Here is a 141,186-nt window from a genome sequence, read left to right as displayed (position 1 = left end):
GGGTCGTAATCTCCACTGGTTTTTCTAAAGTCAATTATAAGTTCCTTTGTTTTGGAGGAGTTCAGGACCAGATTGTTCACTGAACACCATGCTGCCAGCCTTTGGATTTCATCCCTATAGGCTGTCTCATCTCCTTCTGAGATAAGTCCAACCACAGTCGTGTCATCCGCGAACTTGATGATGGTGTTGGTGGGATGGGTGGGGGCGCAGTCGTGAGTGTAGAGGGAGTAAAGGATGGGGCTCAACACACAGCCCTGTGGTGAGCCGGTGCTCAGTGTAATGGTGGAGGAGAGGTGAGGGCCTATTTTGACTGTCTGGGGGCGGTTGGTCAGGAAGTCCTTGATCCATTTGCAGATGGTTAGGGAAAATCCAAGGTCGGAAAGTTTGGTGACCAGTCTGCTCGGGATGACCGTGTTAAAGGCAGAGCTGAAGTCGAGAAAGAGCATCCTCACATAGCTCCCCTGGTGTTCAAGGTGGGTCAGTGCAGTGTGAAGAGCAGTGTCGATGGCATCCCCTGTAGACCTATTTGCTCTGTAGGCAAACTGGTATGGGTCGAAGGTGGGTGGGAGGCTGGCTTTGATGTGCTGCAGGACCAGTCTCTCGAAGCACTTTGTGATGACCGGTGTGAGTGCTACCGGACGGTAGTCGTTAAGACCGCTGATGACAGGCTTTTTCGGCAGTGGGATGATTATGGCGGACTTCAGGCAGGGAGGGATGGTGGATTTTAAAAGGGACAGGTTGAAGATTTTTGTGAAGACCTCAGATAATTGGTCTGCACATTCCCTCAGCACTCTGCCCGTCACACCATCGGGGCCTGCAGCTTTCCTGGGATTCACTGCTCTGAGCACTCGCTTAACGTCATACTCCTGCACAGTGAAGGTGTTGCTCTCAGGTGCTGGAGAGGGTGTAATGTCTGCCACTGTAGCTTTCACCTCGAAACGAGCAAAGAAACAGTTAAGTTCCTCAGCCAACGAGGCGTCGCCGTCGGCAGTCGTGCGGTTGCTGGTCTTGTAATTGGTGATGTGCTGGATGCCTTGCCATACCCGCCGTGGGTCATTGTTGGAAAAGTGCTTTGCTCCTCTCGGTCTGAAATGGCCCATGAGTCATTAAGGATCTGCCCTCCTGGTTCAAGAAACTCCAATTTGAGGAAATAATCTACCAGGATCTACCAGATCAATCCATCTAACATCTTCTGATGTTTCAGTGAGATCCTGTATCACTCTTCAATATACCAGTGAGTAAAGACCAATCTTACTCAATCCCTCCTTCTCCCAGGAATCAATTTAGTGATTCCACTCTACATCAAATCCATGGCAAATAAATCCATGCATAGTATAGATTCAAAAAAATTGCAGACAATATATTTGGTGCAATCCCACTAAAGCACTACATGGGTTTCAGCGGAGCTTTGTACACCAACCATCGTGCAATTTATAACACCAAAAGAGGAAAAAAAAACTTGGGTGCTTATAAATAGGAGAATTAAACACTAAAGTAGGTAGATAATACTCAGGCATTGGTGATAACACACCTACAGTATTTTTCTCCTTAATTAGAGAAAGTTTACAGGCTAATACCTGGAATAGGTTTTGTAAGCAGAAAGACAAGCTCACAATTGTGCCGTCTCCAACAAGAAAACCAAAGTGCACATGCATTTAGGATTTTTTCTTGAACCTTGCCCCTTGACATAGAGGAAATTATCTTGAGTTGTCTGATTAATGTTGAGGTCAGAAAATAAGATATTCTTTTTAAGTTAGTGAATATCATTGTAACAGGAACACTGGGACACACTAAGAAACTGAGAATGATCCATAGCTAGACAAATGAATTATTTATGGATACTGCAGCAAAATCAGAGCAAATGTTTTTAGCAGCCTAAGCCAGACAACATTCAATAGCATATCAATTGAGAGGCTGTACTTCATGCTCATTAAATATTCATTCTGCTGACCAAAGCAGAGCCATAGATTCTCAAACCACATTTAAATGAACTGATAAATCTTCCTCAGGTTATAGAAAATATACTTCCATTGTCCGGATTGGGAGAAACTGATATCCCCTTGAAAGCTATCTGAGCTGAAAGGTACAATGCGCTGGTATAGAAGAAATTGTCCAGTGACCTTGAGGTATAAAAAGAAGTAAATCAACTAAAAGCTCCTTATTGTATTTATACTAGCTTTTGCAATGTAGCAGCGATAACAAGCTTTATAATGGACTTCATATTGCAGGAGTAGCATGAGATCTTGAAATTAGTATAAATTACACAAGGAGCGCAGGAAACATTGCAGATCATGGCAGATTTAGGGCAGCACAGTGGTGCAGTGGTAGAGTTGCTGTCTCACAGCTCCTGAGACCCCAGTTCGATACTGACTACGGGTGGTGTCTGTACTTGGTTTGTACGTTTTCCCTGTAACCATGTGGGGTTTTTCCGGCTGCTCCGGTTTCCTCCCGCATCCCAAAGATGTGCAGGTTTGTAGGTTAATTAGCTTCTGTAAAATGTCCTTAGTGTGCAGCATAGAAATAGTGGGAATGGGTGATCGCTGGTCGGCGCGGACTCGGTGATGTCCTCCACCACTTTTATGCTGCCCTTTCCCGCTGCAGGCTATGTTCAATCTGCACATTTGGCCTCGGTGCAGAGGCTGATCCAAACAAGCCCAAAGCTGCTGCAGGGATTCCAGCGGCCCATTCCACTGATGCGATCCGGACACATCGACCTGCGAAAGCACCGTGCCTCACACCTCACGGCCAAGGCACCAACACCATGCCCTGGCATGCCTCACACAGCTGACTTCAGAGCAGTCAATGCGCCTCCTATGGTGGTAAGGGGGGTAAGGCCCCAGCAACGTTATTTTCCTGTGTCATTTCTGTGCATTTATGTGCATGTGCTGAAACATAGATACATAGATACAAAGATACATAGAAAATAGGTGCAGGAGTAGACCATTCGGCCCTTCAAGCCAGCACCACCATTCAATGTGATCATGGCTGATCATCCACAATCAGTACCCCGTTCCTGCCTTCTCCGCATATCCCTTGATTCCGCTAGCCCTAAGAGCTCTATCTAACTCCCTTTTGAATGCATTCAGTGAATTGGCCTCCATTGCCTTCTGTGGCAGAGAATTCCACAAATTCACAACTCCCTGGGTGAAAAAAGTTTTTCCTCATCTCAGTTCCAAATGGCCTACCCCTTATTCTTAAACTGTGGCCCCTGGTTCTGGACTCCCCCAACATCGGAAACATGTTTCCTGCATTTAGCGTGCTAAATCCCTTAATAATTTTATATGTTTCTATAAGATCCCCTCTCATCCTTCTAAATTCCAGTCCATACAAGCCCAGTCGCTCCATTCTTTCATCATATGACAGTCCCGCCATCCCGGGAATTAACCGCGCGAACCCTCAATAGCAAGAATGTCCTTCCTCAAATTAGGAGACCAAAACTGCACACAATACTCCAGATGTGGTCTCACCAGGGTCCTGTACAACTGCAGAAGGACCTCTTTGCTCATATATTCAAATCCTTTCTTTATGAAGGCCAACATGCTAATAGCTTTCTTCACTGCCTGCTGTACCTGCACGCTTACTTTCAGTGACTTATGTACAAGGACACCCAGGTCTCGTTGCACTTCCCTTTTTCTTAATCTGACATAATTCAGATAATAATCTGCCTTCCTGTTCTTGCCATCAAAGTGGATAAACCTTTATTTATCCACATTATACTGCATCTACCATGCATCTGCCCACTCACCCAACCTATCCAAGTCACCCTGCATCCTCTTTGCATCTTCTTCACAGTTCACACTGCCACCCAGCTTTGTGTCATCTGCAAATTTGTTAATGTTATTTTTAATTCCTTCATCAAAATCATTAATATATATTGTAAATAGCTATGGTCCCAGCTCTAATTTTGCCCACTAATCGCCTGAGTGGGACCTTCTGAAAGTCCAGATACACTACATCCACTGGCTCTCCCTTATCCATTTTACTTGTTACATCCTCAAAAAATTCCAGAAGATTAGTCAAGCATGATTTCCCCTTCGTAAATCCATGCTGATTTGGACCGATCCTGTTACTGCTATCCAAATGCGCCGCTATTACATCTTTAATAATCGACTCCAGCATCTTCCCCAATATCATTCCAAATGCCGCATCTCCAGTTTGAGGACTTATGGGCCAGAGAATCGCAAGAATGGCATTTCTTTAAGGGTGCTTTGAGCACATCCTTGAATTACACTCTCTGACAACCTGGTTACCTCCTCTCATGGCAGAGATCCAAAGAGAGCATTTGTTTCAGTCGTCCCGTGCTAGGACTATGAATAACATGGCCTATCCCATGGAGTAAACTCAGTGTTATTAGGGCCTGGGGAGTTGGGGTTAGGAGAAGTACGTGGTGAAGATCATGACCACCATGCTTCCGGATAGATGGAATCAAACCTAATTCTGGGAGTAGCACCTCGGGCTGGGTGAAGAAATGGTTAAGGAAGATTCTGCTGCTGATTCTCTCTTTGATGGACAACAGAAAGTGGATTAGGTGGTGGTCCATTCTGCAGTCATCAATGATTGCCATAGGAATGCAGTTTTTGCTGTCCACAGAGGCGTTAGGATGAGAAGAGTTGTTACGATGTTTAGTGCTTCACTCAAAATATGGTTATTTTTCAAGGTTGGAGTAAAATCCTCTTGGACTCATCTGAAACTTCATGTGTGGGAACACATACATTGATATCAATGGTTTATTGGTTCCATGTTACAGTAAGCCAAAGGTTCGGACGACATTCACTAATTCCACTGGGGGAATTTAGAAGGACACTGGACCAGCTCATTCCAGATGACAAAGCTTATTTTGCGAAGACATCGTTCCTCTTCCATTTTGCACGTTTGGAAGAAGATGCATCCACTGCTTTGTGTTTTTAACTGGCCATCTCCTATCTGATGTGCTTCACTAAGTACGACGAAGTCAACATCAAGGCATCTGAGATCCTGAGCAATGATAATGGAATGGATTTCAGATCTGTCAATCTGAAAGGCTTCTGATATTTCGGGTCTCAAACTTCAAATCGTAGAGTGGAAATTATCTGTGCTTGATTTATTTTAATGTGGGATAGCAAATTCTTGATCCAGTGGCAATGGGGACCAATGTATCTGGAGAGTAGGCTCTGCTGAATGGGTATTAATACTCAAACATAAATGTGGATACACACATTGTTGCTGTAATTCACTGTATTCCATTTCCAGCCTTATTAGATTAGGTTAGATTAGAGATACAGTGTGGAAACAGGCCCTTCGGCCCACCGAGTCCACACTGACCAACAAGCACCCATACACTAGTTCTATCCTACACACTCAGGACAATTTACAGCAGCAAGTTAACCTACAAACCTGCATGTCTTTGAAATGTGAGAGGAAACCGGAGCACCTTGAGAAAACCCACATGGCCACACGGAGAACGTACAAACTCTGTACATACAGCACCCATGGTCAGGGTCGAACCCGGGTTTCTGGCGCTGTAAGGCAGCAACCTTACCGCTGCGCCACTGTGATGCCCCAAAGTTTTGGGGGGTTTATGCGCACTCTGTGTAACATAAATAACATGCTTCAAGTTTCAAAAATAAATCATAATTATAAATGCTGATAGTGATATACAGTTAGCAAAGGTATACAGCTTCCAGAAATGTTGCTTGAACAGTGGTGCATTTTAAACATTTATGATCTATTTAATCTCTCAACTTAATTAGGTGAGGAACCAGAGAAAAAGTGGCTGTTTTTCTTAGCTTTCAAACATTAAGGTAAAGCTAAGTGCACCACACTCTTTCACACTCAGAATTTATTCTAATTAAAATTGCAAAGCAGATAAATTAATACTGCTTTCTCTGCCATCATTCTAACTTCAATGCCCATGGCTCTATGCAATAGAAATAACTCAAAAACAATCTAATTTAAATGTCTTTGAATCCTCCAGCAACTTCAAAGAGAGGAATATTTTTTTTAGTCAGGTGTCGCATTGACTCATCCTGTGGGACATGTACCCTTAGTATAAGAAAATAACTGCAGATGCTGGTACAAATCGATTTATTCACAAAATGCTGGAGTAACTCAGCAGGTCAGGCAGCATCTCGGGAGAGAAGGAATGGGTGACGTTTCGGGTCGAGACCCTTCTTCAGACTGATGTCGGGGGTGGGACAAAGGAAGGATATAGGTGGAGACAGGAAGATAGAGGGAGATCTGGGAAGGAGGAGGGGAAGGGAGGGACAGAGGAGCTATCTGAAGTTGGAGAAGTCGACGTTCATACCACCGGGCTGTAAACTGCCCAGGCGAAATATGAGGTGCTGCTCCTCCAATTTCCGGCGGGCCTCACTATGGCACTGGAGGAGGCCCATGACAGAGAGGTCAGACTGGGAATGGGAGGGGGAGTTAAAGTACTGGGCCACCGGGAGATCAGTTGCGTTAATGCGGACCGAGCGCAGGTATTCAGCGAAGCGATCGCCGAGCCTGCGCTTGGTTTCGCCGATATAAATAAGTTGACATCTAGAGCAGCGGATGCAATAGATGAGGTTGGAGGAGGTGCAGGTGAACCTCTGTCTCACCTGGAAAGACTGTTTGGATCCTTTGATGGAGTTGAGGGGGGAGGTAAAGGGACAGGTGTTGCATCTCGTGCGGTTGCAAGGGAAAGTGCCCGGGGTTAGGGTGGTTTGGGTAGGAAGGGACGAGTGGACCAGGGAGTTACGGAGGGAACGGTCTCTGCGGAACGCAGAGAGGGGAGGGGATGGCAAGATATGGCCAGTGGTGGGGTCCCGTTGTAGGTGACGGAAATGTTGGTGGGCAGCACGGTAGCGCAGTGGTAGAGCTGCTGCTTTACAGCGAATGCAGCGCCGGAGACTCAGGTTCGATCCTGACTACGGGTGCTGCACTGTAAGGAGTTTGTACGTTCTCCCCGTGACCTGCGTGGGTTTTCTCCGAGATCTTCGGTTTCCTCCCACACTCCAAAGACGTACAGGTATGTAGGTTAATTGGCTGGGTAAATGTAAAAAATTGTCCCTAGTGGGTGTAGGATAGTGTTAATGTACGGGGATCACTGGGCGGCACGGACTTGGAGGGCCGAAAAGGCCTGTTTCCGGCTGTATATATATGATATGATATGATATGATATGTTGGATCCGCTGGCTGGTGGGGTGGAAGGTGAGAACGAGGGGGATCCTGTCCTTGTTGCGAGTGGGGGGAGGGGGAGCAAGAGCGGAGCTGCGGGATGTAGAAGAGACCCTAGTGAGAGCCTCATCTATAATGGAGGAGGGGAAGCCCCGTTTTCTGAAGAACGAGGACATCTCGGAAGCCCTAGTCTGAAACACCTCATCCCGGGCTCAGATGCGGCGTAGACGGAGGAATTGGGAGTAGGGGATAGACTTTTTGCAAGGGACCGGGTGGGAAGAAGTGTAGTCCAGATAGCTGTGCGAGTCGGTGGGCTTGTAGTAAATGTCCGTCACTAGTCTGTCTCCTGTGATGGAGATGGTGAGGTCCAGAAACGGGAGGGAGATGTCAGAGATAGTCCAGGTATATTTAAGGGCAGGATGGAAATTGGAGGTGAAGTGTATGAAGTCAGTGAGTTCTGCATGGGTGCAAGAGGTAGCACCAATGCAGTCGTCGATGTAGCGGAGGTAGAGTTCGGGGATGGGGCCAGTGTACGTCTGGAACAGGGATTGTTCGACGTACCCGACAAAGAGGCAGGCGTAGCTAGGGCCCATGCGAGTGCCCATAGCTACGCCTCTGGTTTGGAGGAAGTGGGAGGAGTCAAAGGAGAAGTTGTTGAGGGTAAGAACCAGTTCTGCTAGGCGGAGGAGAGTGTTGGTCGATGGGGATTGGCTGGTTCTACGGTCGAGGAAGAAACGGAGGGCTTCGAGACCATCCTTGTGGGGGATGGAGGTGTAGAGTGACTGGACATCCATGGTGAAAATGAGGGAGTGGGGGCCTGGGAACCGGAAGTTATCCAGGAGATTGAGAGCGTGTGAGGAACTTCAGTCTCAAATTCACAAACTTATTTCCACACCCAGCGAGAGAAGGAAACACCAGTGGATCTCAGAGATGCTCATCTTCAGGAAAGGCGATAGCTGCATTTGCTAGAACTTGAGAAGGATTTCTCAACTATCTAGCAGAGGGAAGATCACCAGCAGGTGTCTCAACCATCACCCAGCAGCCAAAGGCTGAGTTCTGAATTGCAGTGTAGTTAGTGTCATCCTAGAGCCGCAATGGACATGATTTCCACTGCATGACAACTTCACGATAAATGCAGCGAGAAACACCAAACATTAAGATGGGCATTTGTGAACTCAGTAAAATAGTTGATTCAACAGATTAAGAAGAAATATGTAACATTCTCCTCAATGAAAGAAATTCATCTCCATCTGACATTTGCTTCCCGGTGGCATGCAAACCAAGATCATAACCAAAGATCTAAACTTAGTGCTGACTAGTGTCAACCAAGTCTACTTCGCCATTCAATCATGACTGATCCATCTCTCGCTCCTAACCCCTTTTTTCTGCCTTCACCCTATAAACCCTGACAACTATACTAAACAAGAATCTATCTATCTCTGACTTTAAAATATCCATTGATGGCCTTCTGTAGCGAATAACTCCACAGATTCACCACCCTCAGATTAAAGAAATTCCTCCTCATCTCCTTCCTAAAGGAATGCCCTTTAATTCTGAGGCTATGACCTCTAGTCCTAGACTCTCCCACCAGTGGAAACATCCTCTCCACATCCACTCTATCCAAGCCTTTCACTATTCGGTACATTTCAATGAAATCACCCCTCATTCTTATAAACTCCAGTGAGTACAGGCTCAGTGCCGTCAAATGCTCATCATATGTTAACCCACTCATTCCTCGGATAATTCTTGTAAACCTCCTCTTGATCCTCTCCAGGGCCAGCACATCCTTCCTCAGATATGGTACCCAAAATTGCTCACAATACTCCAAATGCAGCCTGACCTGTGCCTTATAGAGCCTCGGCATTACATCCCTATTCTACAGGATGAATGGGAAGCCATTCAACTTAATGACTACATTCCAGAATTAAGGTCAACCCAATTTCAATAAGTGAAGTGCAATACATGGATGGTCTTCGTGTGTTAAGGTGTGTTCAACTCTAAGTCATCATCAACTTTTTCAAACAAACATGCAAGATGATAGGTCTTGAACTTAACATCCACAAATCAAAGGTCCTCTACCAATCAACCCCCTCCATGTAACACTGCCTTTTGCCAATAAAGGTTGATACTGAGACCCTGGAAAAAGTAGATCACCACCAATAGCTTAGGAACCATCCCTCGGTGAAGTTAGACCTCAATGATGAAAGTTGCTGTTGCCTTCAGTGCATCAGCATCATCTTTGGATGTCTGAGGTAAAGTGAGTTTGGCAATCAAGATCTCAAGCCTGCAACAAAGCTCATGATCGAACAGGCATCAGTGATCCCTGCCCTCTGAATGTTCCTAAGATTTGGACTATTTACAGCAGACACCTCAAAGCATTCGAGAATATAGAGGATAGAATGTAGAGACATCAGTGGTCTCTACATCATGCTCCAAATGAACAGGCAGGGCAAGCAAACCTATGTCAGTGTCCCCTTCCAATACTTCAAACCCTCAGTGATCTACACTCAGCCACTTCCATTGAGCAGGTCATATTATTTGCATGGCCAACATCAGAATCCCAATAAGCCATATTATTCCAAACTCTTTACAAGGGATTACCAGATGATCTCGTCAGTTATTTTGGAACTGGAGCGGAATCACATCATCTTTGATTCCCAAGGAATTTCATAAGAAGAAGAGTAATAATGGAAACACAAGAGATTGCAGATGCTGGAATCTGGAGTAAAAAAAATAACCTGAAAGAACTCCAAGTTATTAAAGAGCACATGTTCAGCAGTATAAGCACCTCTGCTTTAGGTTTTCTCAATGCATTATTCTTTTTGTTATTGTGTTATCTATGAGTACTGTGTTTTACAGACCTGTTATGCTGCTGCAAGTAAGAATTTTATTGTTCAGTTATTGATACATATGGCAATTAAACACTCTTGGCACTTAGTGACAAAGGATGATCGGCACCTTGCATCAGGATTAGTTAATGAAACCCAGATATTTCCTGGCTTACTACATTGGTTATTATTTTCCTTTCAGAAACAACATGTCCTTGAAAGTGAATGAAAAGACAAGTCATTGGATCAGCAGTTTCATATTGGCATTAATGCTGAATAAAGAGCACGGGGGCTGAAAAACCAGCCCACCTGTGGTTAAACAATGTGGCATGTCCTGATAATATCTACGTTGAAGGAAATAAAGTCTTAATTCATAATGTTAACAGCAATTTCCTTATAATTGTAATTAATATTTTTAAGGGGAACAATCGTTGATTAAACATTAAAATGGCCAGGGATAGGTTTGGGTCCATTAGCAACATTAATTGCAGAAATCTGAAATCTCTTAGTATTGATGTGTGATTCAAATAGATTGTTGTACATATTTATGTTCCAGCATTGCTTAATCAATTAAAGATATTTTCGTTAAGGATGGTAATCCAGTTTGCTGTATCATTGAATAAATGTTGCTTCCTGCTGATCATGACTTCCCATTTTCACAAATGCTGTCTTGAGCAGGCAACAGAGTCAGGAGCTATTAACACTGGCATAGGGATTGGAGACTGATTCTATTTAAACTACAGGTTTAGGGTTAGGTTTAAGAAAATAACTGCAGATGCTGGTACAAATCGATTTATTCACAAAATGCTGGAGTAACTCAGCAGGTCAGGCAGCATCTCGGGAGAGAAGGAATGGGTGACGTTTCGGGTCGAGACCCTTCTTCAGACTGATGTCGGGGGTGGGACAAAGGAAGGATATAGGTGGAGACAGGAAGATAGAGGGAGATCTGGGAAGGAGGAGGGGAAGGGAGGGACAGAGGAGCTATCTGAAGTTGGAGAAGTCGACGTTCATACCACCGGGCCGCAAACTGCCCAGGCGAAATATGAGGTGCTGCTCCTCCAATTTCCGGCGGGCCTCACTATGGCACTGGAGGAGGCCCATGACAGAGAGGTCAGACTGGGAATGGGAGGGGGAGTTGAAGTGCTGGGCCACCGGGAGATCAGTGGCGTTAATGCGGACCGAGCGCAGGTGTTCAGCGAAGCGATCGCCGAGCCTGCGCTTGGTTTCGCCGATATAGATGAGTTGACATCTAGAGCAGCGGATGCAATAGATGAGGTTGGAGGAGGTGCAGGTGAACCTCTGTCTCACCTGGAAAGAATGTTTGGGTCCTTTGATGGAGTTGAGGGGGGAGGTAAAGGGACAGGTGTTGCATCTCGTGCGGTTGCAAGGGAAAGTGCCCGGGGTTAGGGTGGTTTGGGTAGGAAGGGACGAGTGGACCAGGGAGTTGCGGAGGGAACGGTCTCTGCGGAATGCAGAGAGGGGAGGGGATGGGAAGATATGGCCAGTGGTGGGGTCCTGTTGTAGGTGACGGAAATGTTGGTGGATGATATGTTGGATCCGCTGGCTGGTGGGGTGGAAGGTGAGAACGAGGGGGATCCTGTCCTTGTTGCGAGTGGGGGGATGGGGAGCAAGAGCGGAGCTGCGGGATGTAGAAGAGACCCTAGTGAGAGCCTCATCTATAATGGAGGAGGGGAAGCCCCGTTTTCTGAAAAACGAGGACATCTCGGAAGCCCTAGTCTGAAACACCTCATCCCGGGCACAGATGCGGCGTAGACGGAGGAATTGGGAGTAGGGGATAGACTTTTTGCAGGGGACCGGGTGGGAAGAAGTGTAGTCCAGATAGCTGTGCGAGTCGGTGGGCTTGTAATAAATGTCCGTCACTAATTTTTCTCCTGTGATGGAGATGGTGAGGTCCAGAAACGGGAGGGAGATGTCAGAGATAGTCCAGGTATATTTAAGGGCAGGATGGAAATTGGAGGTGAAGTGTATAAAGTCAGTGAGTTCTGCATGGGTGCAAGAGGTAGCACCAATGCAGTCGTCGATGTAGCGGAGGTAGAGTTCGGGGATGGGGCCAGTGTACGTCTGGAACAGGGATTGTTCGACGTACCCGACAAAGAGGCAGGCGTAGCTAGGGCCCATGCGAGTGCCCATAGCTACGCCTCTGGTTTGGAGGAAGTGGGAGGAGTCAAAGGAGAAGTTGTTGAGGGTAAGAACCAGCTCTGCTAGGCGGAGGAGAGTGTTGGTCGATGGGGATTGGCTGGTTCTACGGTCGAGGAAGAAACGGAGGGCTTCGAGACCATCCTTGTGGGGGATGGAAGTGTAGAGTGACTGGACATCCATGGTGAAAATGAGGGAGTGGGGGCCTGGGAACCGGAAGTTATCCAGGAGATGGAGAGCGTGTGAGGTGTCTTGGACGTAGGTGGGGAGGGATTTGACCAGGGGGGATAGGATGGAGTCGAGGTAGGTAGAGATAAGTTCGGTGGGGCATGAGCAGGCAGAGACAATGGGTCTGCCGGGACAATTGTGTTTGTGGATTTTGGGTAGGAAGTAGAATCGGGCCGTGCGGGGCTGGGGAACTATGAGATTGGAGGCACTGAGGGGTAGTTCGCCGGAGTTGGTGAGGTAGGTTTATTGTTATTGTCACATGTACTGAGGTACAGTGAAAAGCATGGTTTTACCTGCTATCTAAACAGATCAGATATACCATACATAGATACAATCATTTCAAACTCTAGTTCAATACATAGAACAGAGGAAAAAACGGAGTGCAGAATATAGTTCTCAGCACTGTACGGCATTGACGTGCATCAGTTCCTTAGACAAAATCCAATGTCCTCAATGGGGTAGAGGTGAATCGAACAGTGCCCTAGCTTATGGAAGGACTATTCAGAAGCCTTATAACAGAGGGGAAGAAACTGTTCCTGAGTCTAGTGTACACACTGGCGCATTATGGAGCAGGATTGATGGAAAACCTGAATACCTAGAACAAAATAGAAATAAGCGAGAAAAATACATGATTTTTCTAAATTTCAATATTTAATGAATCACACTACTCACCTGATTATATGAGGAGATTTAAGTACATACACTCATTGACTTCTTGACTTTCAAGAAATTATATAATATTTGCAATTCTACAGTCACACAATGGATTGTATAGGTAAATATGCTTTGAGTTCTTGACAAAGGATGTATTTTTTGGCTACTGATTTATTATTTTCTCTCATTTTCATTTGTTACAAATCGTCACCTCTGGGAAGCCCATTAAGTCTCCTTGTTTTGGTCACCAGCAGGCACACAGAGTTTTAAGGCTGACTAATGTTTTGGTTTCCTTTTACTTAATAGACAATGTTATCAATGCTTTTGACATTGAGGTGGTGTGAGGAGTGATAAGTGGACAGCTGACCCATCAAGCTGGCTCTCTAGGACTGTCTAGTGCAAAGTATGGGTGAAGCTCATCCGCTCAGCTTTATTTTTCTTGTGTTTGCAGCCTAATTATGTTCTAACCAGCAATAAAGGATGGGTTGTGTAAAGAAAATCATTTTCAGCATAACATCTTAACCAGCTGAAAGCCAAATGTCTTATCCATATTTTAAACAAATCAATTTCTCTTGTTTGCTAAAACTACTTTATAATGAAGGATAGATACTGAGAAGACATGTCATCATTTAAGAGAGACCAAGATTGCAAACTGGGTACAATAGATTTGCAAACACATTCTCAGTTGAATATGTGCTATCAAATACGATAAGATTAGTTGAAGTGGGTGACCTCCCTAATAACCCGGCTCGGTCTTGATGGTAGGCAATTTGGATTGAAGGACCACTGACTATTGTTAGTAACAATAATGAGTACTTTTCTGATTAATGTACATGTTATTTGAAAGCAATTGCAATAATTCATGTCATTGTCAACGCCAATTAAATATCAAATGAAAGCAGAAACACAATACAGACAAATTGCAGTTAAAATGGCAAGCAAAACTGGTTCACTCAAACGTTAATATAATGGAACAAAGAATGTGGTCAAGGGAAAATAGAAATTGCTGTAAGCAGCACATTGATTGCACAGATGATGCTGGAAGAGGGGATTTGGGTTCTAAAGTATTTTGATTCATTCCACACAGCTCTTATATTCAATGACAAATCTCTTTACCAATGCATATTAGGTGGTTAACAATGTCAGTAGAAACCTTGCACGAAATATAAAATAAATGATTTATCTTGACAGAGCTTGTAAGGTATTGCACTTGAAAAGATTGATGGGATGTTCAAATAAATCCATGCATCTTTTATTTTATGATTTTTTTAACATGCTACATCAGTATCAACTACTCAATAATGGCACATGTGGATGCAATCTAATAATATAACCTAATATACAATCTTATAAAATTAAATTATACATAAGAAAATAATAACAGATACAATCAAATGACTGTGTGTGCATTTATTTGGATAATAAATAAACATAGGTTCAACTGCTCTCTTAATGCTACAAGCCACCACAGTGTGAATCCTTTAAAACCACACAGGTAGCTAGCTATACCATCAGGTTCATGCCAGCTTCCAGAGGAGCAATTACATTAATTCCCCCATTTCTTCTCTCTTTATTTCTCTTTACTCCTGCACCTTATTCTCTCTCACAATGCCCATCAGTTTCTCTTTGAATCATTTTTTACCATTAGCCTACACAAAGAAGTTTTTTTACAGCAGCCAATTCTAGTGAAATCTAGAACACCAGGGGGAAACCCATACGGTCAAAGGGAGAAGTTGCAAATCCACACAAACAGGTAGGGTTGAACCCCAATCACTGGAGCTCTTAGACAATGGCGCTAACTACTGTCCTAGTGTGTCATGCAACCTTTGCATGGGGCAATTTTTTCACACAGTGGCGGGTATATAGAATGAGCTGCCAGAGGAGGTAGTTGAGACAAGTAAAATAACAACATTTAAAAGACATTTGGACAGGTAGATGGATAGGAAAGTTTTTGAGGGATACAGGACAACAGTGAGCAGCTGGAACTAGTGTAGATAGGGCATCTTGGTTGGCATGGGCAACTAGGGCCAAAGGGCCTATTTCCTTGTTGTATCACTCTATGACTCTACACAGGAGTCCAGTCCAGAGCCCAGAGCCCTTAAGAACAGCTTTTTCCTTACTGCAATCACTTCTTTCACACTCACAGTTACTGCCACATTTTCTTACTTTGAAATCAACCACATTTGGTTACTCTGGTATTGTACATTAATATTTTCATAACACTACTTCAGATTTCAATCCTGCACCATTTTGCGGTTTTGCACTTGCCAATTTATTTATTGTTGTATTTATGATTATTGGATATATCCTTGTTAAAAAATTAACAAAAAGTTCCTTGGAATTTTTTTGCACCCTGGTGTATATAACAATAAGCTAAAATGAATCTGAATCTGAATTCTGTACCTGGTGTACCTCTGTACCTGCAAAAGAAAAGCAGAGGTCTCCCTCCTTATCAGGCTAGTTTAGTTCCCGAACAAGGTCATGATCCATTGCATGGAACTCCCATTGTACTGCAGCACAACATCCTCTGGAATTTGGCTGCACAATTTCTCAAGTAAATCTAACTTAATCAAATGTAACATGAAATGCCAAACCTTGGAATACTCATGCATAATGAGCTCTCCTGCATTATCAGTTTTTTTAAAAACATTCTGCAGCTCTAAGCTCTCTTGTGTTATCATTGTCTCTGTTACATTAAATCTCCTGAATTGACATGTTTTGGCTCATACATGATTAAAATATTCCAGCATGATAAACTGACTACAAAGTATTACAAAACCAATTATGATTGCAGTGGTAATCATGTGTGTCATAGAAACTCTAATTGGACAGTTCACATTTAAACACTTGCATTATATTTCAAGGGCCAATATTTTTTATGCTGACATGAACTCTTTGAACTTAGGTAAATGGCTTAACATTGGCATGTGATCTTTTACCAATTGAAATGTTCCATCTGAAAATGTAGGATTTAGAAACTTTTAGATACATAGTCTATTTATGGTGTTTTATTTCTTGCTCTTTAAACGTGTGCCTTTCTTGAAATTCTTGACCGCAATATATATATTCAACATAAAATATTCCATAATAATAATAATAATAATGTATAACATAATAAATTGGGATGCAAAGTTTTACCACTGGCATAACCCTTTGTACTGCAGAAGGATTACCTGAAATTTGTGAGTGTAAGCAATGTTCATGTATAGCAATGACCCCTGTTAATGCACTCTGAGATCAGCTATGTACAAAACATAGCACAAGTAAAAATTAGCAGAAAAAATCCATTCTCTTCAAGCATGAACCAAGTGCATTTGTTATCAGACTATGGTAGATCTCAGAGTCCTCTTAATGTTTTTCTCCACTCACAGTCTGGCAAAGTTCTTCAACAGAGGCTGCAGAGATCATCTCCAGCATGTAAGTGGCTCAGTGGCTAACAAACAGGTAGAAGTCATGCAAACATTTCTTCCCCCCCCACCCCTGTCAAACTTTTGCAGTAAATCTAAGTTAAACATTACATTTATTAGATATCTCCTAAATGCCAATTAAATGATCTGCTTAACCAATGGAGTCTGCAAAGTTTTAACAGAAAATCCTCATACGACGAAGTAAGACAACATGTAAGAGCTATGTCAGAGCACAAAGCAAAGGCATGAGTGGTCTTGGTGTGGTTGTATTTGATACAAATATGATTAATTCCCATGCCTTTGCTGTGGGAGCTACCCAAGTCATTTTCCACCATTCTGGGGAACAAAACTGATAATGTCAACAGAGATGAAATATACAAAATGATGAGCCATCCCGGACCATCCTGATGGTTTTCTGAATGCTTGTCCTCTCATAAAACCTTACCCACTATCTCTGAATGTCATTGATTATTGAAAAATATATTAAGAATTTAAGACTATCATTTTAATTAAAAGACAATTAACATGTGATTTGAATAAAATTTAATAAAATTAATTAATATAAAGAGGAAATGCCTGCCTCAGAGATTACAGGTAAATGGGGGATTGGAAGCAAGAAAAAACAGGACCAATCAAGACCTAGCCAACAGTCAGCCTATTGGGGAACCTCACAGCCTGAGATAATCTATTGCAGCCCTGATTTGTCCTGGTTTTATCTTGCTTACAGAAATACTCCTTCCTACAATCAGTCTGAAGAAGGGTCCCAACCTAAAATGTCACCTATTCATTTTCTCCAGAGATGCTGCCTGACCCGCTGAGTTATTCAAGCATTTTGTGTCTATCTTTGGTATAAACCAGCATCTGCAGTTCATTTATATTATATTAAAATATATTTCACTATTTTCATTGAAATGTTAGTCCCCCTGTTCCAAAGTTCTGTGATTATTATTTTTTAAATGCAACTAAAGATGCAATAGTGATTGTAATGGTGTTATTTTTATCGGTGTAGTATGGTGCAGCCAACAGTAAAAACTTTGTAATTAATCTAGAGTAATGATGTCATACATTCTACTTAGTTTATCGGACCTTTGTGACATGTATAGCTAACACTGTTAAAAAAAAACATTGGTCCAGAATCAGATAACAGTGCCATTGTATGTTCTTTCTTAGTACCTGAACTGATGTACAGCACTTTGGTCAACGTGGGTTGTTTTTAAATGTGCTATACAAATAAAATTGACTTGACTTGAACTGACATGTGACAGGAAGTTGTTAGATAAAGAAAGAAGATTTTTCTACTAATGGAGAGTATTTCTCTGGATTGAAATTGGAAATAATGGTATGGATGGTAACAGAGGAGATATGCCTACTTTTACTATTGTCAGGGCTTTGCAACATCAGAAGGGATGTAAGGGCATTGTTTTGTTTTCTCTTGAAAATTGATTGTTTCCTGGATTGATTTACTTGCAAATGTAGTTGTGGGTGAGAAATATCAAAGGCTATTTGATATTTGATATATATCAAAGGCTAGATAAATGTATGAAGAATCTTACATTTGCTGGTGCCAGAAACAACAAAAGTGGTGAGAGATCTGTAGTTATTTGAATAGCTTAAACTGTTTGCTAATTGTATACTAAACTTCATTGAACATTTGGATTTGAACCATTTTGTAATACTTGTAATAACTGAATATTATTAAGCAGATATTAGTAGATTTTGCAACAATAAAAAACAATTAATTAACTGTAAATTCTGTGACAGGCATATATTATGTTACTTACCATCATATGTAACAAAATAATTTGGGACTGGACAAAATCTGTGGTCACTATGGAATGGGTAGAAGTCATGCTAATTGCATTCCACTGACAACAGAAAATGTATTTAAAACTGAAATTTGCAAAAATATGTTAACTGGAAAAATATTTAAATTTTGGGACTTCTAACCTTGAATCAAACCATCTGAAGAATTGGCTTTGGAAACAATTTTTAACACACCAGGCAGTGAAGAATGCTAATGGCATGTTGGCCTTCATTGCGAGAGGATTTGAGTTTAGGATCAAGGAGGTCCTACTGCAGTTGTACAGGACCCTGGTGAGACCGCTCTTGGAGTATTGTGTGCAATTTTGGCCTCCTAATTGGAGGAAGGACATTATTGCTATTGCGGGAGTGCAGCGTAGGTTCGCCAGGTTAATTCCTGGGATGGTGGGACTGACATATGATGAAAGAATGGTTCGACTGGGCTTGTATTCACTGAAATTTAGAAGGAGGAGAGGGGATCTTATAGAAGCATATAAAATTCTTAAAGGATTAGACAGGCTAGATGCAGGAAAAATGTTACCGATGTTGGGGGAGTCCAGAACCAGGGGTCACAGTTTAAGAATAAGAGGTAGGCCATTTAGGACTGAATTAAGGAAAAACTTTTTCACCCAGAGAGTTGTGAATCTGTGGAATTCTCTGTCACAGAAGGCAGTGGAAACCAATTCACTGGATGTTTTCAAGAGAGAGTTATATTCAGCTCTTAGGGCTAAATGAATCAAGGGATATGGGGGGAAAAGCAGGAATGGGGTACTGATTTTTGATGATCAGCCATGATCATATTAAATGGCTGTGCTGGCTCGAAGAGCCGAATGGCCTACTCCTGCACCTATTTTTTTCAGTTTCTATGTTTCTAAGGATTGTGCACCTCAAATCTGTACATCCATATGCTCCAGTTATGGTTACTTGATTTCATCCAAAATGTGCAGAACTAATATTTTTTGTAATGCTATTCTGGAGTTGTATTTTCCAGCAATCATATGCTGCATACACTACACACCATGTGTGTGAGTATTTCTTTAATCAAACTGCTTCCCTCATCACACCCCCGGATTCTGTTAAATCTTAATGAGCGGGAGGTTTATTTTCCTATTGATAATTGGTAATGTACGAGGATTAAATTCATTCTGAATTAGAGAACCTAATCAGATGTTCTAAATTAGAGAACCTAATCTATATACTAAAACTTGTTCGTTTGTTTGTTTGTTCTTGGTACACGATTGCGCGACAATTTATAGGCCCACCTTACTCACCGTCATCCCTTTGGTGCTAATGGAAGTGGTTTCATTGAAATCAGTGTTATATTTTTTAAGTTATTCACATTTTAAAGTTTAAATCTATCTCCTAGGGAGGGAGGGAAGGGGGAATGGAGGGATGGGGGAGGGAGGGAGGGGGAGGAGGGAGGATAAAGGGGGTTGAGGGGGGTGGAGTGGGAGGGGAGGGGGGAAGGGGGAGGGGGGAAAGGGGAGGGGGTGAGGAGAGGGTGCTGCACCAATGCAGGAGAGGTTTGGGCCCAATGGGTCTACTTGGTCTAGTAATCTCTAACATTCAATTATTTTCTGTGAGAAAGACTTTTCTTAAATCTAGGGCACTATTGATTCGGCTTATATCAAGTTGACCTTAAAGTTCCCTTTGAACGCCTTTGTTTTCAGAATATCATATGGTCGAAATCCTAAAACTCCCTGCCCACTACACTGTGGAACTACTTTCACAAGTTTCGCACCTTGGGGTTCATCATTGATAGAAATGCAACTAGATCAGCCACATAACTACCATGGCTACCCGAAGGTATGAGTTTGAATATCCAGTACAAAGCAACCTACATGATTGGTACTCTATCAACCACCATTAATATTCATTTGTTTCACCAAGAGTACACAGAGGCTGCAATATGTACCATCTACAAAATGCACTGTAATTATTCACCCAGGTTGGTCCTGCAGTACCTCAAAAACCTGTGACCCCTATTTTCAAAGAGTACAAGGGTATTAGGCCAAGGGAACATCATAGCTGTCAGAATTACCTCCAAGTTGCATAGAAACATATTCACAAATCTATTACTGGCCCATCAGTGGCACTGGATGCAAGTCCTAGAACACCATACCTACACCATAGGTCCTCAATCCCATGGATCACCATTGATCAGAATCGTAATTGGACCAGCCACATAAGTACCAACAGCAACTCAAGAAGACGACTCACCATCAGTTTCTCAAGGATAATTAATTATGATGAGGATGTAACAAGTAGAATGGATAAGGGAAAGCCAGTGGATGTGGTGTATCTGGACTTTCAAAAAGCCTTTGACAAGGTCCCACACAAGAGATTGGTGTGCAAAATTAGAGCACATGGTATTGGAAGTAGGGTATTGACATGGATAGAACCAGGGCTCACAGTTTAAGAATAAGGGGTAGGGACTGAGATGAGGAAAAACTTTTTCATCCGGAGAGTTGTGAATCTGTGGAATTATCTGCCACAGAAAGCAGTGGAGGCTAATTCACTGGATGTTTTCAAGAGAGAGTTAGATTTAGCTCTTAGGGCTAACGGAATCAAGGGTATGGGGAAAAAGCAGGAACGAGGTACTGATTTTAGATGATCAGCCATGATCATATTGAATGGCGGTGCTGGCTCGAAGGGCCGAATGGCCTATTCCTGCACCTATTTTCTGTTTCTATGTTTCTATGATGGTCAATAAATACTGACCTTGAATACAAACAAAGTTACTGTGTGCGTTGACAATATCAAGGTATGAATGCTTAATGTTTGTACGAGATGTTACTTGATTGCTTTAAGTGACCCACAACTCCATTAAAATGCTTGTAGGTCAAACTATATTGCATTGCCTAATGACCAATATCTTAGCCTTTGCTGCAGCACAAGTAGAATCCATCCAACATCTTGAGTGCTGTAGTGGAAGTTCATACAAGCTCATTGCTGCCAGCATACCACGTATACTAGTGTTCTAAGGGACCTACCAAGATTTCCTGGCTTCCATGATGACTTTTAGATTAAAATATTTAGCATATTACAGAAAATCAACTCGATAATTCCTCCCCAGTTTTTGTAAGTAAACAAGAAACATTGGATTTGGTCTAAGTAGTATAGGCACACAGTGCACAACCACTTCCTGTGTTTATTTAAGTTCCTAATTTCCTGGCCTAGCTGTAAAAATCTGTAAAGATAGAACTATTAAAAACAAGTAACAGAAATAATTAATGTTTTGAATGAATATATTTTTAAATGTATAAAAGGGATACAGTTGGTTAAAACACTTCTAAGTAATTAAAAACAAAAAACTAAATGAAAAGAACTAAGAAAGGGGTAACTAATCTTCCCTTATGAATCATATCTTCAGGATTGGAGTCGCCTTTGAAATAAGAAGTGATTTAAATCCTGGACCAGGTCTAATCTGATGGAAGCCTATTGCTGGAATATATATGTACTGGTGCTGTCAAATTCAGGGAACCAAATAAACCAGTAAGTCAGAGGATTGGGCATTTCAATCCATTTAAATAAGCAGATGCCAACTGTTTCACTTAGATGGTCCAGGCATTCCCATCATGATCCATAGAGTTAGAGATGTACAGCATGGAAGCAGGACCTTTGACCCAACTTTTCCTTTCTGACCAAGGTACCCATCTATTTGTGCATGCATTTGACCCACATCATTCTAAACCTTTCCTATTGTACCTGCTCCAATTACTTCCCCTGTAAGCTGATTTTATATACATGCCATCCTTTGTGAAAAGGCTTCCTCTCAGGTTCCTATTATATCTTTCCCCTCTCACGTTAAACCTATGCCTCTAGTTCTTGATTCCTCAACACTGGTGTAAAAACCATGCATTCATACTATCTAAGCCCTTCATGATTCATATACTTTTGAGATCACCCTCAGTCTCCCGTGTTACAAGTAATAAAGTCCCAACCTCTCCTTATTTACTCAGCTCATCAAGTCCTGACACCATCCTTGTAAATCCTTTCTGCATTCTTACCAGCTTAACGGCATCTTTCCTATAACTGGGTGACCAAAACTGAACACACTACTCCAAGTGTGGCTTCACCAACATCTTGTACAATTGGGACAATAGGTTTGTCACATTCGCATGTTGCTTTGTTTTACTTTAATTTCACAATTGAAATAAATGTCAGCAATTTGCTTAACAGTAATTGTGGACCAAAGGGTTTGTTCCTGTACTGTACGATTCTAGCTCTAACTTGAAGAGAAATCAATGTAAAGACAACAATAGTTCCCTTAACTTCATACAATGAGAGAGTCAGTGATTGAGAAACAGTGCACCCTGTTGGTTCTTTAATATAAAACAGAAATAAGATAACGCAAAATTAAAGTTACACTCTCTGTAGTGTAGGCAAGTTACTGACACCGTATATATATTTAGATTTGGTATAATTGCTGACCATAAACTATTATTAACTGCCCTGATATCATAGTAAGTAAGTGGAAAGATTTTATTTTAAGAAAGATTGGTGTTTTGGAACATAAGAGCTAAAATGTTGCTGGGCTAAAATATTGTGCTAAGTATTGACTAAGATATATGATGATCGTTCCATTTAGTTCCATGCAAGTGAATGAACAATGGCCAGACAAAATGTCAATGCGATCACCGATGAACTAATTTTAACATTACCATCTAAAGCATAGATTCCTCTAATTAATTATCTCTACCCAGGTGTACTTTGAATTTAAGTCACAGTCATTATCACAGAAACGAGGCCCATCAGCCCACCCATGGCAACCATAAATTTCCAGTCTAAATGCAGTCCATGTCTGTAACTATATATATATATATATATATATATTTATATATATATATATCTACAATAACCTTCGTGTTTAGCTTCAAATGTCATGAATTATAAAATAATAGGGAAATGTACTTGGTTAACAGAAAATATGACTGAAGATATGCTGGATTAGAAAGGTCCAGATTTCATTTTTGATAGACACAAAATGCTGGAGTAACTCAGCGGGACAGGCAGTATCTCTGGAGCGAAGGAATGGGTGACTTTTCGGATCAAGACCCAGTTGTTGGTCTTTTACACACCAGCATTAATAGCAGAACCAGAATCTGATGTGGTAACACTTAACCTGACATGCAGAATTTGTAAAGAAAGATAAAAGTTCATTCAAATCTTTCATAAGAAATGGGAGATATTTGTCTGGCTTGCTGAGTATTGCCATTTTCTTTCAGATTTTCAGCTTCTGCACCGCATTATTTAACCTTGATATTCATTTTCAAAACACCAGTCTATCCTGCAGTACAGGAAATCCTCTCCTGTGCTTATTTAAAATTGTATTTCAATTATTTTTGTTTTAGAAAGCACGGCACGGTGGCACAGCGGTAGAGTTGCTGCCTTACAGCGAATGCAGTGCCGGAGACCCGGGTTTGATCCCGACTACGGGTGCAGTCTGTACGGTTTGTACCTTCTCCCCACGACCTGCATGTGTTTTCTCCGAGATCTTCGGTTTCCTCCCACTCTCCAAAGACGTCGAGGTTTGCATGTTAAATGGCTTGGTAAATGTAAGAATTGTCCCTAGTGGGTATAGGATAGTGTTAATGTGCGGGAATCACTGGTCGGCGCTGACCCGGTGGGCTGAAAGGGCCCGTTTCTGCGCTGTATCTCTAAACTAAACTAAAGCCATCTCTGCTTTGGAAGACCGAAAAGTAAAATGTGGGAATGAAGAGGAATTGCAACCAAAAGATCAAGCTGAAGGTGCATTGTGATATTGTCATACCTACCTTACTTTATGCTTACTCCACTTGGCCTGTCTGTGCAACATCAAGTGGTAAGGCAAGATTCCACAGCTTCTGTCCCAGACAAATCTTCCCACCATCTACATGTCACTAACATAATCACAGATCAGGTGAGCAAGACCTGTCAGAAAAATAGACACAAAGTGCTGGAGTAACTCAGGGGCTCAGGAGGAGAAAATGGATAGGTGACGTTTCAGGTCAGGACCCTTCTACAGACATGTCTGAAGAATGTCTGATGAGCAGTTAATTTGTGGAGAGTTGACTGAAGGGCAAACGATGATGTGGTGGACAGAGAGATTCAAAGATTGCCTTTGAACATCCCTGAAGAATGTCCACATTGATGCACACACTGGTAGCAAATATTGGGTCGCCCTGCATGCTGTAACCACATAAGAAGTCGTGTTGATTCATGTAAGGAAGCTAGAATGGAGGAAGCAAAGAGAAAAAGAAAAACTTGAAAATCAAGAAACACTGATGCTACAGGAATCTTCCCTCTGCCTCTCGGTGGAAAGAACTTTGGAGCCCAGACCATTCTTATCTGCAATCTCCGTAGACACTTCGTGGTGATGAAGTGCTTCAAGAGTTTGGTCATGACGCATATCAACTCCCTGCCTTAGTAAGGATCTCAATCCACTCCAATACACACACTGTCACAACAGAGCGACAGCAGATGCAATATCACCTGCTCTCTCTCTCCACTCTGCGCTGGACTACTAGAGCTTTGCCTTCCTTATGGACTGACTTCAATTAGTACAAATTGGCAACAACACTTACTCCTGAGTATCATCACAAGGGCACTTTAAGGCTGTAGACTCATTCCTCTGTTTTACTCTCTCTATACCCATGACGATTTAGCCAGACTCGGCACTGCTCCAATGCCATCTTTAAAACCATTGACAATACCACTGCTGTTGGATGAATAATGGGTAATGATGTTGGTGCACAGAACGTGGAGTGATAATCTTGTTGAGTGGTGTCAGAACAACAATCATGTTCTCAAGGTTAGCAAGACCAAGGAGGTCTTTGTTTACTTTAGGGAGGGAAAACAGAGGATCCATGAATTATCTTTATCGACGGAATGGCAATGGAGATGATCAACAACTTCAATTTTGTGGCATGCGCATATATGATGATCGATCCTTGGCCCAGCACATTGATACAATCACAAAGGAAATTCTTTAATGCCTCTACTTCCTCAGCAGTTTGAGGAGATTCGACAAGTTACCGAATCCTCCATCAAAATTCTACAGGTGTACAGTAGAAAGCACACTGTCTGGTTACATCACAACCTGGTTCGATAATGCAAATGCCCAAAAATGCCCAGGAGGCTGCAGAAAATGGTGGAGATTGCCTTGTCCATCACAAGCATTGAACAGCTTCCTCCCATCATCCATTAGGCTCTTGAACCATCCTGCACAACCCTATCCACAAACCTAACTCATTACCGTGGTGTTATGGGCTTTACATAAGGTTGCACGACATGATTCGACTTGTACTATTATCGTCTGGTTACCTAGTATTTTTGTAATGTTGTTTATTGTATATTTTGTTGCTGTGTTAATATACTTGCTGCCTGCAGAATCATAAAGTAACCATTATGGTGATGGCTGCTTGCAGAACCATAGCCCAGTCAACACATTCACCAATGGAGAGACCATCAGGGAAGAAAATATCAATCTTTCCAGATTTAATTGAGTCCATAAAAGGCAAAAATATTGCATTTGGCAGGTTGGTTAGGTTATTAATCTCCTTTAAAGTGGTTATGTTTAGTCTAGTTTAGAGATACTGCATGAAAACAGGCCCTTCGGCTAGTCACGTCTATACTGACCAACGATCACCAGTACAGTAGTTCTATCCTCCACACAAGGGCCAATTTACAGTAGCTAATTAATCTACAAACCTGCATGTATTTGGAATGCGGGTGGAAACTGCAGCTCCCAGAGAAACCCATGAGGTCACAGGGAGATTATACAAACTCAATAAAGACACCACCCGTAGTCAGGATCCAATCCAGGTCTCTGGAATTATAAGGCAGCAACTGTACTGCCACTGTGCCACACTGAATAACATAAATTGTGCCTCATGAGGAAATTAATTACTCTCAGGTAGCACAGATGTGTTCCTGTCTGTGGTCTATTAACATATGATGATCAGGGGGATTCTCGATGAAACAACAGCAGACACGTTACAATAAATCCCAGTGACCGGACCAGTTCACAGACCCAATTAAGATGAAAGGAGAAACCCTTACTACTTTCAGTTTGCATATTCTGTGATCCCATCAGGTTGTCACAATATATTTGGGCATCCAACCATAGCTAGCATTGAATTTACATCATTTTAATTTGATTGACACACAAAAAGAACATCAGTGCAAGCTGCTGCACCAGATATGCAATGAAGCAAATGCGTGAATTTCCATCATATCTCCGACGGGTCTAAGTTAATATCAATTGCAGCAGTGTCATAATGTTGCTGATATAAATACCTGAGCTGATGCTGTAGGTTAGAATTGTAGTTCTGCTTTCTATGTATGCCTTCCTTATCTGTGCTCATTAGAAATTCCATAGTCTGCTGAAATGTGGCCCTCAGTTGATTGTACAATGCCAACTGCAGCAGATTTCAGGCAGCACAGTTGCTTTAGTTTATGCTGATTTGCAATAAACTGGTCCAAATTCAATTCCTTGCTTTAACTGCACTTTTTTTACTCTAGCCTTCTGAACAGGAAGCATAGTTCAGGCTTTGGCTGAAAGAAAGAGATAGGCTGGAGTTATATTTTTAATGCCATCTGACTGCCCATTCAAAGAGATGAAATGAAGCCCCCCCACTTAAAATTAGATTCCATCTTCTCCAGTCCAATTACCTTGTTTAATAAATCCTGGTTACCGTCAAGCAACACCACTTGCACTGAAAAATAAGTTTAACATGTGTTTGATCTATTTAATGTGGCTTTTAATCGCCCCGACGTGGGAGCTTCGATCGCTGGCGGCGGGAGCTTCAATCGCCCTGACTGCAGATGGTTCGACTCCCCCGACCGCAGAAGAAAAAGAGGAAAGAAGATAAGACTTTATTGCCTTCCATCACAGTGGAGAATGGGGTGGAGCTGCTGTGGTGGATGTTTATGTCAATTTTTTATGTAGTTATGTGGCTTGTTGCTTTTTTGGTATGACTGTTTGGCAAACCAAATTCCTCATATGTTGTAAAACATGCTTGGCTAATAAATTACGATTATGATTATGATTATGATTATGATTAATTGTAGGTGTGAATATATATTATTGAATTAATCTTGCTTTATTTCCCTCTGTTTTTCCTTCCCTCTTAATCAATTCTGTTTTAGTTCAGAATTGAAGTCACCATTACTCTGATTGTTCCTGGTCCAAACTCTATGCTGTGCATTAATAATCCATCCAGCTGATAGGCCAAGGAGATACAGCCAACTCCCGGGTTACGGCCTTTTGCAAATTCGTCTTTTAGCAGAAGTCGCAAATCCCGACCCCAATTTTTGAGATACAGAATAAAATTTGACAAATTTGACACTTGAGAAAACCTACCCAGCCAAAGGAAGAACATAAAAACAGACAACACTTGTAGTCTGGATCAAACCCTGGTTTCTAGTGCTATAAGGCAGCAGCTCTCCCATTGCACCACCAGACGCCCCAATAAATAAACATTACATAAACAATAAACAATGAACAATATTGTTTTGAACTCTCGTTTCTTAACACTTGTATAATTAGCGTGATTTTGTGTTTAAGAAAATCACAATATGGTTTTCTCAGACCCCTGTAATGCATGGGTTGCATTTACACAAGTTATATGCTCTGCACACACACATTCCAGGTCCACTGAAGAGGATGAAATACATGTCAAAGGGTGTTAGTTTTAACTGTAACTGTAATATGTAAGGGAGACCATGCATCATTCTCTCCTCCTCATGAATGCCCAACTTATGTACAGCCCCTACATATGAATGAACGTTTGAGAGGATGATGGATGAGGCTGCAGGCATCTTCAGTCTCGTGAGAACTCTGTTTTTGGCAATATCTGACTGATTCAGTTAATCACCCTGGTTTAACTACAGGGTTGGCTGTTTATATTTATATTTATATTGCCATATGGCCATATTTCCTACTTGTTCAGGCTACAAACAGTTCTCAGGAATGGAACCATGTCATAACTTGGGATGGACCTTTACAAGACCTGTTCGGACCCATCAGTCTGAAGAAGGATCTCAACCCGAAATGTCACCCATTCCTTCTCTCCCAAGATGCTGCCTGACCCGCTGAGTTACTCCAGCATTTTGTGTCTACCATGGACCAGTATAGTTCAGGAAAGAGTGGATCATTGTATAGCTATCCAACAATGTGGACAAAGGACATTTGGAAAAAATTGTACGTAGTACAAGTAGAGAATGCAAATTAATATATGGATGTGAAGAAAAGTTGAAACGGTAATAATAAAGAATTTCTTGATCTCAGGAAAGTAATAGTTAACAAAAACAACAGCAAAATCTTTGTAATGTAAGTTCTGAAGTGAGTTTAGCAATCTGGCACCTTGCTGAATCAGAAGATAAAGATGAGAAGAGAAAGGAGTCCATGTGGTAATAATAGATATTATTTGAAAATGGACTAGAATTTCCACATACCTAACCTGGTAAGGAGGCATAATAGCACTTTGGATTCACCAGTACACCCGAGAAAATCACAGGGAAAGAGTCATTAGAACAATTCGACCAGGTAACCTACAATTACTTTGTTGAATTGCATTGCTATCCTGCACATAATTCAACAACAAAAACCATGCTTGCTATCAGGAAAGGGAACCGCTCAAGAGGATGTTGGGGTGGGGGGTGAAAATGTGGGTGAGGCAATTGTAATGAAAGCATAGTTTTAAAAGCATTTCTGAATTAAATGCGTCACATTATTTGGTCAGATTGAAAATCTCTGTAAGGTGTTGCGTTATATTTATAGTTAAACCACTGACTGCAGGCAGTTTAAAATGCATCCACTGTACAACATTTTGACATTTTGACCAGTTTAAAAAATTTTAAGTCTGAGTGGAACAGACCAGTATTAATGCAAGATAGAAAAGAGTAACATTGGGAAATGTATCCCACCAAAGATGCTATAATTAATTTTGATCCACATGCTTAAAAGTAGATTGAATATGGTTTATTTTGGGCATCTTGGGTTCATCTGAAACATTTTCACTTGGCAATAAATGTTTAACAAATGTATTTGTATGGATTCACTAAAACAGAACAATACTCTCATAACCTCAAGGGCTTGATTACTCTTAATTTTTCCATCTCTCCAATTATCTCTGGTAATTGTCCCCTGGTTTCTCTCTTAGCTAAAAGGCAGTAACTTGTAACTTATTTAGATATACGCTTAAATTAGATATACATGTTTTAGATATACATTTGCACTTGTTTTCTTTCAGTACAGTTAGACCACATTTCTACATTGATTTCTCACAGCTCTGCTGTACCACAACTAGGATTGATTCTGAATTCAATAGTCATAGTCATACAGTACATTTGGCTCATTTTCTTCTAAACCTTTTCTATCCATGTACCTGTCCAAATGTTTTTTCAATGTTTTATTGTACCTGCCTCAACTACTTCTTCTGGCATCTCGTTCCATATACCCAACACCCTCTGTGTGAAAATGTAATCCCTCAGGTTCTTATTAAATGTTTTAAGTGATACATAAATCTCCAACTGAAATATTTTTTAGAAGGGAAAAACCTAGTCTTCCCTGTAATCCCCATTGTGATACTTGGAAACTGCCTCTCATGGTCTATAAATGGAGTTTGAGATAAAGATTAGGAGGTGGAAGAGACGGTAAAACTCAAATAACTGCAATTGCTGGAAATCTGAATAAGAAATCAAAATGTTGGAAATGTTCAGCATATCAGATAACTTCTGTAAAAGAATAAACATGGTTACAGTTTCAGATCAAAAGTGCAGGTCTTAAAACCAAAAGTTTGACTATTCCATTTAATAGACAATAGACAATAGACAATAGGTGCAGGAGTAGGCCATTCAGCCCTTCGAGCCAGCACCGCCAGTCAATGCGATCATGGCTGATCACTCTCAATCAGTACCCCGTTCCTGCCTTCTCCCCATACCCCCTCACTCCGCTATCCTTAAGAGCTCTATCCAGCTCTCTCTTGAAAGCATCCAACGAACTGGCCTCCACTGCCTTCTGAGGCAGAGAATTCCACACCTTCACCACTCTCTGACTGAAAAAGTTCTTCCTCGTCTCCATTCTAAATGGCCTACCCCTTATTCTTAAACTGTGGCCCCTTGTTCTGGACTCCCCCAACATTGGGAACATGTTTCCTGCCTCTAATGTGTCCAATCCCCTAATTATCTTATATGTTTCAATAAGATCCCCCCTCATCCTTCTAAATTCCAGTGTATACAAGCATAATTGCTCCAGCCTTTCAACATACGGACAGTCCCGCCATTCCGGGAATTAACCTAGTGAACCTACGCTGCACGCCCTCAATAGCAAGAATATCCTTCCTCAAATTTGGAGACCAAAACTGCACACAGTACTCCAGGTGCGGTCTCACCAGGGCCCGGTACAACTGTAGAAGGACCTCTTTGTTCCTATACTCAACTCCTCTTGTTATGAAGGCCAACATTCCATTGGCTTTCTTCACTGCCTGCTGTACCTGCATGCTTCCTTTCAGTGACTGATGCACTAGGACACCCAGATCTCGTTGAACATCCCCTCTTCCTAACTTGACACCATTCAGATAATAATCTGCCTTTCTATTCTTACTTCCAAAGTGAATAGGTGAAATTTACGTTAAAAAATTTCAGTTTCTATTTCCACAAATGCTGCCTGTCCTGTTCAATGTTTCCAACATTTTCTGTTTTTATTATGTGAAAAGGTGTATTATGTTAAAATATTTCACTTTAAATTTTCAATTATTTATGTGCTTTGGTTGTTCAGTTTAGGGATCCAGCATTGAAACAGGCCCTTTGGCCCACCAAGTCCGCATCGACCAGCAATCACAAGTACTCTGGTTCTATCCTACACACGAGGGACAATTTCGAGAAGCCAATTAACCTACAAATCTGCATGTCTTTAGAATGTGGGAGGAAACCAGAATACCTGGAGAAAATCCACGTGATCACAGAAAGAACTTACAAACTCCATATAGACAGCACCCATAGTCAGGATCGAACCAGGGTCTCAGGCGCTGTAAGGATGCAATTCTACCACTGTGCTGTTGTTTATAATTACCTTTTATTTTAATATGTTTCTTATATTGCACATTTTAAATGTTGAGTAATTATTTGGTATTTCCATAATAGACCTTGAATATCTCTAAATACTGCAGATGCTAAATGGAGACTTGGTCTGATCTTGAAAAAATAGTGGCCCGAATCCTGGAGGAAGGCAAAGTGATTCCCCTGGGTGACTTCAATGCTAAAGTTGGAAAAGATGCACTCTTTGGCAAAAGATGATTGGCAATGTAAAAGTAGGAAAGTTAACCCTGCAAACACTTCTCAAACTGTGTCTCACATACAACCTGTTGACCCCCAACAACTGGGGCTGCAGAATTTCTCCAGACTGCCCTGCCATTCACCATAATCAGCACTTGTGAAAAGACTCTCAGCCATTCTATTGGAAAACACCATTACTAGTTTGAAACTGACCAGGAGATCCAGGAGCTAATTAACTGCAAACACAAAGCATTCTTGGATTGGATATTCCATCATGCCTCAAGGGAAAATAAATTGCACTGCAGACACTTGAAGGCTGAAATCCAACAGAACCTGTCACCTAAATTGTTCAACATTGTCAAGATCATCTATAAAATGATTGAATAATGTGTAACTATTTCAAAGCTTTTCTTTTTAATGTCGAGAATGGAATGTATTGAACTGCCGACCATTTTATTTTATTCACTACATAGATGATTCAAAGCACAGTTCTTGGGTCTATTAAAGGCTGCAATTCTGTGAAATACATTTGAATGGTTATTGTGTTTAACATGAAGAGAACACGCTATTGTTTTACAATGCCAGCACTTTCTTTTGCTGGCACTGATTTGAGAGAAAATCAGGATAAATTTTTCCACACATCAGACAAATCTGCAACCAGGAAAGAGGGTGGTCAGTGTCCCCATTGACATTAATTATTGCAGTTATTCTGTTTTTCAGTAAGAGGTTTCTAACATCCAAAAGCTTTGAGATGAAATTCTTTTTGTCCCATTCCCCCTTTTCATCAACAACTTTCAAAGAGCAGCATCTCATACTCCAAACTATTCTGCTGTGGGTTATTTAATTGTGGTACATTAAGTATCAATCGAGGTGAAAGCTAATAAATTCTGACTTCAGTTAATCCTATTTGATAATGCATCAGTGACTACTGATGAAATAAAGTGAGCAAACTCTCACAGTTGCACAGTAGAAACATTCCTACAAGTTATCAAAGGCTCTGAAGTTAAAGTTCCTGGAATCCATTACACGACAAAAAATGAAACAGGTTCTCTCCCCCAGGTTAGAACCTGTTTTATTTTTATGAAAGCAAACTCTCGTAATTCAACCTCAAAGTTTTGCAAAATATTCTGGCTTGCAAATCAATTGAGTACAAATTATGAAGCAATGAATAGCATTAATAGTCTTTACTTGGGCCTTATTCTAAAAATTATTACTCTGCTCAGTAGCCATCGGATTGAGTAATTTAACAACCCACTATCAATCTACCTATTATCAATTGTTATTCATACAGGGAATGGAGGGATATGGATCACACAAAGGCAGAGGAGATTAGTCGAACTTGACACATCATGTTCAGCACCAACTTTGTGGGGCGAAGAACCTGTTTGTGCTGTACTGTTCTTGCTTCTAAAGATGAGGGAGCGGTTAAATACTTAAATGATTTTCTTTAGAAGCATGCAGACCTGGACTTTATAAATATAGACTTGGAATACAAGAGCAACCAAGTCATTATAAACATTTATACACACTAGTTTGGCCACAAATAGAGCATTAGGTCATGTTCTGGGTGCCAAACTTGAGGAATTATGTGAAGGCTTTGGACAGAGTGCAGAAGAAATTAAAAATATATATTCCAGAGATGAGAGGCTTCAGTGTATGGACTAATAAACCTTGTGGCTTTCTAATGGAACAAATGAGATTTCATAGAATTAATTGAAATCATGAAGGATAAACAGAGATGATACAAGAAACTGCTCCCATTGATGGAGGAAACTAAGGCACAATAATAAACTCAACTTAACTAAACATAGCAAACAGATGATTAACAAAAGAACTAAAAGTAACATGAGGGGAAAAAATTCTTATACAGTGAAGGGGTAGAATCTGAAATGAACACCCCGAGGTAACAGTGGAAGCAGGTTCAATATTAATTTGAAAGGAAGCTGGATAAGTAACTGAAATAATTTGCAGGCTTATCAAGAGAGGGCAGGAGCCTAGGACTAGCAAGACTACCCTAATGTAGAAACAAGGAACTGTTGATGCTGATTTATACCAAAGATAGACACAAAGTGCTGGAGTAACTCAACGGGTCAGGCAGCATCTCTAGAGAAAAAAGATGGGTGACGTTTCAGGTCGGGAGCCCTCTTGCCTTGTAGATCTAGGAAAGACTCATTGAACTGAATAGCCTACATTTGTGTTCTAATAGTGTAGAGATTCTGAACATTTACACATGCGTTTGGAAGGTTGGGTAATGTGTGTCAAGCAAAGTTTGATTTTGATGGATTTAAACAACCACAAGAGGAAGACAATCTAATCTACCTCCTCAGTCATGTAAATAATTTTCTTATTAATATAACTCAATTTTCAATACTTGATTTTGTATACAGTTGTTGGAAAAAGCGTTGCAAGTTAAAAAATGTTATTAAAAAGTATCAATTATGGCAATTATATTTGTATTACTTGAATACAATTTGTAAATAGAATGAGCTCATTAGAATAATTCATTCACTTGAATTTGAAAACCTTAATAACAACTGTTGACATTTGTCATTAAAAGCCTTTTCATTTGCAGATGATTTTAATGAACAATCTTCTCTGAGTTGCAGGCACTGTGACCATTCACCACATAAATTGCTACACCTAGCCTGGCACACCAAAATAGGTAAACTCTAACTTAATTGCACACCCAGCATTCATTATGACAAAGGCAAGAATAAAAATAAAAAATTATGAAAACAGTTAGTTAAATTTGTTCAATTCTAAAACTGAAATTGCTTAATACTTATATGATCCTCTCAGCCGTTCCTATAAATTGAAATCAATAGATTTGCTTTTTAGTGGGCAGAATTCCTCGAGTAAAATGCTGGGAAACTTCAAGTTCACACTCCACCATGGGTGCTTATGATGAACAGTTTAGGATTATCTTAGGTTTTCATCAGTCAATTTTTTTTCACTTCATTCTGGGTACAGACCATTCCAAAGTCTCAAGCGGGCTGAGTTACTGACAACAACTTCAGGATTTCAATGTTAAACAGTATACATGTGGCAATCTCAAACCTGCACCAATTACATGCTAGAAAGATGGCAGGCACAGATGGACTTACTTTCAATGCAGCTTCAAAATGCTGATCCTGAGTAAAATAATGAAATATGATATATTTATATATTTAAAATTCTACAAAAACATGCATGATTTTACTTTGATATTTGGAATAGTTCTTGAATGAATAGCTTGAGCTTGCATTGTTCCCTGATCATTGTGTTATACAAACATGGCAAATTATTTGGGTCCTTTAGTTGAAGCTTGCCCCTTCTTTACTGCTTTCTGATAATTGATAGCAACAGAAGTGATCTGAAAGCTCCATCAACCTGGAGATCGAAACTAGGAAGGGAGGGAAACAAAACATGGGAAATAAGGAGGGGACGGAAATAGAAGAGATAGAGATACATAAGGAGAATGGAAGAAAGAAATTGAAGTTGAAGAAGAGAAATACAAATGAAGGAGAGCCAGTCACTATTGGGGTAACAAAAACTCAGCATTGAACACACTGTAAAAACAAATCTATCTCTCCTGCATTGAACACAATGTAATCATTAGGATGAAAGGATAGAATACACCTATTTGTTTTTGATACAAGGGTAATTGGAAATATGCCTGTGAGGAGAATAGTGAGTCTCTAAAATAATATAGACACCTTAAGTGAATGGAATAAAAGCAGTAGTTACAAGATAGAGTAATAGAGTTATACAGTGTGGAAACAGGCCCTTCGGACCAACTTGCCCACACCGGCCAACATGCCTCAGCTACACTGGTCCTACCTGTCCATGCCTGATCCATATTGTCCCTTGATCCTGTTCCACACACAATAAGATCTCGGCTGATACTCAAGGTCACATACACTTTCTTGCCCAGCGCCCATATTCCTTGATCCTCTGACTGTTCAAAAATTTATTCACCTATTTAATCAACAATTGAGCATCCACACCACTTGGAGCAGAAAATTCCAAAGATTTAGAAGTTCGTCCCCTGAGTAGAAATTCATTCTCATTTTAAATTGAGCCGGCACCTTGACCTAACACTCTGCCATCAGTTCCAGGCTCTCCAGGCTAAGGATGCAGGCTTTTACCATCCCGACCTCCCCCCACACCACTACCGCACCCCTTGTCCAATCTATTTGTACTCTCTCCTCATAACATAGATATGGTGTATACATCTCAACGGTTTCAAATACTTTTCAAAATGGTGGCCCAGCTGAAAGAATTTCAGGAGTTCTGCGAATGTGGTAACAAAAAACAATGCTGGAGAAGGGAGTGATGGGCCCTTTGATCAGCTGCCAACTCTCAAATCATGCAGCATCGCAGGAGAAAACAAATGATCAACAGCTGCAAAGATAGAAGATAATATGCTATTATCTAAATACAGGGTTTAATTTACTCTCTAAACTTGTTCTTTCTTCAGAACAACACGCAGCATGAACAGGACAGTCTGCAGCAGTCCTAGCTTTTAAGGATTTTTTTCTTCAGTAAATTCATAAAATCAGCAAAATCTATCGAAATATTTATTCAAACTGTTTAAAAATTAGAGCCTTTGGATGGTTTTACAACCATACAGTGCATCAATTCCCTGCACTGAATTTAAAAGATTAAGATATTACATAGATGTGATCGATTTCTGTCCATTTGCCTTTTTCAGAAAAGGATACTAGGCTATGGTGAAACACAAATTCTCATTGATGGCCTAGAAATATTTCCTTCCTGTCATGATAGGACCTGAAAAAGGGAATGAACTACTTAAAGTATCAATGATTAATTCTGCCTTGCAGAACAGTGAAATACTAAGGAGTAGAAATTATTTAGTCATGTGTGATAAACATACAATATTGTGGTATATGTGCAAATTTGGTTTTACTGACTACATTTAAAGGGCTTGTGTAAGAAAATAACTGCAGATGCTGGTACAAATCGAAGGTATTTATTCACAAAATGCTGGAGTAACTCAGCAGGTCAGGCAGCATCTCAGGAGAGAAGGAATGGGTGACGTTTCGGGTCGAGACCCTTCTTCAGACTGATGTCAGGGGGGCGGGACAAAGGAAGGATATAGGTGAAGACAGGAAGACAGTGGGAGATCTGGGAAGGGGAGGGGAAGAGAGGGACAGAGGAACTATCTAAAGTTGGAGAAGTCAATGTTCATACTACTGGGCTGCATACCACCGCGGTTGCAGGGGAAAGTGCCCCTTCCTACCCAAACCACCCCATCCCCGGGCACTTTCCCCTGCAACCACAGGAGATGCAACACCTGTCCCTTTACCTCCCCCCTCAACTCCATCCAAGGACCCAAACAGTCTTTCCAGGTGAGACGGAGGTTCACCTGCACCTCCTCCAACCTCATCTATTGCATCCGCTGCTCTAGATGTCAACTTCTTTACATCGGCAAAACCAAATGCAGGCTCGGTGATCGCTTCGCTCAACACCAGCGCTCAGTCCGCCTTAATCAACCTGAATTCCCGGTGGCTGAGCACTTCAACTCCCCCTCTCATTCCCAGTCTGACCTTTCTGTCATGGGCCTCCTCCAGTGCCATAGTGAGGCCCACCGGAAATTGGAGGAACAGCACCTCATATTTCGCCTGGGCAGCTTGCAGCCCAGTGGTATGAACATTGACTTCTCCAACTTTAGATAGTTTCTCTGTCCCTCTCTTCCCCTCCCCCTTCCCAGATCTCCCATTGTCTTCCTGTCTCCACCTATACCCTTCCTTTGTCCCGCCCCCCTGACATCAGTCTGAAGAAGGGTCTCGACCCGAAACGTCACCCATTCCTTCTCTCCTGAGATGCTGTCTGACCTGCTGAGTTACTCCAGCATTTTGTAAACATTTACAGGGCTTGGTTATTCATCATTGTTATGGGAGATTACCATTTAGCAATGTTCACACAAAATAATATTTTTCTTAGTAAAGAAATATATATGGCATCTCATTAGCAGCATTTCTAACGAGATGCAAGGTAAACATTCAAAACTGGCAGCCATCAGGACAAAGTCTGCAGCAGCAATAGGATCATGAGAAGTTGCTAATGGGGATGTAGTCATCTTCACCCCCATACACCTGTGTTATGCAGACACCTTTGTTCAAATACCTTGCTGACGAGCATTTTTTTAAAAACATAATTTCCCATGTATATTTAATAAATCTAGAAGTCTAAGAATTAAAGGATCAGTCTTCCTTCAAAGCTAAATGCCTCCAACAATAAAATGTGCAAAATACAATTGTACAAGTGTGTGTAAATACATGACACTACTTAATGTTTGTGTAGTATTAGGTTTAACAGATGGCAGACAAAAATAGTTTAACATGTGCCTGGTGCAATTTCATTTGTATTCTTTTCTTTTATCGGAGGGAAAAGTAGGAGACACCTCAGTTGAGGAAAGTGTTGGAGCAATGTCAGAAGGCTACCATGAGATTGGTTTTGTTATAGAGCCATCATTTAAGATTGTGGCCTGCATGCTATCCGGTAATAGATGTAAGATGGAAATGAATTTCTCTGACTCCACAGTCCCTCTCAATTGATGAAGCCGAAGACTTTGTAGAGGGCTTATGTTACTTTTGATAATTCTCGGAGTTGATACACATGCCCTTTGGCCTTTAGATGGGTAGAATTGGGAACAATTTTACTCCATTGAAATGAGGACCTTAGTGAGATCAAGACTTCAAGTCTGGCATATGGTTTGCCCTGATAACAAGACCACATTGTTCTGAAGAAAGGTTTAGCCCCAAAACGTCACTCGTTCCTTCTCTCCAGAGATGCTGCATGCCCCGCTGAGTTATTCCAGCTTTTTGTGTCTATCTTCGTGCAGCACGGTGGCGCAGCAGTAGAGTTGCTCCCTTACAGCGAATGCAGCGCCGGAGACCTGGGTTCGATCCCGACTACAGGTGTTGTCTGTATGGAGTATGTATCTTCGGTTTCCTCCCACACTCCAAAGACATACCGGTTTATAGGTTAATTGGTTTGGTAAATATAAAAATTGTCTCTAGTGGGTATAGTGTTAATGTGCGGGGATCGCTGGTCAGCGCGGACCTGGTGGGCTGAAAGGGCCTGTTTCAGCGCTCTTTCTCTAAACTAAACAAGCATCTGCAGTTCCTTCTTACACATTGTTCACATGCCCAGTACCAAACTTCCAAAACATACAATGCTTCAAGCTCTGTCACAGCTGGTGATATTCTGACAAACAAAGGAAATAACTCGAAGGTTGTTCTCACAGCATCTTTGAAAAGGTGCATTATTCTCAAGGGGATCCATGGCCCATGACTGCTCAACACAGAGAAAGAGCATTCAACATGGCATTGAGAACCTTAAGTCTGTTCATCTCACAGAGAAGCCCAACATAAATGGAGAAAGGAATGCACCACCTCCTAAACTATCCACCTGGCTGCATCATCAAGTACCTCTGCCCTTCTGAAGTGGGGTCCATATGTCCACAGTGGTATCATCAGCTACCTCAGAACCCACAATGACCGCCTAAGAAGAAGGAGAAGGAAAGTTTTCTTGGTGAAATGTTAGCTCAGATTTCTGTACTGGATTAAGACTTCAACTTGTAATATTTTGTTTCAAAGCTGATCATGCAGTCAATTTGGAAAATAAAACTATGTAGGTCATTTTTATTCTTCTTAGGTGTTTTTGGGGAGGTCAAGAATGACTTGTTTCAATTTCAGATCGGAGGTTTGGAGATGCCTACAGCTCTTTCTTTATAATGTGGGGTAGCCTGTACCTTCCTGCTACCATTAGGTCCAATAACAGTGACTCTGCTAAATCCTCCAAATCCATTGACAGGTTCAAAACGACGGGAGGTCAGCTCTGCTGCATTGAGGCACACACATCCATGTCAAAATACACATTGTGACAGTACCCCTTCCCTCAGATGCCACTCTGATCCCTACCACTGGCAGATAGGCCAGAAGAGGACATACCTTAGCATCACTGACCAAAGGCCACATCTAAATACGTAGCAGTTGGGTCCAATTAATTGATATTGGATTGTGCCACCTAAACCTTGCCAGCTTGCTCCTTATGAGCCCAGGCATTCCAGCCAGTGGAGAGAATGAGAGAAGAAGCGAGGGAGAAAGAGGTAGTAAGAAAGAAGAGAGAGGAAAGGAGAGAAAGTAAGGCACCTTCCAGCTAGCTACGACTCCCTGTTGCAGTTTGGAGGAAGAATGAGCCACCGGGACAAACCCGAGATCACCAACCCCACCGTGTGGTCAAGAACGAGCTGCCAGGAAAAGCCCTAGACAGTCAGCACCCCCACTGAAATCAAGTGGCTGAGGCAAGCCTGAGGCCTCCAGTGCCTCTTACCTGTCCACAGACAACAAAGGACTGTGCCCTCACACAGAGGCAAAGACTGAGCCACCTGGATAAGCCTGAGAGCGCCAGTGCCTGCTTTCCAAGCCCAAAGCTGAGCTGCAAGGACAAGCCTGAGAATGCCAGCGTATCATCTCGAGCCAATTCTGAACTATAGTGAGAAGCCTTAGATCAGCATACCTCCTCCATCGAGACCAGGACTAAGCTGGCGGACAAGCCCGAGATCGCTAGTGCCTCCTCATTTGCGCCCTGATGACAAGAGACAATGTTCCTATGCAGACATGGACTTACCTGTCGCTGTAAATAAACCATATCACATGAGTTCACCATATTGCGAGTATGAGTGAGGTCATTGGCGAAGCCTGCGTCATCCCTGACATCATAACACTCACAGGAGCAAAGGTGTCTGATACATTTGCTATGTTTAAGACACATTTAGACAGGTGCTTAAATAAGAAAGGCATCGAAGGATACAGACCTAATGTAGGCAGAGGAGATCAGTGTAAATGGACAAAAAATCTGTAATAGATGAAGTGGGCCAAAGGGCCCATTTCCACACTGTACAACTGCCTGCACCTATCTCCCGAATGGTCATTGTGTTTCAGTATCTTATAGTATATATGTTACTTCATGTACAAAGGCACTTTGAATAGCTAATATATATTACACTGAACAAGTAATATTTTTAAACGTAATGTATCTGATTTTCTCTTCCTAAAAGTCATTTGTTGCAGATTATCCATATAAAATATATTAAATAATATTGTCTCCAAATGATTTTAATGAATTTAACAATAAATGCCATATTACTTCAAAGAAATTCTATAAAAATAATCTTTGTTCTTGGCTTGATCTCATTTCCCATTACTTGTAATGCTATCAATGAATGTTCTTGGCTTCTTCAATAAAAATGCAGCAAATTACCTCCTTCAATAGCTTTATTTCCCAAGAGCAGCTTCTCTGTCATTGTTATAATGTTCCCAATTTTAGAGCACTGAATTAACTGATAAATTATTATTGCAAACTATTAATGGCAGATATGTCTGCAAATATGTAAGATACTTTTTGATTTTTTTTCTCATTTATCTTGTTTCCCCACACCATCCCCCCTCACCCCTCCCCCCACCATAAATTAAAAGGCTTGCATCTATATAGAGTCTTTTGGTCACTTTCAGGGTTTTTTCAGTAAATTTTACAGGCAATTAAATATTTTTGAAGTGTGGCCATCATTGCAATACACAAAAAAGGAATTGCCATGTTGCATGCAGAGAGCGCACACATACAGCAATGTGATAAAAGCCAGATACAGTCATCTGACGGTGAGTGAAGCGTAGAATTGACAAAACACCAAACTATTGAACGAACTCAGTGCGTCAGGCAAGATCTGAGGAGGAATTGGTCCAGCAAGGTCTGAAGAAGTGTGTCGATGCAAAACTTCGGCTATTCCTTTTCTCCAGAGATGCTGTCTGACTCGCTGAGTTACTCCAGCTTTCTGTGTCTATCTTCAGCAATGTCTCAGGTCAGAACCATTCTTCAGGCTAGTTTCAGGTCGTGACCACTCTTCAGGCTTCGAAGGATAGAAGGCTAGGGCATCATTTGTGAAAACAAACATGTCATTCAACAGCTCCTCTAACAGATGGCACTCCCACAGAACTATAATGCAGCATTAGCCTTGAATTTTGATCCCAGATCTTTGGGTTGGGACTTAAAGTCAGACCTTCTAATTCCATCCCCTGCGCACCCCCTTCTTCCCATCCCAGTTTGTGCACATTTTGCCCACCACTGTAGTCATGCAGCTCTTTTGCACCTGAGTCCCTTATTTTCTTTTAATCCCCCTACTTTCCCCTCTCCCTGTACCTTCCACCTGCATCCCTTCCTTTCGCTTTACATTTCTCCCCCCCCCCACCACCATCAGTCCCAAGAAGAGTCCCGTACTAAACAATAATTTTTCCACTCCCTCAACAGATACTGCCCGACCCATTGAGTTCCTCCAGTTTTCCTGAAGATTCCAACATCCGCAGATTCTTGTGTTTTGTTTCTAACTCTGTTGATAGTGACTTGCTGCAGACAGCTGGCCCAAACATGGCAAACCCCAGCTTCCGTTTATCATTTATGCCATTTGAAACAAAAGTCTGCTGACAAATAAGCCACACCTCGCCGTTTGTACCCTTAATTCTGAGTGTAAATGTACCTCTGGCAATTTTTGTAAATTAACTTGGATATATGACCTTTTTCCTGTTACTGATTGTATCAGAGTAAAAGATTATCGTCACACTTCAAAACTTTAAAAAATACACAATATATATTCATTAAATTATTTCTGACAGATATTGGAAGCCTTTTTCTAACCAGTTTGTAATTCATCTTATTTTTAAAATATTACTAGCACTGATGCTTTACAATGCATACTAAAGATGATATTGTATGATCTTGTTTGATAGAGTAGAACATACATTTCTGTTAAAAATAACAAAGTATTGTCTAAATGCAATGAAAATAAGGTGTGCCTTGAGGTGTGTAATTCAAATGAACAGAAATTTAATATAAAACACTAAGAAATGTTTAATCTCTGGTTGATCTATTTTTTCATTTTTCACAGGTGCTCTGCCCAGTCTCCCTACTTGTCATCCTCACTCCATTTCTTTATTTCTTCCTTAATTTTTCTGTCTTCCATTTTGTCTTGTTCTCATTTAACCTTCCCTGTTACTGCCGCTCACATGTTTTATCTGTTTCTTTGCATTGTTGTTGCTTTGCTTAATGTTGTATCTAGCTCCTAATTTCCCATTGTGACAACATAATTACCAATGTAAGGTGTCATCTATCATATTTTTATTTGTTTTCTATCCTACTTTCTCTCCATTTCTCTCCCTCGTACACAAACACATTTATGCACACACAGAACTCACAAATACAGACACACAAACATTCAGACACACTACACACAAACTCGCTTGTTTGTGTCTGTGTCTACCCCTCTCTCTCTCTCTCTCACTCTCCTTTTTTCGGCTCTTCTGGAGATCTGCAGCCAGGATATATATGGAGGAATATAAACATTAAAAGGGTGTGTCATTTGGACTTGCAGTCCCATTATGTTTAACCTAGTGCCTTGTGCAAGGTCTTTTTGGTGTGCTTAATCTCTTCCACTGAACTGTTTATATGAAGCTTTATTTTTTCTCTGTCCTTTCTCTCATCTTAAATAATGGTTATCCCTTTTTATTCCTCTGGTGCTGAGAGACAGTTCATTGACCTGAAACGATAACATGTGTTTCTTTCTCTGCAGATGTAGTTTGACCCATTGAGAATTTCTAGCATCTTACTGATTTTGGTTCAGATTTCCAGTATCTGTATATTCCTTTTTCTGACAAATTAAGTTTCTCCAGGTCTCTGTAGCCCAGTATGACTTGCAGTGATACATTTATTCATGCTGTGACAAAGCAGCATGAGGACACAGGTAAGATAACAAAATGGCAGGTGCAATTCAAAGTAAACCCATGTGAAATCATACCGCTTAAAAATGAGAACGAGGAACATAATGTCTGAAATGATATTTCATGCGAAATGGAGTAGCTGAGGAGGTTGGTGGGCTGACACTACTCACTGCAGTTGGTAAAATGCTTTGTGGTGCATAAAAGGCAAAAAATAATCTTTGGTTTTATACACACAAGCATAGGTACAAAACCGAAGTTATGTTGACCTTGTACAAGATCCTAGTTAGGCTACAATTGTGTGCAGTTTTCGGCAACCTATGTGATTCAGATGATATAAAAACAATGACAAAAATGCTACTTTGCTTCTCCACAGTGTTACCAGGGATGAGAGAATTACATTACAAAACATCATTAGGAAATTGGGATTTTTTTTTAACCAAACCTTGAAAAGTTATGGAGAGATCTTCAAGATTATAAAGTGAATAGTGATAGATCGTTTCTACTGGTCACTACAAAATAAGATCAGAAATTTCAGGGATCAATGCACTACTGTTAAAGAATCAGAAGAAAGGTGCCATGCAAGGTACATTGCCACAAATTATTTCTTAAGTCAACGTTACAATTTATTATGAAATGAATCGGACAAGATACATTTCTGGCATAGATTTGCAGAGTTCAAGAGCCTTTTTCTGTACTGTAAACTCTGAGTCACTCATTCAGGTTTTATGGGTGATCTAATTGGAAGAAACTGGAGTGATCAATGACTTGCATATTTCCCATGACATGTGCTAAGGTTGTCTGCCCCAATTTTTTTTTCTTATGTAGTGGTTATTTGATGATAATTGAGAGCAATTTGGATTTGGCAAGAGATGTGAGAATACCTCCATGATATAATCACATCCATGTGGTCCAATCTGGCTACAGTATAATGGGAACTGGAGAAGTATCTTTTGAAAAAAAAGTTAAACAAAAGGCTTTCTCTTTATTCATAATGTTAGCCAGAAGACCATATTGTATTTATTACTTGCCACAAACTTGTTTTACCTGTATTCTAGCATAAAAGAATTCTAGCTCTTGTGTGTCTATTTAAATATGGATCTGTTTAGGTGGAGATGTGCGCACTTCAATATATCGCTGTAATGCTCCTTCTTTGCGAGAAGGTTGTCAGTCAGGCAGTTTTAACCCGGTGATGCCACTTTGTGGTGGTCGAGAACAGGTCGTACAACCGGTACTTCAAAATAAGAGTGAGACAAAGCAAGAGCATTTTAGGGACGCTCTTTTAATTTTGTATGTCCTAACATCTCAATATTAATCTACATTATTATTTTGCATTTAAAGATTGGTTTTCGCCAAAATAGAACATTTCGGAAAGATAGTTATTACCCGCAACTTCAATCCTAATCGGAATTAATTACAAATAAAAGTTACTCAAGCTTCGATAGCGTTTTTGTGATCGGTACTTGACTGGAGGTGAATTCAGTCGTAGCAAAACTAATGAATATTGCCAGCATTTTGAGCCGACCATTGATTTCACATCGTTTTGGTGCATGGATGCTTGATCCACTTAACAACACACATTTCGCATTTGGTCCCAGACTACACCAAAACGTGGGTTACACCTGACTTGTTTAATAACACAAACAAATACCTGCAAGATAATGCCTGGAATTGTCATAATTACTTAATTCATGTTTGAAATGCCTTTGAGATTATTCAGCATTAAATGAGATGCATCTTATCTGACATGGAATGGCGAGATTTTTCATTAAAGAATGGCGAGATTTTTTCATTAAAGGCTTACTAACTTATTAGGTAAAAGTATAAATGTGAACGGATGTTTGAAATGCCTTTGAGATTATTCAGCATTAAATGAGATGCATTTTATCTAACATGGAATGGCGAGATTTTTCATTAAGGACATTAACTTATTAGGTAAAAATATAAATATAAACGGATGTGAAAACGTGTCAGTAATCGCCACTCCGAGTCTACATAGCGCAGTAAAATGAAAGCACCGGTCAATAATAACTTCTTTTTTTAGTGCGAGCAACGGGTTTATTTCGAATACGTTAATTTACCCACACTGAATTAAATACAAATATTAAGTTACAATCAGAAGAACAGAAGGTTATTTTCATCCCTATTCGGCTCTAGCCGAGGTGTGGAGCAAGCAGCCAACTAGGATGCATCACCCATGGTCAGCCATGACCGAGGGGGCCTAAGAAGAAGTTACTGTACCTTCGTTTGACTGATGATCAAAATGTAAAGAAACATTTCATGACCCTGTTCGAATGTATTTTACTACTGTTTAACGAAAATATTTCTTAGGTGAAAGGCTGGGAGCGATTAATGCCAGTTTCTTTTCGAATTAACTCTAACGTGGTGAAGCGAGAAGAGAGCAAAAACATCCTCTCCGAGATCAGCTTGAAAGAGCACGCTCAGGAATTTCGGTCAAGGATGTTCATTTTATTCACAATTTTCTCGGACACCAGATTCCTCCTTATAAACAAATATAACGTATAACTATTGATATTCACAAAAATGGCTATTAATCTGTTCAAACTATGGAATTGGAGTTATAAAAAAGCGAAATGCTTAGACGTCGGTTTAAATATTTGCAGAAAACCCAGCCTTCAACTAACATGTTGGCTCTTCTTCCGGGCTGTATTTTTTCAATCATTTACCGACGCTGCGCTTTCTGGCAGGAGAGACTAGCTTCGCACCCCGAAAAGGTTTTAATTTTTGTACTTGGTGCATAAATTATGTTTCTGACATACTTTTGGGATAGACCTAAATATATTTGTTCAATCATTAATGTCTGCATTAATTTGTGTGCGAATCCTTCGTTCATAAAAATATACCCATCAAAAAGTGAAAATTGATTGCAAGTTATCGCAGACCAAGCGAGACCTGGAAATGTTAATTAGTAAGTCTCTAGGTACAAAACATCGCATTGAATTATTTTAGAGTTCTTTTGCGTCAACATTCCGGAAGTGAAGAGGATATCGATTATAATCTGCTTTTATCTGTCCTTTTCGCAACCAACAAGGGGGTCCTTTGATCGCTGGAGATCGTGTTTAGAAAAGGGGAGGGGGTTGAATTGCGTGATTTTACAGAAGTTAATTGAATCGAAAAATTATTCACCACTTCTAAACATTAACAGAAAAGTGGCGGTTGTTTATCCGATCATCAATGAAACATTGGATCATTTAAAAATAAAAACATAGCAAAATCACCAAGTACGGTGTGATCGGCTGGAGATGGACGGTATTAAAGTTTGAGACACGGTCCGTTTCCATTGGAAAGTATTCGTAGATATTGTTTATTTTGAATGTGTATCTATGCAATCAACATACCCTTCGTGCGATGCAATGTTATAATATTAATAATGGTTTGAGTACAGTGCATTGGTCTTTATAATCATATAATTAATCAATAAAAGCAAACTGCAATTTTAATTAAACGTGGTACAAGGAGTCTAAAATGTTGCTAAAGATACTCCAATGAATAGATAACAAATTCTTTATGAAATCTACCCATATATAGTTACAAAAGTAATAACTGTATAACGAAACTAATGTCCAAAGCTTTATCATTCCCATTGTCATAGAGCATGTTAGCTTTCATTTGCAAAAAGTAACGGGAGTTTTCCCAACAGCGATGTTTTGCAGATCCTTATGTAAAATCAATGACTTAATTTATATTCATTTTAGTGACATTATTTAATCCAGAAATATCCGCACGTGTATACAGAATCATATTGTTGACATTAAATTTGAGTTCAAATATTTTATTTTATTCTGAAGTTGTTTCCCCCTATATTAATATATGTTTAGTGTTGTTCTATTGGCTTTTCCTTTGCATTTCCGCCATCTAATAACAAGTCAGAATTTCAAAATGTTAAAAAACCATGTAAGTGGGACAGTTTGACTAAACCACAAAAGGTTCTGAATGCAGCAAAAGTTGTAAGTATATGATGTTCCGACAACATACCGTCCGCCGCCTACCATTTTAAAAAAATTGACTTTGTAGAAACATTATCAAATATTATTACTATAAATTTAGGATAGGGAGTAAGTGGTATTGTGATGTTTTATTGGTAATAGTCTTTATCCTAATTGAAAAACAATTTTTGGCTCATACGGTCCAACTGTTGATTTAATATGGATAGGATGCGCTTCATTAATAGATGCGAGAACATCTCTGCCTATTAAAAATACGATCTTTAATTAAATGTATTAAGGAGCGGAGTAATTAAACGTATTAAACTTGTCAATGGTGTGTATATTCGAACCAAGCGCCATAATTAGCACTATATTGCAACATTATTCCTCGTATCTTGAACACTTGTGCACAGTATAGAACGGCGTTGGCGTTGGCGTTGACAATTTAGGCTGTTCCGAATTTTATTATCTCTATTTTGAGTATAACATTGCAGTTTTGTGACTGCAAATCAGCGCTTATTCACCATGGATGAAATACAAACAGCCAACCGTGGAAGTGCAACACGGTAATCAATTATCACTTAATATAAATAAAAAGTCCTTTTCGTCTACATCTAATTTACGGGAAGATAAAACAATTAGGTGAATAATATCAGCAGCAGCAAGCAGCAGTAGCAGCAGCAAGCAGCAGCAGTAGCACCAAGCTGTGTTGCTTGGGAAGTAGTGTGTGGGGATTGTGTGGGGATTGTAAGGAGTAAGACCTGTGTGATCTCCCGGACTAGTTTCGATCGCCTAGCTTGGGGTCGGAGAGGAATTTCCCGGATTTTTTCCCAAATTGGCCTGGGTTTTTTATCCGGTTTTTCGCCTCTCCCAGGAGATCACTCAGTTCTTTTGGGTGGGCGGTTGGAGCGGTTGGAGTAGCGGCCGGGCGGTAGGTTTAGTAACTGAGCGCGGGGCTTTGTTTGGAGAGTATGACTGCCAGGGCAGTTTTTTGTTCTGGGTGTCAGATGTGGGGAATCTGGGAGTCTGATAGTCTTCCAGACATCCACATCTGCGCCAGGTGTGACGAGATGGGGCTCCTAAGGGACCGTATTAGGAACCTGGAGCGGCAGATTGATGACCTCCGTCTGATCAGGGAGAGTGAGGAGGTTATAGATAGGAGTTACAGGGAGGTGGTCACTCCTAGACCACGGGAGGTAGACAAGTGGGTCACTGTTAGGGGGGGCAAGGAACAGAGGCAGGGACTAAGGAGTACCCCGGTGGCTGTACCCCTTGGAAATAAGTACTCCTGTTTAAGTACTGTTGGGGGGGACAGCCTACCTGGGGGCAGCGACGGTGCCCGGGCCTCTGGCAAGGAGTCCGGCCCTGTTGCTCAGAAGGGTAGGGAAAGGAAGAGGAGAGCAGTAGTAATAGGGGACTCTATAGTGAGGGGTCAGATAGGCGTTTCTGTGGACGCAGTCGGGAGACCCGGATGGTGGTTTGCCTCCCTGGTGCCGGTGTCCGGGATGTGTCTGAGCGTGTCCAGGATATCCTGAAAGGGGAGGGAGAGGAGCCAGAGGTCGTGGTACATATAGGTACCAACAATATAGGTAGGATAAGGGAAGAGGTCCTGAAAGGAGAATTCAGGGGGCTAGGAAGAGAGTTAAAAAAAAGGACTTCCAAAGTAATAATCTCAGGCTTACTGCCTGTGCCACGCGATAGTGAGAATAGGAATGGAGTGAGGTGGAGGATAAATACGTGGCTGAGGAACTGGTGCAGGGAGCAGGGTTTCAAGTTTCTGGATCATTGGGACCTCTTCTGGGGGAAGTATGACCTGTACAAAAAGGACGGGTTGCATCTGAACCCGAGGGGAACCAATATCCTGGCGGGGAGATTTGCTAAAATAACTGCGGAGACTTTAAACTAGTACGTTTGGGGGGAGGGACTCAAACACAGATAGCTAATAGGCAGTGTGTGAGGCAGGAGGCAGAAAAGGGAAACACTCAGACCCAATATGTAGGAGAGAAAGAAGGGAAAAGAAATAAACTGAGAATAAGAAATGATGGGTCCCTTAAATGTGTATATTTTAATGCTAGGAGCATTGTAAGAAAGGTGGATGAGCTTAGAGCCTGGATTGACATCTGGAAGTATGATGTTGTGGCGATCAGTGAAACATGGTTGCAGGAGGGTTGCGATTGGCAATTAAATATTCCAGGATTTCATTGTTTCAGATGTGATAGAATCGGAGGGGCAAGAGGTGGGGGTGTTGCATTGCTTGTCAGGGAGGATATCACAGCAGTGCTTTGGCAGGACAGACTAGAAGGCTCGATTAAGGAGGCTGTTTGGGTGGAACTCAGAAATGAGAAAGGTTTAGCAACACTTATAGGGGTGTATTATAGACCGCCAAATAGGGAACGAGAATTGGAAGAGCAAATATGTAAGGAGATAGCAGATATTAGTAGTAAGCACAGAGTGGTGATTGTGGGTGATTTCAATTTTCCGTATATAGACTGGGAATCACATTCTGTTAAAGGGCTGGATGGTTTGGAGTTTGTAAAATGTGTGCAGGATAGTTTTTTGCAGCAATACGTAGAGGTGCCTACCAGAGAAGGGGCAGTGTTGGACCTCCTGTTAGGAAATGAGATGGGTCAGGTGACGGAGGTATGTGTTGAGGAGCACTTTGGGTCTAGTGATCATAATGCCATTAGTTTCAATATCATTATGGAGAAGGTCAAATCTGGACCAAGGGTTGAGATTTTGGATTGGAGAAAGGCTAATTTTGAGGAGATGAGAAAGGATTTAAAAGGAGTGAAATGGAAATTGTTGTTTTATGAAAAGGATATAATAGAGAAATAGAGGATATTTAAAGGTGAAATTTTGAGAGTACAGAGTCTTTATGTCCCTGTTCGGTGGAAAGGAAAGAATAATAATTTGAAAGAGCCGTGGTTTTCCAGGGAAATTGGACACTTGGTTCGGAAAAAGAGGGAGATATACAATAAATATAAGCGGCAGGGAGTAAATGAGGTTTTTGAGGAATATAAAGAATGTAAAAGGAATCTTAAAAAGGAAATTAGAAAAGCGAAAAAAAGATATGAGGCTGCTTTGGCAAGTAATGTAAAAGTAAACCCCAAGGGGTTCTACAGATATGTCAATAGCAAAAGGATAGTGAGGGATAAAATTGGTCCATTAGAGAGTCAGAGTGGACAGCTATGTGCTGAGCCGGAAGAAATGGGGGAGATATTAAACAATTTCTTTTCTTCGGTATTTACCGAGGAGGATATTGAATTATGTGAGGTAAGCGAAACAAGTAGAGTAGTGATGGAAATTAGGAGGATTAAAGAAGAGGAGGTACGGACACTTTTGAAGAATATAAAAGTGGATAAGTCTCCAGGTCCTGATAGGATATTCCCTAGGACATTGAGGGAAGTTAGTGCAGAAATAGCAGGGGCTATGACGGAAATATTTCAAACGTCATTAGAAACAGGGAAGGTGCCGGAAGATTGGCGCATTGCGCATGTTGTGCCTTTGTTTAAAAAAGGTTCTAAAAGTAAACCTAGCAATTATAGACCTATTAGTTTGACGTCTGTGGTGGGAAAATTAATGGAAAAGATACTTAGGGACAATATATATAATTATTTGGATAATCAAGGCCTGATTAGAAACAGTCAACATGGATTTGTGCCTGGAAGGTCATGTTTGACTAATCTTCTTGAATTTTTTGAAGAGGTTACCAGGGAAATTGATAAGGGCAAGGCTGTGGATGTTGTCTATATGGACTTCAGTAAGGCATTTGACAAGGTTCCACATGGAAGGTTGATTAAGAAGGTTAAATCGTTGGGTATTAATGGTGAGGTTGCAAGATGGATTCAACAATGGCTGAATGGGAGATACCAGAGGGTAATGGTTGACAATTGTATGTCAGGTTGGAGGCCAGTGTCTAGTGGAGTGCCCCAAGGATCTGTGTTGGGTCCACTGTTGTTTGTCATTTACATTAATGATCTGGATGATGGTGTGGCAAATTGGATTAGTAAATATGCAGATGATACTAAGATAGGTGGAGTAGTTGATAGTGAGGTAGATTTTCAAAGTCTACAGAGAGACTTGGGCCTTTTGGAAGGGTGGGCTGAAAGATGGCAGATGGAGTTTAATGCTGATAAGTGTGAGGTGCTGCATTTTGGTAGGACAAATCAAAATAGGACGTACAGGGTAAATGGTAGGGAATTGAGGAATGCAGTGGAACAGAGGGATCTGGGAATAACTGTGCATTGTTCCCTGAAGGTGGAATCTCATGTGGATAGGGTGGTGAAGAAGGCGTTTGGTATGCTTGCCTTTATAAATCAGAGCATCGAGTATAGAAGTTGGAATGTAATGTTGAAATTGTACAGGGCATTGGTGAGGCCGAATCTGGAGTATGGTGTGCAGTTCTGGTCGCCAAATTATAGGAAGGATGTCGACAAAATGGAGAGGGTACAGAGGAGATTTACTAGAATGTTGCCTGGGTTTCAGCACTTAGGCTACAGAGAGAGGTTGAATAGGTTGGGTCTTTATTCTTTGGAGCGTAGAAGGTTGAGGGGGGACTTGATAGAGGTTTTTTAAATTTTGAGAGGGACGGACAGAGTTGACGTGGGTAGGCTTTTCCCTTTGAGAGTGGGGAAGATTCCAACAAGGGGACATAGCTTCAGAATTGAGGGACAAAGGTTTAGGGGTAACATGAGGGGGAACTTCTTTACTCAGAGGGTTGTGGCTGTATGGAATGGGCTTCCGGTGGAAGTGGTGGAGGCTGGCTCGATTTTATTATTTAAGAGTAAATTGGATAGGTATATGGATAGGAGGGGATTGGAGGGTTATGGTCTGAGTGCAGGTAGATGAGACTAGGTCAGGGAGAATGGTCGGCGTGGACTGGTAGGGCCGGACAGGCCTGTTTCCATGCTGTAGTTGTTATATGTTATATGTTATATGTTAATACGATCCTTTTCACATCGGTGGGAGTTAATCAAGAGCCTGGAAAATGTGATAATGCAACTGTGAGATTTTCTGCTGCTACTCCACTTTATTTTAATTGACATGTTTAAATGAAGTCAGTCGAATATTGTTCATGGGTTTATAAAAATTACTCACATAGGTAGTTAATTCTGCAACTTGTTATAATACTGTTTAATCGGGATACAAGGTGATACACTTGAAAGACATAGTAAAAGTAATCAAAGTAGACCAAAATAATGGTCGTGTTTTTTAAATAATCGAATCTTCCTCCATATCCAAAATTACAATAAAATAATTATTTACCGTTACCAATTGTTAGAATAGTTAACTATTAATTTAGATAGAATGTTTCAATATATTACATTATTATAAAATACGATCCAGCGTCATACAATTTAGAATCAAAGTAATACAATATATTTGTAAATGCATGTATGCATTGTACACGTTGGAACACTTTTTTTTTAATACCTGAAAATTTATGAGCTCCCAGTTGGAGATTGGCTTCTGGTCATATGTATGGACCAGTGTTTAAACCAATTAGGATCTGCCTAACACACGTTTATATGATTAAACACGGAATAGTATATTGTATTGGAATATCAACACACTTATGAACAATAGTTTAATTTACAAATATGACATTCTATGAAATTCTAATCAAAAATTGATTCAGTGAAATGGCTTGAGTATTGAAAATTGCAACTATTATACCCTTGTTCAAAATAAGGATTGGCAGGATGAACCCAGTAACTACAGACCATTCCGTTTAATCCCAATGGTGGGGGAAATTGTACAAACTGTAATCAGTAACAGTAAGGGTGTTTCAAGAAAACCAGTTGGATTTGTGAAAGATAAATCATATTTAACTAACCATAACGTTTTGTTGAAGAAGTAATAGAGTTAATGAGGTTGATGTGATATATATGGTATGGTCCGAATATGGTCCAGAAACATTTAATTGGGTACCACATGGTCTGTTTGTCATCAGGGTTGAAAGCCATATAGAAAAAGGGCAGAATGATAGAAATTTAATTAAATAACATGAAGCAAAGAGTGGCAATGAAATAATTTTATTTTGGATTGGAAGAAAATATATGGAGGGGACCATTGGAGTTCAATATGAGGCCATTGTTTTACTTGATATATTTAATGATTTAGACATCAGGGTACAGGGTACACGTTCCAAATGTGAAGATAACACAAAACTTGGATGCAGAATAAACAGTGAGGTAGATACTAATATATTTAAGGAAATATAGACAGACTGATGGAATAGGTGGATAGGTCTTATTATGCTGGGAATTGTAGAATATTACATTTTGGTGGAAGGAAGTAAACAAGAACAAAACGATCTGGGATACACATCCATAATTCAATGGATAAGATACGGAGAGTTGATTGCGTAGTTAAAAAGGCAAAATGGATTGAATTAGGTATATAGAGTACAAGAACAAACGGACCTGTGCTTTTTTTTATACTTTTAACTAAAAGTGGAGTGTGAAGACGGCTGTGTACAGTTTTGGAACCATTGTTTAGAAAAAGTGTGAAGACTTTGGAAAGTGTGCAAAAGACATGTACTAAAATGATCCTGAGGATGATTAACTTAATTTTGTATCTATCTTCGGTGTAGATCAGCATCTGTAGTTCCTTCCTACACAAATAAATGTTCTAATTGGACAAGAGGTTCAGAACTGCTGATATAAACGAAGCCAATGGCCAAAAGAACAACAACCCAGCATCTGCAGTTCCTTCCTACTCATCTGGAATACTTTGCCGGGGTGGTAGCGGTTTAAGATTCAATTATAGTTTTCAAAGCAAGATGTAAACATATGAGAAAGGAAAGAATTTACAGAACAGTGCAGTGGGAATAGCAGCATTGCACTTCGACAATTATTTTCAAATCACCGCTATCTTTGATTAGCATCACTATGAAGTCGTGAGAAAAGATGTAAATATTTCCCGACAGCTTTAATCCCTGAAGATGTTTTTTTTAATAACCCAATGAAATGTAGCATTTTAATCATAATTCACAATTCTGGGCATGGCTTTAAGGTGAGAGGGGCAACGTTTAATGGAGAAATACGGGGCAATTTATTTTTACTTAAGAGGGTGGTGAGTGCGGCTGCTGGAGGTGTTGGAGGCATAGTGACATTTTTGGACGTCCATGGATATGCATGGAATTGAGGGACATTAATTATGTGCAGGTAAATAAGAGTTGGTCTTGACGCCATGTTCGGCGCAAACATTGTGGGCCGAAAGCCTGTTTCTGTACTGTACAGGTCTATGTTCCTTTATAATAACAGCTATAAAACAAATGAATAGTGTGATGATGTCCAGTCCGTTTGCAAGGAAGCTTTAGCAGATGCCGGACAGCGATAGGGACTGGATTCGCTCCTAATGGTAACAGTCAGTGCAAGATCGTGTCCATTTGACACAACGTGGATGTGATTCCATTTGTTGTGTAAAACTGGTGTAAAAAGAACCGAGAAGTTCGGTTCTATTACTAGCAGTAATATTTTGCTACATGTAGCTAATTGAAATTTTGTGCATTTTATGGACTCCGTTATGCAAATAATCCTAAGATTTTTAAACCTACTCTACTGACTGAAAAAGGTAGCAGTGGTTGGAATTGAACAGGTACGATTCTCTTGAGAAATTCGCTTCGATTGCTGCAAAAAGTGGACTTTATTTTCTTACTAAACAAGGAGATGCGCAGAAACAGTATTAAAAAAATGTATGTACTAGAATTAGAAACGAAATACACAGAAGATAGGCTGAAGGAGCATTTGTTCATTTGCAAAAATGAATTGTGTTCTACCGGTAACGCAGACGCTTATGTCTAAAAAATCGTTATATTATCAAAACGATCATTCAAGAATGCTGATCGCTATGTGCATTTTTTCCAGAAACATAATTACTACCGTGTAGTTTAAATAACTCAAATTATTTGATTATGTTAAATTGCGTCAAATCATTTCGTTTAAATAATCACTTGAGAATGTACATAACTGTATACAAACAGTCATGAAATGCTTTCGCCATCTTAGAGTGAGCCGCTACGTTTTAATTCTTAAAAGGTAATCGTTTATAACTGCAAGAGATAACAAACAAGTTTTGCACTGTAATTATTGACCTTGACATTTGTCGAAATAACAAAGAAAGGACTTGAAATGGTGTTAAAAGGAATGAACCCCAAGAACTACAAGCTCGCAATACTCTATTCAGAAAACACCTGGCTGCGAGTTTGAAAACATGACCGAGACAACCTTTCCATTGTGGCCAATTGAATCTGTCAATTCTCAGCTCATCACTAACATCATCTGGAGGCCAATTGAGTGTGAGAGGAGCAGTAATTAGGTAGAAATGGTACTTGTCGTTCCTTGTGCCCGTGACCCATCACGACCTTTCCAAGAGCATTTAAGATCATTAGTTAAATAATTAAAATGTACGTGTATATAGATGACCGAGCAGCATGTCTGGAAGAGGCTGGCTAGTAATTCTTATCTCCATTTTGTTTTATCGGTTAGCCACCGTGTTTATAATTTTATTGACCGACACAATAAGAAAGTTTCCAATATTTGCATCACCTTTCACAAAATTGGGCATTGTGGTTTACTTTCGAATCCTTCACATTTCCGTGTCGCTATTGCTACACTGCTCAACATAGGTAAATACACAATATTTAAAGGAGTGCACCTTCAAAGTTTTCTTCTAAACTGGACATTTCAAGTTTGCACAACAGGAAATATACAATATCTCAGATCGGTATATTTAACACACATGCACCTTAAACGTGGTTATATGTAGGCTGGAGGGGGGGGGGGGGGGTAGTTAATCAAAATGGATGCACGATAAGTGTAGGAAAGAACTGCAGATGCTGGTTGAAATCGAAGGTAGACATAAACTGCTGAAGTAACTCAACGGGACAGGCAGCATCTCTGGAGAGAAGGGATGGGTGACATTTCGGGTCGAGACCCATCTCGAGATTCCTTTTCTCCAGAGATGCTGCCTGCCCCGCTGAGTTACTCCAGCAGTTTGCTTCTACCTTGAATACACGATATATTCACAAGACTTGTCTAATTACCCCGCCACTTCTAGGGTGCGTCCGTGTTGAAGATACCAAGCTCAAAACTGATGGGTCTTGCATTTAATCTAGTCTAAATTGCAAATGCTATGTTTAGACGTGTTTCTAAACTGCCAAAACAACGTTTCCTTCTAATGTTATATATTTGGATATTAGAAATTTCGGATAAAGAAAATGTGTTGGCCCTTCCCTGCCAATGTGTTCCAGAAAAGTTTGGACCCTGCCTCCGGTGAAAGTCCAGTTGTCGTACAACGCTGACATTTCTTCACGTAGCTAATATTTATCGTACAAATATTGTTTCGGGCGCACACCTATGTGAAAATAGAGCAAAAGATGCAAAGGTACATTTTTTCCTTCAAATAGAAAACGACGAGATTGGTTCATATTTTTTTAATTGCGATACAGGAGGCTATTCAGCCCATCTAGTCCAAACTTCTCCCAGGAAACCAATCCCGTCAATTCTATCCTTCCTTCTTGGTTTAAGAGGCAATTTAAACAGCAACTCACTTCTTCCAAAGCCGCTACCGTATAACTTTTAATTCTAGTGACATTGTCACTTGGATACATTGTCATTTTTAATGGCGTATTGCAGAAATGCAGTGAACATTGTAAAACGACATTTAATTTGGCAAACCTCGTGGTATAAATTAGTTTCCTAGCAATTTGTAAACTGTGGGTTAACACTTTGTGCGTGGCTCTGATGTCAATGGCATCGGGTCCGGTTCTAGCCAACTGTAAAAGTGTCTAAAAGCAAAATTCTGCAGATGCTGGAAATCTGAAATAAAATGTGAACATCCTGGAAATAAGCAGGAGGCCAGCGTCATATCTCTCCACAGACGCCGCCTGACCTGTTAGGTATTATCAGCATTTAGTTTTTACTTTGTACACGTGACGTCCGCCCAACCGTGCCGTAGTAGTTGGCTGGGAGAGAGTTGTGCGCCTGACAGGATACAATGACGAGCACAACTCACTCTCAACTGTTAAGAATAACATGTTTAGAAAGTGTGTGCGTGTGTATTTGGAAGGCGATAAAGAATATGGAGAGACACCACTGATCTCTTTAAACATTTCCTGCAAGATTGGATGTTCCAATCTGGGTTCCAGGACTGTGTCCAGCCACAACAGCGTGAGATGATTCCACTTTCGATCCACATTATTGTTGTCTATAATGAGAGTACAAAGAGAACAGTGGACTCTACTTGGCCATATAACTTGTACCCAAACGGCTTCACATGCTGACAATATAAGCTGTAGTTTAGTGACGATACAACCTCATTTCTCAACTCCTGCAAACTGTCCGCAACACTATCGCAAGTCGCAGAACTTTCTGTTTGATCAATGCAGCCTGTCTTGGAGACCCAAGAACCCGCAGATGTTGGTTTACAAAACAAAGGACACAAAGTGCTGGAGTAACTCAGCGGGTCAAGGCAGTATCTCTGGAAGACAAGGATGAGCGACCTTTCGGCTCGGGACTATTCTGCAGAGATAGTTCTACAAACACAGCAACACGCCTCCCTCCAAAAATCAAATGAAGTCTAGCCTCCTCGTAGCCCGCTGTTTACCAGTTTCGAAGAGGCAAACCGGCCCCATCCAACTTTGCAAACCCACTTTCACTCTTCGTTAGAGACCAGCTTCTGGGATCAAAGGATCAGGTTTCCATATCTCAGGTTGAAACGTCACCCATTCCTTCTCTCCAGAGATGTTGCCTGGCTCGCTGAGTTTCTCCAGCCTTTTGTGTCTATCTTCGGTTTAAACCAGCATCTGCAGTTCCTTCTTACATATCTCAGGTTATGTTTGGTGCGCTCTTGTGAAAAAGCCCAATGCAGCCAAGGACGTTGCACGGCTCCTACCCAGACTCTCTGCCTGGCCTTTGCACACAAAATTGAACTGAGGCATTACAGCATTAAAAAATGCTAGTTTCTTTACTTGAATCGCACTTATATTTTGCGGAAGATGTCGTTGCATCCCGTTGCTCCCCCCCCTCCCTTCCCCCCTCCCCCTCTCCCCCTCCCCCCTCTCACCTTCCGACTCTCTCTCACCCATCTTTGACCTATCCTTTGCTAAAACTGCATGGAAAGACACTAACAACTGAAATCAAAGCTTTTAGGCTAGGCTTTTAGGCCATGGCACTGGTCTGAGGGGAGGGGGTGGGGGAGGTGGAGAGAGGGAACTAGCAGCATGTTGTCAGAAATTAAACCGAAATTGAAACACACATCGGCTTGAACCTTGATGGGAGGTAGCCGTCTTGACCTCTTCCAATCACATGTCTCTCCCAAGTATAGTTGTGTGGTATTGCCTAGAATCCTTCCAGCTGCGTTAAGTATTGAAAAGCTGTTGCTTCCCGCAGTGTCTTGGCACATTTTCTGCTGGTGCTCCCACTGTGGCCACAATGACAATGAGGGAGATTTAGGCCTATTAACTGCTCGGGGCAGACACCAGCGCAGCCTTAAAGTCCTTGCATGATTGTTTGGAGCTGCTCACTGCAGCCCCTATATTCCCTTAATGAGATGAAGTCTTTCTTCCAGAGATTTAAGTTGATCGCTTTGGTTACGTGTGATTGCTCGAAAGATCAGATAATAATTGCCTATAAATCTTACATCCAATAACTATTCCACGACTGAAAATGTCACAGTAATTCAAAAGCACTTAGTCAGAATTTAAGGAAGAAGCTCCAAGCACCTAAGTGCATATCTTTCATTTGGGCACAAGTCTGAAGTCCCCTTTAGAGGTAACGACATTTCTTGTATGGAATTGAAACACATGCACTTGTATGAGTTTACAATACGGCTTTGGGGGACAAGATAATAGTGCTGAATCAGGACAGCTTTTCATTATTCCAACCAACTCTACAGAAGTAAATGCTGGAGTAACTCAGCGGGTCAGGCAGCATCTCGGGAGAGAAGGAATAGGTGACGTTTCGGGTCGAGACCCTTCTTCAAACTGAAGAGTTCAGACCGAGAGTTCAGCAACATCCTCTCTCACTCGCTGAGTTACTCCAGCACTTTGTGTCCACCATCGATTTATACCAGCATCTGCAGTTTTTCCCCTACACATTCCTCCACATAATATGATGTTCCGTGAAGATCGTGCCTGACATCATATAAAATTGATTGTTGCGAACGAAGCACCATAAGTAACACAATCTCCTTACAATAACAAAGCATGTGCAATGGTATCACGTATGTCATGACATGAAATATTTCCCTGACTGAATTATGCGTCTTGCACTCTTATAATGAGTGTAAAACAGTACTAATATGAGCCATGGGATGGCAGTATAACTGTGTCACATCGATGTTGACAAACGGCCAAATTCCATTTATCTGCATTGATTTGAATACTGCAAGGTCATGTTTTTATTTCTACTAAGGTTACAAAAGATTACACATGGTTAGGAATCACATGCATGGTGGAATTTGTGGCTGCATAAGGATAGAAACATTATAAAACTGGCATAAAAACTGTCAATCATTATTCATCATAAATTATCATAAAGTGCAAAATACACCGTATTCCTGTTAATTGAAATAGCAAAGCAAAACTTACAACGCCTTTATAACTTGGGATGTTTGCAACCAGTGAGAACAGACGATGTATTAACGTGTTCAAAAACACCACCAGTCGGGTTCATTTAAATAGCATCGTAATTATGGTGTGTTTCTTTCAAAAGTTGTTTAATTCTGAATATTTTATAAATATATAATCTATTATTTAGGCAATAGAATCTATATTGTTGATTAATTTAACATAACTTTGAGTACAAAGAATGACATCAAGTTATTTGGACTAGACTCGTTTCAATGCCTTGTACTCAAATTTCTTACATCAAATCTTTGTATTTCTCATGACAATATTTGATTAAAGTCTCCTTGTTTGAAGGGTAGAACAGACTATCCTATATTTGAGAGACTTAAAATAAATTCTATTTTTTTTTCTGAGGACAATGTATCGTTTTGCGGACAAAATGGTTTCTAACAATAACTGCGGTTTGCATAATTTATGAGCTTCACTATTTTTGTCATTAATCTAGGACAATTACGTTTGCATCTGCTTTATAAAACATTTTAGAAAATGTACAGAAACCAGTTTATTCATAAGACCATAAGATATAGGAGCAGAATTAGGCCATTTATCCAATCGAGTCTACTTTGCCATTCAATCATGGCTGATTTATTTTTCCTTCTCAGCCCCTTCTCCTGCCTTCATGTACTTCGAGTATGTCCCATAATAACAATAACTGGAAAACAATTGACCATTATTTCGTGCTCATTGTGGAGATGAAGTGTTTATTTACCGTTGGTATTGCCAGTCAACCATATGGGCGTGAGTGCAAATATAAATTTGTGTCCTACCTGGAATTGGGGTCTTAACTATGACCACGTGGTAATAAACCACTGTAAATAACATAGCGTGAAACATGACCACAACAGTAATTCGAGAGAAATAGCCTTGTCGTTTCCAATTTGAAGATATTTTGGAAAACATTTAAACATAAAATAAAGTTTATGTAACTTTAGCTCAATGTCACTGAGGATTGTTTGGGGAAATGAAAGGATGAATGAGAAAATCCGCAAGTCTCAGATCATTTAGTCTCATCAAAGCCACTGGTGAACGAGCAGTCTCCGAATGAAATTTCCAGTAAAACTTGTTCTTGAGTACCATATAATTAAGTAAAAATTACATTTTGCTTTTCTCGTAAACCAGTAACCCTCTCAGGCTGTGCTACTGCACAATTTATAGAGGTCAACGGTATTCGCTACTGACTTTTTATCATTACAGTATTTGGATACAAGGATAAAAGCGAATTATAGCATAAACTAATCCTTGGAATTAAACCTGTCGACATTCTCCGATATATTGCAAGACATTTTAACTGTCTGCAATTAGCGTCCGTATTTCGATTATTGCTATTATTTTACGGAAATTGCATTCCGTTAAAAGTTTACATAGATCCCATTAAAACTATTTAGTTGTGGACCTCAAGTAAAAGTTCAACGATAAGGTTTAGCTCTCTTTTTAAACGATTAACTTATGCCAAGAAAACGTGATTGAAGTTTTCAACATGCAATGAAGCCACCTGGCCTAATTTCTCTAAAGCAAAAAATTGGAAGGAGAAATATAAATTAGACTCACAGAAGTTCCTCAGCTACATTATAGCGAAGCCCAGTGCAAACCTGCAAAATGCAATTGCGACATTAAGAAATGCTTTGGATCCCACGAGCGGCCTCTTTTAGTTTAGTTTAGTTTAGTTTAATTTTCACTGAAGCAAGTCCAGTAGTTCACATGATCTAAAAGTTTAATTGCTTCTAGAGTTGCATATTGTGTCATCGTGCAATACATTTTGGTTGATTCCTGGTAAATTCCAAGGCACAATGGAACATTCAAAAGCAAAGATGCGGAAATAATTCTTGCGTTTTACAGATGTTTGAAATTTGGCAAAATATACATAGATACAGAGACAACCGGTGCAGGAATAGGCCATTCAGCCTTTCGAGCCAGCACCGCCATTCAATGTGATCATGGCTGACCATCCACAAACAGTATCCCCCTCCTGCCTTCTCCCCATACCCCTTGATTCCGCTAGCCCTAAGAGCTCTATCTAACTCTTTTGAATGCATTCAGTGAATCGGCCTCCACTGCCTTCTGAGGCAGAGAATTCCACAAATTCACAACTCTCTATGTGAAAAAGTTTTTCCTCAACTCAGTTCTAAATGGCTTACCCCTTATTCTTCAACTGTTCTGGACTCCCCATAACATCGGGAACATGTTTCCTGTATGTAGCGTAATATGGGTTACAGATGAAATAATGGGTCTATATATCGCAGAGACAGACAAGATGAGATGACAATGGGAAAGTACTGAAATCAATTATTTGTTTACAAAAAAGCACATCGGAAAATCATACCTTCTCCAAACCAGCTGCCCATATTCCACCTATTTCAGCAGCATTTTCGGTGGAAAATCGAAGAAATTAAACCAATTGGCCCAGGGAATTATAAACAAAATCAAGACCATTTTTTAACCGACTGGAACAAATAAAAAGACTCACGTCCATTTTACAAATAAGGAGTGCAATTGGTAAATAATATTTTAGACGGATTCGACACAATTAGACTCCTGTCCATTCCTTTCTTAATAAAACTTCCTATAACAATAACAGAAATATTATTCATGTTAGCTTAATATAAAGCCTGCTGTGTTAAAAACAAGTAGAAATAATAGGAATCTGGTTCAATAAAAAATGCCGTAACCCTTTCAATATTGTTGACAACTCAAAGAGCATGAGCACAAATGATAAAGTGAATGGAGACGGGCTCTGGATAATTAAACTCTTCCCGTGTTATATTTATACAGAAATGATCTGACAAAAAAGTACAAGGAACTGCAGATACACGAATGAACGTAGACAAATAATTTTAGCCTTCGAGCCTTATTCAAATTCAATGCATTCCATCAAACTTCAGTTACCACTTAAAATAAAGTGATAATAGAGATAATTTAACAACATATCGGTCGCCAAATTATCGATACACACATCGGAAAACTTTCAAGTTGGGAATCGTACGTTTTCTTTTCTAGTGTTAAGGGATTGTCATACTATTATAGCTTTATTTTTTTCTCGCGCTCTCAGTTGCGTTCACTTAGTTTGTCATTGATAACATCAGAAATGTGAAAGTTTTATTACAGTATTTCCATGTTGTGGATTTTGAATTTCATCATTATTATTGAAACTGAACATAAATGTTCATTCTTGCTTGAGGTGATTTTTCACAAAACGCAAACCCCAAAGATTTATAGAGATAATTAGCAAATATAGATAATTAAAATGGCCATTAAAATAGACAATGGAGAGAGTAAACTCTGTTTCTTAAAAGAAACATCAAACAACTAAATTGTCAAAACAAAAATAAATCTATTGTACAGGGTGATAAAGCACGAGAGAATCAAAAAATATCAGTCAACCCCCATTTAATTACTGTAGAATAACTTCACACTTTTCATGTCATCATTTTAACAGGGTTTATTGCCCTATTGTCGGACCACTGACGCACACAAACAGGTTGGACCAGCTGCTTCGAATGAACAGTCTCTAAAAAGACCGAGTACAGAAGCAACGGTTCACCTAGGCACATCGTTGCTAATTCGTCGAAGACAACAACACAAAAATACCTGCCAGGTACCTTAATTGCAGTTCAAACGTGGATGCTCACCTTCATACACAGCAAGTTAAGAACATCCTCTGACGTGTATTGAATACAATGGGTTTTTTTCCGCACGGGGTAAACCTTCATATATTTACTCCTTTTCAAACAGTTAGTTGCCTGCTGTCCAAACCAGATAAAAGAGACAATTCGCGGCGCTTACGCCCTCCACTAAATCTTGCTTCCCCAGTTGTTCAATTGATCCTGTATATGATGAAGTCAATGTTATATATTTTGCTACTAAAATGTATCACCCTATTTCTGCTTTGCTCTTTCCATTGTAGTACTCATTCAAATTATCGGTTTTAGTACCACCGTCAACATTTTAATTAAACCTTCAGCAAATAAGATAAGATAAATGAATCTATCTCATTCAAATTACAGCATATAAATCACAATTTAGTACACCCCAGGTGGCGTTATTACTTCATACCGGCAATATGAATACATTAAATGGAAAATAAATACAGATCTAAACACACATTAAATAAACAAAAATATAATTCGCATTATTAATTGGGGAGAAATTATTGCAATTCACCTTAATACCGATCATCAAATGGGAATATGATAGGAGATACAGAGTCATCTTGCCGCTATTTCTGCTCTTATATAGTGACACAGGCTATGCAAATTGTTTATGATCAATCAAACCTACCGAATCTCCTTACTTATATATTATATTTTGCCCGACATGTTAAGGTTTCAGAGACAACTTTAAGTGTGCCCAAAAGGTAATTGTATGGGAGATTAAGGGTTGGAGAATGAAAGTGGGACGTGGTACTGGAGCTAAAACCTCAGACCTTACGAGGTGAGGTTGGTGGAATTTCAGCCATCTTCCACAGTATCCATTTTCACTTATCTGTCGAGAAAGCAGCATGACACTCGGCACACCAAATGCAAATAAAATAATGCTTTGTTATTAACAGATGACCAAATCGACGATCACACACTTTGATACCAATACTGCCCAACTAGATTTTTTCAAATCGCTCAACATAAGAAAATATCCCTCGCTGTCCCTACCAAGTACCCTTTGGCAATTAAGACAGGATGTAGTTCTAAATATAACTAACAAGTACGGCCAGACATAGAAGATAAACTTCAGTTAATATGAAAGGAAAATAATAACCATGTGTGGCAGCAATGTAAACCATCAAATACTTTCTTTAGATTTTTTAAAGCAATTGTTTTATTCGCCTTTACTGGTGGGATTACTCTTTTATGAAATTACAATCGTGTCATTCTCATCAATCTTAAATGTGAATTTATCTCACAAGCACAGGCTGTGGGGAAGTCCACCAAATGTCATAAGGGTGAAGCAAATTTGGGCAAAATGTCTGCAGACACCCCTTCTCTGATAAGGAATGCATTCCATTCGGCACAAATATGGCCCAGAATAAGGGGTTAAAAGTTCAAGGCACGTCCCATGTGATCAGGGTCATAAACTTTGGATTACACTGCGGAAGAAAGGCATGAGTGAATGCCTTTATTGTTCAAATGCTTGCACTGATGCAGTTTTAACGTCGAATACCATTGCTCAGTCGATTATATGATATACACATAATCAACTATTACACATTTAAATTTTATTGTGTTTGATTTTTTGTATCATAGAGATCTATATGCGCCGTTTTGATTGTAAGACAAGATAGATACCATGCACTGTTCTAATCGCCAAGCGGAGCTCGCGATAATGATGAACAAAATACGCTTTTGTCGTTCTATAAATGTACCGATTATCGCCAAAGGAGATTATTTCATAACACCACTTTGAAATACAAGAATGAGAATAATACCGAAAAAAATCCGCATGTATGTTACATTAACTTAAAATCGCTATCCACGTCTTCTGTAGCAAGACGGAATATTTTTCTGGATACCGCAGACCTATTAAAGGTATATTACAAAAGGCGGATGACATCTTTTATCTCATAAAATACAACGCCCCCGGAGTATTTTGGACGATAGAATTGCCAGTCTTTTATAACAAAAAATACATGGCAAATCAATAAGGTAAACGAATGTAATCGAGACAGTTTTGTCCTGGCGTCTTGGAATTTGCTAAAAACGTGCTCAGGGTAGAAATAGTCGCCAACGCTGTTTAATCACTGAGGTTTTGTTGGTTATACAAGCTCTTCTTTTAGGATTCACACCATGCCAGTTTCAGACATCTACCGCCTTCATCGCCGATAGCTTTTGTCAAAAAATAATTCGTCTTTAGAATGGATGGGATAGAATGAAAACCAGAAACAGATCAGCAAGTGAATATCATCAAAATGCTTAAGTCCAAGGACAATGTTTTCGGTTCGTAAGGGCATGCTCGTACTCGGAATCAAAGTCATGTGGAATGAGGCCAATTACGGTCCAAAATTGCAATGTTATTTTCTAACATGATGCTGAACGAAACAAAGGAATATATGCTTATGTATGTCAATGATTGTTCATTTTACCTGAAATGACAGGGGCGCTGGAATAATTAAATTCATCACCTGAGGATTTTAGACAAAGTTCCCTGGAGAGTTAATGAAGTTTTCACCACAATATGAGAAGTTAGCCCACAACATCAAACATCAAACAGAAGATGTCAAACAGGACTTACTCTGACGGTTATTTCACAAATAATCTCTTCTGGGTTTTCTGCTGCAGAAACACACATTTCAGTAATATTGCGGGTTTGCTGAAACCGGAAAATTGTGCTGCTAGGTAAATAAAGTACACCATTATAAAGCATTCAGACCCACGCAATATATTTTTCTGTTTGAACACTAAAACTATCAATATGCTTAAGAAATCAAACAAAGTGTGATTTGTGTTTGAAACAGAACATTCCACTAATTTAAATCAAGGGATTATAAGATGGAGATACTATTGACCTTGAAGCTCCATGAGGGCGCTCTCTTGTTGCACAAAGCAAATTGCACCTTTACAGATTTTTTGGGGGGGGAATTTGGGAAAATTTCCAATTTATCGTCATCCTAGGTTCATCCTAACAAGAAAACGTTCAGTGCAGATAGCCGACAGTGAATTAAAAGATTTTCAGCCTGCAATTGGGGATCTACCCTCGCGGGTATTATTACTGGTTTATCACATATCGTGCAAAGAGACCATGTCAGAAATTGGATGACAACCCTGCCGCAAGGGATTGATTTACCTCCAACCATCTAAAAGCAGCAAAATGTGAATTACTGGAAGAACTCAGCGGGTCAAACAGCATCAGCGGTGATAAAAGGACGTTAAAGATCTGGGCTCGAGATCCGGAATGCAGACCATCCCGTTACTTCCATCGACCCAAAAATATGGACTATCCCTTTGCCCGCATAGATGCTGCTTGAGCCGCTGAGTTCTCCCAGCAGATTATTTTGCTTCAGAGTCCAGCGTCTGCATCCTCTTGTGTCTCCATTAGCAGCGTTCTACTAATTCACAGGATGACTCACAATTAATTCTAACCCCTTGTTAAATGAACCTCGAGTACCAAGATTTTCTCATACACACAGTACTATGAAACCCGCAGTCCATTACTAAATATAATTCCACTTCCACAGCACGATGAACATCCGTTTGAAAAAGTTTGGCATATGATGGGATGTTTCATTACTTTATTCTCCACAAAGCAATTACTACAGGCAGGGAAATATCCTTGTATCACCCATACAATAGATAATTATGTTTGATATGATAAAACAAAACACATCTTTAAATGCCTTGGTTCCTCAATATGCCAAAAAAATAACGTTTCTGCAAAGTTTTGGCAATCTGTATAATCTCATAAATACATATTTAAAAAACATAACCTGCCATTCATATCTATGGCAATGTCAACATCTAACTTCCTGAAGTAGGGTCTCGACCCGAAACGTCACCTGCCACTTCTCTCCGCGGATGCTGCCAGACCCACTGAGTTCCTCTGGCGCTTTGTGTTTTCCTCAAGGTTCAAGCACTTGTAGTCGCCCGTGTCTCCTCTCTAACCTATTCCCTTCCGATAACTCAGAATCAATTATTATGTATATTGTGGAGACTTGAAGAATAATTTTAAGAATCAGCAAGACATAAGGATTTGTTTTCTCCAGGATCCAGTACTTCGGCTTCATGTTACAAATCTGCTTCAGAACACGACATGGATGGTTCAAATATACTGCTCAGATGAATCTTTCCAAGATAAAGAATGAAAATAAAATCATCCTGGGGTAGAATTAGGGAAAGATCCTTGATGCCAGTAATCACTGACAGATAAAGCACGTACAAGGAAAGGTAAAAAATAATTTAGCTATACTTATTAGCCAGATATTAAAAACTATTTAAACAAAAAGTTGCATCATGCTTCCTTGAAGCTATCCCAATGCATTCAAAGGGTCAACAAATTCTGGTCATTGCAAGCATTTTGGGCAGGCTACCTTCAATAATGAGATAGATTGAAAATCTAATTACAAAAAGATCATTGGTCTTAGAAAACGAACAGATAATTGCAAAAGAGGCCTAGCCTTATATTAAACTTGCAAATATTTTTTGCTCACAAATAATTATGGGGATCAGTGAACAAAAGTAATGCACAGTGAAGGATTTTGATTCAATATCTAATCAAAACAGGAAAGAGGTATATGAGATGACACAAAGTTTGCAGGTGATACAAAAGTGGGTGGCTATGCAGATAGTGAAGATGATTGTAAAAGATTGCAGCAAGATCTTGATCGATTGGACCAGGTGGGCTGAGGAATGGTTGATGGAATTTAATACAGAGAAATGCGAGGTGTTGCATTTTGAGAAGTCTAACAGCGACAGGACCTACATAGTGAATGGTAGGGCTCTGGGGAGTGTTGTAGAGCTGTTGGATCTAGGAGTGCAGGTGCATGGTTCCTTGAAGGTGGAGTCGCAGCTAGATAGGGTGGTCAAAATGGCTGTTGGCACATTGGCCTTCGTCGGAGTATTGAGTATAGAAGTTGGGAGGTCATGTTGTAGTTGTATAAGACATTGGTGAGGCCACATTTAGAGTATTGTGTTCAGTTCTGGGCACCATGTTATAGGAAAGATGTTGTCATGCTGGAAAGGGTACAGAGAAGATTCATGAGGATGTTGCCAGGACTAGAGGGTCTGAGCTATAGGGAGAGGTTGATTAGGCTGGGACTCTATTCCTTGGAGCTCAGGTGATCTTATAGAGGTGTATAAAATCAGGAGAGGAATAGATCGTGTACATGCACATCATCTCTTGCCCAGAGTAGGTGAATCGAGGACAAGAATACCTAGGTTTAAGGTGAAAAGATTTAATAGGAATCTGAGGGATAACTTTTTCACACAAATGGAACAAGCTGCCAGCGGAGGTAGTTGAGGCAGGGACTATCCCAACATTTAAGAAACAGTTAGACAGGTTCATTTTTTAGGACCGGTTTGAAGAGAAATGGGCCAAATGCAGGCAGGTGGTATTAGTGCAACTGGGACATGTTGGTTCTACCCAGTATCACTCTGAGGATAAATAAAACATTGGAAGAATCATAGAAAAATGTCAACACAGAAGGAAACCAATGACCCATTGTGCCTGTGCCATTTGAAAAAGAGCTACACAGCCTATTCCTAGCTTCAGCACAAGTCATGGCTTTTTAAATACATCAATGTACATTTGAAATGTATCAAAAGTTTCTGTCCTTTTCACCATTTCAGACAGTGAACTTCAGACCCTACTCTCCTCTAGGTGTAAACATGATACCTTTTCCATAATATACAGACCAGAAATGGTCTAACTAGTGTAATGCTAGTTACACTAGTTCTAACATTTCATCCTGTATTTGTAATCTGCCTCAGCTAACAGATGCCTTTTAACCTATTTCATTGGCGAGATGCTATCTTAAATGGATCTGTGGACACAAATTCTAAGCTTTCATAGTGCTTAGTAATGGTCCTGGACACCATTTGATAACCTCCCATTTGATAGCCTCCCATTTGTTGTCTTTATCATTGCTTGATGTACCTCTCCAAATCTATTACTCTATATTATTACTCTATTCTATGTTTACAGGATATATTCATAACTGACAAGTAGATTCTAGAATTAGCTTGTTAATGTAGAGATTTGTAAGTTTCTTATGAATTTAGAAAGAAACCCTTTTTTCTTTAACCCTTTAGAATTCTAATTCTATTTTATTGACTAAAATTATGTAAAAACGGTAGAAACATACTTAGTATGAAAACAAAAACCTGATAAGCCAAATTAACCTTAACTTTTATTTTCTTTCTCTTACGGTTTAATCACGTCAAGTCAACCTTTAAAGTCAAGTTTATTGTTGAATGCACAATTACAATGAGGTACAGGTACAGTGGAAAGCGTGTTTGCAGCAGCATCACAGACATATAGACATCACACGAACATAAATTATTCATAATTTGTACAAGACAGTGAAAAAAAGATTGCAAAGGCAATACAATTATGTACAAATAAAATATTAGTGCAAAAACACAATTAGAAAGCAAGTCCATGATAGTTCAAGACTTTGTCTACAGTATTCTGTTACTGAGAGAGGATTAGGGTGTGCAGGTCTGTTCAAGCACTCGATGGTTGTAAGAAAGTAGCTGTTCCTGAACCTGGTGGTGCAGACTTTAGTCTTCAGTACTTGCTGCCCTATGGTTGCAGCGAGAAGACAGCATGGCTTGTATGGTGGGGATCCTTGATGATAGATACTGCCTTCTAGAAGCAGCATCTCATGAAGATGCTTTTAATAACGGGTAGGGCAGCACCTGTGATGGACCAGAATGAGTCCACCACTCTCTGCAGCCTCATGCATTACTTTGTGTAGCAACCAGTCAGTATACTTCCTACAGTGCAACGGTAGAAAATCCAGTAATGTGCTCAATCTCTTTAAACATCTGAGAAAGTAGAGGCACTGGTGTGCCTTCTTTGTGATTACATCTGTATGCTGGACACAGGACAGTTAGAGATGTTAATGACAACGAATTTAATGCTTTTGGGGAGATTTCCAGATAATTTTCTACCTAAATTATAATGGCAAATTGAAATGATTTCTACAATAATTTCAAACCAAAATATCTTTTCCTATTCTGAGAAGTTAGCAAAAAATTCCTTCAAGTACCTGCGTACAAAATGATATAATCTTATATGCAGTTCCCACTTTTCTCCGATTCCCTTTGCATTTATTGAACTTCTTGTACAATGTTCAAAAGATCAATTAATTTATGATCAAAAGATGTGGAATCAATAGTATTGTAATCAATGTGGAATCAATCCCATTAGTGGGAAGTACCTCCCCCAGTTCTTTGTATACAAAATACAAAAAAAAACATTGCTGCATCCATTTTGATACAAATGTAAACCATGGCATCAAAAAATTACAATATGCATTAAAATCACAACAAAAATACTCCATAAACTGTTGAGTTAATAAAAAATACATTTATCAGGCTGTTGAGAACTTGAAGAGGTGCCACCTTTCATTTGAAAATAGATAGGAATGTTTATCAATTGCTTTTACCTTTTAATTTCCATGAGGTATCCTAAGATAATTACAGGAATCTAGGTGCTAAACTTTTGAAAATGTTGAATTTGAATAGTGATCAATGATTTATTAAGTTTTTTTCCGGACCAAATAATGCAACTTACTACTTAATGGCTGGTATAATAAAAATCATTGAGTTTCATTTTAAAAAACTTCTGTTTTCCTCACAAAAAGTAAGGAAATTTGTGTTTGGTAGATTATTTCTTTGTTGTAACAATGCTTCTTGGCAATAAATCTTATACCGTTGGAAAGCCTGTTTATTTCCCTTTTAAATGGTGCCACATTTGTAAGGAACATGCATTTGTGGGATGAGCAGCAGAGCTGAGTATGTGGGTTGCGCCCATGAAAAATCTGTCAAATCTTCTCTGCCAATGCCAAACAGCTTATTCTGCCATTGACTCTTGTTCGCTGTTGTTTGGTGGATTGGATGATTGAAGTCTGAAGAAACAAGACATATTGGCAATTTAACAATTTATTCATTTAATAAACAGGAGCCTCAGTAGCGTGTGGAAGAACCATACACAGCCACAACAGCCTGGCACCTCCTCCTCATGCTGGTCACCAGCCTGGTCACACACTGTTGTGGGATGGCATTCCATTCTTCAACCAGCATTTGTCACAAGTCAGCCAACGTGGTTGTGTTGGTCACTCTGGCACGAACAGCACGCCCAAGCTGATCCCACAAGTGTCCAATGGGGTTGAGGTCAGGACTGCTGGCAGGCCATTCCATCCTCTCCACTCCCAAATTCTGGAGGTAGTCTCTGAGAAACCCTGCTCTGTGGGGGCGAGCATTGTCATCTTGGAGGATAGAGTTCGGTCCCAGACTGTGGAGATATGGGATTGCCACTGGTTGCAGAATCTCATCTCAATATCTCTCTGCATTGAGATTGCCTCCAATGATGACAAGCCTCGTTTTTCCAGTGAGGGAGATGCCGCCCCACACCATCACGCTGCCTCCACCAAAAGATGTTACACTATCGGTGCAGCAATCAGCATAGCGTTCTCCGCTTCTTCTGCACACTTTGACCCTATGATCCTCCACATGTTCAGGTTCCAGTGCACGTGTTGCCAACACCAGCGCAAACGGGCCTGATGGTGAAGGGCAGTCAAGGCAGGCCTCCTGGCAGCCCTATGAGACCGGAGATCGGCTGCGTGCAGTCTGTTCCGAATTGTCTGGGCAGAGAGCCGTCGGCCATATCGTCCTGCAAACCTTGACTGCAAATCTGTAGAAGACAGCCTACGGTTCCTAAGTGCTGACAGGGTGAGGAAACGGTCTTCTTCGGGTGTCGTCTTCTTGGGACGCCCACTTCGCGGCCTGTCTCTGACATCCCCCGTTATATGGAATTTGGCCTTCACTTTGGAGATGGTACTAGGGCTCACTCCAAATAATGCCGCAACTTGGTTTTGCGGAACACCAGCTTGAAGTTGCCTATCGCACGGGCCCTATCCAGATCAGTCAAACGTGGCATGCCGATTCTTGGAGCAGACACCTACTGACCACAGTAGCAGGGCCCATGCTCACAGATGCTGCCAATCAGGTGCCCATCAGGCACCTGATTGTCAGCACCTGGGGGTACCAGAAGCTCAAAACAAGAGTCAATAGCAACAGCAGAATAAGCTGTTTGGCATTGGCAGAGAAGATTTGGCAAATTTTTCATGGGCGCAACCCATATACTCAGCTCTGCTGCTCATCCCACAAATGTATGTTCCTTACAAATGTGGCACCATTTAAAAGGGAAATAAACAGGCTTTCCAACGGTATAAGATTTATTGCCAAGAAGCATTGTTACAACAAAGAAATAATCTACCAAACACAAATTTCCTTACTTTTTGTGCTATGTTTATGTTTTACACACTTGTTCACTTAAGTGATAAATCTGAATAACTAAAGATGATATATGATTGGCTGTCTTAATTTAATGTCAATAAATTGCTGCACATCAGAATTTTCATTGCTGATGGTTGAATACAATTGCATGAATTTATCTCCTATCTGCAGTGTCTAGGTGTCCAATAGTCTAAGAAAATAGTCTGTCAGTAATGTGAAGAGGAGGCACTTAATGAGACATTGATGTACAAATGATAGAGCGTAATATGTGATTTCACAGCATCTTTACCCTATGGATACCTGTTTGAAAAGATACCAGCTATGAGTTTTTTATTTCTCTCAGATGGAAGTTAAATTTTGAAATGCTAATATCGATCAATTGTCAAATGAATCTCTCTATTTAAAATAAAAAAAAGTTTAATGGAAGTTTTGAGATTCTAAAACAACCCAAATCAAAATTTTTAAACTTTATCATGCTTTACTTGTGAATTAGTACTTTGTAAACTTTAACAATTTAGCCTTTCTGTTTGCAAATTAATCTGTTAAACATGTATTGAAATAAATAATCCTTTCTTTTCTGTCATATATGGGACACGACATTCTCTGAAACACACAGGATCTTAAAGAAGTATCACATATAATGTTACTAAAAAGGAAATATACTAATACAAGAATATATAACATAAAAACTGCATTCTTTCTCAAAAGTATTCCATATTTCCATAAAAGTACAAAGGAAGCCTTGCTTTGCCAAATATCTATCCTATTTCTGGTCACACATTGCTCCCGTTAAAGATTGGAAAGACTGAAACCATAATGTTGGTGGCCTGGGTGTAATTTTCAAACGCACGTTAACTTTAGTAATAATTTCTTCTTACTATTTCCCATGAAATTAGATGGTTTGTTAATGATGGGAGCGCTTTGTTCATAACATGACTGGCTGATTTTGTTTGCTCTCTTTTATAGAGATCACTTTGTGTCAGTAATAGCACCAGACTCCACTTTGAAGATAAAATAAAATAGACAGTTGGCATAAATAATTCTTTTGCTGGTTGAGGAACCCATTAGAAGCTGCCAAAGGAATGGTATTATAAAGGATTATTTGAAAATTCAGAATTGTTATATATATTTATTGTAGCATGGTGGTTTAAAAACTTTGCCATTTGCTCTGCCATGATAAAAATCTTGCATTTTAGTATTGTAATTGTAACTGTAAAATAATAGATTTTCAGTTTCTTCCGCCACATTTTGGACATATATTTACAAATTTGTTTTTGTTCCGAAAGCAACCAATAGGTTACGGTGAAAAGCAATTAGAAAAACATTTCATGCTCAGCGGTGTTTTACTTGTAAGGTGTGAAAAAGCTTTTTGGCAAGAAAAGCCAACATTTAATGTTACTTTATAATACATTGTTTAAACTGTAGGGGGAAAGAACCATTTAAAGAAACTCTCATCTTTTGACCCAATGGAGATTAAGAGACAATATATATGGAACATATTTTCCTCTGGACCTATGAGCAAGTTCTACGCTTTATACGCTAATTTGGATTTCATTAGCAGTAAAATGTAAATATAATGTAAATAATTTCATCGATTGCAGAATTATTCATGCTTTAATATTTGCACAAGGAATTTCATCAGAATTGTTCATTGAATGATAATAAGAATCTAATATTTTTTTACTAAGAAAGTTAGTTATAAGTTAAATGTATTCTGGATTTCATAGTTCAAAGCAGAGTACTTTATTTATATACTGGAACTGGAAGCCTGCAATTCCACCAGATTCCCATCAAAATTCTGCAACTTGCACCAGCATCCCTCCCAACTCCTTGCTATATTTATTTATTCCAGCCTAAAATAAAGAGAAAAAATATTGCATATATTTAACAATAATGAAATATTAGATATAGAGCTACAAAATGTTTGCAAAACTCATGATGCTATGATATTCAATAAACTCTAAAATAGTGGGAAGATGGACAGGTGATGTATGACAAGAATAACACTGTCAAGACTGATGTATAGAAATGACATACTTTCAAAGAAAGTAATTGCTTTAAACCAAGCGGCCTAACAGGAATTGTTCATAGCATGTTCAAAAAGGTACTATATTTTGAATAAAACCTAGTAAGTTTTGCCATTTACAATAGCTACACCATGTTTCCATGCATACCTGTCCACAATCAGCCAGTACATGTCACCGCATGACTTCTGTACTACCTCTACCCGGGTGCCCTTGGGATCCCTAAGGAACTATCTTTAGCTTTTGTCTTTTTCATTTACATTTTTTTGCTTAGTGTTATGTTTAGTTTAGAATAGAGATACAGCACGTAAACAGGTCCTACAGCCCAGCTGGACAGCGCCGACCAGCGATCCCCGCACATTAACACCATCCTACACACACTAGGGACAATTTACATTTATACCAAGCCAATTAACCTACATCCTGCACGTCTTTGGAGTGCGGGAGGAAACCGAAGATCTCGGAGAAAATCCACGCAGGTCACGGGGAAAACGTACAAATTCTGTACAGACAGCACCCGTAGTCAGGATTGAACTTGGGCCTCAGGCACTGCAAGTGCTGTAAAGCAGCAACTCTACTGCTGCACCACCGTGCCGCCAATGGTTATTCTTTGGGTAAACTGGAAAACCTTGTATGCAATATGATTGTACCCAGTTCTTCTATTTCATTACTTCCTTCATGCTAACAATCTGCAAGTGCTAAATTGCCTGTCAAAGATGGAGTCAAGAATCAGCCAATCTTTCTTCCAAGTGTATCTCAAGTGCAGATATAACTCTCAATTGCCTGACTGTTGTGAGGCCTGCCTGTCGCTTCAGTTCCATGCCAACAAGATTGACATGGAACTGAAGCATGGAAGCCACTTAAAAGCAACATTGTTGTATCCAGGACTGATTCATGTTGGCTGCAAAACATCAAATTTTCAAGACAGTCAGCAATATGTACTGTCAGCAAAGTCAAAACATACAGGGCAAGATTAGCAAGTGTTGGCCATTGGGCCCCTCAGATATAGTCTGCAATTCAATAATGTCTGATATTCACCTCGACGCTGCTTTCTTGCCTGATTCTATCACCCTTAATTTTTGTAAAAATCTATCTCAGCCTTGAATATATTTAAATGATTCAACCTCTCAAGCTGTTGGAAACTACCGCTGTTGTTACTGACAATTGTTGAAAGGAAAGAAAATAAATAATCTTTAATCACAATGGCTATTAAATATAATAAATTAGGCTCATGAACAAATGACTATATAATCAGTTATAGAGATGCTACTGGCAAAAATAGCTGCCCGCTTCTCTTAATTGATTGATTCCTGTCAGTCTTTGAAAGGTTTACATTACAGGAAACCGGAGCACCCAGAGAAAACCCACGTGGTCACAGGGAGAACGTACAAACTCTGTACAGACAGCACTCGTGGTCAGGACCGAACCCGGGTCTCTGGTGCAGTAAGGCAGCAACTCTACCATGCGTCACTGTCCCATCCTAAAGATTTGAAAGATTTATTTGAAAGATTTCTAATATGAAAGATTGGTATTAATATCTTGAAGATATTAATACCAAATTCCTTGAAGATATTAATACCAAATAAATCTAATTAATTTGCTATTAATTTGCTATTCACCAAAAATATTTGTGTCGAAGGGGATATTTTTTGGTTATAATCCAACAATCTTACAGTAATCTGCTATTTCAGAATTCTTATATAGGAAAATAACTGTAGATGCTGGTACAAATCGAAGGTATCATAAAATGGGTTCTTATATGTGACTTTTCCAAGTCTCCAGTCTAACCTCTTCACTGTCCTTTATAATTAAGGTAGATATAATTTACTTGGCTTTTTGGAAGACATTTTGATTAACTTCCATATTATGTGCTTATAAAAAAGGTCAAGGTCATGGAAAAATCATCTAGATTGAAAAATGCATTGGTAATCAACAGTTGAAAATGGAAAAAAAGTTATCTGGATGGAGTCAGTTATTGAATAAAGCTCAAAAGCCCTGTTAATAGCTTTAAAAAAAGAACATTCATAAACATTGTCTAGCTATTACTCTTAATGCCTGCAAATATTAGTTAACATGGCCAATCTCCTGTTTGTTCATTGATATACATTTCTTCATACCTGCTCCCTTCACATGAAATGCTCAATCATGACATCAGTTTTCTTAAGGTATTTTTAACAACTAAATTGTTCTGTTCTGTTCTTCTTTCAGTCAACTAAAACTCTAACATATTATTTATGACATTTTGCATGGCAGTTCTTAAGTGTCGGAACTCTGAGATTGCTCAAATTGCTATCTTTTCCTCTAGGTCTAACATCATTGGAATTAACGAGCTGTAATGCTGAAGTTATCAATGCAAATTGGGCTTCATCAAAATATATTAAATAAATTTCATCAGCAAAGACTTAGAAAGATTAACCCATCAGATATACACACAATACTGAAAAAGTAGACTAACCAGCCACAAACATGAATATAATCTAGTTGTAAAATAATTTGTGGACAAACCCCCTCATTCTACCTACTCCCCCTCGGATCACCCTCTGTTTTGGGGCATTGGTGGAGCAATGTAGGAAGCCAAATACATTCTTGGGGAACAGCATCTCTTCTTCCATCCAGCACATTGCAGCTTTTGGGGCTCAATATTGAATTTAACAACTCACCTTTATTTCCCCCTTTCTTTTCACAGATAAGGCTGTGGCTTTGCAAAAATCACTAACATTTTCTCTTTTTTTTCGACACCACCTCCTCCTTGCAACTTAAACACAATTAGTTGCTTCCCCTTTCTCACTTTTGATGACCTAAAAGATAAAATGTTGCAGTGTGACTTGCTGAGTGCTTCCAGCATTTTATACCGTTTCCATATTTGGTAAACACAGAGGAACAGCATCTTATATTCCACTTGCGCAGCTTAAAACCCAACAGTATGATCAGTCAATTCTCCATTTTTAGGTAACTAATTAACAAACCACCCCAACCATTTTTTCTCCCTCCTCTGGATGTGCACCCAATTCTCCCACTATCCCACCACCCTTTCCCCTCCCATCCTACATCCCTTCCTCTGACCTCCCAATCTATGCCTTTTCTCGCAGCCTTTTGTCTCCTTTTTTTCCCTCTGGACTTTGTCCACCCGTCTGTTAATCAACGTCCCTCACCCATATCTACCTTTCAATTCCCCGGCTTTGTCCAGCCCCCACCTCTCTTTCAGCTTTCTCTCCTGCGCCCCCTTCCCCCCACTATAATCAGTCTGAAGAAGGGTTCCCTCCCGAAACATTGCCTATCCATGTTCTCCAGAGATGTTGCCTGACCTGAGTTATTCCAACACGTGTGTTTTTTGCTCAAAATTCCAGTATCTGCAGTTCCTTGTGTCTATATTTGGTAATGTTAGACCAAAGATAAATGTGCTGAACACAAATGTTATCATGAAAAATCCCGCGCTGTTATTCCAGCAGTTCATGGAATCTCCCACAACCATCCAAGACGATGGAGGTTTTATTTTTGGTTTGATCTGTCACCTAAATGACAGCACCACTGGCACGTTGGCAGCCTTTCAGTCATACAATGCAGAGCCAACCCACATGTTGGAGGTTGCCTCCTCCACAGAGGCTGCCTGACCCCGCTGAGTTCCTCTGGGATTTTTTGTTTGCAAAAAAATTAAACAATTTAAAACAAAATAAGCTCCTCCTTGAGGCTATTCCACCGTCCCCGACAAAATGTAACACATACTACGAGCTGACCTGGGTGCCAGTTCTCTCCTGCCACGCTTGATGCCGCGTCGTCGCCCCGTCTCTTGGCGCGGGTTCGCGGCCGCCTGGTTGCTCGGCAACCGGAGGACAAGCGAGCGGAGTTGCCAAAGGTCTCTGCAGGCCCCAAACGGACCCGCTTCGTGGAACAGCGACAGAAGCGAAGAAGGGACGACGTTTGTGTATTATTTTATCCCCCCAGGGTGAGGGAGGACCCGTTGGACTTCAGCCCAACAGCGGCGGTTGGTGCAGTATCAACAAGACAAGAAGACAAGGGGAGGGTGAGTGATGTCTGTGAGCGGAGGCCCGGCCGTTAACGGCCGCCGCAGCTCCCTGGAGGCTCGCGATTTCTACCAACTGAAGCAGCGCGCGGCCGAGTATTACCGGAGCAACGCGGTGCCGCAGAGGATGCAGCAAGTGCTCAACACCATGTTCTACGAGAAACCCGACGATATGTACGGCCACCTGGTATGTCGCTTCCGCAGAAGGGGTAGGGAGTGAAGATGCAAACTTTTTCAAATGCAAAATACTATATATGCTCAACAAATAAAAAAATCCGAAATAAAATAAACCAGAGAATACTCAGCAGGCCAGGTTGCATCCACACTTGATCGATGTCCAACTTGCAGTTTTACCCTCCAGAACTTGATAGTGTAAATCCTAAAAGTCTGGGCACGGATTGGCAAAGGTCAGGGTTAATGCACCCTCTACGCACGGGTGCATCTGGCTGAAAGCGTGCAGTCTCTCAGCATGTATACAGTAGATTATTGGTAAGATTCCTGAAGTTTGTTAAATCAAGATCTTTGATTACTGGAGACAGAAGAGACTGCAGCTGTTGGCATCTGAAGCCGCAGACCATCTGTTGGAGGAACTTCAGTGAGTCCAGAGGATGGGGTGGGGGAAGGAAGGCAAAGGAATTGTTGACATTTGGGGATGAAACCCCCAAGTGGAGAGAGAAGATAACCAGAAAAAAATAGGATGGGGGAAGTGATGGGAGAGGAGCCAGTAAGATGGGTGAAGGATGAGGGGCAGATCAAGTCGGGAGAGGGGGAAAGATGGGATTGGGAGACACAAACAGGTGGAATATAGATGAAAGCAAACAAAAAATTCAGATGGAGCCAGGTAGTGAGAGGGGAGGATGAAGGTGGAGACAACAAGATAAGCAGGAACTCAAAAGCCACCTGTGCTGAAATGTGATAAGGAAGGAAGGTAATAATGGGAACCAGTGGGGGAGAAGTGAATAACAGATGGAATCAGAACCAGGTGGGAGCTGGTGGATGAAATGTGTGGATAGTAGATGAATAGAACCTGGAGGGGAAGGGGTGATGACAAAGGGTGATGGAGGGCTGGATGGGTGAAGTATGTGAAAGGAGATAAAAATGGGAGGGGAGGGGAGGTAAAGGAACATGCTGGAGGTGAGGGTACTTAAAATTGGAAAAATAAATATTGGTTTTTAGATATCCCAGGGAGTGTAGGAGGTGTTGTCCATCACACAGACCAGACTCCTCACAATAATAAACCAAAAACAAAATGAAAGTTTGTGTGGGGTCTCGCCCTCAGTGGAGAAGTTAAAGGATGGACAAATTGGTGTGGGAATAGAAAAGGGAATTTATCATGCAATTGGGAGCTCAGGATGGCAGCAGTGGACGATGCAGGTGTTCTGTAATTCGGTCACCTAGTCTGTGCTTAGCCTCGGTGAAATATAGGATGCCACATAGCGGGCACTAAATGAAATAAATACAGTTTTGAGGAGGTGTACATGAATCTGTGCCGCACGAATAAGGCCGTTTTGGTCCTTAGTTGGTAGTGAGGGAGGAGGTGTAGAAACAAGTGTTGTTCCTCCTCCAGTTCAAGGATTCAAGGATGGGTGGGTGGGGAGGAATGGGTGGACCAGGGAGTCACAGAGGGAGTGTTCCTTGTGGAAGGTCTAAAGGGGTGGGGAGCTGACAAAGTCTTAACTCTAAATAACTAGTAGGGAAGACACAATCTGTCCACCATTTTTTGGACAAGGAAGCTCCAAACCATGGAACGACCGTATACATGTTTAATCCAGGTTTAGTGTAGAAATTAATCAAAGATTCACATGGCATCAGGCTGATTGCATTCTATGATGACCCATTGGCAGGTCAGTGTGATGAAGATTGACGCGAAATGTTGGAGTAACTCAAGACTAAGTCTGAGGAAGGGTCTCGACCCGAAACGTCACCCATTCTTCCTCTTCAGAGATGCTGCCTGTCCAGCTGAGTTACTCCAGCATTTTGTGTCTATCTTCGGTGTAAACCAGCATCTGCAGTTCCTTCCTACAACCTCCCTGTAACCATTTTGTGTCCTTCTAATAATCTGCCTTGAACTTAAGTCTGAATTTTAAACATTGGCAAGAGGAAGCCCTTCAAAATGATACAAGAGTTCAGAAGCATGAAAAAAATGATTTTATTTCTATTATATACTGAAGTTTTAATATTAATTCAACTTTCCTGTTTTAAAAGCTAGCTATGCTCTTTTACTTATTTTGAGAGCATTTCATCTCAATTCAAGTTGGAATTCACTAGAATAAGGACAGCATTACCCTCCTGTATTTTCTTGTCCATTCCCTCAAACTCTCCCTCCTGTTTATGCAGAGTTATAACGTGGTGCTTGGAGTACACACTCATTTCCCATTTGGTCACCCAGATTTGATAATGGTGTGCAGCATATATTCGATTTCCAGGTGATGCTATCAGAAGCTCTATTACCTCTGAGAATTACTGGAACATTTTCAGAAATACTTGAAAGAGCAGTCGAAGGCCATCCCATTTGATGGCAAATGGTCCCACATAGGAGATTAGTGGGCAAAATTAGGGCACATGGTATTGGGGGTAGGGTACTGACATGGATAGAAAATTGGTTAACAGACAGAAAGCAAAGTGTGGGGATAAATGGGTCCCTTTCGGAATGGCAGGCAGTGACCAGTGGGGTACCGCAAGGTTCGGTGCTGGGACCCCAGCTATTTACGATATACATTAATGACTTAGACGAAGGGATTAAAAGTACCATTAGCAAATTTGCAGATGATACTAAGCTGGGGGGTAGTGTGAATTGTGAGGAAGATGCAATAAGGCTGCAGGGTGACTTGGACAGGTTGTGTGAGTGGGCGGATACATGGCAGATGCAGTTTAATGTAGATAAGTGTGAGGTTATTCACTTTGGAAGTAAGAATAGAAAGGCAGATTATTATCTGAATGGTGTCAAGTTAGGAGGAGGGGGAGTTCAACGAGATCTGGGTGTCCTAGTGCATCAGTCAATGAAAGGAAGCATGCAGGTACAGCAGGCAGTGAAGAAAGCCAATGGAATGTTGGCCTTCATAACAAGAGGAGTTGAGTATAGGAGCAAAGAGGTCCTTCTACAGTTGTACCGGGCCCTGGTGAGACCGCACCTGGAGTACTGTGTGCAGTTTTGGTCTCCAAATTTGAGGAAGGATATTCTTGCTATGGAGGGCGTGCAGCGTAGGTTCACTAGGTTAATTCCCGGAATGGCGGGACTGTCGTATGTTGAAAGGCTGGAGCGATTGGGCTTGTATACACTGGAATTTAGAAGGATGAGGGGGGATCTTATTGAAACATATAAGATAATTAGGGGATTGGACACATTAGAGGCAGGAAACATATTCCCAATGTTGGGGGAGTCCAGAACAAGGGGCCACAGTTTAAGAATAAGGGGTAGGCCATTTAGAACGGAGATGAGGAAGAACTTTTTCAGTCAGAGTGGTGAAGGTGTGGAATTCTCTGCCTCAGAAGGCAGTGGAGGCCAGTTCGTTGGATGCTTTCAAGAGAGAGCTGGATAGAGCTCTTAAGGATAGCGGAGTGAGGGGGTATGGGGAGAAGGCAGGAACGGGGTACTGATTGAGAGTGATCAGCCATGATCGCATTGAATGGCGGTGCTGGCTCGAAGGGCTGAATGGCCTACTCCTGCACCTATTGTCTATTGTCTATTGTCAAATAACACACAGCTAACAAAGACATTGGACAGGAGTGGCAGCCACGAACGATCAGGGTCTCACACCTCCATAAAATCAATAACTTTTTTTGTCTAATCTATTTAGGTTTTGGATACTTCCACTTTGTTAATTTATGACACCAAGTTGGAAATCAAAATAACAGCATCTTCCTGACTCTTACATCCGATCTTGTGCCTTTTAGGAAGACCCACTATTTCTACTCATTGTTCATGTGTGTGACACATAAACTTGTTTCTTTTGATAGGTGTATTGTATTCCAAGATAGCATAAAGTAATCAAAAATGGCCTGAGCTACTCTTATCAAAGGGCTTGCTCAGTAGTTTTCATGCTTACCGGAATTCCTCTTCCCACGTCAAGATCGTAGCTTTCAGCCCTGAGGAAATGCATGTCTCATATGGAATATTATTCAGAAGCCTCAGACGGGGAGTTATTAAATGTTAGTGGAACTGTAAGTGTTTTCCAAGACGAGTCTTACTTCACCTTTGGTACCAACTAGTGTAGCCCTTTGGAATTCAGTCTGATGCAAGCTACATGTCATATTACTATTTTTTGCCACTCATGTAAATTGTTTTAAATTGCTTTACTATTTTCCAAACCTGCTGTAAATTATAGTTCAATGTGGAGTCTAATTCCTTTCATTAACCAGATTTTTTAAGAACTTAAATCTGTTATATCGTCCACATATTACCAAATATTTATGCAATATCTTTACCAGTGATCGCCGGTCACAGTAATACTCTAAAACATGAAAGTGCTTTCACACATCTGTTGGAGATCACAAATTTGACACTGGATTCGTTGACTATAATTTACAGCAGGTTTGGACAATAGTAAAGCAATTTAAAACAATTTACGTGAGTGGCAAAAAATGATTTTGTGTTGGTGTGGTGATGGGTGATGGGAAAGGAGGATTTCACATAAAAAAAGCTGCAGCTGTTCCAGCATGAGACTTTGAACAATCTGAAACATTTACCTGAGAATCATAGGGTGGAATTAAAGGAGCAAAGGAGAGGTCCAGGCTTGTGACTGTTCACAATTCTTTAATCTCAATATACATGTATTAATGTGGATATTGTATGAAGAACAAATCCTACCTGCTTATGACTTCTGTCACTTTTGAAAGACCAGACTGTAGTCATGATAAATAGTATAATCGGAAAAGATGACACTATCATAGTTGAAAACTCCTTAGCATGAATTGTTGTTGATAAAGAAAAATCAGATTGGTGTTTTGGGAAGGGAGCATTGTGATACTTCTGTTCAGATAATTGTGTAATTTATAATATTTGTTGTTCTGCCTGGAATTTAATTGAAGATGCTTTTTTGTTGAAAGAAATAATTCTGGTTACATTGCCCAATTTGATTGTGTAATAATTACAAATTATTAATGTTTTGAATTGTTTGAGTTTTTAAAAAATTTGGTCTGTTCACACCTTCCATTTGTTAATTTATTGGATAAAGACCAATAACAAAAACAATTGACTGTGTGCCAATCTGCAAATAATTCTGTGCTTTAAATAAGCACCATTGATATCAACTGGCCATTTCAGCACAAACATTTTGAAATGCCAAAGTTTTCTAATTAGTTCCACAATTTCTAACATTGAACTAAGGTTCACTCTTACAAAAGTGTAACAATTCTTACAGTTGAAATGATTAATATTTAAAATATATTAAAATGACCTTTGGTTAATGCAGAGATAACCTGTGTATTGAATTCTCTCCATGACTAAGATGAGCAAAGGTTTTTCTATATTGGACTGGACATTTTTTTTTTTAATATATAGGCAAACTATTTTGCTAGCTTTGCAAAGCCAGCTTCAATTAGCAGAATTATTGGAAGAGAAATACTGGATACGACCGGCCAACCAACAATAGAGGTGGAGGTATTCTGTACTATAAAGAATTTTGAGAAGGTATCAATATTTCTTTTCATAATTTGGATGTTCTAAATTTATCTGCGATTATGATATATCACAGATTTTCATGTTTGCTTGTAATATGTTTTTATATATAATATCAACGAAGATTATTTTGTGGACTTTCATAATGTGCGATCATAGCTCAGGATTGGAGTGTTTTTTAATGATCCTTTATCCATGAAATTTGCTCTCTTTTCACAATTTGTTTTGACATAGATTAACTCAAACTGCATCAACACGTCTCTGAGTTAAATGAATGAATGAATGAATGAATGAATGAATGAATAAGTTTGTTGGCCAAGTATGTGCATATACAAGGAATGTGCCTTGGTGGTCCACTCACAAATGACAACACAAACATACAGTTAATAATTAAGAATAATGCATAAACAAATCAAAACAATAAGGATACAACATTACAATCTAAACATGTGGGTGAAAATAAACCAGAGCAAAAAAGAAACTACAGACTTTGGTTATTGAGTAGAACTACCACTCGTGGAAAAAAAAACTATTTTTATGTCTGGCTGTGGCTGCTTTGACAGTCTGGAGTTACCTTCCAGAGGGAAGTGCTTCAAAGAGTTTGTGGCAGGGTGAGAGGGGTCAGAGATGATCTTGCCCTCTGGCTTCCTGGCCCTTGCAGTGTACAGTTCGTCAATGGGAGGAAGGTTGCAGCCAACAACCTTCTCAGCTGTGCGAATGATCCGTTGCAGCCTCCGGATGTCATGCTTGGTGGCTGAGCCGAACCAGACCATGATGGAGATGGTGAGGACGGACTCAATGATAGCAGTATAGAATTGGACCATCATTGCCTGTGGCAGATTGTGTTTCCTCAGCTGCCGCAGGAAGTACATCCTCTGTTGGGCCTTTTTGACTGTGGAGTCGATGGTGGCCCCCCCACTTAAGGTCCCTGGAGATGATCGTTCCAAGGAACTTAAATGACTCCACAGATGTGACTATGGTGTTGTTGATGGTGAGTGAGGGGAGGGGGAGCTCTTCAAAAGTCTACAATTAAAGAGGGCAAAATGACTGAAATGTTCATTCCTGATCCTAACACAGCATTACCTCGTACATGGACAGTTACTATTCAAGGACAGCATTTAATATAATACAGTCAATATAATACACAGTGCCCCAACACAACCACAACATATAGCATGGCAGAGGCCCTGGAGAATCTATGTATCTCCCATGAATCGCATAGCATAACCCCTTCATCCTTTCCTTCATGCTCCTCCATACAGTCTCCCAGTCCTGACATGTAATGGGTCTCCAATGATACTCTGCAACCAGTTTTGTTTCTTCATTTGTCATATCCAGCCCAGCATGCCAGGGCTGGTGGCAGAATGATTATATGGTCTCTAATGCCTAAACCCATCATCAGAACAGAGCTCTGATATTTGTTCTCCAACCCCTCTCTCAATCAAGTTCCGATGACTCACCTCTCTCCAATGCAGAACCAGGCCATAAACGATCCTCTGATCACTATCAACACAGTATAGGCTTGAATGCTTTTTATTCACATTCTCAAAAAGTACAGGTCTTTAATGCTTCACCCTCATCTTTTCCCTCTATAGCAAGCACTGGTGCTGATGGCTTCACCACCCTGCTCCCTCCCACTACCAATAGGCGTTTCAGCCACAAATTTTGTTACTTCAAGTCCATGCAGTATATATGGCGATTTTTACTTTGAGATATTTACTGTTGAAGACTTGAAAAATTGGCAAATTTTATGAATACATTTAATATTTCTCTTTTTTAAGTTGGGAGGGCATTTGCAGTTATACATGATGTTGGTGAGGTTTCATTGAGAGGATTGCGTTCACTTCTGGGCACCGTTGTATAGGAAAGATGTTGGAAAGGGTACTGGAAAGAGATGTTTTACAAGGATGTTGCCAGGACTCAAGGGTCTGAGCTATAGGGAGAGGTTGAGTAGGCTGGGACACCATTCCTTAGAGTGCAAGAGGATGAGGTGATCTTGTAGAGGTGTATTAAATCATGAGAGGAATGGATAGGGTAGAGGGGCGGCACGGTAGCGCAGCGGTAGAGTTGCTGCTTTACAGCGAATGCAGCGCCGGAGACTCAGGTTCGATCCTGACTACGGGCGCCGTCTGTAAGGAGTTTGTACGTTCTCCCCGTGACCTGCGTGAGTTTTCTCCGAGATCTTCGGTTTCCTCCCACACTCCAAAGACGTACAGGTTTGTAGGTTAATTGGCTGGGTAAATGTAAAAATTGTCCCGAGTGGGTGTAGGATAGTGTTAATGTACGGGGATCGCTGGGCGGCACGGACTTGGTGGGCCGAAAAAGGCCTGTTTCCGGCTGTATATATGATATGATATGATATGATATGTACAGAGTCTTTGCCCAGAGTAGGGGAATTGAGAACCAGAGGGCATAGGTTTCAGGTGAAGGGGAAAAGATTTAACAGGAATCTGAGGGGTAACTTTTTCAAATAAAGGGTGGTGGCTGTATGAAACAAGCTGCCAGGGGAGGTAGTTGAGGCAGGGACTATCACAACATTTAAGAAACAACTAGACCAAGTGGACCCGTTGGGCCCAAACCTCTCCTGCATTGGTACAGCACCCACTCCTCCCCTCTCCCCTCCCCCCCTCCACCCTCCCTCTCCACCCTCCCCTCCCATCCCCCCCTCCCCCCATCTCCCTCCCCCTGCCTCTCCCGCTCCCTCCCCCTCCCTCACCTCTCCCTCCTCCCCTCCCCCCTCCACCCCCCTCCACCCCTTCCCCTCTGCCCCACTCCCTCCCTCAACCCCCCTTGTCCTCCCTCCTCCCCCTCCCTCCCCTCCTCCCTCCTCCCCCCTCTCTCCCTCCCTCCCCCTTCCCTCAAGAGATAGATTTAAACTTTAAAATAGACCAAGTGGACCCGTTGGGCCCAAACCTCTCTTGAATTGGTGCAGCACCCTCTCCTCCCCCCTCCCTCCACCCCCCTCCCCTCGGCCTCCCCCCTCCCTCCCCTCCCCCTCTCCCCCCTTCCCCTCCCCCCACTCCATCCCCCTCAACCCCCCTTATCCTCCACCCTCCCTCCCTAGAAGATAGGTTTAAACTTAAAAATGTAAATAGCTTTAAAAATATAACACCGATTTCAATGAAACATCTTCCATTAACACCAAAGGAGCGACGGTGAGTAAGGTGGGCCTAAAATTGTTGCGCTATCGTGCACCGTTTTGGCTGTAGTTCAGGAACAAACAAACAAACAAACAAGTTTTAGTATATAGATAAGACAGGAACGTGGATGGGAGGGATGTGGGTCAAACGCAGGCAGATGGGATTGGTGTAGATGGGACATATTGTTGGTGTGGGCAACTTGGGCTGAAGAGCCTGTTTCCATGCTGTATGACGCTAGACTCTAATCATTGTTTCTCTTGTTCTCAACCTAGACACATTCTCCCTCTCTATTTATTTTGCTATTTTTAATTTAGCATTAAATTTATTTACTTTTATATTTTTGTCTCAGTTTTCACATTCTTTATTTTGCAATCCCCCATTGACAATTCGGAGTTTTTGCAACTTGAAAACCAGTTATAAAACATAAAGAAAAACCTGCAAACATTCATCACCTTTCATAACCTCATGACATCGTAGAATGCTTTATAATCAATTATGTACTCTTGAGGTGGGATCATTGACAGAGCAATTCAACTTACCATTTGCTCTCAAAGATTCCGCATTGCAAAGTAATACTTCAAACTGTATAAAAGGAATAAAAGAGTATGTGCAGAGCATTTTGAAACATCAAGGCACAAACCATATGATTTTAGAAGAAAAGCTGTTTTGTAAAAATACCCTATGTTATTCTGGAATGTTGATGAGATGAATGGCTTGAAAGTTAACCTTGGTCACCAGACCTAAACTTGCAATATAGTTGCTTCTCTCTTAAGACACCTTTTCTAGTACACATTAACATTTGAATTTAGTACAAGTGTATTTTGGAAGCAGGATACGAATCACTGCCACTACCATATTGGTTATTTGGTGCGACCAACTAATTTCAACGTTTTTATTCTTTCCCTCAAACACTTGCCAATTTAGAGCCATAATTGCAAGTAATTTAATACATATAACATAGTTTCTTTGCCAAGTCATCTGCTGCCTAGTGAAACAAAGCATTCCTTATCAAATTAATTATTATATTCATCAACTGGTTTGGTTTCTTGCGGCCAGTGTAGAGCCATTTTCCACTTTGATGCTTATAAATTGTAGTCTGTATAGTAAATAATTATCACCAAAACATGGCAACTGTAATTTCTTTCACAAGGTTTTCAGGTGTACATGTGAAAAGGTTTAGAGTAACTTTCTTATCATTACTGTTAACAATAACTGTTCATGAAAAGAAATAGATAAAGTAGAATCCTGGACGGCACGGTAGCGCAGCGGTAGAGTTGCTGCTTTACAGCGAATGCAGCGCCGGAGACTCAGGTTCGATCCTGACTACGGGTGCTGCACTGTAAGGAGTTTGTACGTTCTCCCCGTGACCTGTGTGGGTTTTCTCCGAGATCTTCGGTTTCCTCCCACACTCCAAAGACGTACAGGTATGTAGGTTAATTGGCTGGGTAAATGTTAAAAAAAAAAAAATTGTCCCTAGTGGGTGTAGGATAATGTTAATGTGCGGGGATCACTGGGCGGCACGGACTTGGAGGGCCGAAAAGGCCTGTTTCCGGCTGTATATATATGATGATGATGATGATGATGATGATGGACTGTGAAATTATTTTCCAGTACTTATTTTATAACTGTAACTCTAAATCAACATCCTTCCAAATAAATTGAAAATGCATTTCTATACAGTAAGTTGTATACACAAATACTAACAATATTTTTGCCGCAATCATGGCTATTATAGTAAGAGAAAGTCAATTTCTGGGTTTTTTTTAAAGTAGGGGATTTGAAGGGTAGGTACAATGGAGAGTAATCGGTTTGATTATTTTTTCTGAAATTGCCTCTTCAGCAAAGTCCTAAATTCAACTACTTTATGACATGCATCTCTAAGAAGCTGTACAAGATCAACAAATCAAGAGGAAAGTGCATATAGAAGATTAACTGCAGCAAAACAGGAAAGGCACACTTCGCCTTTTGCCAAATGCTTATCAATTCTAGTGTCACGATCCCATTCACACAGCATTAATTAATACCTCAAGAATTGCATTCATCTATATACTAAAACTCTTGTTTGTTTGTTTGTTCCTGAACTACAGCCAAAACGGTACACAATAGTGTGACAATTTTAGGCCCACCTTACTCACCATCCCTTTGGTGCTAATGGAAGAAGTTTCATTGAAATCGGTGTTATATTTTTAAAGCTATTCACATTTTAAAGTTTAAATCTATCTCTTTGGGAGGATGGGAGGGGGGAGGAGGGAGGATAAGGGGGGTTGAGGGGGATGGAGGGGGGGAAAGGAAGGGGGGGGTGAGGGAGTGGAGGAAGGAGAGGGGGGAGGGGGGAGAGAGGGAAGGGGGAGGAGGGGGTGCTGCACCAATGCAGGAGAGGTTTGGGCCCAACGGGTCCACTTGGTCTAGTTTACTTTTAAAAATTGTATAATGTACATATTATTGCACTTAAATTCACACTGCCCATTTGAGCCATTTACACCAGCGGTAGTGAATGAATTGGTGGAATTTACTTCTCTAAATCTTATTTTTCTGCCAATTTTCTTAATTATTTTCCCCATCTTTGCTTAGGCCTTAAATTACATAGGATGTAGACTGGTTATATAGGATGTGATTGGTCATAAAAGTGGCAGATGGGTGTACTTGGTGGGGAAAAAACACAAATCTTCTTGGTAGGAAGAAAAGAAAAAAAAATTGTTTTTAATTGACAAACTAGTATATGTTGCTCTAAAGAAAAACTTGAGATTCTAGTTAACTTATGATGGGAAACAATAGGTTAGCTTTGACGGGACTGGGGGTGGTCAGATCTTAAGAGGGGTGGGGTAGATTTGACATTGCGGATAGTTGTGAAGGTGTTTGCTGCAATGGTAGGGATGGAACATAACAGAAAGGAAGCCTTGTTGCAATTAGATACAAGGTTCATTAGAATGATTTTTGGAATGTGGAACTTCTTCCATGGGGAATGACTGAATAGATTAAAAATAAATAAAAATGTGCAAATTTGAATGTCTTTCATGATCTGTGGATGTCTCAATGTGTTTTATGCTGGGTTCGCTCTGGATGCTCCTGTTTCTTCCCACATTCCAAAGTTGTACGGGTTTATAGGTCAATTGGCGTCTCTAAATTTCCCTTAGTGTGTAGAATACGAAACTGGGATAACATAGAACTAGTGCATGGGTGGGCTCGGTGGGCAGAAGGGTATGTTTCCATGCTCTAAACTAAATGAAAGAGTTTCCAGGATGTTTGATAGAGTTAATTTGAGAGGGTGTTTCCCTTGCAGGATGGTCATAGGTTTAAAGTGAGAGGGAAAGATTTAATACGAACCTGAGGGTCAACTTTTTCACACAGTGTGTGGTATGTATATGGAATGAAACGCCAAAGGAAATGTGTGAGACAGGTACAATAACAACATTTAAAAGGCATTTGGATAGGTCCATGGATAGGAAAGTTTACTAATATTTCAAAACACATTGGAAAATGTACATGACATTCAGGAGAAGCAAATATTATGAAGATAACATTTTAAAATTAATCATAGAAATTATTTTAAATCCATTGAATTTTCAATGATTTATCCAAGGGAATGACAATCTATACATGTAAAATTACATTTTCTGAGCTGGGGAAGTTATTGAGCAGTTATTTAGCTGACTATTAAAAGTTGACTTGCAGGTCATGTGATAAAGCTTGCTATTATCAAAGACATTCCACTTAGAAACATGGAAAAATAGGTGCGGGAGTAGGCCATTCCACCCTTTGAGCCAGCACCGCCATTCAATATGATCATGGCTAATCATCTAAAATCAGTACCCCATTCCTGCTTTTCCCCCCATATCCCTTGATTCCTTCAGCCCTAAAAGCTAAATCTAACTCTCTCTTGAAAACATCCAGTGAATTGGCCTCCACTGCCTTCTGCTGCAGAGATCTATGCAGATTTACAACTCTCTGAATGAAAAAAATATTTCCTCGTCTCAGTCCTAAATGGCCTAGCCCTTATTCTTAAACTGTGACCCCTAGTTCTGGACTCCCCCGACATCGGGAACAATTTTCTTGCATCTAGCCTGTCCAATCCTTTAAGAATTCTATATTTTATATGTTTCTATAAAATAGTTGAAATAGTCTGAGAATAGTTAATTAATAACTTAGAGCTTGACAGATCACTAATTTTAGTAGCTTTAACGAAAGTAATTTGCATTGCAGCTAGCAATTTCTAGATTAAAATGATTACATGTATAAGCCTGTCCTCCAGCAAGTTGACATCAGTTTCTTAGTGCAATGAGGGCAAGAGATAGCAGTTTTGCCATTGTTGCAGCTTCAAAATTGAGGCTAGTAATTGTTATTTCTTATATCTTATATCTTAAGCTCATTATTTTGATAATAACAAAATCTCAATATTACAACATTCAAACTGAAATATGATCAATGAAGATAAATGGAGGATGACAATCTCCATATCCCCATAAATGGCTAAATTTATTGATTTGTCCTCATTTATTTTTAAAGTGAAAAGGAAAAGGACAAAAAAATAAATTGCGGGAAAAATTCACTAATATACGGTGACATTATTTCACAGATATTAAAATCCTCTGTAATTTGTCTTCCACATATTGAACCAGAATTAATTACTTAATGAAGCTATGAGAAACGCCCACTCAGTTGACATTTTTAAATGGCAGTTAAAAACATATCATTTTAATCAAGCTTTTAACTGATGTTACTTTGTTTGTCCTTTTACACTCTCAATTTTACATTTTATTTTTTTAATATAAATCTGTGCTTTGTATGCTATTAACAGCTTATCTTACTGTTTTTAAATTGTATTTTTGTTTAGACATGTGTTTGTTTTTGTGGAAAGCACTTTGGGTTGCATTCAATTGCATGAAAAGTGCGATAGAAATAAAGTTATTATTATTATTCAACTCTGGTTTAATTATATTTACTCAGAGCCTTCAAGAAAACAAATTTTAGTAATAACTGCTGAACAGCAAACAATATAAACTGCATAATTGAATTTTCAAATCCACATTTTTAATAACTGGCTGCAACACAATAGAAAGAAATGTTCTGATATTCCCCAAACCTTTCCAATATTGAGATAAAATTCCACATTTTGACAATAGCATATCTTTTCAATTATTTCTCCAAACGTTCTTTTCTATTTATTCCCTTCCTTCCATTGTTGCAAATTTTGATTTCCACATTGATGCCAATTGCCTTATCCAAGTGGCATTATTTCAAGGGCTCAGGACCTTCATCGGCCTGCTTGGCTCGGCCCTGGGACTTACCATTGCCCGGTGGGGGCTTCAAAAAGTTGGGATATGCACCACGGGAGAAGAAATGAGGAGGAGATAAGACTTTGCCTTCCATCACAGTGAGGGTGTGCCTAGAGCAATCACTGTGATGGCTGTTTGTGTAAAAATTGTATCTGTGTGTCCTGTGCTTTTTGTTGTCTACTGCCGGACCCTGACGTGAGAGGACGCTGGCGTTGTTTATTCGCCGCTTCTCCGTTAGGATAGTTTGTCTGTTTGTTTTTATGTTATGATTGTTTATGTAAAGCGCTTTGAGCTTCTGGAAAGACGCTATATAAAATAAATGCTTATTATTATTATTATTATTATTAAGTGTATCATCCAAATACTGCCCAATCCCTGCTCTCCATATCTGCCTCTATGCTATTGATATCCCTATCAGCGAACCAGGATGGCTACTCCTATGTCGGCCACTCCTCCAGCCATTGCACCCCACCCATTCTACAATGTAGCAGCAGTTGCAGTTGAGCCTTAAAGGTTAAACCATTATGCTGGTTTGCTTCTGTGCACGAAGCTTGTGAAGATATATTCACAATGGGACTGGGAGAAAAACTGACAGTGAAGCATGCATGATAGGAATAGAGATCCATTTCAAGAAACAACAAACTGCAGCTACTGAAAATAAATGCAGAAAATACTGGAAATACTCAGCAGGTTAGATGGCATCTGTGAAGACAAGAACAGAGATAAATTAAGATAAATTATCTTAAGTTTTAGGTTGCAGTCCCTCTGGTCAATGTCTTTCCACAGAGCTGATGGAGGGAAGAATTCTAGGATTTGAACACAGGAATAATGAAGAACCAACGATATATTTCCAAGTCAATTGGTATATGACCTGAACGACAGCCTGCAGATGAAGATGTTGCCACCCTTGTCCTTCTTGGTGGTAGAGGCCATGGGTTTGGAAAATGCCATTGAAATAACCTGGGTAATAGCTGTAGTAAATTTTGTAGATGGTGGACTCTGCAGCCGCTGTAGGTGCAGATGGAAGACATGCGTTTAGTCTGATTGATAGGGTGTCATTTCAAGTGGGCTGCATTATCCTGGATAATGTTAGGGTTCTTACGTGCTGTTGGAACTACACATACAAGGCAAGTACAAGAACACATGAAAATAGGAGCAGGATTAGATCACTTTTTAATATGATCATGATTGTTTTATGTTGACCTTTTCTCACTCAGTTTCCATAACCCTCAATTCTTCAATCTTTCAAATATTTATCCGTCACCACTTAAATATATCAAGTGATCTGGCCTTCACCATCCTCGAGGATAAAGAATTCCAGAGATTGACTAACCTCTGAGTGAAGAAATTTCTATGCACCTCAGTTTTAAATGACCTGCCCTTTATTTTGAAGCAATGTACCCTTGTTCGTGAGTATTTCATCATGCTCCTAACTTGTGCCTTGCTCATGGTGGTAAGGACTTGGAGCATCAGGAGGTGAGTTATACAGCACAGGATATGTAGCCTCTAATTTGTTCCAGTAGACACAGTATTTATGTGGCTGGTCCAGATTAATGATAATTCCTAAGATGTGAATGGTGAGGAACTCGGTGATGGTAATGTTATTGAATGACAATGTAAGATGGTTAAACTCTTTCTTATTGAAGAAGTTGCTACTTTCATGGCACAAATCTTATTGCTGCATATTCATCTGTGCCTGTTGATGGGAAAAAAACCTTCGACTTTAAAATATTTTAATTTATCTGCTTTAAATATATAATAAAACAGCCTGTTTCCTTCCAGAGTGTATGTTTTGCTGCAATGTCTAATTGCTGTAGTGATCCTAACTATACAACCCAAGATACTGGCAATAATAATAATGAAGAAAAAGCTCAATCTGTCAACATTGCCTTGGAATGGGTCAATGAACCACTGAACTCCTTGCTGAAAGGGCTTTTACCGGCTAACCAGATACATGTGGACAAACTGCTGAGGTACAGGTCATTGAATACCCCATCCCTTCAGTTCTTTTCAGTAAAATTATTTGTATCTGGCCTTCACATTCATATCTTGTAAATACAGCCTTCTTAATCTCCCAGTTTTATTTTTCAATTGGTTAATCAGTCGCTTTAATCGTACATTTTGTATCGTTTTATCTTCAGTTTTGAATTTTACTTCATATTAGTTCTTTGATATTTGGAAGTATTTAAGTTTGTTTGTTACCTGAATTTCAGGGTGGTTTGCATTTGTTTTAATAAATGAATGACTTTACTTGGGTCAGCTTTTCAAATGTAATCATTCTGAAACTGTTAACTTGTTTCCAGATTGAGTAAGGGTATAGATCTGTGACTTTTAGACCAGGCAGACACTTTTCTGGAATATATTTTGCTGTGGAATCTGTACTTGTGGATTTCTACCCCATTTTGGCCGAACACAGTTTTATGGTCTAGGGAAGGAGCAATGGCTCTTATATCCTGGCTTTCAGCAGATATTACATTAAAAATACATGATAATTATATGGTTCATTCCTGACATTTCTACCTCTTAATTGTTTGTGTGATCTATAATTGGACAGATGAGAATGTGGTGACTTGCTGAAGCTGACCTTGTTGGATTTGTCACATTTAAGGTTACTCCCTATACGGTCAGTTTTTTGACAAACCTCATCACTGTGCCTCATTCATTCTTTACCTTCTTCCAGAGATAGTGAGATGGACCTAACATTTCCAGTTTGATTGACACATTAAACACTTAAAATGAATGACTCACCCACTATAAAGTATATTATTGAAATGCAAAGATTTTTCAAGAAGGTTAGGTAAAATCGGGACCAGTGTGAAAAGGAAGGTGAATACAGAATTAAAGGTGTTGTATTTGAATGTGCGTAGTATAAGAAACAAAGAAGATGAGCTTGTAGCACAGTTAGAAATTGATAGGTAAGATGTTGTGGGGATTACAGAGACGTGGCTGCAAGAGGATCGGAGCTGGGAGCTGAATATTCAGGGTTATATGTCATATCGGAATGACAGGAAGGTGGGCATAGCGGGTGGGGTAGCTGTGTTGGTTAGTAATGAAATTCAGTTCTTAGTGAAGGGTGACATAGGATCAGAAGATGTAGAGTCATTGTGGTTAGAGCTGAGAAATTATATGGTTGAAAAGACCCTAATGGGAGTTATCTACAGGCCCCCAAACAGTAGCCTGGATATAGGAACAAGTTATATCAGGAGATAAAATTGGCATGTAAAAAAGGCAATGCTATGGTGGGCATAGGAGATATTTCAATGTGCAGGTAGACTGGGAAAAGCAGGTTGGTACTGGACCCCAAGAAAGGAAATTTGTAGAGTGCCTCCTTCTTAGATGGATTCTTAGAGCAGCTTGTAGTGGAGGTTGCCAGGGAAAAGGCAATTTTGGATTTAGTGTTATGTAATGAACCGGATTTGATAAAGGGAACTCAAGGAAAAAGGAACCATTAGGAGGTAGCGACCACAATATAAGTTTTAATCTGCAATTTGAAAGGGAGAAGGTGATATTGGATGTGTTGGTATTACAGCTGGGCAAAGAGGACTACAGAGGCATGAGGGAGGAGCTGGCCAAAGTTGACTGGAAAGGGACCCTAGCAGGGATGACGGTGGAACAGCAATGGCAGGAAATTCTGGGAATAATCCAGAAAATGCAGGATCTTTTCATTCCAAAGAGGAAGAAAGATTCTAGGGGGAGAAGGAGGCGACCATGGCTGACAAGAGAAGTCAAGGACAGTATAAAACTAAAAGAGAAGGTGTATAACATAGCAAAGATTAGTGGGAAGCCAGAGGATTGGGAAGCTTTTCAAGAACAACAGAAGGCAATACGGGGAGAAAAGATGAAATACGAAGGTAAGCTAGCCAACAATATAAAAGAGTATTGTAAGAGTTTCTTCAGTTATATAAGGAGCAAGAAAGAGGCAAGAGTGGACGTTGCACCGCTGGAGAATGATGCAGGAGAAGTGATAATGGGGAATAAAGAAATGGCAAAGGAGTTGAATAACTTTTTTGCATCAGTCTTCACAGTGGAAGACACCAGCAACGTGCCTGAAATTCAAGAGAGTCAGGGGGTGGAAGTTAATAGAGTGGCTATTACAAGGGAGAAGGTGCTTGGGAAGTTGAAAGGGCTGAATGTGGATGTCACTTGGACCGGATGGACTGCACCCAAAGGTTCTGAAAAAGGTGGCTGTAGAAATTTTGGAGGCATTGATAGTGATATTTTAAGAATCACTAGAGTCAGGAGTGGTCCCAGATGATTGGGAAATTGCCAATATTACCACGCTGCACAAGAAGGGAGCTAAGCAGAATAGCGGGAACTATAGGCCGGTTAGTCTGACTTCGGTGGTTGGTAAGATTTTGGAGTCCATTATAAAGGATGAGGTTACGGAGTACTTAGAAGTTCATGATAAAATAGGCCAAAGTCATCATGGTTTTGTGAAGGGGAGGTCTTGCCTGACAAATTTGCTGGAATTCTTTGAAGAAGTAAATAGTAGGACACAAAGTTGAGTTAGTAGATGTTGTTTACTTAGATTTTCAGAAAGCCTTTGATGCCATACGTTAGGCCTCTAAGGAAGATGGGAGCCCACGGTATCAAAGGGCAGATACTAGCATGGATAGCAGGTTGGCTGGATGGCAGTAGACAATAAAGGGGGCTTTTTCTAGTTGGCTGCCAGTGACTAGTAGAGTTCCACTAGGGTCGGTTCTGGGGCCGCTACTCTTCATGTTGTATATTAATGATTTGGACGAGGGGATTGAAGGCTTTGTGGCAAAGTTTGCAGATGATATGAAGATAGGTGGAAGGGCAGGTAGTGTAGAGAAAGCAGGGACTCTGCAGAAGGACTTGGACATGTTGGGAGAGTGGGCAGAGAAGTGGCAAATGGAATATAGTGTAGCAAAGCATGGAGTCATACATTTTGGTAGTAGAAATAAAGGCGTAGAGACGATTTTCTAAATGGGGTGAGAATCCAGAAATCGGAGGTGCAAAGGGAGTGCTGGTGCAGGATTCCCAAAAAGTTCATTTGCAAGTCGAATTGGTAATGAAGAAAGCAAACTCAATGCTAGCATTTATTTCAAGAGGGCTTGTATCTAAAAACAGGGATGTAATGTTGAGGCTCTATAAGGCGCTGGTAAGGCCACATTTGGAATATTGTGAGCAATTTTGGGCACCATATCTGAGGAAGGATGTGCTGGCTCTGGAGAAGGTCCAGAGGACGTTTGCAAAAATAATCCCAGGAATGAGTAGGTTAAACTATGATGAGCGTTTGTCGGCACTGGGCCTGTACTCGCTGGAGTTTAGAAGAATTAGGAGGGACCTCATTGAAACATACAGAATAGTGAAAGGCTTGGATAGAATGGATGTGGAGAGGATGTTTCCAATAGTGGGAGAGCCTAGGACTAAATGTCATAGCTTCAGAATTAAGGGATGTTCTTTTAGGAAGGAGATAAGAAGAAATTTCTCTAGTCAGAGGGTGGTGGCTCTGTGGAATTCTTTGCCACAGAAGGCTGTAGAGGCCGTCAGTGGATATTTTTAAGGCAGAGATAGATGGATTCTTAATTAGTGCAGGTGTCAGAGGTTATGGGGAGAAGGCAGGAGAATGGGGTTAGGAGGGAGAGATAGATCAGCCATGATTGAATGGTGTAGATTTGATGGGCCGAATGGCCTAATTCTACTCCTATCCCTTATGACCTTATAAAGTTTTCCATTTAATAAATGCCAATGGTCAGAAATATGTTCTTGTTTTGATGAAAACCCACAGCCGAGACCTGAAAAGTTCATTCTAAATGCAATGGACTTACTTAAATTTTGGTATGATGTACATTTAAATTGTGAAAAGTATTCCAATAATGCAAATAAATATATTTTGTTCTAACTAAACTGAATTGCATTTGAAAATGGTATTTTGTGGCACATAATAGCAGACTGAAGTTTTGGTGATGGTAAAGAGAAACATGTACAGGTACTTTCTTATTGATGAAGATGACAGTAAAACTGGATACTAGGCAGTTAAGTAAAATGTATTATGTTAGATTCTGGCGTTAGAACATTACACCAGAATAAAAGTTATGTATTACTTTAAATATAATATTTATAACTGCATATCATCAATATTATAAGCCAAGTGACAAATCTGAATTTGAATTGCACAGTGAATATTTTCAGAGGAAAGTGGAAGAAGGTGAAGAGCAAATGAAAAAGGATAACGAAGAAGAGAAGCTAACTGAGCCAGAATCACTCCCTCCACCCGTCAGTGCTGCCATTGGAGACAAGAAAAAGAAAAGTCCAAAAGGTTTACTTAAAACTCACTTCAGAGTAGTTATACAAACTGAACAGCAGACATATATGCAGGAGTTAAATTTAACCACTTTGCACAGACAGTTCACACTGACAAATTCTGCAAAGATGGGCGTGTTCCTAATGTGCTTAATGATGATTGGAAGAGCCCAGTTCCTCCGATGGCCCCACGCTGGCACATAGCTCTGCTCACAGGACCTTCTAAAATACTCTCGTGGCAGACAGTAATGGAATGCGAATGGGGGAAGAGGGGTGAGATAAAAACAAGGAATATGTTCTTGCTGATTATTCATTAACATTTTGCAGCAGTGGATTTGTAAAAATCTTGTGGAGTGCCAAGGAACTTCATTATGCAGTATTTTCAAACAACATAAAAGAGAGGCCATTTGGCCCATCAAGTCTATGTCATCTTTCAGAATATTCCCATCAATTCCATTCCCATCTCTCACCGTTTTTCAGCTTTCTCCCCCTACTACAATCAATCTGAAGAAGGGTTCCCATCCAAAACGTTACGTATTCGTGTGTTCCACAGATGCTGCATGACTCACTGATTTACTTGGCATTTTTGTGTCTATTACTATATTCCTCTACTTTTTCTCACATGCCCATCAACTCTTCACTGATTCTCTGGCCACCTACACCCATGATAATTTACAATAACCATTTCATCTAACAATTTGCACATTTTAAGAATGTGGGAGAAAACTAGATCACCTGAAGGAAACCCATGCAGTCACAGGGACCACACCAGAGGCCAGAATTGAAATCAGGACCCAGTGAAGCAGCAGCACTACTTGCTGCAGAACTGTGCTGCAGATTTAGCAAGAAAATGGGCTCTTTCAATAATTATTAATGATGCAATAATTGGTATAATTATTTTACTTAGGTTGGTGCATAAAGAATCGCTATAAATACAATTGTTATTCTGAGTGCTTGCTTAGATCAATGATCTCTTAAATTATCAAAATTAGGCAACAAGGTCATACTGATCATTTTTATTTCAGCCAAAAAAAGTATTATTCCAGAAAAAAGTATAAATCCTCGTGAACCACCAGAACCATTCTTTCCGGGCGGTGTGGCAATTGGTGCAGTGTCTCTGGCCATGGCCAAAGCTGCCGCCAGACTTCAGAACATCATTTTGTATTTACATATTGCTTCATTGAACCAAGCTGAGGTAAGAGGGTTTTCTTTATCTGCTTTTATCTCTTTTGTAAGTTTATTCTATTCATTACTACTGCATACACAGTGCCCTCCATAATCTTTGGGACAAAGACCCATCATTTATTTATTTGCCTCTGTACTCCACAATTTGAGATTTGTAATAGAAAAAAAATCACATGTGGTTAAAGTGCACATTGTCAGATTTTAATAAAGGCCATTTTTATACATTTTGGTTTCACCATGTAGAAATTACAGCAGTGTTTATACATAGTCCCCTATTTCAGGGCATCATAATGTTTGGGACACAGCAATGTAATGTAAATAAAAGTAGTCATGTTTAGTATTTTGTTGCATATCCTTTACATGCAATGACTGCTTGAAGTCTGCAATTCATGGACATTACCAGTTGCTGGGTGTCTTCTCTGGTGATGCTTTGCCAGGCCTGCATTGCAGTCATCTTTAGCTTATGCTTGTTTTAAGGGGGTAGTCCCCTTCAGGTTTCTCTTCAGCATATAAAAGGCATGCTCAATTGGGTTCAGATCAGGTGATTGACTTGGCCACTTAAGAATTGACCATTCATCAGCTTTGAAAAACTCCTTCGTTGCTTTAGCAGTATGCTTGGGATTATTGTCTTGCTGTAGAATGAACTGCAGGCCATTGAGTTTTGAGGCATTTGTTTGAACTTGAGCAGGTAGGATGTGTCTATACACTTCAGAATTCATTATACTACTACCATCAGCAGTTGTATCATCAATGAAGATAAATGAGCCAGTACCTTCAGCAGCCATACATGCCCAGGCCATAACACCCCCACCACCATGTTTTACAGATGAGGTGGTATGTTTTGGATCTTGGGCAGTTCCTTCTCTCCTCCATACTTTGCTCTTGCCATCACTTTGATACGTTAATCTTTGTCTCATCTGTCCACAAGACCTTCTTCTAAAACTTTGGTTGCTCTTTTAAGTACTTCTTGGCAAACTGTAACCTGGCCATCCTATTTTTGCGGCTAACCAGTTGTTTGCATTTTGCAGTATAGCCTCTGTATTTCTGTTCATGACGTCTTCTGCGGACAGTGGCCATTGACACATCTACTGACTCCTGAAAAGTGTTTCTGATCTGTCGGACAGGTGTTTGGGGATTTCTATTTATTATCGAGAGAATTCTTCTGTCATCAGCTGTGGAGCTCACCAGTGCTCCCTTTCTTGTTAATGATGTTCCAACAGTTGATGGTAAGCCTAAGATTTGGCTAATATCTCTTTATTCTTGTTTATCAGTCCCATAATGGCTTATTTGCCTTTCATTGGCACAACGTTGGTCCTCATATTGATAAACAACAATAACAGTTTCCAAAGGTGATGGAAAGACTGGTGAATTAGTAAGGAACCAAACGAGACTCAGCGAGCTCATGGTCCAACAAAATCTTTCTGCTACCTTACCCCCAGAGAAAAGAAAAATGAATCTGAACATGGTCGAACTAAATCCAGAGCGAAATTGCATGATGACACAAAAAATCATGAGAAAGTTAGAGAGAATCAAAATTAATCTGGAAGCTCTCGGTCAAATTCAAAGGAAACTGTACAGAAGAATGCTCGAAATAAAGATAAACAGAAGAACTTTGAAAATTCACGGTCAAGATCCAAGGAAGATTTGCAAGAAGATAAATCAACGGAGAAGAAAATAGTAAAGAATAGTAAATAGTAAAGAGAAGAGAATCTGAAAGCTCCTTGTCAAAATATAAGGAAAGATTCTGATTCTGATTGATGGCTCTCGATCCAAAACAAAGGAAAGCATTGAATTGTCTCGATCGAAGTCCAAGGAAGATGATGAAGATATTCAAAAAGGAATAGAGAAAAGGCATGATTATGAAACAGTAGCTCAGTTGGAATCTAGTCAGAAACAACTGGAAAGTCTTAATGAGATCCACAAAATAGAGGTTGCAGAACTGAATCAAAGTTTGATGAATAGATTGGATCAGCAGATGGAAGAACTAAAAGAAAAACATGAGAACGAGATTCAGGAAAAGGAACAGGAAGTTACAAAATTGAAACTTTACCTGGAAGCTTCAAATAATGATAAGAACAAACTATCTAGCAAAGTAGAAGAGCTTACAGGAGAAGTTGCTTCAAGAGCAGATAGAATGCAACAGCTCCAAGCGGAGCTCCAAGAAGCATCTTGCCAGATTGGTGTTTTGTTGGAAAGTGAAATAATCCTGAAAACTAGATTAGGAACACTTGAAGAGACTGCTAGTCAAACTTTGCTAGCAAGAACAGAGTTAGAAAACACTGTAAGTGGGTTGAAAAACACGCATGAACAAAGCCAGGAGAGGATTTGTGAACTTAATTGTTTTAATGAAGCAGATGGAAAAATAGTTGCAAATCAATAAATTTACTTCTTTCTGTTTTGATAAAATCAACAACCTTAGCGAGCGACTTAAAGTTTACCAACTCAATTTGATTCAGTGCAGCATTTCACACTACAACTGCAAAATAAAGAGCGGGATATTAAGGTCTTACAAGCAGAATTACAAATCATTAGTGCAGAGCGCGACACATTCCAACAAGAAAGCAAACTCAGCAAACAGCTTTTGAAAGAGAAGGAGGTACACATTGAGCATTGTAAAACAGAACTGGCAGAAAATGCAGATATGTATAAATTCGTCACTCAACAGCTGAAGGAAAAATAATCAAACATCTTAAGTTGCCAGGAAGATATAAAGAGTTTAAAGTTGCAACTTGAGCACCATGATGTCGTTGTAGATAAAGAAGCTATATCCTTGCTCAACGAACAACATCAATTGGAACAACAAAAGCTGCTGAACCAAATAAATCAACTATCTGCAAGTATTGAAGTTAATTCTCAAGAGAAAATTTTAGTTCTTGGACAGGTAGATCAATATAAAACCAAGTTAGCAGAATGGCAGAAAAGAACAGAAATAAAATTTGTGCAGCACCACAACAAAATGAAAGAGCTCGAGTCAAATTTGAAGATGTCTGTTCAACAGAATGAAGAAAAGGATGGCCAATTGTCATTACTGAGAGCAGAGGTAGAAAAGCTGACTAATAGTTTACAAAATGTTAGAATGAAAACGGAGAGTGCTACTAAAATAGCTGAACTCAAGAGAAAAGCAGAGCAAAATTGCAAAAATAAGGGAACAGCTGAAAAATCAAATAGAAGAGAAAGAAAAATCCATGGATGAACAGTTAAAAGACTTAAAACAAAAGTTGCATTTCAAGATACAACGAATGAGGCCTTGGAAGAAAAAACGGAAAGGTTTAGAAGCTGCAGTAGTTTCAGAAAAAGAAACATAGAAACATAGAAAATAGGTGCAGGAGTAGGCCATTCGGCCCTTCGAGCCTGCACCGCCATTCAATATGATCATGGCTGATCATCCAGCTCAGTAACCTGTACCTGCCTTCTCTCCATACCCCCTGATCCCTTTAGCAAAAAGGGCCAAATCTAACTCCCTCTTAAATATAGCCAATGAACTGGCCTCAACTACCTTCTGTGGCAGAGAATTCCACAGACTCACCACTCTCTGTGTGAAGAAATGTTTTCTCATCTCGGTCCTAAAAGACTTTCCCCTTATCCTTAAGCTGTGACCCCTGGTTCTGGACTCCCCCAACATCGGGAACAATCTTCCCGCATCTAGCCTCTCCAACCCCTTAAGAATTTTATATGTTTCTATAAGATCCCCCCTCAGTCTTCTAAATTCCAGCGAGTACAAGCCTAGTCTATCCAGTCTTTCTTCATATGACTGGATAGCGAAAGAATTGCGAAAGAAATTTGTACGTCAATGTATATAATGCATGTTGTTTTTGTTATTTGATGAATATTAAGCTTTTATAGCTCCTTTGATATCTATTAGTAATTGCTTTGTTACGTACGCAGAACAATTAGGGACCGGTATGTGGGAGCCATTTATGCTTAATTCAATTACTGTCGTTGTGTTGTGCCTATGTTTTAATGTTTCTAGTTTATGTCCTTTTTGCCTGCTTGTGGGTGTGACTTAATGCGTAATGGGGAGTGTCTAGATGGGAGGAGGCGAGCGTGTCGACAGAGTTGTGGGTCAGTTTAGACTCAGAGGATGGTGAGCATACAGTTCTTTACCATGCGCTCGCACCAGCTATATTTGTAAGAACCATACGGTAATAACTGCAAGAATTCTGAGATATTGTTAGAAGAAGAAACAGTTGATAAAGTATGGAAAGTGATGAATTACTCTTTGATTTGTACTATTTTAATAAAAAATAATTAATGAAGAAAAGAAGTTTGGAAGATTCGTTTTTGTCATATCAGGGTGCGACGTGTGCGTAAGCTATACCTACATTTCATCCCCGAGTAGTAATGGCTATCGAAGTGGGACTTTGAGATGGTAAAGAAACTGCCATTACAGGTGGAAAGACTGGGTGTTGAGAGCTCTCTTATACCTGCATTAAGGAGGCATTTAAACACACCTGACCAATTACAAATGCCTGTGAAGCCATGTGTCCCAAACATTAAGGTGCCCTGAAATGGGGGGGGGACTATGTACAAATACAGCTGTAATTTCTACATGGTGAAACCAAAATGAATAAAAATATCCTTTAATAAATTCTGACAATGTGCACTTTAACCACATGTGATTTTTTTCTATTACAAATCTCAAATTGTGGAGGACAGAGACAAATAATTAAATGATGGGTCTTTGTCCCAAACATTATGGAGGGCACTATATATGTGTGTATATATATATAAATAAATAAAAGTGAAATTCAAACTTGTAACTATAGCAAAATAGCAACATGTTGTAACCATTTCATCTCTCTGCAACACTAAATAATTAGGTATTAATGACACCGTGGATATATGTATTAATGTTTAGACTTTTAATATAACTAGTATTTAGAAAGCAATGCTTTACATCCTTTAACGTTGCTACATTTTTGAATGGATAAGAATATGAGTGAATGGATAAGAATATGAGTGAATATTTTGTGGAGATTGATCCAAAAGAAAAAGGGAAAGGACAGTGAAGAAAATAACAACAGGATCCTAGAGTGAAATTATAATAATAATGGGACAAAGGGTTTAGATTTATAAAGCAGTGTGTAATAGGAGTTTGTATTAGCATTGTCGTTACGATGTCATCTCTTTGCAGCTCACTGTCATCCATTGTAATAGTAAGTTCTGTAGAGATGAAATGTTAATAACATTGGATATTATTTCTCAAGGGTAAGTGATATTTGAACATAGTTGAGCTAAGTGGAGGACAGGGTATTATGAAGACAAGCTAATATGAAAAACTGATGTGAATTGCTGAAGACAAATGTGGATAAAGCAACAGTGGCAATTATGTATTTGTCAAAAGACACAAAATATGTATAATAAATTATTTTATTTTACAGACATTTCAAAGGCATTTCATAGATAAGTCATTTTCTAGATATGTGAATTTTAAAGGAATATTAGGTTGAATATAACCTGATGGAGGTGAAACTTGTTAGAAAATTATCAGAATAATAACTGATTCATTGAATAATTAAATGATGCTAATTGCTTAAATAAAAATGAAGATGGAGAAAATGATAATGTTTCCATAAGAAAACTATGTTTTAAACTTGCAAAAAAAAATTAAAGGAAGAGTATAATTGTGAAATTGTGAAAGGAAAAGCAAAAAAAAAACGTTTTTGAAGAGCTTTGATGAACATGTACATCAATATTTTCATAGAATGGTAACTCATTTCAAATAGCTGTGCTGGTGGCTCTACTTAAACAATCAAGCTTACAATTTCAGACAAATGTGTATTTATACCTAATTTCCTAATTTCAAGGACACTAAACCATAACGGATGTTAAAGATAATATTGGTATTATTAGCTTGGTTGTTCGAAACATGGGTTTATTATGACCGCATGGATGAACTCAAAACTGTTCATCCCAGTCTGGTGAAAAAGCAAAATGGGGAAGGGAGCTCAGCGGTGGCTAATGAGGGAAATCAAGGATAGTGTTAAATCCAAGGAAGAGGCATATAAATTGGCCAGAGGAAGCAGCAAACCGGAGGACTGGGAGAAATTTAGACAGAGGAGCACAAAGGGGTTAATTAAGAGGGAGAAAAAGAGCATGAAAGAAAGCTTGTGCTGAATATAAAAACTGACTAAAAGCTTCTTTAGATATGTAAAAAGGAAAAGATTCGTGAAAACAAATGTAGGTCCCTTACAATCAGAGACAGGTGAATTTATAATGGGAAACAAAGAAATGGCAGAACAGTTAAATGAGTACTTTGGTTCTGTCCTCACTAAGGAAATTATGCTTGACCAATCTTCTGGAGTTTTTTGAGGATGTAACTAGGAAAATGGACAAGGCAGAGCCAGTGGATGTAGTGTACCCGGACTTTCAGAAAGCCTTTGATAAATTCCCACGTAGGAGATTAGTGGACAGAATTAGAGCACGTGGTATTGGGAGTAGGGTACTGACATGGATAGAAAATTGGTTGGCAGGCAGAAAACAAAGAGTAGGGATTAACAGGTCCCTTTCAGAATGGCAGGTACACTAGTCGGGTACCGCAAGGCTTGGTGCTGGGACCGCAGCTATTTACAATATACATTAATGACTTAGATGAAGGGATTAAAGGTAACATTAGCAAATTTGCAGATGACACAAAGCTGGGTGGCAATGTGAACTGTGATGAGGATGCAGGGTGACTTGGACAGGTTGGGTGAGTGGGCAGATGCCTGGCAGATGCAGTTTAATGTGGATAAATGTGAGGTTATCCACTTTGGTGGCAAGAACAGGAAGGCAGATTATTATCTGAATGGTGTCAAGTTGAGAAAAGGGGAATTACAATGAGATCTGGGTGTCCTTGTTCATCGGTCACTGAAAGTAAGCATGCAGGTACAGCAGGCAGTGAAGAAAGCTAATGGCATGTTGGCCTTCATAACAAGAGGATTTGAGTATAGGAGCAAAGAGGTCCTTCTGCAGTTGTACAGGGCCCTAGTGAGAGCACACCTGGAGTATTGTGTGCAATTTTGTTCTCCAAATTTGAAGGACATTCTTGCTATTGAGGGAGTGCAGTGTAGGTTTACAAGGTTAATTCCCGGGATGGCGGGTCTGTCATATGTTGAAAGAATGGAACGACTGGGCTTGTATACACTGGAATTTAGAAGTCTGAAGAAGGGTCTCGACCCAAAACGTCACCCATTCCTTCTCTCCTGAGATGCTGCCTGACCTGCTGAGAAATTCCAGCATTTTATGAAATAAATACCTGGAATTTAGAAGGATGAGAGGGGATCTTATTGAAATATAAAATTATTAAGGGATTGGAGAGTCTCGAGGCTGAAAACATGTTCCCGATGATGGGGGAGTCCAGAACCAGGGACCACAGTTTAAGAATAAGAGGTAGGCCTTTTAGAACGGAGATGAGGAAAAACTTTTTCCCCCAGAGAGTTGTGAATCTATGGAATTCTCTGCCTCAGAAGGCAGTGGAAGCCAATTCTCTGGATGCTTTCAAGAGAGAGTTAGATAGAGTTCTTAAAGATGGCTGAGTCAAGGGATATGGAAAGAAGGCAGGAACGGAGTACTACTTGTGGATGATCAGTCATGATCACAGTGAATAGCAGGGCTGGCACGAATGGCCAAATGGTCTAATCCTGCACCTATTGTCTATAAGACACAAACAATCTTCCAGAAATACTAGGGGACCGAGGATCTAGTGGGAGGGAGGAACTGAAGGGAATCCACATTAGTCAGGAAATGGTGTTAGGTAAACTGTTGGGACTGAAGGTAGATAAATCCCCAGGGCCTGATGGTCTTCATCCCGGAGTACTCAAGGAGGTGGCCCTAGAAATCGTGGATGCACTGCTGATCATTTTCCAATGTTCTCTCGACTTTGGATCAGTTCCTGTGGACTGGAGTGTAGCCAATGCAACTGCACTTTTTAAGAAAGGAGGGAGAGAAAAAACGGGGAATTATAGACCAGTTAGCCTTACATCGGTAGTGGGGAAGATGTTTGAGCCGATTGTTAAAGATGTAATAGGAGCGCATTTGGAAAGCAGTGACAAGATCGGTCAAAGTCAGCATGGATTTATGAAGGGGAAATCATGCTTGACTAATCTTCTGGAATTTTCTGAGGATGTAACAAGTAGAATGGGTAGCGAAGAGCCAGTGGATGTGGTGTATCTGGACTTTCAAAAAGCCTTTGACAAGATCCCACACAAGAGATTAGTGTGCAAAATTGGAGCACATGGTATTGGGGGTAGGGTTCTGACATGGATAGAGAATTTGTTGGCAGATAGGAAGCAAAGAGTAGGAATTAACGGGTCCTTTTCAGAATGGCAGGTAGTGACTAGTAGGGTGCCGCAAGGCCCGGTGCTGGAACCCCAGTTATTTACAATATATATTAACTATTTAGTTGAGGGAATTGAATGTGACATCTCCACATTTGCGGATGACACAAAACTGGGTGGCAGTGTGGACTGCGATGAGGATGCTCTGAGGCTGCAGGGTGATTTGGATAGGTTGGGTGAGTGGGCAGATGTATGGCAGATGCAGTATAATGGAGAACTAATCAGGGAGAAGCAGAGTTTAGTTTTTATGCACCACATATATGGAACAAACGCCCAGAAAACTGCAGGTCCGCTGCAACTCTCAGTTCTTTTAAATCATGGCTGAAGACTTTTCTGTTTGACGCTGCCTTTTATTAAATCAAATAATTATTAATTTCTTACACTGCACTCTAATTTTATTCTTGTATTTTATGCCTGTCTTTTTATTTTATTTTAGCTTGTTTTTATTTTCTATTCTCTTTAATGACTGTTCTTAATTGCTTTTTACTGCTCTTTAATGTTTTATGTAAAGCACTTTGAATTGCCTTGTTGCTGAAATGTGCTATATAAATAAACTTGCCTTGCCTTGCCTAATGTGCAAAATGTGAGGTTATCCACTTTGGTGGCAAGAACAGGAAGGCAGATTATTATCTGAATGGTGTTAGATTAGTAAAAGGGGAGGTGCAACGAGACCTGGGTGTGCTTGTATATCAGTCACTGAAAGTAAGCATGCAGGTAGAGCAGGCAGTGAAGAAAGCTAATGGCATGTTGGCCTTCATTGCGAGAGGATTTGAGTTTAGAAACAAGGCGGTCCTACTGCAGTTATACTGGGCCCTGATGAGGCCGCACCTGGAGCATTGTGTGCAATTTTGGACCATTTTTCAGGAAGGACACTATTGCTATTGGCGTGCAGCGTAGATTCACTAGGTTAATTCCCAGGATGGCGGGATTGACGTATGATGAAAGAATGGGTTAAGTTGGCTTGTATTCACTGGTATTTAGAAGGATGAGAGGGGATCTTATAGAAACATAAAATTCTTAAAGGATTGGACAGGCTAGATGTAGGAAAAATGTTCCCGATGTTGGGGGAGCCCAGAACCAGGGGTCACAGTTTAAGAATAAGGGGTTGGCCATGTAGGACTGAGATGAGAAAAAACTTCTTCATCCAGAGAGTTGTGAATCTGTTGAATTCTCTGCCACAGAAGGCAGTGGAGGCAAATTCACTGGATGCTTTCAATAGAAAGCTTGATTTAGCTCTTAGGGCTAAAGAAATCAAGGGATATGGGGGAAAAAGCAGGAATGGAGTACTGATTTTAGATGATCAGCCATCATAATGAATGGCAGTGCTGGCTCGAAGGGCCGAATGGCCCCTATTTTTCTATGAGCGGCACAGAAACTTTGTTAAAACAGGCATATTAGAATGTATGATAGCTTCAAATTTCCATGCTTTCTGCTACAAATGTTTTAAGCTTTTAACTCATTTACCAATAGGCAGACACAAAAACCTGGTTTAAGTGAATAGAATCTCAAGTCTCTGGAATTAATTATAAGGTAAAATAAATAGAATAAAAAATGAAGTTTAACAATTTTAGTTTGCTCTGTCATTTTCTTTTGTTATTGTCACTTTTGTCCTCTTTTATGTCTTAATGAATTTTTCCTATTTTTACTTTAATTTTTAGCTTAATTAAGAGATTCTGCATATTATGTATTGTAATGTTTTCTGCACCAATTATTTTCTTATTAATGCTGTAGAATAGAAATTATCACTGAAATATAGTTCTATCTACCTCACTTCTCATTGAGCCATTGCAGCAATTTTTCACTTAGATTGACTGAAATGACCTATATTCCAGATCATGATCTAATAAATCCCATTGCTACTTAATTTGTCTGATCATGAGGTGGGACCTACTAAGTTCAAAGTTGTTTCTAAGTTGCTGCAGACATACAAACACACTAATTAGTTACAGGAGTAGGTTATTTTACACTTCCAGCCTATTCCACTATCACGACTCCTCTGATTCTAACGTCACCTTCATATTCCCATTTATCTGTGTCAGTCTTTCATCTTTTGCCTTAAAAATATCTAAAAACTCTAACTCCACCACCCCTTGAGGAAGAGAGCTTCAAAGACTCATGAATCTTTAAGACAGCAAAACAAAATGTCTCTGTCTTAAATGAATGACCCATTTAAAAAAAATATGTGACCTCTTGTTCGGGATTCTCCCCTGGAGGAAACATCCATACTACATCTACCTTGAGGATCGAATGCTTCCAATCCATTAAACTCTTTCCTTAAAGAAATAAGCTCCTACTGTACATGGTTTTCCAGACGTTGACTCATCGGTGATTATTCTGCTGGTTTGGTAGGTTACATCATTCACATTCCCACTAACCAACTACTGATACAGACATTTTATTCTGAGAAGAGATTACCAGATGAACAGAATCAGATTCAAAGATGTACTCAAAGCTTCCGTGAGAAAGCACAACATTCCCACCATCTCCTGAGGATCCCTGAATTGGAGAAGAAGCATAATGTTTGAAAGATCATGTTCACTCATTGGGAACACACAGAACCCCGGCATTAATATGGAAAGAGCATAACACCTCTCGAACTATCTACATGCACTCTGCTGTGTCATGTATTTCCTGCCCCATGTGTGGAAGAGTCTGTAGTTTCCATGCTGGTATCACTGATCAGTTCAGAACTTAAAATATCAGGAGTGGAAGTAATAACCTTTAGAAAATAATGCACTAGGATGTCCAGGATCCTTTGCAGCTGAACTGTCTGCAGTCTCTCACTTCTTAGGTAATATGTTTTTAATGTTGTCCTGCCAAATGGACAATTTCACATTTCCCCATATTCTACTTCATTTGCCAGACCTTTGCCCAATCTCTTAAACTGTCCATGGCCTTTTAAAGTCTCCTTATGTCCTCTTTACATCTTATATTCCAGCTATTTTTGTGTCATTAGCAAATTTAACAACCATATATTTGGTGCCTTAGAACAAGTGAGTAATATAAATCCTAAAATGTTGAGGCGACCACACTGATCTTGCCAACTAGAAAAAGACCCATTTTTCATACCCCGTTTCCTTTTAGCCATGCAATATTCTCTCCATATCAATATATTACCTCTAACACCACTGAGCTTTTATTTTCCACAATAATCTTTGATGTAGCACCTATGAAATCCATGTACCAATATTGTGGTAATCTGTGTTTCAAGTCAACGCTATTGGTAGGCCCTATATACATGTTTCAGTTTCTTGTCCCTGACATCAGAGCATCTGTGAGTGCTAGATATTCTCATGGAGGATCCAGAGTATACAGAATTGTAATATCTCTAGAGTTCTCAAAGGAACACAAAAATAGACAGATTGGAATTCGGGTGCACAAGTTATTGAAAGTGGCAGGGCAGTTTAAAAATATGGTTAAGAAAACATGCGTGATTCCGGATCTCTTGTGCACCCAAATCCCAGTCCCTTTGTTTTTGGGTTCCTTTGAGAACCATTCCCATTATTCTATATTAGTTGACATTCTTCCTTACAAAATGTAGAGTCTCATATTTCTCCACATTAAACTTAACGTACCATGTATGCTTATTCTATCAACCTAATGATAGATATACTGTGTAATTTACCACTGTCTTCTCTGCAGTTCACAATAATGCCAACTTTAGAAATTCTGACTTGTTTCACCCTCAACATAAAATAAAAGCAATGGCTACAAGAATGCTCCATTGAACATGCCACTTCCTCCAGTCTGAAAACTAACTATTTTCCAGAACTTTTTCCATATAGCCAATCTCAATGCAAAACACAAAATGTTGGAATAACTGAGTGGGTCAGCCTGAATCTCTGGAGGTCATTAACAGATGGTGCTTTTGCTCGAGCCCTTGATATTTTGGCCTTATAAAATGTGTGTTGGTCTGAGTTAAGGTTCCCAAAACATCACTTATTCATGTCCTCCAGAATTGCTGCCGAATCTGCTGAGTTACTCCAGCATTTTGTGTTTTGTTCATCTGCAGTTCCATGTTTCTCCACTTAGCCCATTTCTTATCCATACCAAGACCCTTTTATTTAATGTACTTCAACTTTATAACCGTATCTAAATCACTTTCATATCTGCAGGTTCTAGGTCTAGCCTAAAACCCTTATTTTCAATTTTAGGAACCCCTAAAAGAGATGATTATGCCAGTTCCCTTGATAAGTATACTTGAATGTGGGAAGTCCTCTGGGGGAAAAGCACATTTGCTGAAGGAAGTGATAGCAATTCCAAAACCCAGCCTTGGTTATAAACAGGTAAGACATTTGACTGTACATTGTAATATTTTGTACATCATTAGGCGAAAAACAGTTGGACAGCACAAATTTGCTGAACCACCAAACAATTTACCGTGTTTGTAAAAGTATTGAATAATTATAATTTCTGCAGTAATTCTTCTGCTTGGTAACTGATGTATTAAGATGAACTTCAATTAAGGTCCTGTATATACTGATAATCTGCCTGTTTTGTTACTGGCCTCACCGCAAAGTCACAAACCTGTTAGAGGTTGAAATTATGTATTCATGTAAAGAAGTTTTTTTCCCCTCAGTTATTCCTGTTGTAATTGTGCTGAGAATATACTGGAATGCATGCAAATTTTCGTGACCATTACTAATCCACTGGGCTATTTTAGGAGAGTCATCAAAACACAACAGTAGCATCAGAAATATTGCAGGAAGAATATCAATGTTGAATGTTTTAAGAACTCCATGAAGACAGCTTTACTGATAATCTGACAACTATTAACAAACAGGAACCACAGAGAGTTTACAGTATCTGGAAAGTCTGTGAGGTACTCTATGATTAGCACCAGTGGAAAAAAAAACTGTTGGCATCATTACCTGAACCCACCAGGTCAGATTTACTAAGAATGACTGAGACATTCAGGAACTAATTAACCAAGGACACTCAAGACATTCATAAATTCCATCTTACCTCAAAGGGAAAAAAGATGTCCGTATAGGCACCCAACAGTCAAGATCCAATGAAGAAGTTATGATCCAGAGAACAGATTGTTGGTGCAAAAAACATAGATTAAGCAACACTCAATAGATTATGACATGCCTGTCGAGACCATGCAGGGTTAAACACACAAAAGACCCTACCCTGCAAACCTACCCTTTGACCTGAATTCCGCATCATTCTATCCGGTCCAGTCTCATCCCAGGTCTATAAAGTCATGACAACTGAACACAGCAGTGTCTTTCCAGTGGCCCTGTAGGTGGTCTCCAAAGTGTAATGTGGATCCTTTGTGTCAAGCGCCTCAATGGACATGATCTTCAGTATGCAATTCCCCCCAAAATGGAGAAAGCAGCATCAATCACTGTACGTCTGTCTCCGACCTCAAAAAGGCTCATGAGCTTAAAAGGGATAACGGGACTCGCATATGATGAAAAAATGGATCGACTGGGCTTATATTCACTGGAATTTAGAAGGATGAGAGGGGATCATATGGAAACATAAAACGATGCATGTTGGCGTTGAACCGGCCGACCCCTGTGCAGAGCCGGTTCAGGGCGACCCACTCTTTGCGGGGCATGTCCGAGCCGGGTGGGGCTGTGATGTTCGGTGTGACAGTGAATTGAGGAGGTCGCGATGTCTGTTCCCAGCTGGTTCTCCACGCTCCTAGTATGTTGAAACCGGAGCCACAGAGGGTCGCTGCATGACGGGAGAAAGGGCGACGAGATGACAGGCGTTGAGGTCCCAGTTGCTGTGAATCCTAGGCGAGGTGGTGCAAAGGATGTATGGCGTCCGATGGGGCCTTGCACACCAGCCTATGAGTGAAGAACTCTCTGCGAAGCTTGGCGGGTGCGATAACTGCGAGCACCGGCAGGAGATCCGTCGGAGTAGGGCGTAGGCAGCCAGTAATGATCTGCATGGTGTCGTTGAGGGTGGCGTCTAGCTTACTAGTATGAGCGCTGCAGCACCAGGCTGGGGCGGCGTACTCAGCGGCGCTGTACACGAGTGCAAGAGCACTGGTTCGAAGAGTAGATGTCTTGGCACCCCATGACGATCTGGCCAAGCAACTCAGGAGGTTGTTCCGTGCCGAGACTTTAGCATGGGAGCTTCAAGGTGTTGCTTGTAGGTCAGCTGCCGATCTAGTTTCACCCCGAGGTATGTAGGAAATGGGTTGTAGGGTAGGGGTGACCCATTGAGGGTGACGGTTAGCTGGCATTGAGCTTCCTTGTTGTTCAGGTGAAAGGCCGTTGTGGTGGTTTTTGCCACACTCAGTTTTAGTCTCCAGGTCTTAAGGTAGCCCGAGACAAGTTCCATATCCGCCGTCATGTTGTTCGGATGGAAGACGAGCGAACCTTCTACTCCCAGAAGCAAAGCAAACCTTCCACTCCCAGCTTAAAGAAGGCAAACGTAAAAGAGGCGGACAAAAGAAGAGATTCAAAGACGCCTTAAAATCCAGCATGAAGAAATGTGAAATCGACATCGACAATTGGGAAACCAATGCCAAGGACAGGAAACTCTGGCAAATCATCATCCAAAAAGGAACAGCAACCTTCGAGGCCAACAGATGCACAGAATTAGAAGAAAAGAGAAGTAAACGGAAAGAGGGGCAGCAACAACCAAAGCCCGATCTAACACCTGGAATTACCTGCCCTGAATGCCAAAGAACTTTCAAAGCCAGGATTGGACTCATAAGCCAGGTCTGAGAGTTCATAAAAACAACGGAACATAGACCATAATCCTCGACCTTGAGGGATAACCACGACGAATATTTAATAATAGATTTTGATGTTTTCCTCATGATATATACTTGTCTGTAGTTTCCTGCTTTTTGTCTTCCTTTTTGAATAAATGAGTTACACTTTCTATTTCTCACCAAATCTTGTGAACTTTGTGAAATTAAAACCAGCTCATTGACTCAACAGCCACTTTTAAGACTCCACTTGAACCCAGTTCATAGCTCAAACAATTTTTTCTGCACCACTGCTGTGGTGTTTGTAATTTTCCTGACTTGAACATTCAGAATGACATGATGGATCAATTCATCCAAACTTGAGAGCTAAACTATTGTATTAAACATGATTTGAGAATGTACTGTAATTGTAAGCTGTTTGAAATTGTCTTGCAGAGTATCAAAATGATCAGAGATCTTCAGCAAGAAATCAGCAAGTGGATGTTTGCACCAAAAACTGGAGTATGTATATAGAAGAATAATCCATTTACTCAAATTAACCACTCAAGAATTCATTTTATGTTAAATAATGTTTTATGTTAAGATTCAAGTATTTTAAAAACAGACTCGCCTTATTATCTTTGTTTTTGTTGATGGAGGAAAAGGTAATTATGCAGATCACTGAATCTTTAATACGAAACAGAAAAAATGACTTGTTTCTGCATTCAGTTTGCAGCAATGTCTCACTCAGGCTGCTGGAAGAAAGGATATGACCATATAGAACAACCGTTTGAGATGATCCAAGAGGTTTGCACAACACTACAATTGACGTTGGGGGAAGATCTGCATTTGATGCTCAACTGTGGTGCACATGAATTGATGGATTATGTGAGTTTATATTATAATAACATATTCATAATTATTCAAATCTATAAATCATCAAAATTCATATCCTTGTATACACATCACTTAATAGTGTTGCTTGGCAACTTTTGTTGAATCCTGTACCTTCCAACTAAGCACCATTGCTGCAGCACATAACTTGTTCTATTTTATCAACCTGTAAAAGATACTTGAAATCCCCTTCACTGACTAGTCTTTTAGCAACCCTTCTGATATCTCCAGCTTGTTTGCAATTTTTTTGTCTGATTTTTGATTTATTTAATAGAATGTTCTATTCTGACATTTAAGCCTTAATTATTTTAGTGTGAAGCAATATTTCATGCACTAGTTGATATGAAAAAAAGGAAAGCTGTGTCAGAGGCCTTATATTTAAAGTATGCTGAAAATTTATTTGCCAAGAATTTTTGTTTGGATAGCTAATAAGGCGAAGGCATTCTACTGCTCTATAATGCAAACCTCATTAAGTTCAATAAATTTCCTCTGTTTTTTTTGGCTGGGCTTCATGACTCTGTAATACCTACATATCAATTGCTTAATATCTTTGTTATACGTTGGGCTAAGGCATTATGAGCACTCCTGTATCTCTTAATGCTGTGCCTGATGACATTTACTATTCAAAGATCTATATTCACTGCTGAATTTGTATTATTGTTTTCTCCATTGAATTATATTCAGTATTGTTTATTATCTCTATATTTTGTATCTTTTTTTAAACAAAGACCATTCAATTAGTATTTCTTAACAGGAACAACATCTCCATCTGCATTAGCATGACCATAGAAATTCTTCTCCTGCTGAAGGAGGGGGATTTCTCAAATGGAATTCTGTCTGTACTCAAGATGAGTGACACAGACTGATTGTGACCCAAAAAGGCTGATTCCCAGATGCCCCTGAAACTCTGATGACATAACTGACAAAAAAAGTCTATTGAGATGCATCTTCTTTCTATGTAAAAATAAAATAGCTCGAAGTTGAAAGATCACATGTGAAAGATAGGCTGAATGTAAACTCAAACTTAAGTGTAGGTTGTCACAAAATGCTGGAGTAACTCAGTGGGTCAGGCAGCATCTCTGGAGAGAAGGAATGGGTGACGTTTCGGGTCGAGACCCTTCTTCAGACTGATGTCAGGGGAGGGGGTGGGACAAAGATAAGATGTAGTAGGAGACAGGAAGACTAGTCGGAGAACTGGGAAGGGGGAGGGGAAAGAGAGGGACAGAGGAACTATCTGAAGTTAGAGAAGTCAATGTTCATACCACTGGGGTGTAAACTGCCCAAGCGAAATATGAGATGCTGTTCCTCCAATATGCGCTGGGCCTCACCATGACAATGGAGGAGGCCTAGGACAGAAAGGTCAGATTAGGAATGGGAGGGGGAGTTGAAGTGCTGAGCCATCGGAAGATCAGGTTGGTTAAGGCGGACTGAGCGAAGGTGTTGAGCTAAACGATCGCCGAGCCTGCGCTTGGTCTTGCCGATGTAGAGAAGTGGACATCTGGAACAGCAGATGCAATAGATGAGGTTGGAGGAGGTGCAGGTGAACCTCTGCCTCACCTGGAAAGACTAGGTCGGATGGAGTTGAGGGGGAAGGTAAAGGGACACGTGTTGCATCTCCTGCGGTTGCAGGGGAAAGTACCTGGGGAGGGTGTGGTTTGGGTGGGAAGGGATGAGTGGACCAGGGAGTTAAGGAGGAAATGGTCTATGCGGAAAGCAGAAAGGGGTGGAGATGGGAAGATGTGCCCAGTAGTGGGACCCCGTTGGAATGGAGGGAATGGTCACTGGAAAGTAGAAAGGAGTGGAAATAGGAAGATGTGGCCAGTAGTGGGATTCAGTTCGATCCCACTACTGAACTTAAGTGTAATTGATAATGTCAGTATTCAGTTCATTTACTTCACAATGATAAGAAATGTTAGACACATGAACGTGTGAGGTTTTTAAAATGCATTTATTTTTGGTTTGCAAGCACTACTTACATTGATGGCATTTACTGCCCAACGATAATTGCCCTTAAGAAGGTGAATTAGTTGGTGAAGCTCATTGGCCCTATTGCTGAAGATATGTTTTTGGATAGCAAATTCCAGGATTTGGTTCTAGCAATGGTGAAAGATGGTAATATGTTTCTGAGCCAGGTTGGTGTGCATCCTGGAGTAGAAACAGGTGTTCCAATTTCATTGCTGCACATGTTCTTTATGACGATAGAACACTTAGGTTTGGAGCTTCTCCCGGAGGAGTATTAGAGAGTATCTAGACCAAGTGGACCCGTTGGGTCCAAAGCTGTCCTGCATTGGTGCAGCACCCCCTCCTCCCCTCCTCTCCCCTTCACCCCTCCCCAATTCCCTTCACCCCTTCCCCCCCCCCCTCCATCCCGGTTGCCGGGCGGGGAGTGTCTCCCGGGGCCCTGGGTGGGTGAGAGTGGACAGGGAGAAGGCACTGACCTCGGCCCCATTTCTCCTGCGGGCCGGGCATGGAGCTGAAGCCTCTCCTGCAGCTCGGCTGCGATTGGTGAGGACGGCTATCTTGTGGATCCTCTGCCACCGCGCTGCACTACGGGAGGGAGGTCAGGTGCGTGGCACGCTGGATGGGTGCCGGTCCTTCCGCTGGTGGGGGTGGGGGGGAGCACATTTCTTAAAGTTTATTAGGTAAATTTTTTTTTTTAATAACAAAAGTGGGTTTATACAGACCACGGGCGAATGGCGAGTAGGGTGGACCTAAAATTGTCGCGCTGTCGTGTACCGTTTTGGCTCTGTCGAGGGCATGGTACACACAAACACATAAGCATATAAACATATACACACAAAGAAACCGAGTGTTCTAGTAATATATACTAGACCAAGTGGATCCATTAGGCCCATTCCTCGTGGAGTGGGGACAGGGAAGGGGAGAGGGTGTCAGTGACCTGGGCCCCGTTGCGGCAGCGCTGCAGCCAAAGCGAGCCATGGACCCAAAGGCTCTCCTGTATTGGTCTAGCACCCTCATCCCCCTCCCCACTCAATCCCCCTTATCCCCCCCCCCACTCAATCCCCCTTATCCCCCCCTCATTGACCCACTCCATCCACCACTATCCCCCCTCTCCTCCCCCACACGCATTCCCCCCACCCTGCCCTTCCCCCCCACTCTCACCCCCCCTTACCCCGCCCCAACCCCCACCCCATTCACCCCACTCTCCCCTCCCCCATCCCCACTCTCCCATCCCCCACTCTCCCCACTCCCCACTCTCCCCCTCCCCTCCTCCCATCCTCCCACTCCCCACTCTCCACCCAAACTCGGCCTCCACTCGCACTCCCCTCCGTGGACCCATTGGCGGCGAAAGTCATTTACCAGTGGCCGTGCGTGCAGCGCTGATTGCCGGCGAGACCCGGCGGCTGGGGCCCGGCGGGAGCTGGGAGTACTCGAGGCGGGCAGCGCGGCAGGTGGAGGAGAAGTAGGAGAGCGGCCTTCAATCAACGGGGTGGATGACCTTCTCCCTCCTGCTCTGAGTCTCCCCAGGGCCGGGTGGGGGCATTACTGGGTACCTGACCATTAACATTTACTGAATTCACTGTTATATATATATATATATATATGCTATATATATATATATATATAGCATATATATATATGCTATATATATATGTGCTATATATATATGTGCTATATATATATGCTATCTATATATGCTCTATATATGCTATATATATATATAGCATATATATATAGCATATATATATAGCATATATAATAGCATATATATAGCATATATATATAGCATATATATATATAGCATATATATAGCATATATATATAGCATATATATAGCATATATATATAGCATATAAACATAGCACAAAAAGTAAGGAAATTTGTGTTTGGTAGATTATTTCTTTGTTGTAACAATGCTTCTTGGCAATAAATCTTATACCGTTGGAAAGCCTGTTTATTTCCCTTTTAAATGGTGCCACATTTGTAAGGAACATGCATTTGTGGGATGAGCAGCAGAGCTGAGTATATGGGATGCGCCCATGAAAAATTTGCCAAATCTTCTCTGCCAATGCCAAACAGCTTATTCTGCCATTGACTCTTGTTCGGTGTTGTTTGGTGGATTGGATGATTGGTCTGAAGAAACAAGACATATTGGCAATTTAACAATTTATTCATTTAATAAACAGGAGCCACAGTGGCGTGTGGAAGAACCATACACAGCCACAACAGCCTGGCACCTCCTCCTCATGCTGGTCACCAGCCTGGTCACACACTGTTGTGGGATGGCATCCCATTCTTGTCAGCACCTGGGGGTACCAGAAGCTCAAAACAAGAGTCAATAGCAACAGCAGAATAAGCTGTTTGGCATTGGCAGAGAAGATTTGGCAAATTATTTTTTTTAAGTAACAAAAGTGGGTTTATACAGACCACGGGCGAATGGCGAGTAGGGTGGACCTAAAATTGTCGCGCTGTCGTGTACCGTTTTGGCTCTGTCGAGGGCATGGTACACACAAACACATAAGCATATAAACATATACACACAAACAAACCGAGTGTTCTAGTAATATATACTAGACCAAGTGGATCCATTAGGCCCATTCCTCGTGGAGTTGGGACAGGGAAGGGGAGAGGGTGTCAGTGACCTGGGCCCCGTTGCGGCAGCGCTGCAGCCAAAGCGAGCCATGGACCCAAAGGCTCTCCTGTATTGGTCTAGCACCCTCATCCCCCCCCCACTCAATCCCCCTTATCCCCCCCCCACTCAATCCCCCTTATCCCCCCCACTCAATCCCCCTTATCCCCCCCTCATTGACCCACTCCATCCACCACTATCCCCCCTCTCCTCCCCCACACGCATTCCCCCCACCCTGCCCTTCCCCCCCACTCTCACCCCCCCTTACCCCGCCCCAACCCCCACCCCATTCACCCCACTCTCCCCTCCCCCATCCCCACTCTCCCCTCTCCTATCCCCCACTCTCCCCTCCCCCCACTCTCCCCTCCCCCCACTCCCCCCTCCCCCCACTCCTCCCCTCCCATCCTCCCTCTCCCCCCACCCAAACTCGGCCTCCACGCCCACTCGCACTCCCCTCCGTGGACCCATTGGCGGCGAAAGTCACTTACCAGTGGCCGTGCGTGCAGCGCTGATTGCCGGCGAGACCCGGCGGCTGGGGCCCGGCGGGAGCTGGGAGTACTCGAGGCGGGCAGCGCGGCAGGTGGAGGAGAAGTAGGAGAGCGGCCTTCAAGCAACGGGATGGATGACCTTCTCCCTCCTGCTCTGAGTCTCCCCAGGGCCGGGTGGGGGCATTACTGGGTACCTGACCATTAACATTTACTGAATTCACTGTTATATATATATATATATATATATATATATATGCTATATATATATATATAGCATATATATATGCTATATATATATGTGCTATATATATATGCTATATATATGCTATCTATATATGCTATATATATAGCCTATATATAGCATATATATATAGCATATATATATATAGCATATATATAGCATATATATATAGCATATATATATATAGCATATATATAGCATATATATATATATAGCATATAAACATAGCACAAAAAGTAAGGAAATTTGTGTTTGGTAGATTATTTCTTTGTTGTAACAATGCTTCTTGGCAATAAATGTTATACCGTTGGAAAGCCTGTTTATTTCCCTTTTAAATGGTGCCACATTTGTAAGGAACATGCATTTGTGGGATGAGCAGCAGAGCTGAGTATATGGGATGCGCCCATGAAAAATTTGCCAAATCTTCTCTGCCAATGCCAAACAGCTTATTCTGCCATTGACTCTTGTTCGGTGTTGTTTGGTGGATTGGATGATTGGTCTGAAGAAACAAGACATATTGGCAATTTAACAATTTATTCATTTAATAAACAGGAGCCACAGTAGTGTGTGGAAGAACCATACACAGCCACAACAGCCTGGCACCTCCTCCTCATGCTGGTCACCAGCCTGGTCACACACTGTTGTGGGATGGCATCCCATTCTTGTCAGCACCTGGGGGTACCAGAAGCTCAAAACAAGAGTCAATAGCAACAGCAGAATAAGCTGTTTGGCATTGGCAGAGATTTGGCAAATTTTTCATGGGCGCATCCCATATACTCAGCTCTGCTGCTCATCCCACAAACGCATGTTCCTTACAAATGTGGCACCATTTAAAAGGGAAATAAACAGACTTTCCAACGGTATAAGATTTATTGCCAAGAAGCATTGTTACAACAAAGAAATAATGTACCAAACACAAATTTCCTTACTTATTGTGCTATGTTTATATATAGATAGCATATATAGATAGCATATATATATAGCATATATATAGCATATATATATAGCATATATAGCATATATATAGCATATATATAGCATATATATGTGTTTAGCATATATATATATAGCATATATATAGCATATATATAGCATATATATAGCATATATATAGCATATATATGTTAAGTAATGGATGAAATTCCTTGTATTTCTTCTGTTTTTTTTTGTTTATTTTGTTTTTTAATTGATGTCTTTTAACATGTTCGAAATAAAATTAAATGAATGAATGAATGAATGAATATATAGCATATATATTAGCATATGTATAGCATATATATATATAGCATATATATATAGCATATATATATATAGCATATATATATATAGCATATATATATATAGCATATATATATATAGCATATATATATATATAGCATATATATATATATAGCATATATATATAGCATATATATATAGCATATATATATAGCATATATATATATATATGTGTGAATTTAGTAAATGGCACGAACTGCAGCCATTAAAGGAAGCAATTAATGTTAAGGGTGCTGGACGGTGTGTAAATCAACTTTGCTGTTTTGTCCTGGATGGTGTCAAGCTGCATGTGTATTATTGGAACAAAACTTGTCCAGGCAAATGTAAACTTCAATCATACACATCCATTGTGCTCTGTAGACTATGGAAATGGATGTCATTCATTACAGAATACCAAACTGGTCGCCTGCTCTAACAGTCACAGCCTTTATGTGGCTGATCCAGTTCAGTTTCTGAGCCCCCTCCCAGAATGTTAATGGCCAGGTACCCAGTAAGGCCGTGTAATTTCAAGGGTAGATGGCTCTTCTACATGGTAATTCTCAGGCACTTTTGTGCTGTGAATGTTACTTGGCACCTGCTACGTGCCTGATGTGGACTGCTTTCTTTCTTGATGATATGCAAATGGCTTTGAATGTTGTGCAATCATCAGTGAACATCGACAGTCTGTACTTGAGATGGACGGAAAGTCATTGATGTGGATGGTTGGGCCCAGGACTGCTCTGAGGAACTTTGACATTGAAGTTATAGAGCTGGGTTGATAAATGTTCAATTACAACCATTTTCCTTTGTGTGAGGTATGACTCCCTTTAATGATAATTGACATTAGTTCCACCAGGGTAGTTTCATGCCACATTTTGTCAAATTTTGTCTTGATATCACTTTAATTTAACCTTTCAAATTCACCTCTTTGTTCTAGGTTTGAAATTAGACTGTGGTAAGATTTGGACCCAAGTTGTGAATTCCAAATTTAGCATTGGTTATTGGTGCTAACTGCCACCTGACTGTAATTTACCAAATGATTGAGAGTAGACTGATTGCATTAAACCTGCCTTTTGTGAACAGGATGAACCTGCTCACCTTTTCACAGTGTTGCATAAATGCTGAACACTGGAACAGCTTTGGCAGAGTATGGCTAATTCTGGTATGCAGGTCTTCAGTAAATCAGCCAAGTTGTCATTTGGTGCCATAGCCTTTACTCTATCTCGTGACTTCAGCTATTTCTTGATATCACATGATATAACAGCTTCTTCCCTACAGCCATTAGGCTATTCAACACTACAGCCTCAAATAAGCACTGAACTACATAGTCTAAATAATTGTTATTCTTTGCACTATTTTATTGTTTTTTTATGTGTACGTTTGTGTGTGTGTATGTTCATATATATATATTGTGTGTGTCTGTGAGTGTGTATATGTACACACACTGAACTTGTTTTCTCATTTATTGTATTGTTTGCAGTGTACTATTGTTTACATATCCTATTGTGCTGCTGCAAGTAAGAATTTCATTGTTCTATCTGACATATGACAATAAAACACTCTTGACTCTTGAAATCTGAGACTCCTCTATTCCTTTCATGGGGGCTACTCTCATACTGAAATGGGACAAGTGAGCATTTCAATTTTATATCTTACAGGAAAAACAGAAATATGAAGTTATAAGTGGAATATTAAAACATCCTGATGAAATGATAGAATTCTACAGCAACTTGGTGAAGCAGTACCCGTCAATTATTGGTCTGATAGACCCTCTCCGGAAAGAGGTTAGTAACTGTTATATCAGTAAGTCTGAAAGACAAAAACATTAGAACCTGATGTAAGATAAATAAACAGTGAATATAGAATGTGAACTACTGTTTCATCTGGTTCAAAGCTCTCCTTTTTATTCAATTGACAGAGGCTTCAAAATAATAACATATGAATGGAATGAATTTAAAATAATAAATATCCCTTTGTCCCTTTGTCCTTTCTGGAATACTTACAAAGAATAGATCAGTAATAGAATAGTATAAAGTCAAGGTTGTTGTGCAGAATCTGCTGAAGACAGTCAGAGAGTGGTGAAGGTGTGGAATTCTCTGCCTCAGAAGGCAGTGGAGGCCAGTTCGTTGGATGCTTTCAAGAGAGAGCTGGATAGAGCTCTTAAGGATAGCGGAGTGAGGGGGTATGGGGAGAAGGCAGGAACGGGGTACTGATTGAGAGTGATCAGCCATGATCGCATTGAATGGCAGTGCTGGCTCGAAGGGCTGAATGGCCTACTCCTGCACCTATTGTCTATTGTCTATTGTCTATAAATGTCATGCCTCAAATGGGGACTTTTCTGACGTTACAATTGGTCAGAAATTTCAGGAGAAGAAAACTGCTGGAAAGATAATCCATAATAGCTTTCAAAGGAGAGAGAAAAAATTGAAAATTGTGAAGGAGAGAGAAATATCTGAACAAAGGTTTCTGGAGATGGTAGAGAAAAGATAAAAGTTTAAGAACAAAAATAGTCTTCTAAATTATATAATCTTGTTGTTCACATTAGTAATTGGTCTATGTTATGATACTGCTTCTTAGTCTTAGATATATAAAGTTACAAGAAACCGTCCTGCAGCTGGGTCATTAAAATCTCTAATATTCCTTCAGATGTACACAAAAAAAATCTCTTGACACGGTTCTGAAGACATTCAGGGAAATTCTTCCCCTATCTCCTGACTGCTACTTATCTTCATCAATATCAATAAACACAACTCGACTGTTATCATATTGCTGATATATGATCATGCATACTCAAATTGGATGCTCATTTCCCATAGTATAACAATGATTTTGCTTACAAAGTACTTTGGGGGGGAAATGCAGTTTATTTTCTGTAAAGCGTCGTAGAATGTCCTGAGGCCATGAAAGACACTATATAAATATAGATCTTCCTCGAAATAAAGGCTTTCTTTTAGAAAGCTGAGAATGTGGAAGAAACTCAGTACAAAAGCAACAATATTAAAGGGGGATTTAGTCCAACGCAGCCACTTAATTCAAACAGGGTACAGTCTTTCACACAACAGACCTGACCTGTTGTGTTCTGCTTCCAGAGAAAGATCAATAGATAATTGCAACAGCATTTCTATTATGACAACTAATTGCAGACACTCCACTCCACACAAGGAAATCATATCTTCTTTTGTGCTATGGATTTACTCTTTTTAATAATAAGCAATATTTGTCTTCGAACATGGAGAAATATAACAATTTTACATCCATAATGATCTTAAGTTCACATACAGTTCAAGCATCATTAATTTGCAGTTATGGAGAGGGGGAGGAGGGATGTCTCTGAGCTGTAAATAAAATGATCAGTTTGATGAGTGAATGGGAGCAGTTAGACAAAATAAGGTAAAATGCAGACCAGCTAAATATGCCAGCAGGGTAGGTTGAGCCATACTAAAAAAAACAACAAGACACACAACTAGATAAAAGTTAACATAAACATTCACCACAGCAGATCCCCCACGTTCTTCACAGCGATGGAAGGCAATAAAGTCCAATCTCCTTCCTCTATTCTCCCACGGTCGGGGTAGTCGAACCATCCGCAGCCGGCGGTCGAAGCCCCCGTCGAGGCAATGGAAACACCCGCGTCGAAGCGGTCGAAACTCCTGCGGCCTGGTCCCCGATGACGGTCTTCACCAGAGACCAAGGGCTCCGCGATGTTAAAGTCTCGTAGGCTCCCACGGTTAGAGCTCCAAAGACGACCCCCCGACAGGGATCGCGAGCTCCATGATGGTAAGTCCTGCAGGTTCCCGCGATGGAGCTCCTGATCGATCTCCAGCAAAGGCTGCCAACTCCACAATATTAGGCCACTGTGGACGGAGATACGATACGGAAAAAAATTGCATCTCCGTCGAGGTAAGAGATTAGAAAAAGTTTCCCCCAACTCTTTCCCCCACCCCCCTCCTCCCTCCCCCCCCCCCCCCCCCCCCCCCCCCCCACACACAAAATAAGCAAAAGAACACTAAAAAAACATACATTTAACACATACAAAACAGACACAAAGAAGGAAGGGACAGACAGACTGTTGGCGAGGCAGCCATTGCTGGCACCACCCAGTAAACAAAGTAATGAAATATTGCCTTAAATGCCGCCATGGCTGGTTTTCCTCCTTTAAACTCATTAAAATGGAAGAGAAAATGCTGAAAATACTTAACAAGTCAGAGAGGACCTATAGAGAGAGAAAAAAAACCCACTTTAGATTGATGATTTTTATTGAGACTTGGCATATTTACAAAACTAGCATGTTTTAAGATACAAAGGAGGGAGGAGAAAACAAAGAGGATGACAGTGATAAGCTGGAGACAAAAGGAAATGCCTATGCTGCTGGCTGAAGAATGGCAGTAAAGGCTTTCAGCTTGCAGACGATCCAACTGGAATGGATGTAAAGAGTGAATGAATAAGGACAGATACCGAGAAAAAATCAATGCCAGAACTGTGACATCCAGAATACTTGAGAATAACTGGTAGAGAGTAGATGCACCTGCTCCCTCAAGCCAACCCTGCTATCCAATATGACCAAGGATGATCTCTCTTGGACAACTCCTCCTCTTTGTCAATTCCCCAATCTTGCAAAACTTCACCTATATATTCTTGAAATACTTGCAGTAATCTTGTCTGCACAACCCCCAGACATAGTGAATTCCAGAGATTCATGGCCTTCTGTGAGTTTAAATAACTGCCCTCTAATTTGTTATTATATCACCTAATTTTAGACTCTCCCTCAAGTGGAAACATCTCAAAGTCCATTTTGTCATGGCCCCTCAGGATTTTGTATGTTTCAATAAGATCATTCCTCATTCTTATAATCTGCAGTGAATATAGATCTGACTTTTTTTAGCCAGTTGTGATAGGAAACCTCTCTCATCTATGGAGTTAGTGAATCTATTCTGGTCTGCTTCCAATGTAATACACCCTTTCTTAAATAAGTACTAAATTACTTAACTGACCTGCATGATAACTTTTTTATGCTTCATGTACATCACATCAAGATCCCTCTGTACTCCACACATTTGCAATCTTTTGAGATAATTGCCTTCCTTTTAATTCCATCTAAAGCATTGCATAGCCATATACTTTCCTGTATTTAATCCATTTGCCAAGTTTTTGACCACCCACTCAACCTGACATCATTAAACTTAATGCTGAGTCCTAAAATATGTTCTCTATCTGATCAGAAGATCAAATGCTGTTCATTCAGCTTACAGTGGACTTCATTAACATGACTAGAAACTCAGGATCATCAAAATGGACTGAATTAAGGGTTTGCAAAACAGTCACTTGAACATACTTTCTTTAGAGTTCAGAGATGCAGCGCGAAAACAGGCCCTTGGGCCCACCCAGTTTTCACTGACCAGCGATCGCCCCATACGCTAATCTACACATGCCATGGACAATTTATTTTACAACTTACCAAAGCCAATTAACCTACAAACCTGTACGGCCTTGGAGTGTGGAAGGAAACCGGAGCATGCGGAGATAACCCACGCAGCCACAGAGAGAATTTACAAACTCCGTACTGACAGCAACCATAGTCAGGATCGAACCCGGGTCTCTAAAGTTGCACCACTGTTTTCCTTTGCAATGGTTTTCCCCTCTGCCTTTGGACAGAATTCTCAGCACATCTGTACTATTTCTGCATTCACCACCTCTCCTCCCAACTAGAGCAAGACTTCCCATTGCCCTCACCATCCTACCCTCCATGTTTAATGGATGATCCTCTAAAATGTCTATCACCATCAACATGATGCCATAACTGAATGAGTTCCACCAGTTGCTCTTTTTTTTGGAATACATCTGCCTCTCCTTTCCTGGCATCTGACAATGAATGGTCCCTCTCAGAATCCCTAGTTCACTCTTTCTCCACCGACACTTACCAAGGCTGCAATCCCTGCCCTTTTTACCTCTCATCGTCCCACCATCTAGGAAACCATCACTCTTCAGTATTGAATTCAATGATTTGGATCAGAATTGGCCAGTGTTGATGAAAGGTCTTCAACGAATAATATTAACTCTCTCTCTTGTCGTGAATGCTGTTTGATCTTCCAGATATTTACATAATTTTCTTCAGTATTGTCTTGTTTCTCACATTTCTCATATTTATTTTCTCATTCATCTTTTTCTACATGCATTTCCTTTGGAAAGATCAATTATAATTAACAAGACTACACCAGCCTCATTCAGCTGGCAGCACCACCACTTGCATCTGTCTTAATATGTCATGTAGCTCACTATCAAGCATTGATAACTTTCCTTTAAAGCGTTTTGTATGTTTTACTGCATTTAGCTACAAAATGAATGAAAATTGTATTTAATTATTTGGGTTGTAAGAAAATTAATCTATGCATTTTATATCAAAGTGGTAATCCATTTATTTTTCTTTTCAGGATGGGGAGCAGTGGAGTAAGCTGAGCAGTCTTCTTAGTCCCCAATGTTATATCTTGGCTGATGTTGCTTCAAGATCAATAGACAAGCTCCTAACAGAGGGCCTGGGTGAAAAGCTATACAGTGGTTTAGTCGTGCACAATGCCAATCAAACCACAATTTCAAATTTGATTCAAATAGCAAAATTGATGGAAGGTATGTTATTTATGAGCTAAGAACTAAAACTTACCATTACTTTTTAAATATTTATTAGTGGGCATGTGGCATTCAATTTCTCTTCACAAAATAATTCAAAATGGTCCAACAAAAAGGTCCAACATTAATAAAATAAATTTCATGAGGCACCTGTAAAACAGAAAATGTGACTGAAAATGTAATTGAAAGTATATTTGAAAATGTTGGTTTTGTAAAACCTTTTGAAGCTGAGGAAAGGTATAGTTGAGTAAATGAATTTGGGGCATTTGTTACTGAGAGGTGGCTATAATCACACAATTATACAGTCGAAGGTGGGATAATTATTTTAAACACATTTGGGAAAAACTGGCGATGTGAGGATAACCCTGGATTAAATGAGGTTACAAAACTAGAATAGATTAGGTCAAGGAGATACCTGAAAAGTAAAGATGTTGAAATCCATGCATAGAGTCCCAGTTATTCAGTGATGGTGAAGAAGAATTTTGGTGATAAATAGAATATTTTGACAAAAATGCTAGAACAATTCAGGAGTCTAAAAAGAAAAAAAAAGAAACATCTCAGGTCAGAAACCCTCAGAACTGGGGAGGAGGAAGGTGAAGGGGTTTAATTTTCAAAACACAGCTAGAGGGGTGGAGGTCTGTGTTAAACAAAAGGCTTTATGGAGATTGGATAAGACAGATCAGCCGATGAAGCGCATGAGCATTGAGGGTGTCAGGGGTCATGGGGGAAAGGCAGGAGAATAGGGTTGAGAGGGAAAGATAGATCAACCATGATTGAATGGCGGAATAGGCTTGATGGGCCAAATTGCCTAATTCTGATCCTAGAACTTAAGTTTGGGAAGCAGTTTTTTTTAAATGAAGAGGAAAGGGGGCACTGGGCATCATGAGAGACAAGGAGAGAACAATTAAATAAAATAGATTAAAAAAATAATGTTCATTTCATAAGGTTGAAAAGTACCTGAACAGAAGATAACATGCTGTTCCTCTACATTACATTGAGCCTCTCTAAAGCAATGAATGAAACTGAAGGCAGATAGGGTGGAATAGAAGTGGGACTGAGAATTAAAGTGGCATGCGACACTGCATTTGCCACTTTGGGTCTGCCACACTTGGGTCTGCATTTGGTTTCTCAAATGTAGAAGAAGTCACATTATGCAGTAGAATAGATTGGATGAAGTGCAACTATGCCCAGAATGATCAAATATTTCCAATTCTGGGTGAGTTGGACCTATGTTAGCTAAAATTTAGTGGGAACATTGGTGCAGTTATGAATAATTGCAGAGTGATTGCAGTTGTTTTTAGGTCAGAAAGGTCCACTTTCAAGAACTTGAGACTCAAGCACAAAAGTCTAGAGCAGTATTGAAGGAGATAGTGTCTTTTGGATCAAGTTGTGCAAATGGTAAGATGCGGCATTTGCATTAATTGACTTTGAACACGCATAATAAGTAATTGGACTTAATACAACACTACAATTAAGTAATTCGTTTACTTCCAGCTTCTTCTCCCACTGTTTTTTCTAAAGGAGTGGTTGGCTTGTGGCACCTTCTGGATAAAGTTAAATTCTCCTTTCGACCTGTTCAACCAAAGCATCCAATATAACAGCTGAAGATTGTAGATCCAGTTTTCGGCTGCATCATATCAAGTCAGAATTATCTTCACAATGCATTCCTCCATGTAGCCTTTCCCTTTTAGTATCTAACTTTTAAATACAACAAGCTGGTTTAAGCTGGTGCCAACCTCTCAAAACATTGATGATTTGATTAAAAAATGTATACAGTCAATCTGTAATATGAAATAGCACGCAGCCTGCAGTGGTTGAAGGGGCACATATTACATTAATTTCCAATCTCCACATCTTGTTTCTGGTGTTATACAATTGAATTTTTACTAATTTCACTACATAGATAGTGTATGTATAATTTTTGTTAAATAATATATTTAAGATAATCAGATTGATGGGTATGCAATTCCAAACAATCTGCCTTGGGACAAGTTTGTTAAAATAAATATATTTTCACTTAACTAATCAATTTTTTTTAACATTCCAGAAAATAAGTGCATATTTATATCTGGTCTGACAGACGAAGAAACCATGGATGACAGCATAGCTGACATAGTAAGCACGCAGCTATATCAACTGATTTTATAGAATATCATCAACCACAGATATCCATTTGCATTTGTGTCATTTCCTGCCACAATATTAGTTTTAGTATTTATACAAAATATTATTCCCGTCTGAAAGTTTTCCATTCTTTTGATCAGCAGTCAATAGAAAATTTCTGTCATGTTATTTCAGCTATGCCCTGCATTTTTCAAAATGAGTCAGCTCCAGTGACTGGAATAGGTGACATAAATTTACAAAAATTCTGGGACTGTAGCTTTAGGGATTTAACTTTTCTTGTGAGAAAGTACAGATCACTATGACAGTGTTTAGCTGTTAATCATTTAGAATGTGTGCCTGGAGAATGTTTCTCTGAAGAAGGGTCGACCCGAAACATCACCCATTCCTTCTCTCTGAGTTACTCCAACATTTTGTGTCTATCTTCAGTTTAAACCAGCATCTGCAGTTCCTTCCTACACAATGTTCCTCTTTAAGTCCACATTAAAAATTGTATTGTGTAGTGTCAACACAAACTGGTGAAAAATATCCAATTCATTTAAGTCCAATGACTCCGTTTACTTTAGCTGGTTTAAGTCTATAGAATAAATTCATTGCAGCACCATATGTTCTCGTTTTTATATTTACCTGGGAAAAATTAATAATGTTCAAACATTTTAGCAAAGCGGTTCAGAAGTCATAGTTTAATCCATAATGTTAATATTTTAGACTTATTTTGTACTATATAATTTTTGCCAGATTTCTGTAAAATGGTTGATAACTTCTGTCATTAGCATTTAAATCAAGTGCAGGAGCCTAGAATGAATAGATAGTTTCCCTGCTATAAACAATTCATTGTGCTTTTCAGCGAATTCGTTTAATGACAATATCTATCCATATCCTTTATGCTCCTTCTGTATGGGCAGATACTAAAATGGTTCTTTTTCTCTAACTTTTTTTTACGTGGTATACATGCCAATAAGGAGGATTCTTCAATTTATCAGTACTTATTTAAACTGGCTAGTGTTGGTCTTAGTTGAGAATGAATTCCATTACCTCCCCCCCCCCCCCCCCCCCCCACACGTGATTAACCAGCTTTTGTCTATTTTGAATTCCTAAAACTTCCAACTAAATACATTTGTTGGTTTTCATTCCCTTCAGGCTGTTGGTCTAGGGGCCAGGTTCATCAAACTGGGAGGTCTATGTCATGGAGAGCGGGTGGCAAAATACAACCGTCTGCTCGCCATTGAAGAAGAATTGGCTCAGAGGGGAGCATTGGGTATGAGCTGCTTCATTTTATTCCTTTTCAGTTTGCAGAGAATGGGAGACAAAGATTATGGGAGGAGTGACAGAAATTGCGCAGCTAGAGGGAATGAGAATTCTGCGAGTCAGCAAATCACAGTCTCTCCAAAAGAAAAGAAAGCATTTGCCAAAAGCTGCATTGGTCCATGTAACTGACAACTTAATGGTACTGGATGTACATAAATACCAATTGTCTTCAATCAGGGGACTATATCTACAATCACTTTATTATTATACTACTGAATTTAGTACTTTCACATCAATAATCATCCGCTAAATTGAAAGCTAGCATTATAATAATAGCTGCTATTCTCTAAATGCTGTAAATGTTAACCGATTTATGTTTTTCACTTTGTTCGCTATAAACTAATGTTTATTTAAGTGTTGAAAAATAAAAAGTCCGTTCAAATTTACAGCACATGAGTAATTGTTTATATGTAAGAAATAATTTTATGAACACAATATTAGTAATAGTTTGCTGTATTTTTAAAAAGCAAACCTGGTGTTAATTTTTTAGTTGCTAATACCACACAACTATAAATTCAAAGTATAATTTTAACCCCAACCCCATTTAGCTCTAATTTACTATTTTTTATAGGCAAATCACCTGAACATGAATTTCCTGTCATCAGTGAAGAGCAGGAAGATCTTAATCCAGAAATGAATCCAAGCAACTAAATTAGACTGTAGACGCACTGAGTTGAAGCAAGAGACTCCGTATCAAAGCATTTTATTTGAATATGAATGACGTAGCGTCCCAAGCTAATGGTGACATGTGAAGGTGATTGCACATATTAATTGATGCAGCTATTAACATTTTTATACATTATAGCAATTACCATTATCGCGTGAAGGTAATGTTAATTCACTATACAAATTGCCAATATTTTTATAACTTGAAAATGTATAACTTTAAAGTTGAGAATTTTGCCTTTGCTAAACTGGAGGAATTTCTGGATGAAGTTACACTGTCATTTTCATGTTGAAGCAAATTAACCTCAGTCACCATTGATCAGATTTCCAAGTGCATTAAAGCCAAAAATTAGCAGTTTCTCCAGAAGACAGTCTTGCATTTAAAAGTCACCTTCAATCTTAACCAATTGATGGTGACTACTTTTATAAGTGCTTTAAATTTTATTGATTATATTTACACTTTGTTTAAAAACTAGTTTTCTGCAAAAATCTTCCATTTATGCAAACTCTTTGTAACACCCTGCTAGTTAGGCACTTTGTAGATATCAATCTGAAACCACAACATGTAGGCTAACGATGTACTTGATTAAGTAATGCATTTCCATATCACTAAATCATCCATTTCATTTGTTATATTTACTGGATATAAATATGAAAGTTAGTAAGCATGAGGTTTTATAATAGTTTTCCATTCTCTATCAGAAAGAAAAAGTTATAATATATTCTTACTGAGATCAACTTCACCCAATTTTGCATATATCAAATTCAAAAGAGCTAAACATGTGCTTTTTTGTTACTCAGCTGATTATTAGAGAATTTATCCTTTTTAATATAACCGTTTCTGCTTTCCAAATGTAAAAAAATGTTCACTAAAGGTCAGTTTTACCCCCCACTGAGTTTAACGTGTCATTTTGTAGCTGGAAACAGGACCCAGCGTCCCGCTACCTGGAAGCAGTAATGCACAGAATTATCGGCCATCCAACTTTAGTGTTGGTTGAGTGATAAATGTTAATGAGGAGATAAATAACTTTGTTAATAAAGAGAGCTACAGAAAATGTTCTGTATCTCGAACAATTAGAGAGGTTCATTAGTTTATTGTCCTATTCAGAAGTCAGCAGCTCTGGCAAAGCATGTCACCCAGAGTGTTCGAAATCAAATCAGCCCTTCCAACAGTATTTGCAAAACAAAGTTGGACGCCTGTGATAGTGGAAGATACAAATGTGACCCATTTAATTGTATGGTCGTAAATTATTTAATGATAAAGATTGTAAAAGAGTTCGACATCTATTGTATATATGCATTGATAGTTATATTTCCATTGAGCATGTTCAACAAGTGACTTGAAAAATGCTTCCATTTTTCAAGGCTCTCCAGAAAATACTGGTCTTTGCTGGGATGTTTGCACTGTGTAATCTGAACCTTGTTATACCTATCAAAAATGTCCACCTATCAAATAAACTTGATAGTGATGGTGGCTGTTTACCGTCTAGACCAACCCTGCTTTAGCATTGTCAGTGGTTAGTCTTAAATATAGACTAATTTTAACAAATCTTCTGCCATTCTGAATAAACCACTTTTAATTAAACACAGCACAGAATGGCAATAGAACTTTGTGTTTCTGGTTAACACCAATCAGAAATTATTACATTTTTCCAAAAGTGTTGATTTATGCTAGGTACATTTTATCAAGGCCAGCAAGATCATTAATATCTAACCTAAATGCGAAAATATAATCACCAGCCTCATTAGGATATTGCCAGCATGATGCGAGACTGCATGTCTCAAGTGGATCCCAAAAAAGTCAATAACTATTGGGAGAAGGCAGGTAGCCAGCAGCATCCTACTGTTATAACTGTAAGATGAGAGGATTATATCAGGTCCTCCAGTCTCCACTGTAAGTAACATGGCACCCTGGGGTAGAAACTGGTCCTCTTTCATTAATGCAAAATGTGTGTACGAACATCAGCCACCAGTTGCATTCGCTACGAGTCATTAGATCTATAGATCTAAATGTATTGAATACTGCAGTGTCCCTTTTTTCAATTAAATTGCTGAATTTTCTACATGTCTGCTTCATGTTGAATCATAATTTACAAACTGAGCTACGTGACGATTACTTCATATTAAAAGTCAAGTAAATGGAGTTATTAAGAATAGTATCTTTGGTTCATGATCTCACAAAATTGAATGTGTGCCCAAATTCAGAAACTTGCCAAATTTGTTTCCTTTGTTATACCTTGTGTTGGTTGTACTTCACGATTTTCTACCAATTGCTGCCAAGGTTGTCTTTTCACATCCCTTTGGTTGCATAGAATTCAAGTGTTTTGATTGAAAAGATTCTTTGTCATTTTTATGTGCTGCTTTTACCTATAAAAAGAAAAATTGATTTTGCTATTTAAAGATTACCACAATTTACAGTATAAATATGACTAGGCCCTACAATCTCTATTCCAAATGTATATTTTTCTGCTTATACATTTCCTTATTGGCCATTGCTACATTCAAAATAGAAATCAATAACTCAAACAATGAAAATGCTGCTGCTTACCCAAGCTCATTAAAAGAAAAAAAGTACATTCACACTTCGCACCTGATCTGAGCCCCCATAAACATATCCTCTATGTATATCTAACATTCACAGTAATGTGTAGAAATTTGATATCGAGTTAGCTTTGCACCCATAAAATCTGGCCAAAGTCATGAAACTCTATGCAGCATTCTAGTGACATCTTAAAAACTACAATCTGAAATTGGACTTGGCCATTTTTGAGGTATGCCAGATGACCATTAATTATGATTGTATTATAGATGTGAAAAATGAAAAAAAAACTGCAGGTGCTAGAAATATAAAATAAAACAGAAATTGCTGGTAACAATCCACGGGCCAGGCAGTATCCATAGAAAGGGAAGCAGAGTTAACATGTCATGTAGAAGACCCTTCATCAGAACTGGGAAATAGAGGAATTAAGTTAGTTGTTGATCGGTGTTGGGGTGGATAGGCTACAGCAGAATCAATGAGCAGTATCATATCATATCATATCATATATATACAGCCGGAAACAGGCCTTTTCGGCCCTCCAAGTCCGTGCCGCCCAGTGATCCCCGTACATTAACACTATCCTACACCCACTAGGGACAATTTTTACATTTACCCAGCCAATTAACCTACATACCTGTACGTCTTTGGAGTGTGGGAGGAAACCGAAGATCTCGGAGAAAACCCACGCAGGTCACGGGGAGAACGTACAAACTCCTTACAGTGCAGCACCCGTAGTCAGGATCGAACCTGAGTCGCCGGCGCTGCATTCGCTGTAAAGCAGCAACTCTACCGCTGCGCTACCGTGCCGCCCTACAATGCCCTACAATGTCTGAACCAGAAATCATCAGCTTGCATAGTAATATCAAAGTCAATTCATATGCAGGTAGGAAAACAAAGAGAAGGGAAATTTAGATAATAATTTTAAATAGAGTTTTCACATGATTTCCTCAATTGCCTGCAGAGTAGTGACCTGTCACTTTAATTCTCTGCCTCACTTCTTCCCCCCCCCCCCCCCCCCCAAACCAATAACATCTAATTCCTTCAATTACCTCTCAGTCTTCGGCCTCCGTACCCAGCATATGCTAACAACAGCTTATCAACTCTCTGAACAAGTTGAAGATCTCATTGCTCTAACTTAATTTCAGGTAACCACTTTTTTTTCACCTTTCACATTTGTTATCATACATCACCATTTCAATTTGTCATCACAAGGAACAGCGGATGTTGAGTTCTTGAGTAAAGTACAACGTGTTGAAGTAATTTGGCGGGTCAGGCAACATCTGTGGAAGGAATAGATAGGTGACCCTTCTTCTGACTCCCAAAGGAAGGCTACAGGGAGACAGTGGTAATCTACTTTAGGCATGAGTGGGATGACTGAAAATTATTCATTCTTGTCTTTCAGAGTCTGATGAAGGGTCCCAACCCAAACATCATCTATCCATTCCTTTGAAAGATGCTGCCTGACCTTGACCTGCTGCGTTACTCCAACACTTTGTGTTTTGTTTCAACTCATTTCTCTTGGCCCCTCTCCCCTCCTTTGTCTCTAACTGTTGGTTTTAAAGTTATGGTTATCTTGCTTTCTATGGTCTGTATCCCCATAACAAACATTCCATTTTTTTCCTCTTCACCTTCCTCTCTAGCATTGTAAAATACCCTTACATTTCTCACTTTTCCAGTTCTGGTGAAGGGTTGCTACAAAACATCGCCTATTCCTTTTCTCCAGGGATGCTACCTGACCTGCTGAGTTACTCCAGCATCTGTCTCCCTCCCCACAGATGTTGATTGACCTGAGTGTTTCTCTTGGATTTACAGCTTTTACTGTTTATTGCTCCAGTGGCCACAGACCATGCTTGCATTAAGCACAATACAATTCTGTTTGTGTCATGATACCAATTAAAGGTAAATATGGACCTTAGTCATTGCTCTCAAATGTGTTACATCGATGGAGAATGACAAACCAACTATATTCTCACAGTAGGGAACTTGCATTAGTGTATGGCTGCAATTCAGGTATTAATGGTTTATCAAAACAGACTTTAATAAATGCTTTTAGCTACTATTTCTGATTGAAAAGGTTAGACCTAAACTATAATTCATCTACAAGAAATGAAAATATAATCAGCACTGTTGCATTCAGAACAACCTTTGTTATACAAAAAAAATAAGTGCCATCATTATGATGAATAGATGAGTTCTTGTATATCTTGGCAAGCAACATCTTTTACTAGCAATATTTTTGAAAATTATTTTGGATTATGTCTATATTATTAAAAGGATTGGATGAACACTTTGTTCTCTTCAAACGGGTAATGTAAATAAACCATTATCATCAGTTGGAATTGTCACCAGATTATAGTACAACCATGTTTGATCACAAGTTGGTTACGTGCATTTGGAATGCTTTAGACTATTCTAATGTAAATGATTTCTGTTGGGGGAGAGGGGGGGTGGGGGGATTGCTTAATCAATATTGATCAAAAAAATTATTCTAATGGGCAAAATCATCAACTTTAATCCATGCAGCATGACACGTGCCATGGTAAATCTCATCAATGCTGTGTTAGTTGATCTTAATAAGGGCTCCTGCAGTTTGCAACAAGGTCCCTGGTTTAGAAAAGGAGAGAAACAAAACCATCCACCACGATCCTGCTTCCACCACCACATCAATGCTGAAAGAAGAGGATCAGTCTCAGCTGTAATATGAACTGCAGTCAAAAGTATGACTGGCAGATCAAACGCCAGTATAAAAGTCAAACTCAAGTGAGGGAGAGGCATAAAAAAGGATTTAAAAAAATAATGGAGATTATCAGAAACATGTACTGTATTTTAATCAGACCTTTCAATATATTTTTCTCAAATGGTTATGCCTTTGATTTATTATTCTAACAGAAATTTTACTTTTGCATAAATATCAGCATATCAAATAAAATCATATGTACCAAAAGTTATTTGTTCTTCATACTCTCCCTACAAAATGAATAATTTTTACATTATGCCTCACGTGACTCATATCTGTATCCCTTTGCCTAATTATTGTTCACTCACTCACGTAGCTTTCTGTCCTCAGCAAAACCTACAGTGCAATAAGGTCATAAGTGATAGGGGTAGAATTAGGTCATTCGGCCCATCAAGTCTATTCCACTATTCAATCATAGCTGATCCATCTCTTCCTCTTAACCCCATTCTCCTGCCTTCTCCCCATAACCTCTGACACCTGTACTATTCAAAAATCTATCTATCTCTGCCTTACAAAAAATTCACTGACTTGGCCTCTGATATTTATATAAACTATGAATCGATAAGGATACAGAACAGATTGCTTTAGCACCTCAATAATAATAGTCTAACAACCTGACAATTCCCAGTCAATTACCCTCGTCTGTCCTTTGAGAAATTTTCAATAAATGCTAATTATAATGCTCAAATTTCATCTGGTCTGTACCAAATCCATTTTGGAAATATAATAATTTAAAAAATTTAAAGGCATACTGTGAAATTAACAAATAGAAAAATATGAGGAGAATAAACAAGGAACTGCACATGTTGGTGTACAAAAATGATACAAAGTGCTGAGGTAACTCAGCGGGCCAGGCAGCATCTCTTGAGAACATGGAATGGTGACGTTTCGGGTTGGGACTCTACTTCAGACCAACTTCAGAGAAAAATATAAAAGTTTAACAAATAGAAATTCAAAAAGTCATTTTGAGTCTTGTAAAACACTAGTTCATTTAAAATTGGAATATTATAATTTCTTATTCTGGACATCACAATTGAACAAAGATGTAATGCCCTTAGAGATGGGGCAGAACAGATTTACTGGAATGCTACCAAGACGAGGGAATTCAGTATGTGAATAGACTTACAACAAAACAAAAGAAAAATGTAAGAGATGTCCAAAATCATGAGTGAATGAGCAAAATGAAACTTTCCATTGGCAAAAGAGTTGAGAGCCAAAGAACACATACAGTGTGATAGTAAAAACAAACAAAAGTGACACGACAATGAATTTTATGCATACAGAAATGTATTATATTCATTTCACTAGCCGATAGGGTGACACTGGTGAAAGTAGATTTAATTGTGATTTTCAAAAATGTATTAGATAAGCACTTACAAAAAAAGATAATTTGCAAGCCACGAGGACACCAGGTAATGGAACTGGTTGTTACTTAGAAAAACCTTGATGGGTCAAATGGTCTCCTGTACTGCAAACAATTATGACGTCCCTTTCAGGATTTATAGAAATTACAAAGTACTTTTGAAGTGCAGTCATGATTGTAATGCAGGTAATGTGGAAGCTAATTTATACATACGTTCCCACAACAATAGTGTTAATAAGTAGAATTTCAGACATTTTAGTGATGTTGGTTGAGTGACTATTATTAATCACTGTTCAGCACCCCAACTCTTTGAAGTAATGCCATGGGATCTTTTATGTACACTTCAGGGGCAGGCAAGGGCTCAGTTTAATGCCCCATTAGAGAAAAGGTACCTCCAACAATGGAGTGTTCCTTTAATGCTGGACTGGAGTGTCAGACTCAATTTTAGTCTTCAAATTCCTACTGTGGAACTTGGAGCAAATCCCTTGTGCCTCCGAATCAAAAGGCTACGAACTCAGCCATGGCTTAGTGTTCATTTAATACTAAATAAAGACTTTATCATCACTTTACCATCTACATTAAAGGATTTGTGTAAAACACAATTTTACAACAAGCTTCAATCTCATTCTCTGACAGATTTTAACTATCACATTCCAGAGGCCACTGTTTAACATCTCAAATTCACCATAAATGATGACCTGGTGAGTCTGCTAATTTTGCAAAATTAATAAAATTAATTTTCCAAAGTATGAAGTTTTAGGTGAAGCCTGATTCCTGTGCTAAGATAAAAGGTAGGACTAGATCTGCAGTAGAGATGTGAACAAATCCTTTAAGTAGTACCATAAAATCATCAGTTTAATCAAGTATCTCCATGTGGTCCTTTCTGTTAATTGAGTTCTTAAGTGGCAAAAGTAAATGTTTACCAAGTGCTGTGATAGCAACAAATATATTGGTAAAACCTTCCAGTGAAAAACACCACAGGGTGCTTGGAGACTTTGTTTTTGCCACTGAAACATTTCCTATCTCTGTTGGGGGGCTAGAAAACTCCCATTCAAAACAGATTCAAGCCAAGATAACTGCTTTTAAC

General features: G+C 40.0%; 1 protein-coding gene and 1 long non-coding RNA gene across 3 annotated transcripts; one reads left to right on the top strand and one right to left on the bottom strand.

The window, feature by feature from the left end:
- Nucleotides 1–63,595: 63,595 nt before the first annotated feature.
- Nucleotides 63,596–78,671, bottom strand: LOC144601378 (uncharacterized). Its single transcript, XR_013548307.1, has 4 exons — nt 78,526–78,671; nt 77,452–77,589; nt 66,043–66,139; nt 63,596–63,644 (listed from the first exon to the last, which is right to left on the bottom strand). It is a non-coding gene; the product is annotated as an uncharacterized LOC144601378 (long non-coding RNA).
- On the top strand, nt 78,456–135,486 carry eno4 (enolase 4). 2 transcript variants are annotated; one of them, XM_078413447.1, is made up of 13 exons: nt 78,456–78,999; nt 84,313–84,441; nt 94,625–94,815; nt 98,989–99,128; nt 100,138–100,307; nt 112,770–112,901; nt 115,730–115,795; nt 116,003–116,161; nt 124,403–124,528; nt 129,173–129,365; nt 131,413–131,480; nt 132,627–132,744; nt 133,366–135,486. In XM_078413447.1, exons 1-13 carry the CDS (start codon nt 78,820–78,822, stop codon nt 133,443–133,445), a joined length of 1,752 nt encoding a protein of 583 aa, XP_078269573.1. In that variant the 5' UTR covers nt 78,456–78,819; the 3' UTR covers nt 133,446–135,486. The 2 variants fall into 2 exon arrangements, with proteins under 2 accessions (XP_078269573.1, XP_078269574.1); XM_078413448.1 differs by lacking the exon at nt 84,313–84,441.
- The last annotated feature ends 5,700 nt before the right edge of the window (nt 135,487–141,186 follow it).

This window comes from Rhinoraja longicauda, chromosome 16, assembly GCF_053455715.1.
Source record: "Rhinoraja longicauda isolate Sanriku21f chromosome 16, sRhiLon1.1, whole genome shotgun sequence".
Lineage (NCBI taxonomy): Eukaryota > Metazoa > Chordata > Chondrichthyes > Rajiformes > Arhynchobatidae > Rhinoraja > Rhinoraja longicauda.
This window is presented reverse-complemented; position numbering and strand designations above follow the sequence as displayed.

Coding starts and splice junctions, on each gene's coding strand:
- eno4 (XM_078413447.1), top strand. CDS start 78,820: ATGTCTGTGAGCGGAGGCCCGGCCGTTAACGGCCGCCGCAGCTCCCTG. Junction 100,308..112,769: donor CTTCATTGAACCAAGCTGAG/GTAAGAGGGTTT, acceptor TTTCAATTTTAG/GAACCCCTAAAAGAGATGAT. Junction 129,366..131,412: donor AATAGCAAAATTGATGGAAG/GTATGTTATTTA, acceptor TTAACATTCCAG/AAAATAAGTGCATATTTATA.